The sequence below is a fragment of the Poromitra crassiceps genome, assembly GCF_964638095.1.
Source record: "Poromitra crassiceps genome assembly, chromosome: 9".
Classification (NCBI taxonomy): Eukaryota; Metazoa; Chordata; class Actinopteri; order Beryciformes; family Melamphaidae; genus Poromitra; species Poromitra crassiceps.
In genome coordinates this window covers 10,276,511-10,420,689 of record NC_139630.1, presented here as the reverse complement: position 1 = coordinate 10,420,689, position 144,179 = coordinate 10,276,511, and the positions used below count along the sequence as shown (strand labels likewise).

At 44.4% G+C, this 144,179-nt stretch overlaps 1 protein-coding gene across 1 annotated transcript; it reads left to right on the top strand.

Annotated features, from left to right (window-relative positions):
• Positions 1 to 45,287: 45,287 nt before the first annotated feature.
• Positions 45,288 to 125,607, top strand: LOC310782161 (NLR family CARD domain-containing protein 3-like; the record flags this gene model as incomplete). Its single annotated transcript, XM_083642851.1, has 10 exons — positions 45,288 to 45,336; positions 48,258 to 48,395; positions 62,357 to 62,435; positions 62,607 to 62,838; positions 65,823 to 67,623; positions 67,730 to 67,903; positions 114,073 to 114,153; positions 115,749 to 115,779; positions 122,040 to 122,123; positions 125,089 to 125,607. The coding sequence occupies exons 2-10, from the start codon at positions 48,322 to 48,324 to the stop codon at positions 125,605 to 125,607; spliced, it is 3,075 nt and encodes a 1,024-aa protein (XP_083498977.1). The 5' UTR covers positions 45,288 to 45,336; positions 48,258 to 48,321.
• Positions 125,608 to 144,179: the final 18,572 nt, after the last annotated feature.

Below are 144,179 nucleotides of genomic sequence, written 5' to 3'. Positions count from 1 at the left end.
GGGGCGCTAGCAACAACTTTCCCCATAAGACAATTAAGCGCATGAGAGTACTCTTGTAATGTTTCCCCCTCCAGCTGTTTCCGTGAAAAGAAATCTTCCTGTAGGGAGACATAAGATTTCGAGCACCCATACAGGTCCCGTAAAATAGTAAAAATGCGCTCAGAGTCCTCCCGCTCAGCCCGTGGCCTATACCGGATCTCATCTTTAGCTTCTCCCTCTAGATGATCAAACACGAAGTGTGCCTGGTCATTGAGTCCCACATGTCTAGCTCTCATGCTAGCTCGTAACTCCTCGATCCACTCCCCTACTCCAATGCCATGGGTCCCTCTAAATAAAGGGCATTTTCTCTCCCTGGGAAAGTAGAACACACGCTCAGAGGGGACAGAGTCATTAGTGGCACTCGTTCCTGGCGGTGCCTGTTGCTGTATGAGAGCGTCTTTTTCTGCCTGGAGCTGTGCCACAAGCTCCCGCAATTCCTGCAGTTCCGACATGGCTGTAAGCAGTTGATGCTGGGACTCCTTGGCCAGGTGAAGATCCGGTCCCCCGTGGTGCCAACTGCTGTTTTGCCTTAGAAACAAACCACTTGAGCGTACTTAAAAAAATAAAAAATAAAAATCTCCCAGTTAAAACACACGTCTCTGACTGTGGATCCTGCCGACAGCGCCAATTTGTAACCGAGCCAGAGTGTAACTCGGCCAATTGTATTAAAATGTCGACAACGCCACCTTAGGACTTTCACCCAAAGAATACCTTGTATGAATCCAGACTGGTATTAAACCAGAGAAATCACCAATATGGTTTCACCCCGCACAGGAATCCACAAGTTAAATCAGAGACGGGAGAGAGATACCAAATACAAAATAGATTTATTTTATGCAATAAAACAAATCTGATAAAGAGATGGGAACAGCATAAGAAATGTTCAGTCGGTAGAATGGCCAATACTAACTAACCAAACACAAGTTATTAGGAATGGAGGATAGATTGATGATACGAGGGACTTAGCCCACCTACAGTATAAGAGGAGTCGCAGTCGTGGTTTAAACCACACCAAACACTACAATAAGATATGACAAAAGCACACTGTCAAACAAATGCACATTGAAAACCAAAAGAACCACTCTGCTGTCCTCCTGTATAAAAGGTGGCCGGGCACCTTGATAGGATGTATCTATCCTCAAACAAGGTTTGGTAATAAAGTTAGATTAAATGACCTTTCTAGTTATAAAACGCTGGGAGAATAAAACAAAGAAATAAAAAGACACGTCAAGTGGCCTGTTTTACAAAAGAGTTGCTATAGGCAAAACAGCAGCGGCAGTCTCTGCTGTACAAAGAAATACAAAAACAAGCATTAATACATGAATGATAATTACACCTCGAATGCACTACAGTAACTATTTCCAAACATTGTACCTTGGCTGTGAATGATACCACACGCTGGACACACACACGCCGTTTTGTGGCCACACTCACGCTGGGTTTCACACGCCGTCTTCTGATGCACAGCACAAGGATACACACATGCATTAGCTTGGATATCAATTGGTTACACGTGAGGTAAAAGATCAGTCAGTGTCAATACCTTGCTTGCTGTACCAACCCGTCGGACGGGACACAGGTCTCCAGACCAGCAGCAGCCGCACACGGATACGTCTAGAAGACAGTTACAGGCTTTAACGAGCCATTTGAGCAAGTGGGCAATGTGCGCGCACCAAACAATCCTTCAGCCTACCTCAACCACGCTCAGCTCAGTGTGCTCAGCTCAGCAGCCCAGACAGCAACGCTCCAACCGGGGGAATGAAAGGTGGAGGCACCTACGTTACCGGTATTTATTTCCGGGGGCTGATATGGGATCTAACTGGATTGGTTGTGTCGTGAGGGTAATAACCTATGGGCATGCCAGGGCGTGACCTAACCTACAGGTTACACACACATACAGGCATATCTCACGGTGCTCATGTTAACCACACATACAGGCATATCTCATGGTGCTCATGTTAACCACACATACAGGCATATCTCACAGTGCTCATGTTAACCACACATACAGGCATATCTCACAGTGCTCATGTTAACCACACATACAGGCATATCTCATGTTAACCACACATACAGGCATATCTCATGGTGCTCATGTTAACCACACATACAGGCATATCTCACAGTGCTCATGTTAACCACACATACAGGCATATCTCACAGTGCTCATGTTAACCACACATACAGGCATATCTCACAGTGCTCATGTTAACCACACATACAGGCATATCTCACAGTGCTCATGTTAACCACACATACAGGCATATCTCATGGTGCTCATGTTAACCACACATACAGGCATATCTCACGGTGCTCATGTTAACCACACATACAGGCATATCTCACGGTGCTCATGTTAACCACACATACAGGCATATCTCACAGTGCTCATGTTAACCACACATACAATCATATCTCATGGTGCTCATGTTAACCACACATACAGGCATATCTCACAGTGCTCATGTTAACCACACATACAGGCATATCTCATGGTGCTCATGTTAACCACACATACAGGCATATCTCATGGTGCTCATGTTAACCACACATACAGGCATATCTCATGGTGCTCATGTTAACCACACATACAGGCATATCTCACAGTGCTCATGTTAACCACACATACAGGCATATCTCACAGTGCTCATGTTAACCACACATACAGACATATCTCACAGTGCTCATGTTAACCACACATACAGGCATATCTCATGGTGCTCATGTTAACCACACATACAGGCATATCTCATGGTGCTCATGTTAACCACACATACAGGCATATCTCACAGTGCTCATGTTAACCACACATACAGGCATATCTCATGGTGCTCATGTTAACCACACATACAGGCATATCTCACAGTGCTCATGTTAACCACACATACAGGCATATCTCACAGTGCTCATGTTAACCACACATACAGGCATATCTCATGGTGCTCATGTTAACCACACATACAGGCATATCTCACAGTGCTCATGTTAATCACACATACAGGCATATCTCACAGTGCTCATGTTAACCACACATACAGGCATATCTCACGGTGCTCATGTTAACCACACATACAGGCATATCTCACAGTGCTCATGTTAACCACACATACAGGCATGTCTCACAGTGCTCATGTTAACCACACATACAGGCATATCTCACGGTGCTCATGTTAACCACACATACAGGCATATCTCATGGTGCTCATGTTAACCACACATACAGGCATATCTCACAGTGCTCATGTTAACCACACATACAGGCATATCTCACAGTGCTCATGTTAATCACACATACAGGCATATCTCATGGTGCTCATGTTAACCACACATACAGGCATATCTCACGGTGCTCTTGTTAACCACACATACAGGCATATCTCACAGTGCTCATGTTAACCACACATACAGGCATATCTGACAGTGCTCATGTTAACCACACATACAGGCATATCTCACAGTGCTCATGTTAACGGTTAGTTAACCACACATACAGACATATCTCACGGTGCTCATGTTAACCACACATACAGGCATATCTCACAGTGCTCATGTTAACCACACATACAGGCATATCTCACGGGGCTCATGTTAACCACACATACAGGCATATATCACGGTGCTCATGTTAATCACACATACAGGCATATCTCACAGTGCTCATGTTAACTCATTCAGGGCCAATGACGTCTTTGACGTGTTATCAGGAATAGCCCAGAGGGCCAATGACGTGTTTGACGTGTTTTTGTTTTTATTACTGCAGGGCGTAGTTAAAACACTTCCCCAGCCTGTCACATGGTATCAGGTCCCTATCATCTAAGACAACACGTGAACAAACACATACCGCAGCTGTTGTTTTGAAATTGAGCAGGAGGAAAAGCAAACGGATAAGGAGCTTGCCTTGTGCAGACAGGAGAAACGCCATTGAAACGCCCCTCGCGCGCTGCAGGAGCTGGTCGCTTTCCTGTGTGCCAGCTGGAGAAAACCGGAGAAAGTAATCCACAGATGCGTTTGATCATCGGAGGAATGAGGAAATGATCGATCAGCAGTGATCAGAGGGCGGTGAGGACGTGTTGAATAGCCGAGGGGAAAACGGGAACGATAGCAGGGAGGATATGACAGGGAGACATGGACGAGCAGCACACGAACAGCTAGGCAGGCAGAAGCCCGCTGTCCGTTCTCAAGAGCTTCATGAAATCGCTGGACTGCGTGCCCTCCAGTGTTGCTCCTGGCCAATCCCGGCGCCACAGGGCGTGGTTATTGCTTATCCTATGTGGGGTTAGAAATCACGCAACGAAGGGGGATCGTGTGTGTGTGTGTGTGTGTGTGTGTCTGTGTGTGTGTCTGTGTGTGTGTCTGTCTGTCTGTCTGTCTGTCTGTCTGTCTGTCGGTGTGTCTGTCTGTCTGTCTCTCTGTCTGTCTGTCTGTGTGTCTGTCTGCACACTCACTCACACTGCTGTATTGTTGAATGTAAAAAAAAGCACTTCATGTGTATATATATATATATATATATATTTTTTTTTTTTCATTTGTGTCATAACGAATAGTATTTACATGTCTGATGTCAATACAGTTCAAAATAAAAGAATTGAGAGCGAGTTCTGCTTGAGAATGTGTATTTTACAGAAATTGCATTTGCTCCTGTTTGTCATCTGAGAGAGACATTTTGGGTGAAAACAGGGTGTATATAAATGGATATAAGTAGAGTACAGAACATGCTAAAAGCTCACTTTTTTTTCCTGGTGAACCCAGAGACGTACATCTTCATTTTGAGGTATTGCAAATCACTCTGGTGCTAATAGATAATTTACTGTGGGTCTTGAAAGATGACCAACAATTATGAAAATCTTTGGCCTGTGCTAAATATTGGCAGTCCTAAACTGGCCCTGAATGAGTTAACCACCCATACAGACATATCTCACAGTGCTCATGTTAACCACACATACAGACATATCTCACAGTGCTCATGTTAACCACACATACAGGCATATCTCACAGTGCTCATGTTAACCACACATACAATCATATCTCATGGTGCTCATGTTAACCACACATACAGGCATATCTCACAGTGCTCATGTTAACCACCCATACAGGCATATCTCATGGTGCTCATGTTAACCACACATACAGGCATATCTCACAGTGCTCATGTTAACCACACATACAGGCATATATCATGGTCCTCATGTTAACCACACATACAGGCATATCTCATGATGCTCATGTTAACCACACATAACTCACGGTGCTCATGTTAACCACACATACAGGCATATCTCACGGTGCTCATGTTAACCATATCTCATGGTGCTCATGTTAACCACACATACAGGCATATCTCATGGTGCTCATGTTAACCACACATACAGGCATCTCATGGTGCTCATGTTAACCACACATACAGGCATATCTCACAGTGCTCATGTTAACCACACATACAGGCATATCTCACGGTAATCATGTTAACCACACATACAGGCATATCTCATGGTGCTCATGTTAACCACACATACAGGCATATCTCACAGTGCTCATGTTAACCACACATACAGGCATATATCACGGTAATCATGTTAACCACACATACAGGCATATCTCATGGTGCTCATGTTAACCACACATACAGGCATATCTCACAGTGCTCATGTTAACCACACATACAGGCATATCTCACGGTGCTCATGTTAACCACACATACAGGCATATCTCACAGTGCTCATGTTAACCACACATACAGACATATCTCACGGTGCTCATGTTAACCACACATACAGGCATATCTGACAGTGCTCATATTAACCACACATACAGGCATATCTCACGGTGCTCATGTTAACCACACATACAGGCATATATCACGGTGCTCATGTTAACCACACATACAGGCATATCTCACGGTGCTCATGTTAACCACACATACAGGCATATCTCACAGTGCTCATGTTAACCACACATACAGGCATATCTCACAGTGCTCATGTTAACCACACATACAGGCATCTCATGGTGCTCATGTTAACCACACATACAGGCATATCTCACGGTGCTCATGTTAACCACACATACAGGCATATCTCACAGTGCTCATGTTAACCACACATACAGGCATATCTCATGGTGCTCATGGTAACCACACATACAGGCATATCTCATGGTGCTCATGTTAACCACACATACAGGCATATCTCACAGTGCTCATGTTAACCACACATACAGGCATATCTCATGGTGCTCATGTTAACCACACATACAGGCATATCTCACAGTGCTCATGTTAACCACACATACAGGCATATCTCACAGTGCTCATGTTAACCACACATACAGGCATATCTCACGGTGTTCATGTTAACCACACATACAGGCATATCTCATGGTGCTCATGTTAACCACACATACAGGCATATCTCACGGTGCTCATGTTAACCACACATACAGGCATATCTCACAGTGCTCATGTTAACCACACATACAGGCATATCTCACAGTGCTCATGTTAACCACACATACAGGCATATCTCACGGTGCTCATGTTAACCACACATACAGGCATATCTCACAGTGCTCATGTTAACCACACATACAGGCATATCTCACAGTGCTCATGTTAACCACACATACAGGCATATCTCACAGTGCTCATGTTAACCACACATACAGGCATATCTCATGGTGCTCATGTTAACCACACATACAGGCATATCTCACAGTTCTCATGTTAAAGGCACTGTGTGTGATTTTTTTGTCCACTAGATGTCGCCATTTCAAACCATAACAAAACTTGTTTACCCAAACAATCTCGATCCCACCCACCAGCGCACAGCACTTCCTGGTTCCCCCACCTCCCTCCCTCCCTCCCTCCCTCCCAAGCAACGGAGATATAAACAACTATTTTGTGCATAGCCTACCTACTGCAGACGTAAGTACATAAAACAAGCAAGAATGCATCTCGGCTATGTATTTGGCTTGAGTAATGACAAATTTCACATGATAGTCATAAACCTTTAGGATATTGACAATAGTCCGCTTGGTAAGACTTATTTGTATAATCTGCTAACCGATCAAAATCCATGTAATGGTTACATGGATTTTGAAAAGGTTACATTGTAACCTAACCTTTTGCATAGCCTGCCCTATTGCTAAGTACAGTTAGGCAAAACGTTGTCTAAAACCAGGTTGACATAGCTAAATTAGGATGATTTCAATTCAATGTTGGGGACATCGCTAGCTAACCACAGCTGTCTGTCAACAGTGAGTAGCTTAGCCTGTGTTTTTGTTCGTCTGCTAATACCAAGACATGGCCAAAATGTATTCATAGTGCAACGCTAGTATTTTCTCATTGTTAGAGTTGTTCAAACTAATTTCAAACGCTTGAATCACTGCTGTATTTTATAGGCAGGCAAACCAAGCTGTATGCCTGAAGCCAGGCTAGCACCAGTGGGACAAAGAGGAGACAGGGTCGCAGAGAGGAAGGTCGGCTGTAGGACGATAGCAGATCTTGTCGACATCCTGAAGAACCGCATAGCTGATGGAACTGGTCACGTCATCCTGGTGTAGCCCATATTTTAGTTTTGCAAATAAAGTATTTTTTCTGATAAACGAAGTTGTGAAATCAATGTACTGAGAAACATCACATACACTGTCTATTATATAAAGTAGGCTATATATACACATAAACACAAATACTGGTAGGCACTAGGCTACTGTAGCTAGACACACTCAGCTTTAGGCAAATCTAATGTTACAATGGAGAATAGTGGCCAAGAGACATGGATGAAGTCATATCAACTTTATTGGTGTACAGAAGATTGCAGACAGCAAACATCTAAACATCAAAGATGATAGAACATGTATTATACAGGTTTGCTATAAAAGCACAATTTCTCCATCTCAAATATCATAATGGTGGGTCCACTTGTTTTCTATCTTGTCATCTTCTGGATGACTGGCACCTTGAAAATCAGACAAATGGAAACGTGTTTAGTATTAATTTGAATCATCTATTTTGTAGCTGGTAGATATCAAGGCAGGGTTCCTCCACATTGTCATGAATTAGATACTTTTACCAAACCTTGATTTGTTTGGACGGTGTTACAGCTATTTTCTAATGTAACGTTGCTTAGTTAGATAGAATAGAACAACAAACTGCTAACATTAGCGAAGCTAGCTTTTCTCCATGCCCTTTCTAAGTGTTTACACATTACTATACCGTTCTGCGTCATAGTGACAGCAACTGGACGTAATTATAAACAGAAAATGCATGCGGAATTTGTAATGGGAAGTAACGTTATGTCATGCATGTCAACAGAATGTCTGTGTATAAGTTATACACGAACGACAAGCTAATCAAATCCTGCAGCAGGCTACTAGCAGTGTAAAGTCATTTGAATAGCCGTGAAAAGCAACAGTTAGCCAAGTGATTACAACATTCACAGAACAAATTCACAATATCGATAACAACTTGTACATTTCGCTATCATGCGTAACGTTACTGAAATGGGACATGCAAACGCGATAACGTTACTTACCACTGTGTACAGGAGAACAGGCCAGCTCCGAGTCACTTTGCAGGCCAGATATAGCTGCTCGTAGGGCTCTCCATCTAGTGAAAGCCAGACCGGCAAGGTTGACTCTGGTCTGAGATATTTCTTTTCGGCGGCGATTTGGCTAAAGTATGAAACCGCATAAGGTGGATCAGGGAATGTAAAAGTCAGGAATGCCCGCATCAGGGTTCCGCCATCTTGGTCTACAAAATTCTGTTTTCTGCTGTGGGCTGGGAGGGGCTCACTAGGTCGGCTTCTCGGGGGAGGGGTTTCTATCTAAACAGATTCGGGATGTTAGAGGGGAAGGACAGAGGGCCATCACAACACAGGGAGGGGGCGTGGCTTAGTTGTAAACACAGAAATAAATCACTATACCTCCTCTATATATACAAGGTATTGGTTTGGGGATATTTAATAGTGCAGAATCTTACACACAGTGCCTTTAACCACACATACAGGCATATCTCATGGTGCTCATGTTAACCACACATACAGGCATATCTCATGGTGCTCATGTTAACCACACATACAGGCATATCTCACAGTGCTCATGTTAACCACACATACAGGCATATCTCATGGTGCTCATGTTAACCACACATACAGGCATATCTCACAGTGCTCATGTTAACCACACATACAGGCATATCTCATGGTGCTCATGTTAACCACACATACAGGCATATCTCACAGTGCTCATGTTAACCACACATACAGGCATATCTCATGGTGCTCATGTTAACCACACATACAGGCATATTTCATGGTGCTCATGATAACCACACATACAGGCATATCTCACAGTGCTCATGTTAACCACACATACAGGCATATCTCACGGTGCTCATGTTAACCACACATACAGGCATATCTCACAGTGCTCATGTTAACCACACATACAGGCATATCTCACAGTGGTCATGTTAACCACACATACAGGCATATCTGACAGTGCTCATGTTAACCACACATACAGGCATATCTCACAGTGCTCATGTTAACCACACATACAGGCATATCTGACAGTGCTCATGTTAACCACACATACAAGCATATCTCACAGTGCTCATGTTAACCACACATACAGGCATATCTCACGGTGCTCATGTTAACCACACATACAGGCATATCTCACAGTGCTCATGTTAACCACACATACAGGCATATCTCACAGTGCTCATGTTAACCACACATACAGGCATATCTCACAGTGCTCATGTTAACCACACATACAGGCATATCTCATGGTGCTCATGTTAACCACACATACAGGCATATCTCACGGTGCTCAAGTTAACCACACATACAGGCATATCTCACAGTGCTCATGTTAACCACACATACAGACATATCTCACGGTGCTCATGTTAACCACACATACAGGCATATCTGACAGTGCTCATGTTAACCACACATACAGGCATATCTCACGGTGCTCATGTTAACCACACATACAGGCATATCTCACAGTGCTCATGTTAACCACACATACAGGCATATCTCACGGTGCTCATGTTAACCACACATACAGGCATATCTCACACAGTGCTCATGTTAACCACACATACAGGCATATCTCACGGTGCTCATGTTAACCACACATACAGGCATATCTCATGGTGCTCATGTTAACCACACATACAGGCATATCTCACAGTGCTTATGTTAACCCCACATACAGGCATATCTCATGGTGCTCATGTTAACCACACATACAGGCATATCTCATGGTGCTCATGTTAACCACACATACAGGCATATCTCACAGTGCTTATGTTAACCACACATACAGGCATATCTCACGGTGCTCATGTTAACCACACATACAGGCATATCTGACAGTGCTCATGTTAACCACACATACAGGCATATATCACGGTGCTCATGTTAACCACACATACAGGCATATCTCACGGTGCTCATGTTAACCACACATACAGGCATATATCACGGTGCTCATGTTAACCACACATACAGGCATATCTCACGGTGCTCATGTTAACCACACATACAGGCATATCTCACAGTGCTCATGTTAACCACACATACAGGCATATATCACGGTGCTCATGTTAACCACACATACAGGCATCTCTCACGGTGCTCATGTTAACCACACATACAGGCATATCTCACAGTGCTCATGTTAACCACACATACAGGCATATCTCACAGTGCTCATGTTAACCACACATACAGGCATCTCATGGTGCTCATGTTAACCACACATACAGGCATATCTCACGGTGCTCATGTTAAAGAGCATGGGGCAGGTTAGAGACCCCAATCAGTCAATGTGTAGGTGAATTATGGAGGAACTTGATTTTCACATTAAGACACTTACATATACACTACAGTGACTTCTGGGGTCGTTTTATTTTTTGAACTTTTATTTTGACATCTTGGACCCCAAAACTCTGACGTCAGTGTAGGGAGTCGCCAGGCATGCCCGTCTGTCCCTCTGTCTGTAGTCACTTAGGTCAGGGCTGTCAGTCACACACTATGGATGCTAACGCCGGTTTTCAGGAGGAAGAGGAGGTAGCAAATGTTTATGCACATGCATGTGATGGTCCTCAGGCTAATTTTGACAGTGAAAGAGAGCAGGAACAGCCCACAACGGACCGCGGAGAGAGAGTTATGAAGGAGCTTGAAAGCAGCGGAGGCGGGCCGAGGTGTGGACTGTAATTTGACACACACACAAGCGAGCAGAGGCGGGCCGAGGTGCGGACTGTAATTCGATACACACACACGCACGCACGCACACACACACACACACACACACACACACACACACACACACACACACACACACACACACACACACACACACACACACACACACACACACACACACACCGAGAGAGAGAGAGAGAGAGAGAGAGAGAGATAGAAAGAGAGTGTCACGCAGACAGGCAGCAGCAGCAGAGTGGAGCTGACAGCTTGTTATCTGCATGCAGTAACCTGGCGACACCCGACCCAAAACTCACTGACAACGACTTACTACAGGCAGCTACTGACTAAATGACTAACTATATACTAAAAACTAACTAGTGATTAACCTACCAACTAACCGACCGACTAACTGGCTGACTGATTGACTTTGACTAGCGTACGTACCTGACCTGCTATCTGTCCTGAAATACGACTGATTTGACCATGGATTTGACGAGAGTGGGAGGGGAGAGGGAGACACGCACGCGGAAGCCACTCCCCACTGTGACGTAGCAGGCTTTTTCTAACAGAATAAAAGTCTGTTATTTCCTTCTGAAAAAGGAAGGTGTTTTTCTCCATATTTTTTTTCAAACTTTTTTTTTTTTTTTTTTAATGATGCATTAACTTTTCAAATGGACATAGGGACAAGGTTAAGTATACATTTAGCAAAGGAATTACCCTGCTCCATGCTCTTTAACCACACATACAGGCATATCTCACGGTGCTCATGTTAACCACACATACAGGCATATCTCACGGTGCTCATGTTAACCACACATACAGGCATATCTCACAGTGCTCATGTTAACCACACATACAATCATATCTCATGGTGCTCATGTTAACCACACATACAGGCATATCTCATGGTGCTCATGTTAACCACACATACAGGCATATCTCATGGTGCTCATGTTAACCACACATACAGGCATATCTCATGGTGCTCATGTTAACCACACATACAGGCATATCTCATGGTGCTCATGTTAACCACACATACAGGCATATCTCACAGTGCTCATGTTAACCACACATACAGGCATATCTCATGGTGCTCATGTTAACCACACATACAGGCATATCTCACAGTGCTCATGTTAACCACACATACAGGCATATCTCACAGTGCTCATGTTAACCACACATACAGGCATATCTCACAGTGCTCATGTTAACCACACATACAGGCATATCTCACAGTGCTCATGTTAACCACACATACAGGCATATCTCACAGTGCTTATGTTAACCACACATACAGGCATATCTCACGGTGCTCATGTTAACCACACATACAGGCATATCTCACGGTGCTCATGTTAACCACACATACAGGCATATCTCACAGTGGTCATGTTAACCACACATACAGGCATATCTCACGGTGCTCATGTTAACCACACATACAGGCATATCTCACAGTGGTCATGTTAACCACACATACAGGCATATCTCATGGTGCTCATGTTAACCACACATACAGGCATATCTCACAGTGCTCATGTTAACCACACATACAGGCATATCTCACAGTGCTCATGTTAACCACACATACAGGCATATCTCACAGTGCTCATGTTAACCACACATACAGGCATATCTCACGGTGCTCATGTTAACCACACATACAGGCATATCTCACAGTGCTCATGTTAACCACACATACAGGCATATCTCACAGTGCTCATGTTAACCACACATACAGGCATATCTCATGGTGCTCATGTTAACCACACATACAGGCATATCTCACAGTGCTCATGTTAACCACACATACAGGCATATCTCACAGTGCTCATGTTAACCACACATACAGGCATATCTCACAGTGCTCATGTTAACCACACATACAGGCATATCTCACAGTGCTCATGTTAACCACACATACAGGCATATCTCATGGTGCTCATGTTAACCACACATACAGGCATATCTCACAGTGGTCATGTTAACCACACATACAGACATATCTCACAGTGCTCATGTTAACCACACATACAGGCATATCTCACAGTGCTCATGTTAACCACACATACAGGCATATCTCACAGTGCTCATGTTAATCACACATACAGGCATATCTCACAGTGCTCATGTTAATCACACATACAGGCATATCTCACGGTGCTCATGTTAACCACACATACAGGCATATCTCACAGTGCTCATGTTAACCACACATACAGGCATATCTCACAGTGGTCATGTTAACCACACATACAGGCATATCTCACAGTGCTCATGTTAACCACACATACAGGCATATCTCATGGTGCTCATGTTAACCACACATACACATACAGGCATATCTCACAGTGCTCATGTTAACCACACATACAGGCATATCTCACAGTGCTCATGTTAACCACATATACAGGCATATCTGACAGTGCTCATGTTAACCACACATACAGGCATATCTCACACTGCTCATGTTAACCACACATACAGGCATATATCACAGTGCTCATGTTAACCACATATACAGGCATATCTGACAGTGCTCATGTTAACCACACATGCAGGCATATATCACAGTGCTCATGTTAACCACACATACAGACATATCTCACAGTGCTCATGTTAACCACACATACAGGGATATCTCACAGTGCTCATGTTAATCACATATACAGGCATATCTCACAGTGCTCATGTTAACCACACATACAGGCATATATCACGGTGCTCATGTTAACCACATATACAGGCATATCTGACAGTGCTCATGTTAACCACACATACAGGCATATCTCACAGTGCTCATGTTAACCACACATACAGGCATATCTCATGGTGCTCATGTTAACCACACATACAGGCATATCTGACAGTGCTCATGTTAACCACACATACAGGCATATCTCACGGTGCTCATGTTAACCACACATACAGGCATATCTCACAGTGCTCATGTTAACCACACATACAGGCATATATCACGGTGCTCATGTTAACCACACATACAGGCATATCTCACGGTGCTCATGTTAACCACACATACAGGCATATATCACGGTGCTCATGTTAACCACACATACAGGCATATCTCACGGTGCTCATGTTAACCACACATACAGGCATATCTCACAGTGCTCATGTTAACCACACATACAGGCATATATCACGGTGCTCATGTTAACCACACATACAGGCATCTCTCACGGTGCTCATGTTAACCACACATACAGGCATATCTCACAGTGCTCATGTTAACCACACATACAGGCATATCTCACAGTGCTCATGTTAACCACACATACAGGCATCTCATGGTGCTCATGTTAACCACACATACAGGCATATCTCACGGTGCTCATGTTAACCACACATACAGGCATATCTCACGGTGCTCATGTTAACCACACATACAGGCATATCTCACGGTGCTCATGTTAACCACACATACAGGCATATCTCACAGTGCTCATGTTAACCACACATACAATCATATCTCATGGTGCTCATGTTAACCACACATACAGGCATATCTCATGGTGCTCATGTTAACCACACATACAGGCATATCTCATGGTGCTCATGTTAACCACACATACAGGCATATCTCATGGTGCTCATGTTAACCACACATACAGGCATATCTCATGGTGCTCATGTTAACCACACATACAGGCATATCTCATGGTGCTCATGTTAACCACACATACAGGCATATCTCACAGTGCTCATGTTAACCACACATACAGGCATATCTCACGGTGCTCATGTTAACCACACATACAGGCATATCTCACAGTGCTCATGTTAACCACACATACAGGCATATCTCACAGTGCTCATGTTAACCACACATACAGGCATATCTCATGGTGCTCATGTTAACCACACATACAGGCATATCTCACAGTGCTCATGTTAACCACACATACAGGCATATCTCACAGTGCTCATGATAACCACACATACAGGCATATCTCACAGTGCTCATGTTAACCACACATACAGGCATATCTCACAGTGGTCATGTTAACCACACATACAGGCATATCTCACAGTGCTCATGTTAACCACACATACAGGCATATCTCACAGTGCTCATGTTAACCACACATACAGGCATGGGGTCCTGGTGCTTCTTCAGCTCTTCTCTATCTGATGTTCTCTCTCAAAAGCTGTGGAGAGACAGGATGGACAGGTGTGTGTGTGGCATGTATGGACAGTAGCAGCAATCATAAAGGTACAATTACTATTGGATTAATCCCTCTCAATCTATTTGCCTTGTTGACAGACAGTAAGACAAGCTGAATCGTTTATATGTATTATTATATATGATATAATAATGAATATAAATGACAGATAGGTAAGACAAGCTGACTCGTTTATATGTATTATTATATATGATATAATAATGAAAATAAATGACAGATAGGTAAGACAAGCTGACTCGTTTATGAACGAGAAACCTGCATAGTTAGAGGAGAACCAGTCAAGTTTCACCTTTTTTACATCAAAAGTCCCACTAATACACATAGTGTCATCAACTCTGTCCAAACTCCTCCCATATTGTGGCCACAGCGCACTGAGAGGTCATATAAAAACACTTTTTGGTGCAAACCACTGAGCTCAAAGAAAAACAGCTCATACACTTCCTGGTTCCAAGTCATTTTGCCATTTCACCAGAAGATGGCACTGCTGCCACATCTTTACATTTCCAGGTTTTAGGAGACAGTGGAGAATAACAGGTGCATAGCCTATAATAACACTGAACCTTTTCACATCAAGGACCCCAAAACTGTCACAAATTAGACCACAGACCCCTATTTGATAAGATTGTGTCTCAGGGTCCCCATCTCATAAGAATTTTGCTTTTAGATGTTTTATTAGAGAGTGTATGAACCCCATGATCAAAATAGTCCTACATTGTGTTAGTAATTGATGGAATTACAGTGAAAATAAATGATACACATGTTTGCTGGGGACCCCCTGGAATGCCCTCAAGGACCCCATTTTGAGAACCACTGGCATAGTCATAGAACACCCTTACACACCCACTGTCACGTTGCTTTCTTCTGACATCCACATGTCTATGAAGGTAATCACCCTGTAGGCTGTGCAGTGTGCACATTATAACCATAGGAAACTTAGTCCTGACCCTGTGTCATCTTGGAGAATGACAACGTAGACGATAGCCGTAACTTTCCTCAGTGCCAATGTACATTTTCAATTCTCAATCATTTGTCATTGCTGTGATAGCCTACCTATTTCCATGAATGCAATGCATTATGGGATATGGAGGCCGTCATCAAGACTGTCCTTCACTTCTGTTGGCTCTGTGGGGAAGAAGGGGATGAAAAAGGAAAGAGTGAAATAATTGATGAGTGTTTACACAGCACATTTTGCACCTATTGTATGAAAACAGTACAACAGCTAAACAATACGGTCATTTATTAAGGGTTAGTTCATGCACTTTCCTTCCTATACAAAGTTGCCACCAACTGAGAGCGTTAAAGAAAGAATGGCCAAGTGTTAAAAGAGCAGAACTTGGTTTCAGTAGCACTAAATTAATTCCAATGCCCAGTCATACTTCCCCAGTTCCCCAATTGCAGCGACCAATCACAGCCACAGGCAAGCAAGCAAGCAGGCTTTGACATTGCTGAACAGAGCAGAGACGCCATTACAGACTGTGAGATCTGAAACACACTTATCTGGAGGACAGTAAGCAGAGAGCTGAAGTGGATGTGATTTGGTGAGTCTTGCTCTTGAAATATGTTTTGGATACCAAAGCAAATGGCGGAAATGGATGTTGTAGAAAATGAGTTGAGTTGCCAGAGCAGGAAGTGATGAACAACAGGAAAAAGCTTCTGTCACTGTTCCATTTCATACGGATCCATTTCATGTCAACTGCATGAAATGGATTCCTCTGCCAAACATGGCTAAATGGTGGAAAATATGGAAACACTGTAAAAATGTGGTTTACCATTGACCATTTTGAGGCCTTACATCCAGGATGAATGCTTAAAGGGATACTCCACTGAAAAACAACTGATTTATTTTGCACAAACTCTCACAGATATCCAAAAACTGTAACCGTTTTGCAGACTCAGTTAATTTGACAGTTAGTTGATTTGAGTTTAATTGTGGACCAGTGATGTGCACAAATGACATCACTGGTCTACAACTTAACTCAAATCAACTCTCAATAATTGTCAAACTAAATGAATGCCTGCAAACTGTTCACAGTTTGCAGGCATTCATAAAAAAAAAACAGCATTGTTTTCCGATATAATTCTCCTTTAACATCAGGTAATTAATAATGATTTTTTGCAAAAATGGCTCGAAGTCCAAAATTAGCACTGTTTTTCCCTCCCTGGCTTTTATGGCCTTTTATAATGGGGATTTTTGTAAAATCTGACACGGCACAAAAATGACAAATGGAACAAAATCAATATTGCTGCCAATCTTTGACATATCCCAGGCTCTGATAATATTATTATATATACCAATGTTCCACAAAGTTTCAACGGCTTATTAGTGGGGGGATTCAACTGTTTCGCTGTCTGTGCCACGGTTCAGCTGTGTCGGTCTTCAATGGCACCACTGAACCTCATCCGCTGTTCCGCTTCACTGGTACCACCAATGGATCACTCTCTTGGCTGCTCCATACAGTTTACCTGAGTTTTCACTCTCTTGGCTGCTCCATACAGTTTACCTGAGTTTTCACTCTCTTGGCTGCTCCATACAGTTTACCTGAGTTTTCAATCTCTTGGCTGCTCCATATACAGTTTACCTGAGTTTTCACTCTCTTGGCTGCTCCATACAGTTTACCTGAGTTTTCACTCTCTTGTCTGCTCCATACAGTTTACCTGAGTTTTCACTCTCTTGTCTGCTCCATACAGTTTACCTGAGTTTTCACTCTCTTTGCTGCTCCATACAGTTTACCTGAGTTTTCACTCTCTTGGCTGCTCCATACAGTTAACCTGAGTTTTCACACTCTTTGCTGCTCCATACAGTTAACCTGAGTTTCCACTCTCTTGGCTGCTCCATACAGTTTACCTGAGTTTTCACTCTCTTGGCTGCTCCATACAGTTAACCTGAGTTTCCACTCTCTTGGCTGCTCCAGACAGTTTACCTGAGTTTTCACTCTCTTGGCTGCTCCATACAGTTTACCTGAGTTTTCACTCTCTTGGCTGCTCCATACAGTTAACCTGAGTTTCCACTCTCTTGGCTGGTCCATACAGTTTACCTGAGTTTTCACTCTCTTGGCTGCTCCATACAGTTTACCTGAGTTTTCACTCTCTTGGCTGCTCCATACAGTTTACCTGAGTTTTCACTCTCTTGGCTGCTCCATACTTCTCCTCTCTGCTGCACCACTTGTCCATCAGCCCGTCTGGCTGCTCAGCCTGGATCACAAACTCCCCGTGGCTTCCAGCTTCCATCCATCTTATCATTCCTTTTGACCACCATCGCTTTGCAAATAAACCTTTTCATCTCCACTCACCTCATGTCTGTGTCTTCCTTTGGGTCCAAGCTAGTGGTAAAAATCTGTAGATGTTTAACAGATTATCTATAGAGTAATAACAATCCATAAAAATATTCTCTGAATAAATTAGTTGAACTTGAACCACTCACTCAACAAACCATGGGTGGAGTACTGCCTTGTCCATGTAGTGCATTCATAAACCTGTTGTTTTTACCACAGAATTTCAACTACATCACTAAACAACTGTAGATTTTCATCTGGACTACCCAAGTAAAGTGAAAAGTAGTTGACAGTCTACAGGCTATTTATATCCATACTATTCATGAAAACATTAACATGTACAGATGAAGCAGAAGTACAGATTTGTACAAAATGTGTATTTCTCCCCACACATAACTTATAAGGCACATTAGGCAAAGAGAATTGTGACACTTGTCATCACTGCCAAAAGATGGACTGATGATTTTAATCAAAACAAAATGGTATGAGGCCAGCACCACCTGCCTTAGACTATTAACACTGTCTTAATTTCACACCGGCTTAAACAGTGAAGGGAGACATCCTAACAATTAGCCAAGTCCCAGGGCATCACATACGTTTTAGTTGTGTCGTGTTGTCCACAAGGCTGGATTAAAGTAGCCATGGGCCCCGAGGCTATGACTTTTTCAAGGGCCCTGTGGGTGAAGATTGATTGATTGATTGAGTGAGTGATGAAGTATTTCTCTGTCTTCTCCTTAATCCTCTCGGGTGAAACAATTTGCATGAGAGCAGGCGGCTGTAACATGTTTTCAAACAGGAAACCTTATCTAAACCACAACTGTCTTCAACACAGCAGCTGCAAACGTTGCCTTTTGCAGGCATAGTCGGCTAACACAGGATGCTTTGATTTCAAAGACAGCTGACTGTCAAACTGCATCCTTTAAACCACTACCTGAGATAAACGGGTCATGTGACCAGCTTGAGAGGAAGTCAGAAGGAGGGGGTGAGACTGTTCACTTCATAAACGACTGAGCACTTTCCCTCTGGGCTTTGCTTTCATTGTCACAGGGGATTTTGCAACTCGTCTGTCTGTGTTATGATGATGCTTGAGCTGATCACTACTGGAGTTACTGTGTTATGATGATGCTTGAGCTGATCACTACTGGAGTTACTGTGTTATGATGATGCTTGAGCTGATCACTACTGGAGTTACTGTGTTATGATGATGCTTGACCTGTAGCCTGTACTACGAAGCTAGTTTAATGCCTTATCCGAGTAAGTTTGAGTTTAAACCTGGTTTAGCCGTACTACAAAGCAAGTTAACTTTCAATCACCATGGCAACTGACGCTGCAAAGCTAACCTGGTCGCGACCAGGTTAGCTTCAGAGGATAAGATCAAAATCCATGACAGACCCATATAATCGGCTCTCTGGAGTCACTCACCGTTCATATAAGATCGCCATATGAAAAATAGATTGCAGTCAACTGAGAATATAACAAGAAAAACATTTGTGGCTCTGTAGGCTACATAATTAAATTAAGCCTACTTACCACTTTATGTCTTAACAGCTCAACGATGCTGGAGAAATATGATCACTATTAATCACCGCCGCGCATATCATGAATGGACCCTCAAATGGAGTGAGGGTGATATTCTCCTACATGCCAGAAAATCCGCATCGTCTCAATTCAGTTCAGCAGTTTTCTCTTTTATAGTAGGCTATTAGGCTTTATACTAGGCTATTTTATATATGAATTATTCGATCAGTGCAACCACACACATGAGTGATAGAGATCATTATTCATTGAGCATGCGTTTCTAAATCTATGGTCTAAATAGGCTTACAGATTGTGGAAATGTATAGACTGAGATTACATTTGTTGCTGCTGTATCAATGTATGCAGCTGTATCAGACAGAAATCGCTGATCGAAGTAAATCAAATGACTGATGTGAATACAAGCTGCTGCTTTAGACAGCCCTTCAGCAGACTATCCAACGCGGATTTTCATTCTGACATTAAATCGCGGATACATTAAATATCCGCTAAAACTCTGATCATGCACTGCGCTTTCATGGAACGAGGAAATGGGTGTGGAAATTGGTGTGGGCGTGGATCAACTCAGCTGTTCATAATGTGATTGGCTAGTGCACCTCTTTCGCGTGGACGCGCGCCTGTGCACGAGCGAAAAACGTGCGCGTGCACAGGCAGATCCCAGGTCCACTTACCTAGTAAAAAACCAGCGTCGTAGTATCAGTTAACTAGATAGCTTTGATCCTGTTCAGTCAAACCAGATCAAAGGGACTTATCGCGGATCTGTTAAACTAGTTTCGTAGTACAGGGCTCTGATCACTACTGGAGTTACTGTGTTATGATGATGCTTGAGCTGATCACTACTGGAGTTACTGTGTTATGATGATGCTTGAGCTGATCACTACTGGAGCTACTGTGTTATGATGATGCTTGAGCTGATCACTACTGGAGTTACTGTGTTATGATGATGCTTGAGCTGATCACTACTGGAGCTACTGTGTTATGATGATGCTTGAGCTGATCACTACTATACTGTGTTATGATGATGCTTGAGCTGATCACTACTGGAGTTACTGTGTTATGATGATGCTTGAGCTGATCACTACTGGAGTTACTGTGTTATGATGACACTTGAGCTGATCACTACTGGAGTTACTGTGTTATGATGATGCTTGAGCTGATCACTACTGGAGTTACTGTGTTATGATGATGCTTAAGCTGATCACTACTGGAGTTACTGTGTTCAAGATTCAAGATTCAAGATTTTTATTGTCACTCCATGGTACAAGTATCACGTGTGAAATTCTTGTGCTGTGGACTCCGTTTACGACATAGTACAAATAGGCAACAAGCAATGAGCAATAGGCAATAAGAAATAGGCATCAATAAGCAATACTAAGCAGCAATAGGCAGTAAGGCAGAATAGCGATAAGACAAGTCAGTGGCATATACGACAGTGGCATATTCATTGCACATAGGTGCACATGTCATGTGCATACGTTAGACGTGTTCATACATTTTAAATTCGACGTATTGCATACAGGTGCAAATAGCATGTACCTTATTAAACATACAATTAAACATTAGGCATACATAATGGTAGCAGCTGCAGTACGGTACGGTACGACTATTACACTATTTGTGTATGTTAACTCATTCACTGCCAATATCTGACTGGCATTTTTGGCACAGGCCAAGTATTTCCATAATGTTTGGTCATCTTTCAAGACCCACAGTAAATTCTGTACTAGGACTACAGTGATGTCCAATACCTCGAAATGAAGATCTAAGTCTCTACTTTCACCCCCAAAAAGAAAGTTAGCTTTTAGCATGTTCTGTACTCTACTTATAACCCTTTTTATACACCCCATGTTCACCAAAAAAGCCTGTCTGGGAAGAGAAAAGGGAGAAAAAAGCATTTTTGTAAAAGGGCACAATCTCAGGCATAACTCACTCTCAATTCTTTTATTTTGAACTGTATTGACATCAGACATGTAAATATTATTCGTTAGGACACAAATGACAAAAAAAAAATATATATATATATATATATATATACACACATGAAGTGCTTTTTTTTTACATTCAACAATACAGTTTACTCGGTGTGAGTGTGCAGACAGACAGACAGACAGACAGACAGACAGACAGACAGACACACCGACAGACAGACAGACAGACAGACAGACAGACAGACAGACAGACAGACAGACAGACAGACAGACAGACAGACACACACACACACACACACACACACACGATCCCCCTTTTAGATTTCTAACCCAACATAGGATAAGCAATAACCACGCCCTGTGGCGCTGGGATTGGCCAGGAGCAACACTGGAGGGCACGCAGCCCAGCGATTTCATGAACCAACTGAAGAGCTCTTGAGAAGGACAGCGGGCTGCTGTGAGTGCCTTCTGCCCGCTGCTGCCTAGCTGTTCCTGTGTTTATTTTTGATTTGTTCTGGTACACCCGTCCTCGTCCATGTCTCCCTGTCATATCAACTCTGCTATTTGATCGTTCCCGTTTTCCCCTCGGCTATTCAACACGTCCTCACCGCCCTCGCAAACTGATCGATCATTTCCTCATTCCTCCGATGATCAAACACATCTCTTGATTACTTTCTCCCGTTTTCTCCTGGCTGGCACAGAGGAAGGCGACTCCAGCTCGTGCAGCGCGCCGAGGGCGTTTCAATGGCGTTTCTCCTGTCTGCACAAGGAAGCGTTACCCGTTCTCTGCTTTTCCTCTTGCTCAATTTCAAAACAACAGCTGCGGTATGTGTTTGATCGCGTGCTGTCGGCTACCCTTTGAAGGCAGGGACCTGTGTCTGTGTCACAGGCTGGGCAAGTGTTTGCTGCAGGCGCTGCACCAATAAAAACAAAAACACGTCAAACACGTCATTGGCGGGGAGGGCTATTTCTGATAACACGTCAAAGACATCATTGGCGGTGAATGAGTTAAGGAGTCTCGTGGCCTGCGGGAAGAAACTGTTCCTCAATCGATTTGTGCGTGCTTTTGGAACCCTGTATCTCCTCCCTGAGGGTAGCAGGGAGAACAGGCTGTTGTGGGGATGGTTTGTGTCTTTGATGATCTTCAGGGACCTCCTGAGGCACCGCTGGTTATACAGTTCATGCAGTTCTGGCAACTCACCTCCTGTTACGTGCTGGGCCGCGCGCCTCACCCTCCGTAGCGCCCTGCGGTCCATGGTGGTACAGTTCCCGTACCAGGCGGTGAAGCAGCCAGTCAGCAGGCTTTCAATGGTGCCTCTGTAGAAGTCCCAGAGGATTTCTTTCCTTAGCCCAAATTTCTTCAGGCGCATGAGTCCGTGTATTCGCTGTTGGGCCTTTTTGACAACAGTGGCGGTGTGGCCGGCCCAGGTCAGGTCCTGGTGGATGTTGACTCCCAGGTACTTGAAGCTGTCCACCCTTTCCACCACTGTGCCGTTGATGGTGATTGGGGGGTGTGCGCCCCCCCCCCCCCCTCTCCTGTAGTCAACAATGATCTCCTTGGTCTTGGAGATGTTCAGAGAGAGGTGGTTGTCCTGGCACCATTGTTCCAGGACCCTCACCTCCTCTCTGTAGGCCGTCTCGTCGCCCCCCGAGATCAGCCCCATGACTGCTGTGTCGTCTGCAAACACAGTGTTATGATAATGCTTGAGCTGATCACTACCGGAGTTACTGTGTTATGATGATGCTTGAGCTGATCACTACTGGAGTTACTGTGTTATGATGATGCTTGAGGTGATCAATACTGGAGTTACTGTGTTATGATGATGCTTGAGGTGATCAATACTGGAGTTACTGTGTTATGATAATGTTTGAGGTGATCAATACTGGAGTTACTGTGTTATGATGATGCTTGAGGTGATCAATACTGGAGTTACTGTGTTATGATAATGCTTGAGCTGATCAATACTGGAGTTACTGTGTTATGATAATGCTTGAGGTGATCAATACTGGAGTTACTGTGTTATGATAATGCTTGAGGTGATCACTACTGGAGTTACTGTGTTATGATGATGCTTGAGGTGATCAATACTGGAGTTACTGTGTTATGATAATGCTTGAGGTGATCAATACTGGAGTTACTTATGATGATGCTTGAGCTGATCACTACTGGAGTTACTGTGTTATGATGATGCTTGAGCTGATCACTCCTGGAGTTACTGTGTTATGATGATGCTTGAGGTGATCAATACTGGAGTTACTGTGTTATGATAATGCTTGAGGTGATCAATACTGGAGTTACTGTGTTATGATAATGCTTGAGCTGATCAATACTGGAGTTACTGTGTTATGATAATGCTTGAGGTGATCAATACTGGAGTTACTGTGTTATGATGATGCTTGAGGTGATCAATACTGGAGTTACTGTGTTATGATAATGCTTGAGCTGATCAATACTGGAGTTACTGTGTTATGATAATGCTTGAGGTGATCAATACTGGAGTTACTGTGTTATGATAATGCTTGAGGTGATCAATACTGGAGTTACTGTGTTATGATAATGCTTGAGGTGATCAATACTGGAGTTACTGTGTTATAATAATGCTTGAGGTGATCAATACTGGAGTTACAGTGTTATGATAATGCTTGAGCTGATCACTACTGGAGTTACTGTGTTATGATGATGCTTGAGCTGATCACTACTGGAGTTACTGTGTTATGATGATGCTTGAGGTGATCAATACTGGAGTTACTGTGTTATGATAATGCTTGAGGTGATCAATACTGGAGTTACTGTGTTATGATCATGCTTGATGTGATCAATACTGGAGTTACTGTGTTATGATAATGCTTGAGCTGATCAATACTGGAGTTACTGTGTTATGATAATGCTTGACGTGATCAATACTGGCGTTACTGTGTTATGGTGATGCTTGAGGTGATCAATACTGGAGTTACTGTGTTATGATGATGCTTGAGCTGATCGCTACTGGAGTTACTGTGTTATGATGAAGCTTGAGCTGATCAATACTGGAGTTACTGTGTTATGATGATGCTTGAGCTGATCACTACTGGAGTTACTGTGTTATGATGATGCTTGAGCTGATCACTACTGGAGTTACTGTGTTATGATGATGCTTGAGGTGATCAATACTGGAGTTACTGTGTTATGATAATGCTTGAGGTGATCAATACTGGAGTTACTTATGATGATGCTTGAGCTGATCACTACTAGAGTTACTGTGTTATGATGATGCTTGAGCTGATCACTACTGGAGTTACTGTGTTATGATGATGCTTGAGGTGATCAATACTGGAGTTACTGTGTTATGATGATGCTTGAGGTGATCAATATTGGAGTTACTGTGTTATGATGATGCTTGAGCTGATCACTACTGGAGTTACTGTGTTATGATGATGCTTGAGGTGATCACTACTGGAGTTACTGTGTTATGATGATGCTTGAGGTGATCAATACTGGAGTTACTTATGATGATGCTTGAGCTGATCACTACTGGAGTTACTGTGTTATGATGATGCTTGAGCTGATCACTACTGGAGTTACTGTGTTATGATGATGCTTGAGCTGATCACTACTGGAGTTACTGTGTTATGATGATGCTTGAGCTGATCAATACTGGAGTTACTGTGTTATGATGACGCTTGAGCTGATCACTACTGGAGTTACTGTGTTATGATGATGCTTGAGCTGATCACTACTGGAGTTACTGTGTTATGATGATGCTTGAGCTGATCAATACTGGAGTTACTGTGTTATGATGATGCTTGAGCTGATCACTACTGGAGTTAATACTGTGTTATGATGATGCTTGAGCTGATCACTACTGGAGTTACTGTGTTATGATGATGCTTGAGCTGATCACTACTGGAGTTACTGTGTTATAGGGGTGTCACGATACACTCAGTTCACGATACGATACGTATCACGATACTGGGTTCACGATAACGATACGATACGATACGATTTTAACAATATTTTTTTAAACTTGAATAATGACAATATATGACTGGAAAAGTAGTATTTTATTTGAAATGCACAAATACAAAACATGCTGTTGTGGGAAATTGTTATTACAATAACAACTAGAAAAAACATGAGATTGGAGATAAGGCTTATCTTGAAATAGAATGAGTTACACCGTCACTTAGATTTACTTTGAACTAAAAGGTTTCTCAGCAGTATAAATTCTCATTATGCATCTTCAGTTTTTCTTCAAACTCAAACAACAAGACTTTTCTTAGTCTATTTTTTATGCATCTTCAGTTTTTCCTGTCAAGTAAACCGTTTTGCCAGAAACTCAATTGAATGGTTTCTCTCCTGTATAACTTCTCATGTGTCTCTTCAGAGACTTGTTCAACTGAACTACTTTCCACACATTGAACTTCAACAAACAAAGACGTTTCTTAGTCTATTTTTGAAAAAAAAAAAAAATTATATAAAAAAAAAAAAATCGCGATATGAGATTTCATCTCAACGATACATATCGTGACGTTTTACTATCGCGAAATTTCGTGGGACGATATATTGTGACACCCCTACTGTGTTATGATGATGCTTGAGCTGATCACTACTGGAGTTACTGTGTTATGATGATGCTTGAGCTGATCAATACTGGAGTTACTGTGTTATGATGATGCTTGAGCTGATCACTACTGGAGTTACTGTGTTATGATGATGCTTGTTATTGTCAATGTCTTTTGTACTGTTTGTCCCAATGCCTGCTGCAAACCAAATTTCTTACGAGATATCAATAAAGTTGAAGTTGAAGTTTTTAAATGGCACATTTTTTGTGCATTATTTTTTAAATCAAATTTACAGTGACAGTCTTAGTCAGAGTACGACAAATTCAGCAGCATAATTATCTGTGGCATCTTGGTTACAATTGTGATATTGGTTTTTAAAATGTGATTATTCACTAGGTGAGGATGAACACATTTTTTCCTATTGCATCTCCATTTACTGTGGAATGGTAATAGATGTAGGTTTACTTACACTGGAGTCATATTCCAGAGCTTCTGACCTTTCACAGAAGACCAGACATCTGCATGAAGGTCTCATGGTTGAGGAGCTATCCTGATTTATTTTGGGTATGTCTGTCTAGGTGAGAGAACACTCTCACAGCACCCAGGGCAACATGCTTTGACACTTTCAAAAAATATATTTGAAAAAATATGAAGTGTAGAAGAACAGATGGACTTTTAGAAAGAAGGAATGAAACATTGCTCAGTCCTACCATCACGTTTTAATTATCTACAGTGAATATTGAACTGTAGCTTGACTTTAAAATATTATATTGTAAATCAAATTGCAATATCTGTCAGAAAAATCACAATTAGATAGTTTCCCCAAATTGTTCAGCCCTATACTCATGAGCTGGGACTTGCGTGTGTGTGTGTGTGTGTGTGTGTGTGTGTGTGTGTTTCTCCTCACAGAAGATGAGTGTTCATGTGGAGGAAGAGGGTGGAGCAGAGCCTCCTGACAGCTGTCTGTCGGTGGAGGAGTTTCCAACACTCTTCTGTCATCAACATGGACTCTCAGACACAAAGTAAGACAACTGTTACCCTCTAAACCTCATAATAGCCTGAGGAGGCCGTGGACTGGATACAGTCATACCTCTCTGACAGAGTCCAAATGGTAGAAATAGGAGGTGTATACTCTGAGCCCAGAAACCTCACCTGTGGGGTCTCTAAAGGAAGTATTATTGGTCCTCTATTATTTTTGTTGTATATTAATGACATGGAGTCAGCCTGTTCATGTCCTTTATTTCGGTACGCAGACGACTCCAGCTTGTTGGTAACCAGAGAGTGCTTAGATTCAGTCAGATTATCACTTAGTGAAGAACTTCTAAATGTAAGCACATGGTTATGCAACAAGATATCCCTGCACTTAGGAAAATCTGAATGTATTGTCTTTGGAACAAAGCATAAACTAAGGAACCAACCTAGTTTTTCGGTAGAATGTAATGGTGTTAAGTTACAAGAAAAGTGACATATCTGGGAAGTCAATTGGATCAGTATATGACGAGTGAAGCTATGGCCCTCTCTGTCATTGGGAAAATTCACTCAAGGACAAAGTATTTGGCAATAAGTTCCTGGACACGAAGACCATGAGGACTTTAGCTATGTTGTTAATCCCATGTTACTATGACTACAACTGTATATCCTGCTACATTGCTATAACAAAAAATCTAAAGATAAGCTCCAAAAAGCCCAAAACAAACTAATGAGGCTCATCCCCTCGGTCCAAGAACGCACATTAGCCCAACTAATTTTAAAGATTTAAGGGACCGTTCGTTATTTAGGGAAGGGGCCACTGGAGGAAAATAGGGGAGGGTAATCTTGTTTTGAATTTAGTTTGAGGGAGGGTACATTCTCTTTAATTTGAGTCCAGGGGAGGGGTATACAATTTTGATTAGATAAAAATATATAAACTTTTTGTTTGTGTGTAATGTAATGTTTGCTTTTCGGACTTCAACAACTACTGACTTGCTTCATTTACACCCCTCCTGTCCAAACTGTTTGGTATGTCCCGGTGCATTGTTTCTCTTTGGCGGTCTGATCTGTCGATCTTTGTGCTTGGCCTATCCAGACAGTGGGCGTGTACAGTATCTGGCCAATCAGTGGGCTCTGTTTGCCTCGACGGAGGGCTGGGGTCTTGTACGCACTGCTGGGGTAACCTATACGTTCATATCAGCGAGGCTGCGACAGGCTGGTGTGCTGTTGCTGCTTTCTTTCGGGAGCGCAAGTGGCTGACTCATTGTGATACTAATAGTTTGATTTGATTGTAAGACCACCATCCTGCGGGAGCCCTTACACGTAATTATTGTTGCTGCGTGCTATCATGACGTGGTGATATGTAACAAGTGTCAACCAACCTGTGCTGTGATGCTATGAGCTGTTTTAATTAAAACATATATATATATTTTTGTCGATAATAAAGATTCCTATTTTAATATTAAGCTGCTTCTTGGTGTGTGTGCCTTAACGGCGTTGGAGCCTGTGGCTGTGGTCTCTAGGTGCCACAATATGGAAGTAGGCTACATTTCCAGCACGAAAAGTCGAGCAAACAAACAGACATGGCATCACAAAATATATATGGGCTCTATCGTTGCGCCAGATAAGTCTAGGAAGTCACAGTAGAACCGAGTTACGGCTCACTCATCTCCTAAATTACGGAAAGTCTACAAGGGATATTTATACCACCAGGATGACATATATGTTTCACATAGGGTTGTGTTTTGATTTCGAGATTTTATTTTGTCCAATATTGAAATGTTCGACAATTGCATGTTGTGTTAACATTATTTCTATCTACCTTTCTATCTATTTAGGCTAATTTGGATGCTATTTGTTATCGAAATGTACCTCAATGGATGCTGGGAGATTTTACATGTGTGGCTTTGTGCCTGTCTGCTGAGGGAGTGAGAGAGAGAAAGAGAGGGGGGACAGAGAGTGGAGAGTCCGCCACATAGAACCGGCTAACTTTTTTCCATCAGTCATTGACTGCTATTTAAACACAAATATTGATATACACAGACTGAAGATTGTTTCACAAGCGAAAATAGCATTATGTAGCGACCAGAGGAGGCGGTCGCTCTGATTGGTGACAGTTCTGCTCTTAAGAAGCGCAAAGGATTATGGGAGTTCATGTTCTTGTGGGAAGCTTCTTACTGTACAGTTAAAAACGTGGTTTAGTGATGTTGTGCATATGTTTTGATTGCATTATGTGGTATTATGGCAATGTTTGTGTGGCCAGGATATGTTTAGTTTTACTATCAATGTAGCCACCACGACTGAGACTGTTAGTGTGTTTGATCACCTCTGGCCAGAGTTTCTGGAAATGTTAGGTTAAAAGTAAGATATCTGTGTCAGTCTGCATTCTTCCTGTTTGGGGAGGGTTAATTATATTTTTCAAATCGCTTCGGGAGGGTCAAGGAAAAATATATTTTAATCAGGGAAGGGGCACAGCTTTTTATTTCAGAGCACACCAAAATCCTCCAGTGACCCCCTTTCTAAATAACGAACGGTCCCTAAATTGACTCTCTGTTGAAAGTAGAGGACAACAGTTGAAACGTATCATAGTCTATAAAATAATACATGACCTTTGTCCTAATTACTTCACCAAGTACTTCCAGTTTGTTCAGGACACTCATATAGCCTGAACACGAGGGCTAGTGTAACAGATTTGAAGCTACCCAATCTGAAAGGCAAAGCTGGCAACACAAGACTGGTGTGTGTGTGTGTGTGTGTGTGGGTGTGTGTGTGTGTGTGTGTGTGTGTGTGTGTGTGTGTGTGTGTGTGTGTGTGTGTGTGTGTGTGTGTGTGTGTGAGAGAGAGAGATAGAGAGAGAGAGAGAGAGAGAGAGAGATCTGAGTATCCTTTTAAAACATGCCTTTCCTTTGATGGAACAATATTACTTGGCAGACAGTTCCAAGACTCTATAGGCCTGTTCTATGACAGCTTCGTTCAGTTGGATTTTGGTCAGAGTAAATAGTAAATGTAACGGGTTAATCTGGTTCACTTATGAATTTAACCAAAACACCACCAAGTCCTTGTTTCCTTGTTTTGTGTGTGTGAATGTTTTGATTTGAGTGCTCTGTTGTTGTTGTGTGTGAACGCACCCATGTTGGTGACGTCGCTTTGTGCACATGCGCACAGCTCCAGAAACACAGTCGGATGGGAAATGGCAATGAGACGAGCTGTGTCGTGAACATCTCTGCCTGAGAACGCTATTATTTATTGCTTTTTGTTTATTTAGTATCAGTGTATGGAATAGCTTATTGTTTTAATTATTTGATAACACAGTAAAGAGCTTGAGACCCAGTACTGCTGCCTCCTGACTCATGAATGTCGCCACACACGTCTTGAACCAGAACACAACGCAAGAGGAAAAACACACGGGTTACATAAAGTCATCTGTCCTCCACTCGCCCCTCTGTGTGTATGAAGACTTGAACTATAAATGATGTTGTTAAAGAAATGTATGAGTCTGAGTTTGAATAACTCTATGAAAATATTCAATAAACTGAAGTGTAAAGAGCATCCCCTGCAGGTGACCTAACGGAGCCAGATTTTTTAATTAGTTAATTAGGGCAGATTAATGGACACATTTGCATGCTGCACAGCTTCCACTGGTCACACAGCACCACACATCACTACACAGGTATTCCACTAGTATGTCTAATCTGCCTTGGGGGGTTTCAATAATGAGAGTAGAAAGTTTAACTTTAGCTTTAATGATACAACAAATTAATTTTGGCGTATGGCGCTCTCCTGAGATGATGAGAGGGCGTCGTTAGTGAAAAATAGGATAGGAAATCCCCCATAGGGAATTCTTCAGGAATCATGACGATGGTGGTGGTCAGTGGAGGAGGTGGGGCGAAAACAACTGCTTCAGCGATGATGATCAGCAACTGAGAATGACACATGGCACATACACAGCACATAGCAAACGGAGTAAAACATGGACCCTGATATACTGCTGATTAGGTGATTGACTCCGCAGGAAAGGAATAGCTTGAGCTGATTGGTTATTGCCACATGAGGGGAAGCAGCGTGGGAAACTGTGAATGGATGAGGAGACAGCATGAATGAAAGGGGGCGTAACCAACAATGAATGGGTTATACAACCTCAAAGAAATGGGGCATGCACTGTGATACGACCTGAACTGGACGTTGGCTGCTAAGTAGCCTTCATTCGTGAAATTTGTTAAAACATCACTTATTGCACTAGTCTGTCTAATCTGCCTTGGGGGGGTTTATTGCACTAGTCTGTCTAATCTGACTTGGGGGGTTTATTGCACTAGTATGTCTGTTGTGAGGAAGCTTGTGTGCTTGCCTCGGGCGAAGTGTGCTGGATCGTGGTTGAGGGCTCACGGGCCGTGATCGGTTAGAATCACAGAGATGTCGGTCCTCGGACGCGGTTGAAGGAATACCACTCGTGACCTGTCTGGTTGTAAGGCAGCCAGTCACGAGGGCCTGACTGGTTGTAAGGCAGCCAGTGACCAAGAGTGATCGGTCAGAATCGCAGGGGTGTCGGTCCTCGGATGTGGTTGAAGGAAGGTAAGACATTTGAAGTGGAATTAGAGCGTCGTAGAACACCTTGTATATATACCCCCACATTTGGTGTATGACATCATTAGTGATTTCTGTCGGTGACATCGTCAGTGATTTATGACATCACTAGTAGTGACCTGGCTGAGCGGTCTAGAACTGTATGACATCATCGGTGACCCCGTAAAGTCCCGTCTGCCATCAGTCAGCCTAGACCGTCTGACATCGCCGATGACCTCACAGGTGAACTCGGACGTCATCCTTGATGATGTCACGACGGTGTCATCGTCATTACATCGTTGGCGCGTCGGTTCATGGGCGTCAGTTGCCCCAAGAGCAGGCCCGATGGTTGGCCATTATGGACCCTTTTCTACAATGTCTAATCTGCCTTGGGGGGTTTATTGCACTAGTCTGTCTAATCTGCCTTGGGGGGTTTATTGCACTAGTATGTCTAATCTGCCTTGGGGGGTTTATTGCACTAGTCTGTCTAATCTGCCTTGGGGGGGTTTATTGCACTAGTCTGTCTAATCTGCCTTGGGGGGTTTATTGCACTAGTATGTCTAATCTGCCTTGGGGGGTTTATTGTATGTCTAATCTGCCTTGGGGGGTTTATTGCACTAGTATGTCTAATCTACCTTGGGGGGGTTATTGCACTAGTATGTCTAATCTGCCTTGGGGGGTTTATTGCACTAGTATGTCTAATCTACCTTGGGGGGTTTATTGCACTAGAATGTCCAATCTGCCTTGGGGGGTGTATTGCACTAGTATGTCTAATCTACCTTGGGGGGTTTATTGCACTAGTATGTCTAATCTGCCTTGGGGGGTTTATAGCACTAGTATGTCTAATCTACTTTGGGCGGGTTATTGCACTAGTATGTCTAATCTGCTTTGGGGGGTTTATTGCACTAGTATGTCTAATCTACCTTGGGGGGGTTATTGCACTAGTATGTCTCATCTACCTTGGGGGGTTTGTTGCACTAGTATGTCTAATCTACCTTGGGGGGTTTGTTGCACTAGTATGTCTAATCTGCCTTGGGGGGTTTATTGCACTAGTATGTCTAATCTGATTTGGGGGGTTTATTGCACTAGCATGTCTAATCTGCCTTGGGGGGTTTATTGCACTAGTATGTCTAATCTACCTTGGGGGGTTTGTTGCACTAGTATGTCTAATCTGCCTTGGGGGGTTTATTGCACTGTATGTCTAATCTGCCTTGGGGGGTTTATTGCACTAGTATGTCTAATCTGCCTTGGGGGGTTTATAGCACTAGTATGTCTAATCTGCCTTGGGGGGTTTATTGCACTAGTATGTCTAATCTGCCTTGGGGTGTTTATTGCACTACTATGTCTAATCTGCCTTGGGGGGTTTATTGCACTACAATGTCTAATCTGCCTTGGGTTTTTTTTTTTTTTTTGCACTAGTATGTCTAATCTGCCTTTTTTTTTTTTTTTTGCACTAGTCTGTCTAATCTGCCTTGGGGGGTTATTGCTAGCCTGACTCCGCCAGATGCGGTCGGCATTGTTCCACAAATTCACAATCCCACCTCCGTCTGAACTCGGCTCAAGATTGGAGTTTAAACCGGCCCGCGCCCAGGCGACCCAATCAGCGGAGCTACGGGCGGGCTTAAGGCGAGACCGGGTGTGACGCCACCGAGAAGCGCCTGTGCGTTTGTAGTTCTTTCACTATTCAACATGGCGGCAGCTACCGAGGCTAGCTCCAGTGGGCTAGTCAAACATTCTATTCAAAACAATAAGCTAACATAAACACTTGATCTTACAGTGAGTACGAAACCGTAACTGTATTGCTGTAACGTTATTATCAACTATGAACGTTAGTAAACAAGACATTGTTGTAGAATTTGGGGAGATAGCCTTCAGACCGTTGCTAGGCTGGGAGAATTTAGCAGCCATCAGCTAGCTGTAAGGCTAGTGAATGGCTAGCCGTTAGCCATTCACGCAAGTCACACAAACACAAAGCCCTTCTCACCACTGCCCAGTAAACATGTAATCTGTTAAACCAGAATTTTTGTTCCAAATAGAAATAAATCATAACGTTAATCAAAATGCCACTGAAATATTAGCTAATCAACACAGAACTGCAAAGAGTGATGTATTGTCCCTTTACTGTTAGCTGAACGCAGTGTATTCTGCTATGACTGGCATGATTGGAATGTTGGCTGCTGTTTAATAAACCACGTTAACTCACGTTGGTGTCCGAGTGACATATTGTTATACAGGCGAGATTAAAGATCTCAGGATATAACAATCAGTTTATCTGATATTTCCCCCGTATGACGCTTGCATAAATTATACTGTGAAGTGTGGATATAGCTCTCACAAGCATTATTGTAGTCCTTTATGTCTGATATTTTGGAGCTGTTACTCGAGAAATTGGTTTATCGATAGAACATAGCTTAAGATGTTGCACTTGCACTTTTGATAGGGGGTAAACAAACAGCATGGGAGCCAATACTAGGAATAAATAAACAAGGAACCATTCTTAAAGTTTGAGATTATAAATACATGCTACATGGTGTGCTTTTTCCTCTTCTCTGTGCATGCCTTGGTACCTTGACGTCCTCTGGGCTCCAGGCAGCTCCCTTTCGCAGATTCATCTGACATCAACATCTTTATGAATTTACATCATCTTATCATTTTATCCAATCGTGCCTCAAGACCAGCAGATTATGTAACAAGTAACAACACCACCGTCTTTTCTCCGTTTAGTTTATTATCACAAAAGTAAGCAAATAACATTCTCCAGTCATGCGTAAACATCTACCATTCCACTGACAGATATGCTCAAATTCACCAGTCCTTAATGCTAAATAGTAGCGTTAAATCATTATATTGGCTAGAGAGCGTTGCGTTTCTATGACTACAGTCCAGGGTGCATGCCACTCGGTGTCATATCGTGTCATCAGTTCCCTGAAGAAACGAACAACGATATGTGTTAGTAATTAATCGCTGTTAACGTTAACATTAATCATCAATCATCAGACGTAGCACCCCAACCTCCGGGCGGGCGCCGCCCGTGCCGGGAGCCCCCCTCCCGGCCGCGGGCACCCAGCACAGCCACCGCCCACGCCAAGAGCCCCTCGCGTAGGCGGTGGCTGCCCTGGCTCTCCGCGGCCGGGAGAGGGGCCCCCGGCACGGGCGGCGCCCGCCCGGAGGCCGGGGCGGCTCATAGCTAGTTGTGGATTGCTGCTGCCAAGCTAACTCGCAAATGTTGCTAACGTTAGCGTAACATCAGTTAATCCAATCAGTTACAGTTAACATGCAAAATGGCCTACCTTCACTTCATCCTCAGTCAGACATCTCCAGTTATTCTTCTTTCTTTTGGCAAATTGAATAGTCAATGTTTGCACCCAATATTCACCTTACAAAAACAACAAAAATCTGCGACCTCCATACTAACTATTTAGCAATTGTAGTCCTAGCTAGCTGTTTACCAGGCGCTGCCGCTGCTACGTCATGAAGGCAAGTCGATCTGATTGGTTGGCGTTGGCACGCCCAGACGGTGACAGACAGACGGTCCATCCAATCACCTGCAAAGTAGCTTGAAAAAAGTGACCGCCCTCTTCAGCAAGGTAGCTTGGCCAAACCCATATGGAGGTTGGTTGTGAAACAAATGTGAACAAACTTACATCCCATCTGGCAGCGTCAGGTTAGGTTATTGCACTAGTATGTCTAATCTGCCTTGGGGGGTTTATTGCACTCAGGATCCAGAAGAAGAGACCCGACTCTCCTCAACCCAGCTGTGTGTCTCTGAAGAGCGACCGCTCAAAGGATGGATGGCTTTATTTTAAAGATGGAAAATAAATAGAGTCCGCACACTGTATTGAAGTCAGCTCCCAGGTCAGTTTCTGATGAAGACTTTGTAGTCGAAACGTTAAATAAACTGACCTGGGAGCTGACTTCAATACAGTGTGCGGACTCTATTTATTTTCTATGTTATTTGCTTTTTGTCCTGCACCTGAGCCCTACAAGCGGATGTGCACGCCCTACCTCTCTCTTTATTTTAAAGATGGACACCATTCTTCTGAAGAGAAGTAAGTTGTTCCAGTGTTACAATGTTAGGGGCGGCTTTAGCTCAGGAGGTAGAGCGGGTCGGCCAATGACGCAAGGGTTGGCGGTTCGATCCCCGCTCCCTCCCAGCTGCTGTCGTTGTGTCCTTGGGCAAGACACTTAACCCTCCTTGCTCCCGATGGTGTGTAGGCACCCTGCGTGGCAGCCTGCTGCCATCGGTGTATGAATGGGTGAATGTAGACTACCTACTGATTGTAAAGCGCTTTGGATAAATGCGCTATATAAATGCAGGCCATTTACCATTTACTGTCTCATGTTTTAACTATGACTCATGCAGAGAAGGTCTGCTGAGCATGAATGTTCTTTTTCAGCATGACTCTTCTTCACACACTGAGAGCTGTCCAGTATAACCATTCTGTTACTGTGTCACACTGAGAGCTGTCCAGTATAACCAGTATGTTACTGTGACACACTGACATGAGATGAGATAAACTTTATTGTCCCAGAAGGGAAATTTGTCTTGGGCAAAAAGTGCGCATAGCCACATCCGGCATTACAAAAACACAAGTAAACACAAACAGGACAGACACAGCATTGCACTAGGACACAGTGGGGAGATGCCAACTGAGACATAAAATTGCACAGCCCTATTGCACAATTTGTTTAAATCAAACATACCCGTAGGTAAAATAATATAAAATCAACAATAAACAAAACCAGCAGCGGGATAATGGATAAAAGAGTAAAAGAATAAAAGAATAAAACATTAAAATAAGATAAAATGAAAAATAAAAGAAATAAAATAGGAAGGTAAAACATGGGGCTAAGATTACCGTTCCTACTTAAAGTGCCTCCACCTACAAACTATGGGTTACTACAGCCTGGGGGAAGAGCAGGCTGTTTGTTAAGAAGTGTAATCGAGGTGGGGAGGAAGGAGAGCTTGTAGCGGTTGCTCCTGTATCTGCTGGCTCTGAATCTTCTGCCAGAAGGTAACAACTCATATTCAGAAAATAAAATGTGAGAAGGGTCGGTCAGAGCTCTATGAGCCAGGCTGATGACCTTTTTCTCAAAGATGGACTGGAGCGTCAGTGATTCTTTCTTGCCGATCAGTTTCATGGCTGTCTTCACCATTTTTAGAATTCTAGATTTGAGCTTGACTGGGAGAGACCCAAACCATGCTGCCATGCCATATCTGATCAGGCTTTCCAGCACAGCATTGTAGAATGTTGACATGATTTTGATGCACACTCCAAAAAGTCTGAGCCTACGTATAGGAAGTGCAAACGTTGTGCCAGTTTTGCACACAAATAATCAACATGGACGTCCCATTTTAACATGTTATCCATTTGTATCCCCAGATACTTGTACGAGCTTACCTGCTCAATTTCCCTGTCACCTATGACCACAGGGTCATGTGCTCTCACTGTTCTCGCGTCAAAGATCATTTCTTTGGTTTTGCAGGTATTTAAAATGAGGTGGTTCCTCTCGCACAAGGGCGTCGTTTTGGTGTCAAAGTTGGTAGGGTCGAGGACGGCATGAGGGGAGGGTGTTTCGGTGGCGCCCGCAAAAAATTTGAGGTTTTTGTTTGACCTTTTTTAGGGGGTCATCCCTATGTTCCCCGGGTCCTATGTTCCCCGCTTTTCCCAAATAGGGTCCTATGTTCCCCGCTATGTTCCCTGGGAGAGGTTAGGTTTTGGGTTAGGGTCTGGGGGAGGTTAGGTTTAGGCGTGGGGGGTGGGAGAGGTTAGGTTTTGGGTTAGGGTCTGGGGGAGGTTAGGTTTAGGGTTAGTGAAAAACGAGGAATATAGAACCCGGGGAACATAGAACCCGGGGAACATAGACATGATCCCTTTTTTAGCCATATTTAGACGAATATCTCATTTTAAATCAACATTAGGATTATACTGTTGTGATGTCATTATTCAGTATCTTCTCCTTTTCTCAATAACTTTCATGTCACCACCTGCTCAGCTCTCCTGTCAGCATAATTGTAACTAACAAACACAAACTGGAGGTTTAGCCATCTAATCATGTTCTTTCACAAACAGCCGGTTTGGAAAGAAAAAATTGCCACTGAATCCCACACATCATACATCCTACATTTCTTCCTCCTAAGAGTTGCACGATCTTCAGTCAGATGTCAATTGCCACCATTTGACATGCCAATACACTGTTGTCATCGCGCAAGCACATGGCTACTTAATATGGACGTTAACGTCCTATAGCCATGTGCTTCAGCTGCGCGCTGTACTTTGCTAAATTAGCATTGATGCTAGCAGGACTTACCTGCTTGCTGCTGCTTGCACTACTGCACTGCTGCGTCACTGCTGCTTGCTGGTAATGTTAATCCCATGTCAGAAAAAGTCTCCAGATTTGTCGCCAACAGGAGGGTCTGTCTGCTGCACGTGATTTCTATAACCCGGAAAACTGTGTGTGGGTGGGCGTTTGTTGGTCATCAGCCAAATGAGCCAATCAAACGGGAGTTGGGCCAGTCCATTCATTCAGTTGTGAAAAACAGGGGTAAATGTAACTTTGAACATATTGCAAACTAATTTCACTCAATAATGGTCGGGTCAATTCTATCCTTGCAAAATATGGGAAGACAATCTAAATGACCTATATAACTGCACTCCAAAGATAATGCAAATAAGGTTGCTTAAAAGTTGGTAGGGACAATTGGACACCCTGAAATGTTGGTAGGGTCCGGACCCCACCAACCCCACCCAAATCGACGCGCTTGCTCTCGCACCACTCTTTAAAAGTAACTATCTCCCTGTAGTAAATGGAGGGGCATTCATCACCCTGCAGCAAGCTTAAAATAATGGTGTCATCTGAAAATTTGATGACAAAGTTGCTTGGCTGACTATTCCTGCAATCGTTGGTGTATGCAGTGAAAAGAAAGGGTGAGCTCACCCCCCCCCCCCCCCCTGGGGGGCAACTGTACTGCAATGTTTAGCAGTGGAGAGGGAAGAATTGACCTTGACCTGTTGAGTCCTATCTGTTAAAAGAGAGTAGAACCATTTAATTATGAATGGATTAATGTTCATATTAATTAGCTTCTGGACAAGCACCTGAGGTCGGAGAGTGTCAAATGCCGAACTAAAATCGGCAAATAAGACACGTGCATAGGCTTTGGGGTCTGAGTCTAAGTGTTTACTGATCAAGTGAGTCACACAGACAGCAGCATCCTCTGTGCTGCGCCCCTCCCTGTAAGCAAATTGTAAGGGGTCCATACAAGAAGTCATCTCTGTCTTAAGATGGTTCACAATAACTCTCTCAAAACATTTCATTAGCCCGCATGTTAAAGCCATGGCACACCAAACGAACATTGTCAAACAAACACGAACAAACACGAACAAAGACAAATGTTCGTTTGGTGTGCCATAGCTGTCTGTCCTTGTCTGTTCGTGTTTGGCGATGTTCTGTCATGTTTGCCAGGATTCGACTTGTTCAATCCGGCGTTGTTCGCTGTTCGCTGTTGTCTGGTAACTTCCCATGTTTTCAGTCGCGTATCCATGGAAACGGAGCTCACGCATGCGCGCCTAATGCCGCACACAGCAGCCTCTTTGGAGTTTAGCTGCCAGTTCGCTGGCCAGGGGCCGTGAGATGGCTTCGTTTTGGACGCTGGAACGAGAGGAACTCCTGGTAGAGCTATGGGAATCAAAAAGAGAACTGTACGACGTATCATCTAAAAAATTCTCCAACAGAAACAGCCGGGTGAAAGCAATAGAAGAGATTGCGGAAAGACTCGGCACTACTGGTGAGTTTATAGTGGGCTAACGTTAGCTAGCCAAGTAGCTAATGCTAGCGTAAGGGGGTTTAACATTAGCATGCCATTAGCTTGAACTGTGAGCTGCACAAGCTTGTTGCAACCAAATAAACTACAGAAACATACAAATAATAGTTAATGTTACATACTGTGCGAGTGAGTGATTGGCTACAATATGTGTTATGTCGAAAAGGTGTCGGGTAAGTTGTCAGCATTGCCAGATGCACGCACATTTGTATGCATCATGTAACGTGTATTTGTTTATTTATTCTCAGCAAACGATGTGAAGAAGAAAATGGATTCTTTTAGGTCACAATTCCGCCGGTACATTCAAATTCCACCCTCTGGGAGTGAAGCCACCAAGCAGACGTCCAGACACATCTGGTTCACCGAACGCCTGGCTTTCCTCAGGTGCCATGTGAAGAAGAGGCCTTCAACTTCCAATTTAAATGAGCAGGTAAATCTACCTATTGAATCACAACAATTGTTATTGAGCAACAATAACACAATATGGAGACAATGACCACAATTCTTTAATTTGCTAAACTGCCATTTATTCATCCCCATCCCCATCCCCTGAACCAAAGGATTCAGCTATATGTATAAACAGGAGAGACCATAGAACAGTTCACTCGGACCAAAACCTTAAAAAGAAATGCAGAAATATTTTTTAAATTTTTGGTTTTGGTCCGAGTGAGATGTTCTGTGTTCTCTCTTTTTTCTAAATATAGCTGAATCATTTAGTTTGACCAAGTAAAACTATTTTATAAGCATTTTATGAAATGTCTATGGGAAAATAAATGGTGGATGAAAATCCCTTGGTACGCATGCTGAAGCAGGAAATGACATTCACTTTGGGTCTCTTATTTTTTTCCTCCTTGTTAGCCTTTGAGAGATAAGCTTTTAGATTTTGTCCCATTGCCAGGGGACGGCACCAGCTTCAGAAGAGAAGTAGAGGGTCAGCTTCTCCCTGCACTGCTTTGCATAGTCAGTGGGGTTTGTGGATGCTGGCAGTGGTGCTGAGGGTAGCGGATGGTCTCGTCTCCAGGTGCCTGTCCCTGGAGTCGCCTCATCTGGTCCTTCTCTGTCACTGATTTCAGCAGAGTACAGCCCCCCACATTCATCTCTCAAGTAATTATGCAAAACACATGCAGCCAAAACCACCTTCTCCACTTTCTCTGGGCAGAGACTGATTGTAGTGAGCAAGACACGCCAGCGGTTAGCCAGGATTCCAAAGGCGTTTTCTACCACTCTGCGTGCCCGCGAAAGCCTGTAGTTAAAGATTTGCTGCTCGACAGTCAGTCCTCTTCTAGAATAGGGTTTGAGCAGGTATGGTTTTAGAGGGAATGCCTCATCAGCCACTATACAGAAAGGCAGTGGCTCGTCCTGTCCATTGATAGGAGCTGGTTGGGGCACATTCGCTGTCTTCTTTTCCAGGGACTGCTGTAAAGAACACCCCCTAAAAACACCCCCATCTGAAACTCTCCCGTTGCAACCAACATCCACATAAAGAAATTTGTAGTTGCTGTCTACAAGAGCCATCAGCACGATTGAGTTAAAGTGCTTGTAGTTCCAAAACAGTGATCCACTGTTTGGTGGGGGACGAATAGCAATATGCTTTCCATCTAAAGCGCCTATGCAATTAGGAAATTGCCATCTGTTTTGGAAGAGAGTTGCAACTTCGTTCCATTCCTCCGTGGTGGTAGGACACTGAAAAAGAAACAGACATAAATTAATCTTATGTTGTTGATTTTTTACCTCTGCCTTTGTTGTGTGTTTAGGATATCACCGACACCGACACATCACTGAACACTGGAGCAGAGGTGGACGCCGGGGAACAAGACACAGAGGAAAATCTGTCCACACAGATAACTGAGACTTATTCACCCCCTCCTCTCACCTCCTCTCCTCCACCCCCTCCTCTCCCCTCCCCTCCCCTCCCCTCCCCTCCTCCTCTCAACTCCATTCACCAGTCAGGAAAAGAAAGGCCAAGAGAAAGAATACTGACGATGATAAAGAAAATACAGAAATCATTCAGTGCATCAACAATACACTGCAGATTTTAGAAAGGAGACAGCAGAATGCACCTCCAGCTGACCACATCACAGCCTACTGTCAGTATCTGGAGAAAGAATTAAGGGCTATAACTGATCCACAGCGGTTGAGTTATGTTCAGTATCAGTTCGGCCAAATTCTATATACTACAATGTTCCAACCACCACGCCAAGATGAATTCACTAACTTCTAAACATGTCCTCCACCATTCTACTTCCCACAAAACTAGAGGAAGAATTGTGTTCATTTAAGCATGTTTGTTGTGTTGAGACATCTGTTGATGTGTTTGAAGAATAGGTGTTTGAAGAATAGATGTCATTCTCATCTTCAGGTCTAGGAACCATTTGAATCATCAGTTAAATGATGGATGTGCAATTATTTATTGTTCTACATTGTATGTAATTTATTTATTTTTATTTATTATTATTATTTATTATCTCACAAGCTGTTGTTTATGACCTGGTAAAATACTTTCATACTGTTACAAAATTGTGCTTTGAAAATGAAGGCACGGTAGCCTACATTTCTACATTGTAATACAATATGACAAAAGCACAATAAAAACATGAAAATGTTTTTGGTGGTCTGAGTGTTTGAAAACGTTGTTAGCAGCAACCATTTGGTTAGTCCCATTACATCTACCAAGGCAATTAGTGAGGGGAAACCTAAGTAGTCCCAATTCCATTCAGACTGCATTATGTAGGTGACTTACCTTCATGTATTCGTCACTCAAGACTTTGAAGATGGCTTCACATGTTTCAGGAACAATGCCTCTTATTGTAGAAACACCCATCCGAAATAGATAGGACAGGCTCTGGAAGGTCTCCCCTGGGATTTACATGAAGAATAATGTTAATCCAGAGTTATTTGTATTGCCTGTATGCCACTGTGTTTCACAATTTGACTAGGACATGGTTAAGCTTATCAGGACTGCTACCCTAGCTAAGCGTTAGCTAGAGTAGCAGTCCTGATAGGGGCTAAGTTAACTAACGTTAGCCTACTCACCTGTTGCCAAAAACCTCAAAGTGACCATCAGTCGCTCCCCTGGAGAGATGCAGTCCCTGTAATTTGTATTTTCACGGCTTATTAGTGGTGTAACCTTTTCCAACAGCCTTGTGTACTGCTCTGGTGCAAATCGAGAGAAGTTGACAAAACCAGATCTGTCTTCATTTTCCAGCTCACGGCAAAGATGATACGCTCCCTTGTGTTGTCTTCTCAATAACCAAAGCCGACTCCATAGTTTCCTCTGTTTTCTGTGTGTTTGAAGACGTTTTGCCAATTTGAAACACAGTATTCCAACGAGTGTCTCTAAATGACCGTATATTATGTCCTCTTCACTCTCCATTCTTGGTCAAATGTTTTAGCGTCGTTAAATGTGTCTTGTTGTCCGCATCAGCAGTGTAGGTCTTCTTCTGCTTTGTAAAAGCAGTTTCGGTCGAAGTAAACACGGAAGTTATTTGGTCAGCTTCTTCTTCTTTGGTGTTTTACGGCAGTTGGCATAGTTATTGTTGCATTACCGCCACCATTTGGCTGAAATTAGAACAACTGTTGTGCTGAATATGTTCGTTCGGTGTGCCATGCTTTCAAACAAACACGAACATCTGCCAACATTCACAGAACTGTCTGTTGGTGTTTGTTCGTGTTTGTTTGTGTTTGTTTGAGAATGTTTGATTGGTGTGCCATGGCCTTTAGAGCAACAGGTCTAAAATCCTCATTCCCATCAGGACAAGATACTTTAGGTACTGGAATGATCAGTGATTTTTTCCACAGGGCAGGAACAGTGTGACTGTCTACAGACTGTTGGAAGATCGGACACCAGGCAGCTGTAAGCTCTGCTGAGCATGTTTTTAGCACGAAAGCTGACAAGCCGTCAGGCCCTGTGGATTTCTTGTTACAAACCTTACTGAAAATGCTCTGTACCTGTTGTGGGTCAATGAACAGACGATCAGAAGTGTTACACAAGGGAAATAAAACTGAATTAAAATCAATATTTTAATCCACTGCCGTCTGCTTAGACGAGTCCGAGTCGAATCTAAGAAATAAGTCATTCAACTCGTTCGCTCTGTCCAAATCATTCAAAGTGACAATGTGCTTTCGGTTAGGATTCCTATTTGTTATACTTTTCATACAATTCCACAACCTTTTTGTATTCATGGTGCTGACACTCTCTTCCAGAGCAGCCCGGTGTCTCCCTCTGGCCTTCCTCGGCATCACATTCAGTTCCTTTTGAGCTGTGGCCACACCCACCCTATCACTATTTTTAAAAGCATTTTTCTTTTTGTTGATGCATGCTTTTACATCCTTTGTGATGTAAGACTTGTTATTGGCGAAGTGGAGAATTTTCTTTTTTGGAACAACGTTATCAACACAAAAGTTGATGTAGTCAGTGATTGTCTGCCTGTCTGTCTGTCTGTCTGTCTGCCTGCCTGCCTGCCTGCCTGCCTGCCTGCCTGTCTGTCTGTCTGTCTGTCTGTCTGTCTGTCTGTCTAACCTTGCTCCTACATCAGCTCTGCTTTGTCCATCCTGTGTTTCTATCAGGATCCAGCAGGACAGAGCAGACTCCTCTGTCCAAAGCTGTGTGTCCATGGGGAGTGACCGCTCTATGGATCATCCTTTTGTCTTCAAACATGGACACCACTCTACTGATAAAAGGTACAAACTTAAAACTGGTGAAAACAGATGTTTGTTGTCATCTGACTCAAAGTAGCTTTGTACCACATGGTTTCTTCAGAGTCCATTTTGTTATGTACAGTATGTCTAAAAAGTATTTGTCTAATCTACCTGGGGGGGGGGGGGGGTTATTGCACTAGTATGTCTAATCTGCCTTGGGGGGTTTGTTGCACTAGTATGTCTAATCTGCCTTGGGGGGTTTATTGCATTAGTATGTCTAATCTACCTTGGGGGGTGTATTGCACTAGTATGTCTAATCTGCCTTGGGGGGTGTATTGCACTAGTATGTCTAATCTGCCTTGGGGGGTTTATTGCACTAGTATGTCTAATCTGCCTTGGGGGGTTTGTTGCACTAGTATGTCTAATCTGCCTTGGGGGGTTTATTGCACTAGTCTGTCTAATCTACCTTGGGGGGTTTATTGCACTCAGGATCCAGAAGAAGAGACCCGACTCTCCTCAACCCAGCTGTGTGTCTCTGAAGAGCGACCGCTCAAAGGATGGATCGCTTAATTTTAAAGATGGACACCATTCTTCTGAAGAGAAGTAAGTTGTTCCAGTGTTACAATGTTACTGTCTCATGTTTTAACTATGACTCATGCAGAGAAGGTCTGCTGAGCATGAATGTTCTTTTTCAGCATGACTCTTCTTCACACACTGAGAGCTGTCCAGTATAACCAGTCTGTTACTGTGTCACACTGAGAGCTGTCCAGTATAACCAGTCTGTTACTGTGACACACTGAGAGCTGTCCAGTATAACCAGTCTGTTACTGTGACACACTGAGAGCTGTCCAGTATAACCAGTCTGTTACTGTGACACACTGAGAGCTGTCCAGTATTACCAGTCTGTTACTGTGACACACTGAGAGCTGTCCAGTATAACCAGTCTGTTACTGTGTCACACTGAGAGCTGTCCAGTATAACCAGTCTGTTACTGTGACACACTGAGAGCTGTCCAGTATAACCAGTCTGTTACTGTGACACACTGAGAGCTGTCCAGTATAACCAGTCTGTTACTGTGTCACACTGAGAGCTGTCCAGTATAACCAGTCTGTTACTGTGACACACTGAGAGCTGTCCAGTATAACCAGTCTGTTACTGTGTCACACTGAGAGCTGTCCAGTATAACCAGTCTGTTACTGTGACACACTGAGATCTGTCCAGTATAACCAGTCTGTTACTGTGGCACACTGAGAGCTGTCCAGTATAACCAGTCTGTTACTGTGTCACACTGAGAGCTGTCCAGTATAACCAGTCTGTTACTGTAACACACTGAGAGCTGTCCAGTATAACCAGTCTGTAACCGGGTCAGTGTTATTTACTGGTCTGTTACTGTGACATACTGTCTGTCTGTCTGTCTGTCTGTCTGTCTGTCTGTCTAACCTTCTTCCTACATCAGCTCTGCTTTGTCCATCCTGTGTTTCTATCAGGATCCAGCAGGACAGAGCAGACTCCTCTGTCCAAAGCTGTGTGTCCATGGGGAGTGACCGCTCTATGGAGCATCCTTTTGTCTTCAAACATGGACACCACTCTACTGATAAAAGGTACAAACTTAAAACTGGTGAAAACAGATGTGTTTGTTGTCATCTGACTCAAAGTAGCTTGGTACCACATGGTTTCTTCAGAGTCATTTTGTTATGTACAGTATGTCTAAAAAGTATTTGAATACATGACGTACTTACCTGTCAAACGATGGGAGGAGCACCTGAAGGCAGCAGGAATCTCTGTAAAGTGACCACAGCTTCATGAGTTGGTAAATCTAGGAGATAATGAGGTGAATATTGGACTTTTAGACCCACAAGGCATCTCGCGCGCTCGATTCCTAGGCTTGCCCTCTGCATGGCCTCGCCCATCCTGCAGCTCGCCGAGCTGGCCCTGCAGCTCGCATACGCAGCTCGGCTGCTGCACGGCTGATGCACGGCCTTACCTGCCCTATTGGCGCGCGTGCAATTGTAACAGCCTCGGAGCCACTGGCTAGTAAAAAGCTAACTAGCTTAGCAAACTTAAACGAAACAGTCTGAAAATGAAATGAAAACTCTCCACACTAAGGAGGCTGACTCAACAGGTTCGCTAGCAGCTTACAGCACTCTGTATTGTACGATAGTGTCATTATAAGATAGAGAAAAATTTAATATAAAAACAAAAATGAGAGAGCAGGTGAGAAGCGTGACCTACCGGGAACCAGCATAGGTGCAATGTCTCCCTCGCTCTCTCCCTCTCTCCCTCAGTCTCTCCCCCCCTCTCTCCCTCTCCTCTCTCTCCCTCAGTCCCTGTCCCTCTCCTCCTCTTCCTCAGTCTATCTCCCTCTCCTCTCTCTCCCTCAGTCTCTCTCCCCCTCTCCTCTCTCTCCCTCAGACTCTCTTGTGAGCCTCAGAATGATGACATCATCACTGATGACATAATCACTGATGATATGACATCATCACTGAACTATAGCCTCAGCCTTATATATGGCAATCAGCCTTAGGGAAACTAGGGCAATTAATCTGGCCTAATTAAAAAATCCAGCTCCAACAGGTCACCCGCACGGGTGCTCTTTACACCCCCTGAATGAGGTCTTCAATCCCTGAGATCTCAATCCCTGAATCTTAATCTCGCACATTACTTGTGCTCGATTCCTAGGCTCGCGGTGCCGCGTCTATGTGCCGACAGGCCGCAATGCCGATAGCCCACAAGCAGAACCAGCTGAGCGAGGCGGCATACAGCGTGTCGGTGGACCGGCTGGAGCTAAGCTCTCCCAGCCCCCACGTCTAATCCTAACCTCCCCCCACGCCTAAACCTATAACCTCCCCCAGACCCTAACCCTAAGCTCTCCCACCCCCCACGCATAAACCTAAGGTCAGCATTGCGGGTGGTCAGCATAGCGGGTGGACACCAGGCTCGCAAAAGGAGGAAGTTTCTTCCAACTGTTTTTAGAACTATGAAGAAGTTCCTCCAGTCCGTCAAGTCAAGTCAAGTCAAATTTATTTATATAGCACCTTTCATACACAAAGGCAATTCAAGGTGCTTTACAAAAAAATATAATTGAAAAAACAAGCAGCAAAGCAATGCATATATAAAAAACACAGCCGACAGTTTTAGTTAGAATATATACTCAAATTAACAAACATGAAACATTATTTCTGTTTTAAATAAGTTACAAGTGTGTGTAGGTGAGCTCTGAGTATACTTTTAAAACATGCCTTTCCTTTGATGGAACAAATATTACTTGGCAGACAGTTCCAAGACACTATAGTCCTGTTCTATTATGACAGCTTTTTTCATCTAGTTGGATTTTGGTCAGAGTAAAGTCATCTGTCCTGCACTCGCCCCTCTGAGTGTATGAATATTTGAACTGTAAATTATGTTGTTGAAAAGAAATGGAGTCTGAGTTTGAATAACTCTGAAAATATTGAATGAACTGAAGTGTAAAGAGCACCCCTGAGGCCTACATCAGCTCTGCTTTGTCCATCCTGTGTTTCTATCAGGATCCAGCAGGACAGAGCAGACTCCTCTGTCCAAAGCTGTGTGTCCATCGGGAGTGACCGGTCTATGGATCGTCCTTCAAACATCTTCAAACGTCTTCAAACATTCTTCAAACCTGGACACCACTCTACTGATAAAAGGTAAAAACTTAAAACTGGTGAAAACAGATGTGTTTGTTGTCATCTGACTCAAAGTATCTTTGTACCACATGGTTTCTTCAGAGTCATTTTGTTATGTACAGTATGTCTAAAAAGTATTTGAATACATAACGTACTTACCTGTCAAACGATGGGAGGAGCACCTGAATGCAGCAGGAATCTCTGTAAAGTGACCACAGCTTCATGAGTTGGTCAATTTAGGAGACAATGAGGTGAATATTGGACTTTTAAACCCACAAGGCATCTCGTGCGCTCGATTCCTAGGCTTGCCCTCTGCGTGGCCTCGCCCATCCTGCAGCTCGCCGAGCTGGCCCTGCAGCTCGCATACGCAGCTCGGCTGCTGCACGGCCTTGCCTGCCCTATTGGCGCGTGCGCAATTGTAACAGCCTCTATTCTGCGTTGTGTATTTGGTTGGCTGAATGACACACACCGTGTGCTGGATGATCAGTACGGTTTTACTTCACAGGAGAAACAAAAACAAGGTGTCACACAACGCTCCAAACATCTCTCTCCACATTCTGGAACCAGCATAAGTGCAACTGCCTTATACAGTATACAAATGTATAATGTACAATATAAAATGGTATATAAAAATAAATAATAAACAAAATAAAGTGTTATACAATATACAAAATACATTCACTGCAATTGACTAATTACATACAATTTCCACCCACAACAACCCAATTCTCTTTTTTGTGTGCAAAATATAAACAATTTAAAATAAACACATGGAACAAACATACCTTCACAGGAGAAACAAAAACAAGATTTCACACATCGCTCCACACATCTCTCTCCACATATCTCTACAAAAAGGAATAACAGAAACACACATAAACGTACTATACACATTACACCACATGACCCATATAAATATAACGTGACTCCGACCGGCACACGCCGCGTACTGACTGCGGCCGGGGCTAACGTTAGCAGAAGCACAGAGCCACTGGCTAGCAAAAAGCTAACTAGCTTAGCAAACTTAAACGAAACAGTCTGAAAATGAAAGGAAAACTCTCCACACTAAGGAGGCTGACTCAACAGGTTCGCTAGCAGCTTACAGCACTCTGTATAGTACGATAGTGTCATTATATTATATTCAACAGGGCTGAATCATTGACAGTGGTGGTGTAGTTAGGGATTGTTTGTTGTTGGTCATGATTGACGGTCAGCATCAACAGGGCTGAATCATTGACAGTGGTGGTGTAGTCAGGAATGTCATACCGAACCGACCTGGATAGCTAGGCTTAGATAGTGAGGTAATATGCAGTTGTGCGGTGGTAGCATGGAGGGGGGTGTTTCCAGGACGCTGGATTACACCGTTAAGCCTTCTTGAGGTGTCGTGGGCCTAACTTAACGAAACGTCGGTGAAGGAAGGTGCCCACTTGAAAACCCCAATGACATGCTTCATACTGCTGTTGGCTAGGGTAGGTAACTGGTGATTTGTGTCTACTTAATTAGTTTGTTAGCCTGTTAGCTTGTTTTATTCTGGATTGGACTTCTAAATGTGTTTTTCCTCAGATTTTGGCACAAGGGATAGTAACATCTTGTCCTGTGTATTAATTAATACTAAAGCTAGCTTAGGCTAGTGACTGTTGTGAATAGTGCAGCTGACAACTAGGGAAAGACCTAGTGACAGCATGGAAAGACAGCTGACAGGAGGGATTAGACCCCATCGGGGCTGCAATGGGTTAGCTGCTCATTGTGGCAGTAGCCAAGGCCAATAGGCCATTGGTTACACCCAAACTTAGTTGCTACGAAACAGAATTATGAAAAAACACCCCTAGAGTCTGCGAGAGCGGGGGCGGAAGATGACTCACCTATGGTTGACACGGTTATTGACTCTGGAACGGACTTGACTATGAGTAGGGAAAACATGTCAGTGGAAGCCACTAGTTCAGATGTAGATGGAAAGAAGCGTCAGGTTTGCTTGTGTGGCTGGCAGAAGGTAACAACTTTGAGGGGCCTTAGAATCCATCAAGGCAGGAAGAGGTGCTTGGTAGAGGGAACACAGGGACCCCGCATTGATAATTATTTCTTAAGAAGTTTATCAAGTCAGTCGGGTGAAGTCCAGCGACAGGAAGTAACCCACAGCTCGCAGGACATCAGCACCCCTGATGTTGAGGCAGGTCCTAGCACCGAGGAAAGCAGAGAGGCCAGCCAGCCAAAAAGGGAGAAGATTAGCGGTCAGAAGCCTAGAGTTAAGTGGCCAGGTGCAGCGGAAAGTAGGAAGTGGGAAGATATCAATAGTGATTTGGTTAGGATGTTAGAGAAGCTTAAAGGAACTGCTGAGAGTAAGTTGGAGAAAATGGGAGATTGTATTTATGATTATGGTAAGGAAAGGTTTGGCGTATTTGAGAAAAGGAAGAAACTAGAGGGTGAGGTAGTTAAATCTAGGCGCCAACAAGAGATAGATAGACTTATCCAGGAGAAGACAGCTTAAGAGGCAGTGGAGGAAAGCTACAGAGGTTGAGAAGGAAGGCATTGATTGCTTGCAGTCAGATGTGAGGGAGCGGTTGGCAGTTTTAAGAAGAGCAGAGAGCATTAGGAAAAATAGGAAAAAGAAAGAGAGAGCTAGAATAGCATTCTATAAGGATCCATTTAGATTTGTGAAGTCATTGTTTAGTAAGGAAAAGAATGGTAGCCTTATGGTACCTAAGCAGAAGCTTGAGGAATATTTGGAGGAGGTTCACAAAGATAGGGAAAGGTTTAGAGAGATGACAGTCCCAGCTGATATTCCACCTATCGGTGAAATAGAGAGCCAGTGTGATGATAGCCCACCAAGCTGGAAAGAAGTTCAAGAAGTAGTGAGACGTGCAAGGGCCTCTTCAGCCCCGGGTCCTAATGGAGTCCCCTACCGGCTGTATAAGAGTGCGCCAGATGTGTTGCAGTTTCTATGGAAGCTGATGAAGGTAGTCTGGAAGAAGCAGGTTATTCCTAAGGCGTGGCGTAGAGCAGGGAGAATCTTCATTCCTAAAGAAAGGGACTCGTTAGAGATAAGTCAGTTTAGACCTATCAGTCTACTTAATGTTGAAGGGAAGGTTTTCTTTAGTGTTGTGGCACAGAGGCTGTCTAGTTATCTAGAAAAGAATTAATTAATACACAGGACAAGATGTTACTATCCCTTGTGCCAAAATCCGAGGAAAAACACATTTAGAAGCCCAATCCAGAATAAAACAAGCTAACAGGCTAACAAACTAATAAACAAGACACAAATCACCAGTTACCTACCCTAGCCAACAGCAGTATGAAGCATGTCATTGGGGTTTTCAAGTGGGCACCTTCCTTCACCGACGTTTCGTTAAGTTAGGCCCACGACACCTCAAGAAGGCTTAACGGTGTAATCCAGCGTCCTGGAAACACCCCCCTCCATGCTACCACCGCACAACTGCATATTACCTCACTATCTAAGCCTAGCTATCCAGGTCGATTCGGTATGACATTCCTGACTACACCACCACTGTCAATGATTCAGCCCTGTTGATGCGGACCGTTAATCATGACCACCAACAAACAATCCCTAACTACACCACCACTGTCAATGATTCAGCCCTGTTGATGCGGACCGTTAATCATGACCAACAAACAATCCCTAACTACACCACCACCGTCAATGATTCAGCCCTGTTGATGCGGACCGTTAATCATGACCAACAACAAACAATCCCTAACTACACCACCACTGTCAATGATTCAGCCCTGTTGATGCGGACCGTTAATCATGACCAACAACAAACAATCAATCTGACCTTAGCGAGCTCCCCAGCTAGCATGTTTCCTCCTTATCCACAGCCATTCACTTGCTCGTTCTGCTGCCTGAGACATGTTGCTAACCGCAAGCTTCAGGCTCCGTCCCCGAATGCCCAACTCAGTTAGTAAGGCAATAACGGACTTTGCCACAAAACCACGGCAGCCCACCTCTACAGGCCGCACTCGAGCCCTCCAACCTCGCTGCTCTGCCTCTGCTGCCATTTCAGCATACCTAGCTTTCTTGCGCTCATAAGCCTCCTCAACTCGATCTTCCCACGGGACTGTGAGTTCGATAAAATAAACTCTCTTCTCTACCTCAGACCACAGTAACAAGTCCGGACGTAGCCGGGTGCTAACTATATATGCTGGGATGACTAGCTGTTCATTCAAGTCAACCCTCATTTCCCAGGCTCCACCTACACTTAGCTGCCCTAACTTGTGCCTGACCTTAATTGGTCTAATCTTTTCTCCCTCACGTACAAATTTGATCTGTCTATTCTCTTTGCTAGCAACTAGAGAATTTACTTCTAGCCGCTTTTCCTCAACTGCAGCTGCCAAACATTTCAACACCTGGTTGTGACGCCAGGTGTATCGCCCCTGGGAGAGACTGACCTTACACCCTGACAGTATATGCCTCAATGTACATACACTAGAACACAACGGGCAGGCACCATCCTCGCCCAACCACTGATTTAAGTTCTGGGGAGATGGCAGCACATCATAAGTAGCCCCTAGAATAAATCTAATTCTGCTGGCCTCCATGCTCCACAACTCTCTCCACTTCAACTTTCTCTTCTCTACACTCTCCCAGTTCACCCACTGTCCTTGCTTTGCCTGCGACACTGCCTTAGTACATCTTACTGCCTCCTCTTGCCTATGTACTTCTTCAACTACCATCTTCCTCTTTTCTATTACTGATGCCTTGTTCCACACAGGTTTCCCTATGCACAACCCTAAGCCTCCACGCCCATGCTGCACCTGACCTATGATATCCCTGTGTCTAAGAGCTGACTGTGCTTGCTGTACTGCCTCCTTTGGGTTCCACTTCCTCCCTGTTTTAACTGTGGGCGCTACACTCCTAACCACTGGATCCTTTGACTGAGTCAGAGTCATTTCCAGTCTAACCTTAGCACACTTGAACTCCTCTGTCAGGCTAGATAATGGCAATTCCAATATGCCTTTCCCATATAAGGCTACACTGCTTAGGCAGCGTGGGACTCCGAGCCATTTTCTAATGAATGAGTTAATCATCCTTTCTAGCTTTTCTACCTTTGAAAGGGGAACCTCATACACTGTCAGTGGCCACATCAACCGAGGCAACAATCCAAACTGCAAACACCACAACTTTAACTTTCCTGGGAGCCCTGACTTGTCTATACTTGAAATACCTTGAATCATTTCCTGCCTCACCTCCTCAAACTGTCCCTTATCACTGAGACTTGCATCATACCATCTTCCCAAACTCTTGACTGGTTTCTCTAACACTGTAGGCACCACCTCATCATTTATAACAAACTTCTTACCTACTACCCTCCCTTTAATGATTGAAATACTCCTGGACCTACTTGGCTTCACTTTCATTCTAGCCCACTGCAGATTACTATTTAACTTATCCAACAATCTGCTAGTACATGGAGCGGTTGACGTCATAGTCGTCATGTCATCCATGTATGCCCTAATTGGAGGGAGCCGCAGCCCTCCCTGCAGCCTTTCTCCACCCACTACCCATTTTGAAGCCCTAATAATGATCTCCATTGCCATGGTAAAAGCTAATGGGGAAATTGTACACCCTGCCATAATGCCTATCTCCAGCTGCTGCCAAGCTGTAGTGTACTCTGCTGTGGTAAAGCAGAGTTGAATATCTAAGAAGTAGGCTTTAACTAAGCTCTTTATACTACCTGGCACTCTAAAGAAATCAAAGGCCTCCCATAACAGACTATGCGGCACTGACCCGAAAGCATTAGCCAGGTCCAAGAATACTACATGCAGGTCTCTCTTTTCACGCCTAGCTGACTGGATTTGGTGCCAGATCATGCTGGTGTGCTCTAAGCACCCGGAGAAGCCGGGAATTCCAGCCTTTTGCACCGAAGTATCTATTAGCCTATTCTTTTCTAGATAACTAGACAGCCTCTGTGCCACAACACTAAAGAAAACCTTCCCTTCAACATTAAGTAGACTGATAGGTCTAAACTGACTTATCTCTAACGAGTCCCTTTCTTTAGGAATGAAGATTCCCCCTGCTCTACGCCATGCCTTAGAAATAACCTGCTTCTTCCAGACTACCTTCATCAGCTTCCATAGAAACTGCAACACATCTGGAGCACTCTTATACAGCCGGTAGGGGACTCCATTAGGACCCGGGGCTGAAGAGGCCCTTGCACGTCTCACTACTTCTTGAACTTCTTTCCACCTTGGTGGGCTATCATCACACTGGCTCTCTATTTCACCAATAGGTGGAATATCAGCTGGGACTGTCATCTCTCTAAACCTTTCCCTATCTTTGTGAACCTCCTCCAAATATTCCTCAAGCTTCTGCTTAGGTACCATAAGGCTACCATTCTTTTCCTTACTAAACAATGACTTCACAAATCTAAATGGATCCTTATAGAATGCTATTCTAGCTCGCTCTTTCTTTTTCCTATTTTTCCTAATGCTCTCTGCTCTTCTTAAAACTGCCAACCGATCCCTCACATCTGACTGCAAGCAATCAATGCCTTCCTTCTCAACCTCTGTAGCTTTCCTCCACTGCCTCTTAAGCTGTCTTCTCTCCTGGATAAGTCTATCTATCTCTTGTTGGCGCCTAGATTTAACTACCTCACCCTCTAGTTTCTTCCTTTTCTCAAAGACGCCAAACCTTTCCTTACCATAATCATAAATACAATCTCCCATTTTCTCCAACTTACTCTCAGCAGTTCCTTTAAGCTTCTCTAACATCCTAACCAAATCACTATTGATATCTTCCCACTTCCTACTTTCCGCTGCACCTGGCCACTTAACTCTAGGCTTCTGACCGCTAATCTTCTCCCTTTTTGGCTGGCTGGCCTCTCTGCTTTCCTCGGTGCTAGGACCTGCCTCAACATCAGGGGTGCTGATGTCCTGCGAGCTGTGGGTTACTTCCTGTCGCTGGACTTCACCCGACTGACTTGATAAACTTCTTAAGAAATAATTATCAATGCGGGGTCCCTGTGTTCCCTCTACCAAGCACCTCTTCCTGCCTTGATGGATTCTAAGGCCCCTCAAAGTTGTTACCTTCTGCCAGCCACACAAGCAAACCTGACGCTTCTTTCCATCTACATCTGAACTAGTGGCTTCCACTGACATGTTTTCCCTACTCATAGTCAAGTCCGTTCCAGAGTCAATAACCGTGTCAACCATAGGTGAGTCATCTTCCGCCCCCGCTCTCGCAGACTCTAGGGGTGTTTTTTCATAATTCTGTTTCGTAGCAAGTTTGGGTGTAACCAATGGCCTATTGGCCTTGGCTACTGCCACAATGAGCAGCTAACCCATTGCAGCCCCGGTGGGGTCTAATCCCTCCTGTCAGCTGTCTTTCCATGCTGTCACTAGGTCTTTCCCTAGTTGTCAGCTGCACTATTCACAACAGTCATAGATACTTCGGTGAAAAAGGCTGGAATTCCTGGCTTCTCCGGGTGCTTAGAGCACACCAGCATGATCTGGCACCAAATCCAGTCAGCTAGGCGTGAGAAGAGAGACCTGCATGTAGTATTCTTGGACCTGGCTAATGCTTTCGGGTCAGTGCCGCATAGTCTGTTATGGGAGGCCTTTGATTTCTTTAGAGTGCCAGGTAGTATAAAGAGCTTAGTTAAAGCCTACTTCTTAGATATTCAACTCTGCTTTACCACAGCAGATTACACTACAGCTTGGCAGCAGCTGGAGATAGGCATTATGGCAGGGTGTACAATTTCCCCATTAGCTTTTACCATGGCAATGGAGATCATTATTAGGGCTTCAAAATGGGTAGTGGGTGGAGAAAGGCTGCAGGGAGGGCTGCGGCTCCCTCCAATTAGGGCATACATGGATGACATGACGACTATGACGTCAACCGCTCCATGTACTAGCAGATTGTTGGATAAGTTAAATAGTAATCTGCAGTGGGCTAGAATGAAAGTGAAGCCAAGTAAGTCCAGGAGTATTTCAATCATTAAAGGGAGGGTAGTAGGTAAGAAGTTTGTCATAAATGATGAGGTGGTGCCTACAGTGTTAGAGAAACCAGTCAAGAGTTTGGGAAGATGGTATGATGCAAGTCTCAGTGATAAGGGACAGTTTGAGGAGGTGAGGCAGGAAATGATTCAAGGTATTTCAAGTATAGACAAGTCAGGGCTCCCAGGAAAGTTAAAGTTGTGGTGTTTGCAGTTTGGATTGTTGCCTCGGTTGATGTGGCCACTGACAGTGTATGAGGTTCCCCTTTCAAAGGTAGAAAAGCTAGAAAGGATGATTAACTCATTCATTAGAAAATGGCTCGGAGTCCCACGCTGCCTAAGCAGTGTAGCCTTATATGGGAAAGGCATATTGGAATTGCCATTATCTAGCCTGACAGAGGAGTTCAAGTGTGCTAAGGTTAGACTGGAAATTACTCTGACTCAGTCAAAGGATCCAGTGGTTAGGAGTGTAGCGCCCACAGTTAAAACAGGGAGGAAGTGGAACCCAAAGGAGGCAGTACAGCAAGCACAGTCAGCTCTTAGACACAGGGATATCATAGGTCAGGTGCAGCATGGGCGTGGAGGCTTAGGGTTGTGCATAGGGAAACCTGTGTGGAACAAGGCATCAGTAATAGAAAAGAGGAAGATGGTAGTTGAAGAAGTACATAGGCAAGAGGACGCAGTAAGATGTACTAAGGCAGTGTCGCAGGCAAAGCAAGGACAGTGGGTGAACTGGGAGAGTGTAGAGAAGAGAAAGTTGAAGTGGAGAGAGTTGTGGAGCATGGAGGCCAGCAGAATTAGATTTATTCTAGGGGCTACTTATGATGTGCTGCCATCTCCCCAGAACTTGAATCAGTGGTTGGGCGAGGATGGTGCCTGCCCGTTGTGTTCTAGTGTATGTACACTGAGGCATATACTGTCAGGGTGTAAGGTCAGTCTCTCCCAGGGGCGATACACCTGGCGTCACAACCAGGTGTTGAAATGTTTGGCAGCTGCAGTTGAGGAAAAGCGCCTAGAAGTAAATTCTCTAGTTGCTAGCAAAGAGACTAGACAGATCAAATTTGTACGTGAGGGAGAAAAGATTAGACCAATTAAGGTCAGGCACAAGTTAGGGCAGCTAAGTGTAGGTGGAGCCTGGGAAATGAGGGTTGACTTGAATGAACAGCTAGTCATCCCAGCATATATAGTTAGCACCCGGCTACGTCCGGACTTGTTACTGTGGTCTGAGGTAGAGAAGAGAGTTTATTTTATCGAACTCACAGTCCCGTGGGAAGATCGAGTTGAGGAGGCTTATGAGCGCAAGAAAGCTAGGTATGCTGAAATGGCAGCAGAGGCAGAGCAGCGAGGTTGGAGGGCTTGAGTGCGGCCTGTAGAGGTGGGCTGCCGTGGTTTTGTGTCAAGGTCCGTTATTGCCTTACTAACTGAGTTGGGCATTCGGGGACGGAGCCTGAAACTTGCGGTTAGCAACATGTCTCAGGCAGCAGAACGAGCAAGTGAATGGCTGTGGATAAGGAGGAAACATGCTAGCTGGGGAGCTCGCTAAGGTCAGATTGATTGTTTGTTGTTGGTCATGATTAACGGTCCGCATCAACAGGGCTGAATCATTGACAGTGGTGGTGTAGTTAGGGATTGTTTGTTGTTGGTCATGATTGACGGTCCGCATCAACAGGGCTGAATCATTGACAGTGGTGGTGTAGTCAGGAATGTCATACCGAACCGACCTGGATAGCTAGGCTTAGATAGTGAGGTAATATGCAGTTGTGCGGAGATAGTATGGAGGGGGGTGTTTCCAGGACGCTGGATTACACTGTTAAGCCTTCTTGAGGTGTCGTGGGCCTAACTTAACGAAACGTCGGTGAAGGAAGGTGCCCACTTGAAAACCCCAATGACATGCTTCATACTGCTGTTGGCTAGGGTAGGTAACTGGTGATTTGTGTCTTGTTAATTAGTTTGTTAGCCTGTTAGCTTGTTTTATTCTGGATTGGGCTTCTAAATGTGTTTTTCCTCGGATTTTGGCACAAGGGATAGTAACATCTTGTCCTGTGTATTAATTAATAAAAATTAGAGAAAAAGTAAATATAAAAACAAAAATGAGAGAGCAGGTGAGAAGCATGACCTACGCGGAACCAGCATAGGTGCAACTGCATCATTAAACCAGTAGGGTGGAACCTAATTAGACGGAACTGATTGTGGGGAAGTTCACTAACAAAACAGAGATGTCAGGACAAATAAAGAAACAAAATAAAATAAGAAAAATTGGCTCGGTTACACAATGTCTCCCTCGCTCTCTCCCTCTCTCTCCCTCAGACTCTCCCCCTCTCTCTCTCTCCCTCAGTCTCTCCCCCTCTCTCTCCCTCAGTCTCTGTCCCTCTCCTCCTCTTCCTCAGTCTATCTCCCTCTCCCTCTCCCTCAGTCTCTCTCCCTCAGTCTCTCTTGTGAGCCTCAGAATGATGACATCATCACTGATGACAAAATCACTGATGATACTGATCAGGTCACCCGCACGGGTGCTCTTTACACCCCCTGAAAGTTTCAGCCCGATCACACGTAAGACGGCATAGCTGTGGCCGGACAAAGTTCTACAGAGTCCACATTGGCAAATTGATAGGTAACACTTTACAATAACGTACACAAATCCTATAGTAGTTACTGATAAACTAACCATTAACTAATCGCCAGTTAATCATTCGCTAATGAAAAATTTGGCATTAGTTTATCACTAGTTAATCATAGTTAATGAGTAGGTAGTCATTAGTTAATGATTAGTATCTAATTTCCTGAGTAGAGTAGTTAATCAGTACCTAATGATTACTAAATTTCAGCTCGTGAATAGAGTAGTTAATCATTACTTAATGATTCCAAAATGTCAGTGCGTGAATGTATTAGTTAATCATTAGTTAATCTTTTTGTGTACCCTATTGTAAAGTGGTGCATCATACTCAGTAGTTTATGAATACTGAATCATTACCTGTCCATTAGTTACTCTTTTCGCACCCTAATATAAAGTGAAAGATATCCTTATCAAATAATCACTCCCTCCAGGTGAGATTCGAACCCTGAACCCCAAGATTGTTAAATTGTAAGTCTGGTTCTCTACCATCTGAGCTAACCAGCCTGTTGCTTGTTCGAGCCATACTATTGAATGTAGAGCCTGAGACCAAGTATTATAGTTTAAAGGTATATTCCACCCAAATACTACTTTCTGTCCAAGTACTTACAAGCAGTGTTGGGAGTAACTAGTTACTAAGTAACTAGTTACTGTAACTTAACTACCTTTTTCAGTAACTAGTAATCTAACTAATTACTTTTTCAAATTCAGTAACTCAGTTACAGTTACTAAAATAGTAACTGGACTAGTTACTAGTTACTTTAGGACATGAAAATAACGGACAACTTCAGAGGATTACCCAGTTTCTGATCCTCAGACCTAGTCCGGGGAAAGAGCTGCAGCCAGAGCCCCAGAGGCTAAGGACCTTGATAGGCTATAAGCCTCCCCAATAAGCGAATGTTCAATGCCACACTGTGGCACAGCAACACTAACATAATGTGTGCATTAATAACAATCGAAGCGGACTTTTAAAAGTAACGCAAAAGTTACTTTCCCTAGTAACTAATTACTTTGAAGTAACTGGTAACTTTAAAGTAATTAAATTACCTTTTGAGAGAAGTAACTAGTAACTGTAACTAATTACCAATTTTCAGTAACTTTCCCAACACTGCTTACAAGTACTTAGACATAAGTAGTATTTGGCTGAAACATACCTAAGTACTTGGACATGAAGTAGTATTTGGATGGAATATACCTTTAAAACTATAAGTATTTGGAGAGAAGGTAGTATTTGGGTGGAATATATCTTAAAAACTATAAGTACTTGAACAGAAAGTAGTATGTGGATAGGACATAATACTTAGTCTCTGACTCTACAGACCTATAGTATGGCTCTACCAAGTAACAGGCTGGTTAGCTCAGATGGTAGAGAACCAGACTTACAATTTAACAATCTTGGGGTTCAGAGTTCGAATCTCACCTGGAGGGAGTGTTTATTTGATAAGGATATCTTTCACTTTATATTAGGGTGCGAAAAGAGTAACTAATGGACAGGTAATGATTCAGTATTCATAAACTACTGAGTATGATGCACCACTTTACAATAGGGTACACAAAAAGATTAACTAATGATTAACTAATGATTAACTAATACATTCACGCACTGACATTTTGGAATCATTAAGTAATGATTAACTACTCTATTCACGAGCTGAAATTTAGTAATCATTAGGTACTGATTAACTACTCTACTCAGGAAATTAGATACTAATCATTAACTAATGACTACCTACTCATTAACTATGATTAACTAGTGATAAACTAATGCCAAATTTTTCATTAGCGAATGATTAACTGGCGATTAGTTAATGGTTCGTTTATCAGTAACTACTATAGGATTTGTGTACGTTATTGTAAAGTGTTACCAATTGATATACTAGTAATCTCGCACACTACTTGTGCTCGATTCCTGGGCTTGCGGTGCCGCGTCTATGTGCCGACAGGCTGCAATGCCGATAGCCCACAAGCAGAACCAGCTGAGCGAGGCGGCGTGCAGCGTGTCGGTGGACCGGCTAGAGCTAAGCTCTCCCAGCCCCCACGTCTAAATCTAACCTCCCCCCACGCTTAAACCTAACCTCCCCCAGACCCTAACCCTGACCTCTCCCGTCCCCCACGCCTAAACCTAAGGTCAGCATTGCGGGTGGTCGGCATAGCGGATGGATACCAGGCTCACCCGCTGCGCGGCCTCACCCACCCTGCAGCTTGCGCACTGCGCATGAGTCTATTGCAGGCCAAGCTATTGCTTCTAGCTTCTAGCTAACCCATGTGTGTTATATTGACATACAAACTTCAGTGTTTCAACTGACATGAAGGGAGGAGATAAAGAGATGTTTTCACACCAAACAGTGGACTCCCTGTGAGAAACTGCCCTGAGAACTACATACCTCCAAGGCTGTTTTCTGTTTGCATTCACACTGTCAATAGGAACTCTGAAGTGACGTAAGCATGCTAACCTCTACTAGTAGCCTCCCAGCAAAGTTCACAGGGCATTGTCTACTTTAACAGTTAGCTAGCTAAGGTTAGCTTGCAAAAAAAAGAAGTTTTGATGTTAGTATTGCCTCAGGACATTTACAGAAGTTACTGTAGACCAATCAATGCATTATGTCTGGAAAACTGGACCACTAAATACAATACCTACCTACCTACTGTATCTATCTACCTACCTACAGTACACCTACCTACCTACCTACCTACCTACCTAATGGTTCCTTTTGTGGCTGGTAAAGTAGCCTCCCTACCCTAAAGTTGGAGCAAAAAAAAGTCAGTTAAAATGGCTTTCTAAGAACTAAGATTGTTTTCAGTTCTTGCTGTTTGGATCAAAAGGAGGGAGTTCCTCCAACTGTTTTTAGAACTATGAAGAAGTTCCTCCAGTCCGAAAGTGCCTATGACATAATTGTCGCATGTGTGTGTGTGTGTGTGTGTGTGTGTGTGTGTGTGTGTTAGAGAGAGAGATATGATGATTTATGACCTACTATCCAGCCCTGGTTTAATGCACCAGCTTACAGGGGCTAAGCCCTGGTGCCCAGGAGTGAAGGGGCCCAAGGCTCAGAGAGGGGAAAAAATCAGGGGAAAAGATATGCCTCGTTGCGTGTGCGTGTGCATGTGCACGTGCACGTGCGCTCACACTCACATATGTGTCCATTATGTGTGAGAGAGATGGATATTGGCCTATAGGGAGCCTCTACTGAATGTCCAATCAATGTGGAGCGCAGCAAAACACATGTATTTTCCCAGATCTGATGGTTGTAGTTTTTTGCCATTCTAAGTGGTCTTCTTTAGCAAGATTTGTCTTTAAGCTTTTTGGGTGTTGTTTATGTATTTTCTGCTTTAGCTTTTCCAACTATTTGTACACAGATATGGTCATAATAATGATCCATGGCTACCTTAATACGGCCTTGCTACTATCTAATGTTTTGTCCCCCCAGAGTTTACCAGGAGAGGTCAGAGGTTCCCAGTGGTCAGTCTGCCCAGGAGCCTCAACCAGACCTGGACTCCATATTTATGGTGTGGAAATGAACAAAAACACGTTTGACTTCACCAACGAGTCGAATACAAAACAAAGATTCTGTCTCCATGCTGCACTCTTTAGCCCAGCGGGCTTTCAGTCTATGATGGATATGATGTTGTGTTCCATGATTTTAGTAAGAATGTTTAATTCATATGATTCTGTTCCAGCTGCTTGAGGAGAACATCATCACCTTTGTGAAGAAGGAGCTGAGAAGGTTCCAGAGGGTTCTGAGTCCAGATGAGCCAGAATGCTCAGAGAGTCAGAGGGAGGATGAGGAGGAGGTGGATGGTGAGGAGGAAGAGCAGAGGAGGAGGAGCAGCAGAGAGGATTTTCTAAACATCACACTGCTCTTCCTGAGGAGCATGAAGCAGGAGGAGCTGGCTGACTCTCTGCACAGCAGTAAGATGCTTTCAACAGCTTTAACATGATGGAGATGGGACATGGTGGAAAATGAGAGAAGGATTTAAATAAACAGGTTCTCATTACCAGTGCGTCAAAATACGTTGATTTGTCACGCGCCCCTCGATGTCATTATTGCCAAGGTGAGGTACGTTCTTCCAGCACAGACACCGGCTCTCCTTGTTTCTTTATCGCCCTGCTAAGCAAAATAACCAGGAAGAGAGCCGAGCTCTGACTCTCTTCCTGCTTTTGGTCGAGGAGGTCGGCCGCGACCAGCTGCAACTGGACACGGCTACCGTCTACTGTGGCTACCGGCTACTGTGGCTACCGGTGGCCCGGCAACATTTCAGGGGAGCCACGGCTCGAATCCAGGGTAAATTTAGGCAAACACAACAACTTGGTTGGGTTTAGAGAAGTACAATAACATTAGTTTTAGGCAACAAAGCACATTTTAGTTGGGTTTAGGCAAGTAAAACAACCTTAGCAACCAACAAAAGCAACTTGGTTGGAGTTATGGTTAACGTCAGGATTTGAAACCGGTCTCTTACGACGAGAGAGTTACAAGCTGGGAACACTACAGGTCTGCCTCTCCCAGCACTTCTCCCTATTCACCTTATTCTTCGCCCATGCAAGGACGCTTCTGCATGACGTCATTTCGTAATCGTCTTTCCGGTTTTAGACACGGAAGTAGATTACGACTACCGTAGTCACTTTTAGACTTGCCAAAAAGCTGTTTTCAAGCTAAAAAAAAACTGTTTTAAAGTTTTAATATTTTTCGGGTGAGAACGTTACATACCGTAATTCTGCCAATAAGAGCCCGGGCGCTTATTATGCTAAAGCAATTTGGACCCGGCGGTAAAAGGAAGACCCGGCGGCAATTAGAGTCAGGCGGTTATTTCCATTTGGGCATAATTGAGCCGGGCGATTATTATTTTTTGAACAGAAATGCCTCCTCAGCAAAAATGGAAAGTATCAAATTGCTTATTTAAACCAGTGAGATAGTACTTAGTACACACAAGAGGCTAGGTACAGGCAGTTTAAACCAGTAAGATAGTACTTAGTACACACAAGAGGGTAGGTACAGGCAGTTTTGAACATGCCTACTGTAGTATTGTACAACGGACTGGAATGAACGAAAACAATTGATAGCCTTCGTCTTCATCGCCATCATCATCCAACTACTGTATCAGTTCATTGCTCTCCTCTTCTTCCTCTGCCAAGCAGCCATACCATATTTTAAACAAGTAACATTAGCCTACCGCTCACACATTCAGTTGATTGTGTTTCATTGGAAAGAAGTCATAGCAACGTTATTAGTCTCGCTTGCCAGACACTCCCAGCAAAGCAGAAGGCACGCTAACGTAGCTAGCTACCAAGCTAACGCCAACCAAACAAACAGCACTGCAGCACTAGCGTTAGACAAAACAAGGAGACTTACCAAATAGTAGGTAGATGCCAAGTTTCCAATACATGTCCAGTATAATGGGTATAATCCATACTGCATTTATGATCGCTGTTCCGCTGAGAGAAATGCACTTTTACAAGGCACAACTGAGCTACGTTAGCGTAAGTTGCCCACTGCTCCTGGTTAGACAGCGTCTCAGCACGTTGCCTACAGGAATCCGTAGCATTAAACAATGCGGTATGCATACTTGAAACATGTCGGTTACAGCATGTATAAATAAAATATAAAACTGTCTGACAGGATGAAACTTCCGCCTGACTTCCTCCAAAACAACGTCATTACCGTTTCTTGCTCTCTCGTGCTTCGGGGGTGTTCGGTAGCTCGCGGCTTGGTTCGTGACGACAAAAACAACAATAACAACGGTAACCAAAAAAATATTCCATTTCCGGCCCCGGCGGCAAAAAGAGGCAGGCGCTTATTATGCTAAATCAATTTAGGCCCGGCGGGAAATGGAAGACCCGGCAGCAATTAGAGTATGGCGCTTATTAGAAGAATTACGGTATATATGTGACCAGTTTATCAGAATAACGCCTATTTGGAAATCTTTAACGAGCAGCGAGGACCGGGCTGACACCGGTCGGACTAGCTATCTGTCAAACCCTACTGTAGTAGGCTACTGGCAGTGAGAAAACACTGTCGATGTGCTTTTGTAACTAACGTTAAATGCCGACCGGGTACAGTCATCAGCTCCTCGCAGCAGTAACGGTATGAACATGTAACTGAATTTGCCCGCAGTGTAGCTTAATTCTGAATGTTGCCAAACTTCATTCATTATTATAGTGACGTTTTGTTTTGAAATTAACCGGAAGAACAAATACAATTGCGTGTAACACGGAAGAGAGAAAAAGTGGGCGTGGTGAATAAGGTGAATAGCGTGACTTTGACCTACTTAGGCCTCAGACTGTTATTACATTCAAGACCACTGGGGGTGGCCACGAGGTGACCTCCAGACGGTCCGGTGGTTCTTCTTCTGCATATTACGATGTGAAGGTACTCTTTCTCGTTCGCAATAACGACGCCAAGGGGCTGTGACAAATCAGCACATTTTGATGTACTGGGAGTGAGAGCGGGTTGATTTAAATATATACATCTAAATATTTGTCAAAGGAGACCAAATCAGTTCAAGATTAAAAGGTAACTGAGCGCAATCTCTGTGAATAATCTGATGAAATAATGTTATTATCTCTGTCAAGGAGGAAATGTTTTCACCTGTGACTCAGTTAGTTTGTCCGTCTGTCTAAAAGTTGGGCATAGATTTGCACCAAACCTGCTGTGAAGGCTGGTTATGGGTCAAGGAAGAACTGATAAGCTTCAAGGTCTTCATCAATCTGATGAAGACCTTGATGCTCGAAACGTCACTTTAATCTTTTGCTGCTAATAAATAACTGTAAATGGAACCCTGCAGTGTGCAAGCTGTTTTTATTCATTTTTTGAAGATATACATTTACCAGGAAATGTTCACGTCTCATGTTTAGTGAAACATCCACTCATTGATGCTATTTGTTGTTTGTTCTTTCAGAAACTCTTTCTGCCATCTGCCAACGTGAACTCAAATGTAATCTGAAGGAGAGGTTTCAGCGTGTGTTTGAAGGGATTGCTAAAGCAGGAAACCTAACTCCTCTGAATCAGATGTACACAGAGCATTACCTCACAGAGGGAGGGAGTGGAGAGGTCAATGATGAACATGAGGTCAGACAGATTGAAGCAGCATCCAGGAAACCAGCGAGACCAGAAACACCAATTAAATGTGAAGACATCTTTAAACCCTTACCTGGAAGAGACAAACCAACCAGAACATTGATGACAAAGGGAGTGGCTGGCATTGGGAAAACAGTCTTAACACAAAAGTTCACTCTGGACTGGGCTGAAGACAAAGCCAACCAGGATATACAGTTCACATTTCCATTCACTTTCCGAGAGCTGAATCTGCTGAAAGGAAAAAAGTACAGCTTGGTGGAACTTCTTCATCGCTTCTTCCCTGAGACCAAAGAAGCAGGAATTTGCAGGTTTGACCAGTTCCAGGTTTTGTTCATCTTTGACGGTCTGGATGAGTGTCGACTTCCTCTAGACTTCAAGAACTATGAGATCCTGACTGATGTTACAGAGTCAGCCTCAGTGGACGTGCTGCTGACAAACCTCATCAGGGGGAAACTTCTCCCCAAAGCTCGCCTATGGATGACGACACGACCTGCAGCAGCCAATCAGATCCCTGCTGAGTGTGTTGACATGGTGACAGAGGTGAGAGGGTTCACTGACCCACAGAAGGAAGAGTACTTCAAGAAAAGATTCAGAGATGAGAAGCAGGCCAGCAGAATCATCTCCCACATCAAGACTTCACGAAGCCTCCACATCATGTGTCATATCCCAGTCTTCTGCTGGATCACTACTAATGTTCTGGAGTCTTTGTTGAAAACCAAGAAGAATGAGAGAGAGAAGGGAGAAGACCTGCCCAAGACCCTGACTGAGATGTACATCCACTTCCTGGTTGTTCAGTCCAAACTACAGAACGTCAAGTATCATGGGAGAACTGAGACAGATCCACACTGGACGACAGAGAGCAGGGAGATGATTCTCTCCCTGGGAAAACTGGCTTTTGAGCAGCTGGAGAAAGGCAACCTGATCTTCTATGAAGCCGACCTGACAAAGTGTGGCATTGATATCACAACAGCTTTGGTGTACTCAGGAGTGTTCACACAGATCTTTAAAGAGGAGTGTGGGCTGTACCAGGACCAGGTCTTCTGCTTTGTACATCTGAGCATTCAGGAGTTTCTGGCTGCTGTTTATGTCATGGTCTCATTCATCGACTCTGGCATCAATCAGCTGTCAGAACCACAATCAACCTCCAGAGACAAATCTCAGGTAATTCACCTCTGCCAGAGTGCTGTGGACAAGGCCTTACAGAGCCCAAATGGACACCTGGACTTGTTCCTCCGCTTCCTCCTGGGTCTTTCACTGCAGACGAATCAGAGACTCCTGCAAGGCCTGCTGACACAGACAGCAAGTAGCTCACAGACCAATCAGGAAACAGTCCAGTACATCAAGGAGAAGTTCAGGGATGTTCCTTCTGCAGAGAGAAGCATCAATCTGTTCCACTGCCTGAATGAACTGAATGACCGTTCTCTAGTGGAGGAGATCCAACAGTACCTGAGATCAGGACGTCTCTCCACAAATAAACTTTCCCCTGCTCAGTGGTCGGCTCTGGTCTTCATCTTACTGTCATCAGAAAAAGACCTGGAGGTGTTTGACCTGAAGAAATACTCTGCTTCAGAGGAGGCTCTTCTGAAGCTGCTGCCAGTGGTCAAGGCCTCCAATAAATCTGTGTAAGTGCATAGCAAACTGGATAGATGCAATATATGATGTGATCTTTAAAACAGGATAGAAAATACATAGTAAAGTTATTGTTTGTCTACATCACTAATTCTTCAGGCTGAGTGGCTGTCAGCTGTCAGAGAGAAGCTGTGAAGCTCTGGCCTCAGTTCTCAGCTCCCAGTCCTCTAGTCTGAAAGAGCTGGACCTGAGTAACAACGACTTGCATGATTCTGGTGTGAAGATGCTTTCTGCTGGACTGGAGAGTCCACACTGCAGACTGGAAACTCTCAGGTCAGGATAACTGTTCAACAGACACATTAAATTTATTAGCCTATATGCACATTAATGTCAGTGAAAATACCTGAGTGAATGTTATTGACTTTAAAAATCCATACAGTAAGTTAGGCCTCCAGCTCAGTGGTGTAGTGGAGGGTAGAAGCAGGTAGACGCCGTCTACCTACTTATTTTTCAGACAGCTTTGCGTCTACTCACTTCTAAAGCTCATTTGATGCGCCTCCATTCAAGTTGTTTCTCTTTTCTGCCTAAAGTCTCTGCCGGGCAGCCGGGCAGATTGAGATTCCACCAGGAAATATTGCATTACGACCGCGAGGCGAGGTGGACACTGCAGCTGGTCGCAGCCTGTGTAGTGAACGTCTGTGTCCACCAGAGGCGTCCCAGAAGCGGCTCTCCGCTCTGCTCTGCTCCACTAAACAATTCGACCTGTGTATTTTCGCTCCTCTCTTTGAGTTCCATCAAGCAGCACAGAGCAGATCAAGCTGGGCAGGAATTCACGAGAATTATCTAATAAAATGTCCTGTCGATCTTCTAAATAGAACTCGTTACTGTATGTGACGGTGAAACAGTCACATACAGTAACAAGTTATATTTCAGACAAACAAACAGTCATAAACAGTCACACATTGGGTGCGCAATTTAGCCTGCTATTCATAATAATGTATCCCTCAATTACTTGAATGCTTCCATTATTTTGGCAGCTACTTTGGTTCAAATTAACTTAGGCCATGTCCACACGGAGACGAGTTTAGGTGTATCCGCTAAAGTTTTTTCTCGTATAGACGTTTCGTCCAGACGGAACCAGCGTTCTGGGAGTATACGTTCTGGGAGTATACGCTAATTTTTGAAACCGGGTCCCAAAGTGAATAAATCTGAAGACGCCACGCTTGCATTTCCGTGTTTACAACCCATACGCATCTTTCCTGAACCGATGACGCCATAGCCCCACCTCTCTCCGCCAGCAACAATTTAGGCTTACAGTGCACTAGCGTTCGTGCTACAGCAGCTACTGAGCCTCTTAGGGTTCTTGCAGCAAAATATAATGCTCCTCTATTACCACCGTCAGCAACAAGTGGACATGGAGAACAGCGTGTACAACATCCTCAGGGCTCCACAGCTGACTCTTCCCATCCACCCCTCCCCTCCCTTCATGGATATTTCCCAGAAGGCTTAGCGGCGGCTAAGTTTTTACAATAACACAAACAAAATGAGGCTAAACTTGTTAGATATAAATAATATTTATTTTGAATACAACATGCAATTCTGGAATATTTTAATATTGGACAAAATTAAATGAAATTAAATGTAAACCCTGAGTGTAACGGACATACTCGGGATGCTCTATATATATCCCTCGCAAATACAACGTGAATAGGGAAGTGAGAGGTTTGACCAGACGTGGCGCCACTTACCGGCCTGGCATATATACTACAGCGTTTTCAGTGGTAGTGGTTTCATGTGGATACACACATTTCTTGAAACGATTGCGTGTTTATGGAAAACTTTTCTTAAACAAAAAAAAAAGATTGCTTCCGTCTCCGTGTGGACATGGCCTTATGAGTTGGTTTGAAATGTGTGTATCAATGAACTAAATTCATTAGCCTAATGTTCAGGTTATAGTAGCCTAATTGTTCTCATTGTTACATTGTAGCCTATAATTCAATCAAAATGTTGTTTTTGTAGACACCAATAATGACTGCCCAGCAAAAGTAGTTGAGAGTAGTAAGTATAGTTAAGTAGGCTATATATATTGATTGATTGATTGATTGATTGATTGATTGATTGATTGATTGATTGATTGATTGATTTTTTTATTTGAGTGTCATGCGCCTTAAGGTGCCCAGCCCATATGGTCTTACAAGACACTTTCTAATATTTACAATAGCCAAGATGGCCACACAACAAATCATAATATACGTACAGAATCAAGAAAAGAAAGGGCATTTCACTGAGACATTCACTTTCCAGATACAATTATACTGAGTACAATGTTCCCTGTCTTAGTCGCCAAGCATTTTCTATAAATCTGGCTAAAACAAAAAAGTCCTTATCAAAAAGCCAACTCAACATATAACCTTCTGACAGCCAAAACACATAGGATTCTTCAACTGGATCTTCTCAAATAAAGGATAACTCAAATCAAATCATTGGGACAATGAAACACATAATGAAATTCATCCTCCACAACACCAAGATCACAAAAAACACCCAAACGCAACTCTTCAGAAATACATTTATATCTACCTACCTCAATTGCCAGTGGTAGGGTACCAGTTCTTAACTCATTGAGTGCCAGCCACTTTTGGAGAACGGACAGTGCCAGAGTTTCAGAGCGTTTTCCGTGATTTCTCGAGGCCCACAGAATATTGTGTGATATTACTATGTAAACACTGAACATGCACAATGAACGATGAGACTCTATTGTATCAGCAGCAAAAAAAAGTTTATTGATACCATTTTCCGTTCTTTAGTTATGAGCCGGAGAAGATAGGTTGTTTTGAGCAAAAAGACACGTTTCAACTTAGAAGCTGAGATAATTAGCCTTTTGTGAAATGAAGCATTTCAAGCACATGACTGACTCTGAAGCTAATATTTTCTGATGTAGTCACACCTCAAAAATAATTTCCTGCAATAAAACAGTGAAAACAAAGGAATTTTGTTTGGCAAAATAATATTTTTTAGCTGCAACCAGCAGCGCTGGCCCCTGTGTGCGCTGTTGGTTGCAGCTTCTTGCTGGTCTTGATTTACTGCTGGTGGGCATCAGATATTGTAGCTTGCGTTTGCCAATCCTGTCCTGCTGTCTGGGTCTGTCTGGGTTAGTGTATGCTGCCCTGCGTGCCCCACCCCGCTCAACTGCAAACCCCACCTCCGTGGGTGTGTCTCTGGTGGCTCTGTGTTGCGTTTGCTCTGCACTGAAAAGTCCGCTACATCCAGCTTTTTTACAGCGTTCCGCGTGTATTTGTCACCGGCTCCCATGCTTCCAGTTGAGAATAATAACAACTCCACAACTAATCATGCGGATGGGCTATCGCAGCGGACACGGAGGGGCTAAATTGTGGCAGCAGATTGGCTGCTGGCTGCAGGCACAGCTAACGTTATGCTTCATGCATATCGATGCAAACGGATGCCATTTCCGTTTCCCCATGACTTCTCTATTTTTTCCTCGCCTTTCTGTAATCTGGAGAGCACTGTCGCCACCTAATGGGGTCTGTAAAATAGCTTTTACATATTCAACATCCACGATACTTTCACAGGTATGGCTTTGATCCACGTCCCACCGTCAAAAAACGCAATTGACGACAGCTATCGTCATTGGCACTCTACGTTAGTATTTAAATTGACGACGCCTGTCGTCATTGGCACTCAATGAGTTAACTGAGCACATAGGGACCTCTGTCCTCTTTTTAGATTTGACATTATATATGGTTCAGTAAAATAATCTTCTTTAATTTGGACATAATTTCTGAGCTTTGGTTTCTTCCAAATCTCCTCCATCCATTGTTCCTTTTAGATCTGAAACAGTTGTTGTTTGACTGTAGTTACATTACACTGTAGATTATTCATAAAAATCATATGTAAATCACAAAATGAAAATATTGCAGATACCTCTCTTGACCAAGGATAACTGTGTGCTCTGTCCCAATTAAATATCTTTTTGGTCACCCTATCCTCTGGCAACTGGACAAGGCGGTTCCACAAACGAGCCGTTACACCTCTCTGCTTAACAAGACATGACTCCCATCCCATATCCCCTTCAACAGCCACCTTCGCAGTATATTTATGCACTCCAAGAAAGCATCTCATGGCTGGACTCTGATAGTATTACAGTCAGGAGCATCCTCAAACCCCCACACTCCTGCAACATCAAATCAAATGGAGCCAACCATTGAATCATAAAGTATAGAAAACGTTGAGAAGCCTAGGTCAGGACATGGTTTCATTTGACTCATCACAGAGCCTAATGCTCTTCCTGCAGACTCTGCCAGTACTTTTCTTCCTTCTGAAAAGCTCATGTTTTCATTGAAAACAAAACCAAGATATTTATAAGAGGAAGTGTACATTAAAGGCATTGAACCAAACTGAAATACATAATCACTCTGCTTTACACATTTTTGTCCTAAAATGTATAATCTGAGTTTTTTCACTGTTGATGGCAAGTCTCCATTTACTGCACCATGTGCTCATAATATTCAACATTCTTTGTAAATTAACCTCTTTCTCAGCAATCAAAACAATATCGTCCGCGTACAACAAAATACTAAAGTTATTGTCAATTGGTATACCTAAGTTGGCCTGCTTGATTTCTTGAGCTAAATCATTAACACATTGAGTGCCACAGCGCTTCAGTAAAATTGTCTGGAGCCTGTGCCAGGTTCACTTCCATTCAGTTGAAAACAGCTATAGAATTTTTTCTATTAGGGCTATATTGACAGGGCTGGACTCTAATGAAACATTGGACACTCCTGCTTCTCTCAAAGAAGAAATTTTGTTTCTAGACAGTTCCCTTATGAAATGACAGCCTCTGAAGGAAGAGCACTTTCAAGGGTTTTCTGCTGTTTTTTTTTTACTTTTCGAGATAAACACACTTTTATGTAAACAAAGGTCACAGAATGAATTCTGCTTCAAGTGTGATAAAATGCTATACCTAAATGAAAGGGTGGAATGTCTACTTTACCTTGGGGGAGAAAGTATGTAAAAAGAATGTTTCATTTATTTTTTACAAATATTTGAAAACAGCTTAGTCCAACTTCAAGACGCTGCTTTTTATGGCATCAAGGTGTATGTTGCAGGCCATCTCTCCATAAAGAAACATGATATCAACTTCTTTTTTTTGATGATGAAAGTACACTTCCTAAGCTTTCATTTGGTGTGTAACAATCAAATATTCCACCACAACATTTCATGCAGTGTATTCTTTTCTTCAAAAAAACCTTCAAAGTAGTTTCCAAATAAAACACATTTTTATGCATAGTATTTTCATAATAGCCCACAGAATGAATTCTGCTTAGAGTTGAACAAAATGCAATACCTCAAACGAAAGGTTGGAAACTCAACTCAAGTCAATAACAAAAAGTATGTGAAAAGAATCTTCCATTTATTTTCTACAAATATTTGAGAACAGCTTTTTTTTTCTTTCTTTTTTTCAAAAGAACCAACACATTTTATGAAAAAAAGGCATACACATGACTGATGCTATTACTGTGTTACAACTGCTACTATTCTTGTTACAGTAATGACACTGCTATTGGACTGGCTGAAGCGGGGGTGGGGGGGGGGGTTTGGTGGGGGATGGGTGGGGGGGTGGGGTGGGTCGGAGGAAAGTATCACTGTGAGTGATACTCGAAGTAGCACGGGTACAGGCAGAGAGGTACGTGGTCACAGCTTGGGCAAACATACTTGGTCTCTTTTCGGAGTCCCTTGGATGCGCAGTGGGCACATTTTCGATACATTGTTTTTGTTTTGGTGGCTGGGTCTGCCACTGGCAGTGGCACATGCCCCGCGAAGTCCACATCCAGCCTCGCTGAAGCGGACCGTTTGCGTGGGTGGACTGGTGTTCTTCCTGGAAGAGGAGGTTGGGGAGGGGCTGGAGGAGGAGGGGGATCTGTGGTCCAGGATTTGACCACAGACAGGATGAAGTCTTTCAGGGTTCTGCAGCTGGTCGTTGGGTTGCGTGCCCTGTACACAATGAACGCGTTGCTCATTGCGATCTGCATCAAGTACATTACAAACTTGGAGCTCCATTTTGCAGTCTTCCTGATGAATGGGTAATATGAGATCTTCTGGTCCAGGCGATCCACACCACTCATGTACTGGTTGTACTCGACCACGCATGCTGGCTTCCTCTGGGGGACTCTCTCACTGTTTCCTTTTTGTCTCACCGCCACAGTTGTCATCTCATCCTGGTGGAACGTAGAAATCATCCGGACGATGCGTTTGTCTCGCCATGCCAGGACCATCACTGTGTCATTGTGACGAGCGCGTTGTTCACCTACTGCCAGGTCAGACGTGGTTACCTCGCGGATGGACGGCGGTTCTCCCCTGTTCACACGGAGTGTGCCAGCTGAGTGGATCTGGAGGCCGAGGAGAAGACGACACATTGACTCGCTGTTGTAGAAGTTGTCCATCCACAAGCGATATCCAAAACCCTCAAGGCCGGCAATCAGGAAGCGCACGGTGTCCTGCAGGGTACTGTGAGTTCCACAGTATGGCTTCATGGCATAGCAGTAACCATTGGCTGAATCACACAGAATGTAGCTCTTGATTCCATACTTGGTGGGTTTGGCAGGATTGTATACACGAAAACGTAGTCGTCCTCGAAAGTGCAGCATCCCTTCATCCACCGAGATGTTTTGTGATGGCTGGTACAGCTCCTTGAATTTGGAGAGGAGCAGATCAAGGACAAGACGAACCTTGTGGAGCCGGTCAAGATTCAAGATTCAAGATTCAAGATTCAAGATTTTTATTGTCACTCCATGGTACAAGTACCACGTGTGAAATTCTTGTGCAGTGGACTCCGTTTACGACATAGTACAAATAGGCAACAAGCAATAAGTAATAGGCAATAAGAAATAGGCATCAATAAGCAATAAGACAGCAATAAGGCAATAAGAAATAGGCATCTTATAAGCAATAAGACAAGTCGGTGGCTTATACGACAGTGGCATATTCATTGCACATAGGTGCACATGTCATGTGCATACGTTAGACGTGTTCAGACATTCCAAATTCGACGTTTTATACATACATGTGCAAATAGCATGTACCTTATTAAACATACACTTAAATTTACAATTAAACGTTAGGCACCTTATTAAACATACACTTAAATTTACAATTAAACGTTAGGCATCCGTAAGTAGCAGCTGCAGTACGGTACTGCGGTACGACTACTGCACTATTTGTGCATATTTAGGAGTCTCGTGGCCTGCGGGAAGAAACTGTTCCTCAAGCGATTTGTGCGTGTTTTTGGAACCCTGTATCTCCTCCCTTAGGGTAGCAGGGAGAACAGGCTGTTGTGGGGATGGTTTGTGTCTTTGATGATCTTCAGGGACCTCCTGAGGCACCGCTGGTTATACAGTTCGTGCAGTTCTGGCAACTCGTCTCCTGTTACGTGCTGGGCCGCGCGCCTCACCCTCCGTAGCGCCCTGCGGTCCATGGTGGTACAGTTCCCGTACCAGGCGGTGAAGCAGCCAGTCAGCAGGCTTTCAATGGTGCCTCTGTAGAAGTCCCTGAGGATTTCTTTCCTTAGCCGTGTATTCGCTGTTGGGCCTTTTTGACAACAGTGGCGGTGTGGCCGGCCCAGGTCAGGTCCTGGTGGATGTTGACTCCCAGGTACTTGAAGCTGTCCACCCTTTCCACCACTGTGCCGTTGATGGTGATTGGGGGGTGTGTGCCCCCCCCTCTCCTGTAGTCCACAATGATCTCCTTGGTCTTGGAGACGTTCAGAGAGAGGTGGTTGTCCTGGCACCATTGTTCCAGGACCCTCACCTCCTCTCTGTAGGCCGTCTCGTCGCCCCCCGAGATCAGCCCCACGACTGCTGTGTCGTCTGCAAACTTCACGATGGTGTTTGAAGTTTGAGTCGCCACGCAGTCGTGGGTGTAGAGGTCGTACCAGAAGGGGCTGGAGACGCACCCCTGGGGTGCTCCTATGCTGATGGTCAGCGGGGAGGAGGTGAGGTTGCCCACCCTCACCACCTGGCGGCGGTCTGTCAGGAAGTCCAGGATCCAGTCGCACATCGCTGTGTTTAGTCCCAGGTCCCTGAGTTTGCTTACCAGCCTGGAGGGTACTATGGTGTTGAATGCTGAGCTGTAGTCCACGAACAGCATTCTCACATAGGTGTCCTTCCCCTCCAGGTGGGACAGGGCGGTGTGGAGCACGTGTGCCACTGCATCCGCTGTGCTCCTGTTGGGGCGGTATGCAAACTGCAGCGGGTCGTGGTCCGGGGGGAGTGTGGGACGGATCTTTGATATGACCAGCTTTTCAAGGCACTTGCTGGCTATTGGTGTGAGGGCTATAGGGCGCCAGTCATTGAGGCTGGTCACTTTTTGCTGTTTGGGAATGGGGATGATTGTTGCTGCCTTGAAGCAGGAGGGAACTCGTCGGAGGGAGAGGGACTGGTTGAAGATGTCTGTGTACACGGCTGCCAGCTGGTGGGCGCAGGCCTTGAGGACCCGCCCAGGGATGCCGTCCGGGCCGGCCGCCTTGCGTGGGTTGATACGCAGGAACGACCGGCACACTTCATCCTCAGTGATGGTGAGGGGGCGGTCTGTGGGGGGTGGAGGGTGGGTGGGGTTGGTGGTTAGGTGGGAATGGGGGGGGGTGCGGGTGCTGAGGGGTGGGGGGAGGAAGGGGGGAGGGGAGGTGATCGGGGGGTGGGGGGGGGAAGGGGGGTGGGGGAGGTGATTGGGAGGGGGAGAGGAGGAGGGGTGGTGGGGGGGCGGCGAGGGGGAGGGGTGATGGGGGGGGAGGAGGGGAGGAGAGGGGTGATGGGGGGGGAGAGGTGGGGGGGGAGGAGAGGAGGGGGGGTGGGGAGGAGAGGAGGGGGGGTGGTGGGGGGGAGGAGGGAGGGGGGGTGATGGGGGGGAGGAGAGGGGGAGAGGGGGGGGAGAGGGGGGGGGGGAGGAGGGGAGGCGCTCTGGCAGAGGGGTCGAACCTAGCGTAGAACGCGTTGAGTTCGTCCGGTAGGGTGGGTGACGTGCTGGGGTTCTGTCGTTTCACCTCTTTGAAGTCTGTGGCAGCATGGAGCCCTCTCCACAGGTGTCTGGGGTTGTTAGTGTCCAGTTTTGACTCCAGCTGCCTTCCATAATCTCTACGTGCTATTTTTATAGCGGTCCGGAGGGCATATTGTGCCTGCTTGTATTGGTCAGTTGTGCCAGAGCTGAAGGCGGTGGTCCTGGCGTGAAGGGCAGCCCTGACGTCGCTGTTGACCCAAGGCTTTTGGTTCGGCATTATTTTGACTTTTTTTGTGGGGACTATGTCGTCGGTGCACTTCTTTATGAAGCATGACACCGTATCTGCATACTCGCCCAGGTCTCCTGCAGCTTTGAACTCCTCCCACACCACTTGGTCAAAGCAGTCCCTCAGGATGTCGTCTGATTGGTCTGACCAGCAGTGGGCGGTTCGGAATGCTGGGGGTTGTCTTTTTAGTTTTTGTTGGTACCTGGGTACAAGTAGGATGGAGGCGTGGTCCGATTTGCCGAAAGGGGGGCGAGGGACGGCTTTGTAGCCATGTCGGATGTTTGAGTAACATTTGTCCAGTGTGTTACTGCCTCGCGTGGGGAAGTGAATGTGCTGATACAATGTGTGCATTCTGCCTCTCAGGTTTGCCCTGTTAAAATCCCCAGTCACCACCAGGGCCATTTCGGGTTGTTTTGTCTCCTGTGCACTGATGGCGCGTTGCAGCTCTTTCAGTGCGACAGTCACGTTCGCTTGTGGAGGAACGTATACACCCATGATGGTGACTGTTGTGAATTCCCTCGGACTCCAGAACGGCACGCATTGTACCATTACATATTCAAGATCTGCTGAGCAGTGTTTCCCAATGTCTGTGGTGTTTACACACCAGTTTTCGTTAATCATAAGACATACGCCCCCTCCCTTCTTCTTACCGGATTGTTCGTTTCTGTCTCCTCTGAATACACTGAATCCTGGTAGCGCGATAGAGTGGTCCGTTGTGTCAGGAGTAAGCCAGGTTTCCGTTAGGCACAGAACATTGCATCGCGCTATGTCTTTTTGGTATTGTGCACGCGCTCTTAGTTCACAAAGTTTATTCTCCAGCGATTGAACATTTGCCAGCAGTATGCTTGGGAGAGGTGGTTTATCCGCGCGCTTCCTCAAGCGGGCGAGAAGCCCCCCTCTCTTCCCCCTCCTCCAGCGTTGTTTTTTGAGTTCAGGAAAATCCGTAAGATCTGGGGCTTGCCAGTTGCTGTTGGGATATATCCGTTCTTTCCTGATTTTGATCAGCGTGTCCCTGTTGTATTTTATTCCGACGCTGATTTCCATGTTATATCCGCTGGTGTCCGTGCCTCCGTTCTCTGCCTCCATGGCGGGGGCGCGGGGCTGTTGTTTGTTGTTGTTTTTTGCATGCGAGCGGACAAAGCGGGCAGAGCGGGTCCCCGCCGTCGCGGTTTCTTGCAAAGAAAAGTGCGAAGACGCCACTATCTACACTATTCAGTTACACTGTTATATACAATAGATATTTACAAAGCAAGTCGAAGCAACGAAATCAAAACAAAACGCGTTTACACTGGAATACAAGCCTATTTGTCTATGAAGTCACTAGAGCTCCCTAGCGAGTCGCCTTCTCCCGGCGCCATCTTCTCCCGGTCGCTGCCATCGACCTCCCGATTGTCGCTGAAGTGGAGAAACCGCCAAATGAGCTGGAACCTGTTGCGTGGCATTGTGCTCCCGAAGTATGGTGTTTCAAGCGCCACATCAACAGACCAATACTCTGCCCAACTCGGCTTCTTGATGATGCCAGTAAGGAAAAGCAATCCCAGAAACCGCTTCAGCTCCACCAGGGTCAGCGGTTGCCAGGCGTTTACCCTGGAGTATGGCAGACACAGCTCATCTACGACAGCAATGCACTGTTCCGCGTACTTGTTGGTCTGATCGACAATGAGCAACAGCAGCTCGTCGCAGAGGAACAGTTCCACAAAGTCGACAGGCTTGTCGGACTGCAGTGATGCTGCCGCACTGGGACCTGGCACTGCGGTGAATGGCAGCGTTTTGGGGCTCCAGTCAGCCATATCCCGCCAGCTCGGAGGATCCAGGGAGGGACGAGACTTGCCCGCTAAAACAATGAAATAAAAGGTTTTTCTTCAGACAATTGTGATATGTAAACAAGCTGTCTTTTTGACAAAATCCAATAATCTTCTCACCTCTTTTGCTTGAAGATGCCGGCAGATGCTGCTCTTCCTCCTCCTCCTCCGACGACTCTTCTGTATAGTAAAAGTGAGTTTATAAAAAATATATTGACATTTCTTGAAGGAAAAAAGTTTGTTTTCAATATCAGATGAATAATTGTAATTCTAAAATGGCCTTCATCTCACCATCACTGGAGGTCAAGCGCGCACGACGTGTGACGCTGGGGGGACGTGTGACGTCGTCGTCATCTTCCTCCGAGCTGTGCTCCAACTCTGAAATTGAATATTTTACATGGTATTATTAGTATGCTAACTAATTGCAGGATCGTTATTCTTACCAAGCTTTGTGTTGACGAAAATAAATTAAAATAATAAAAAAAATAAAAGGTGTGTGGGTGTGTGTTTATTTTATTTTTTACATTTCTACCTCCTCTATTTTTCTCCTGCTTCTTTTTATTATTAGACATTACATTACATTACATTACGGCATTTGGCAGACGCTTTTATTCAAATCGACTTACAATATCAGAACTTACAATATCACATTTTTGTCAACAATCGAGAAGTCATCTATGCATACAATCGTCTGGCATTTACAGCTTTAGTAGTAATAGTTTCCTGTAAAGGATCAATAAAGTAGGCTATCTATAGCCTATATGTAGGTTCTAACCTCTGGAAGCCGCCTCGTCCAAGAATGTTCGCCTCTTAGGTCCAGGGCCAGGGGGCTGCCATTCCTCATCGCTGGCGTCGTCAGGAGATGATGAAGCTGTCTCCTCGGGCTCATCAGTGTCTGTTTCCGGGAGATCTCTCTCCCGAACAGCACGGCTGAGAGCCTGTTGCAGTGTGAGCTGCCCAGGCCCTGGGAGCGGCCCACCACGTTTACGCTTGGCCTTGGGCATGACAGCTAAACTAACTAACGCTAGTCTAACTGTACACTAACGCTAATCTAAGACTAACGCTAGTCTAACGCTAGTCTAACACTAACGCTAGTCTAACAAAACAGACACACAAGACAGACAGACAGACAGAGACACACAGACACTTTTTTTTTTTTTTTTTTTTTACACAGATCCTATCTACCCTGACCTAACGCTAAATGCTAAATGCTAAATCTAACACAGGCACACTCGCTAGCACACACTCACACACACCCGACACAACCCACCCACGCACTCACCTCACACCAAGCACTCGAATCCACTCACTACACAATCTCACAAACTAATCTACTAATCGCTATGTTACTAAATTCTACTAAATGCTACTAAATGCTATAAATCTATTCTCTGCTACTGCTACTGATACTGCTATTGCTACTGCTACTAACCACTCCTACTCTACAAGGAGGCTCTGAGCGCCCCAAGGTTTTAACGTGGCTGCGCTGCGCAGCTGCGATGTGATTTTTAAGGTGGCGCCGTGTGATCCCTTGAAGGGATTCATGCTCACTGGCTGGGTACGACCTTAAACAGCAGAATTATGGAATAATATGAATTATGATTTTAGGACGTGCACAGACGTCCTTGGCACTCCTCGTTACATTTTTTTAGGACGTGCACAGACGTCCTTGGCACTCAATGTGTTAATAAAAAAAGTGAATAAAGTAGGGGAGAGCACGTCTCCTTGCTTCACTCCAAATGGAGTAGGAACCCAGCCAGTTCTAAAATGATTTAACTGCAGACAAGCAACTGGATCATTGTACAATGCTTTGATAGCATTATAAAATGTACCATCAATACCGGCAGAAATTAATTTATATTGCAAAAGATCTCTATGTATTCAGTCAAAAGCTTTCTTGAAATCAACAAAACAAACAAATGTGTTTTTACCTTCTTGTAGTCTAGCTCTCACCACAGAGGAGATGGCATAAATATGATCGATACATGCCCTGTTTTTCCTAAAACCATTTTTCTCATCCACCAACATACCTTGAGACTCTAAATAGTTATTCAGTCTATTATTAAGGACTCCAGAAAACTATTTATAAACGCTACTAATCAAACTGATTCCTCTGTAATTCAATGGAACTCGTGGGTCGGCTTTTGCAGATTTAGGGATGGGTTTGATTATGGATTTATTCCACATGGATGGAATAATACCATTCTGAAAACATGTTTGACTTAGACAATGTAACATATTCAACATAGCAGGAGTCTTAAGAACCTCATTAGAGAGGTCCTCAACACCCACAGCCTTATTTAGCTTAGCTCTATCTACTACCCTCTGCACCTCTTCTAAAGTGATGTCACAATTCAGCATATGATTTGAGCAGTGTGCTGCATTACTCATCTGGCTTTCAAGATCACATTTTAGTTTACAGCTGTCATTTAGAAATTGACCATTAAATATAGGAGGACTACTAAATGCATACAAATGACTATAATCTATCTCCCACTTCTTTAATATCTGGTCAGTGTCAAATGACAATTTTCAATGTTGTTGTTACAATTGAAACAGTAACAATAGGAGGGACTGATAGAGAAAATTTACATCACATTAGCCTTTATTTGGACAATCACTAGTTATTAATATATTCATATAAATTTCCATTTTAGTTACATATAGTTATGACACAGACATATTTCATAGTTAGATGACCTGTGTACATACACAGATAGACATCATATTTGGATAACCTGTGTACATACACAGACAAACGTATTTAGATAACTTGTACCATACATTTGCAGCTCCTCTCGATCGCACACTGTGCCCTGTACTGTGTCCTGTCACCTTGCCACGGTGCTCTGTTTGCAGGGCCAGTCTCTTTGCAGGGCCAGAATAACAGATAGGTTGAGTCTACAGAATGGCCTTCCAGTGTGCGTCAAGACATGTAATCTGATGTGCGTCAAGACATGTTATCTGATGTGTGTCCTATAAGTGTCTTTGACTTTCTGTTCAATGTATGTAAGCCTGTGTATCCATTCGTGAATATGCAAGAGTGCATCTCTTGGCCAAGAGTGCATCTCTTGCTCTTGGCCAAGATCTATGTCAAATACATCATATCAGACGACTTCTTCTGACTCCTGGCTCCATCATTTCATTTCAACTCGTTTCCTTCAAGTGGTTCACTGTTTACCTTTTGGCTGTGGAATTTCATTCTCTATCAACTGGCGTCACTTGAACGGATATCTACAAACAGTTCGGTAAGTTGAATTAAATTTTATAATTCCTTACCTAACTGTTTGTCTGATATAAAAGAACCTAAGTTAGTTGTTGTGGGTTTTCTTGAGACTGAAGGGGAACACCCTGGGTAATTGGCAAGGCCAACACCATGCAAATAATAGATCTCCTCAGAATTACTAAAAACTCACTCGGCGGGGTGTAGATTGGCATAGCCGACACACTGTCTTTTATTGCGCACTGGCCAGGATCGGCCAGAGAAACAAGCACCGAGTGAGCCTGAGAAGTGTTCTTTACAGGTTGACATAATTGTAGTAGGCGGAAAAAGCCACACATTATAGGGGAAACCAAAATATTCTTTCATAGGTTGACATAATTATAGATGGCCAGAAGGCGACACACTATGTTTTACTCGACATAGTAGGTGGAAAAAGGCCACACATTATTGGGAAACCAGTTCAAGAATATATAAGGAACAAGTCTGAAAGAACCCCACAACCATACTAATGAAACCAAAAGCATTATAAACAGCAAAAGTGAACAAATTCATACATTTCCAAATCCATACATTTCTCAAGAGCCAAAATTAAAGGAGTACAATAATTGTAAAATATGGAAGTTCGCAATGAAGTATTCCCTAACTGTTTGTCATACTAACAAATAACATCTGGGAAAAGAGCAAATTAATCTGCCACAAGGTTTCTGATTCCAGGATGCTGAAGCCGTGAGAAAAGATTTGTAATCAGTGACATTGCCAAGTGGAAGTTCTTTGTTGATATATGCTGATGACCTGCTGATAGCATCGCCAACTAAGGAGGTGTGTGAAATGGACTCTGTTACACTGCTGACCTGCCGTGCTGAGAAAGAACATCATGCATCACTTGCCAAGTTACAGTTTTGCCTGCCCACTATAACACACCTTGGTCAGCTGTTGTCAAATGGCCAAAGACTGTTGTCCCCAGAAAGGGTGAAAGTATGTGCTCCCTTCCTCCTCCTGCCATAAAGACAAGCCTGACATCGTTTCGGGGGGATGGCAAAGTACATGAGACACTGGTTGCATGATTACAGCCGCAATGACTCGATCCTGCGGCCATCAACACTGAAACAAGGATTACTTGGTCACAAGAAATGAAGAACGCTTTCCAAACCCTAAAGCAGTCGCTTGTCACCGCACCAGCCCTCAGTCTCCCAGACTATCAACAAGCCTTCCACTTGCATGTCCATGAAAAGGATGGTTTTGACACAGGCATCCTTACACAAAAAAAAAAAACATGGTCCAGTATGCCCAGCCCCTATCCGACTCAGCCTCAGCCACGCCCTATGACCTGGCCTGGTCCCCATTCTTCATGGAAGACACCGACTCCGAGGAGGACCTTCAAAGCACCAACATCTGATTGCGTGGACAGCCACGTGCATTCTGGGGCTCCAGGATGTTTCCATTCAGCAAATATTAAAAGTTGATTTGTTCTCTTAATATAGTTCTCTTAATATAGACTATTACAGTTGGTTTGTTCTCTTAATATAGACTACTACAGTTGATTTGTTCTCTTAATATAGACTACTAGAGTTGATTTGTTCTCTTAATATAGACTACTACCGTTGATTTGTTCTCTTAATATAGACTACTACCGTTGATTTGTGTGATTTGTGTGATTTTGAAATAGTGCATTTGATTTTGATATGTTCCCCTCTCTGTCTCTCCCAAAACGCCCCCCATTTCTCTCTCCCAAACCCCCCCATTTTTAATGTGTTTTATCCACAGAATGTTTATATAGAAATCAGTCACATTGCTATGGAAGTACATGATTTTAGATAACTATAATTGTATTTAAATTTTCAATGTTGTTGTTACAATTGAAACAGTAACAATAGGAGGGACTGATAGAGAAAATTTACATCACATTAGCCTTTATTTGGACAATCACTAGTTATTAATATATTCATATACATTTCCATTTTAGTTACATATAGTTATGACACAGACATATTTCATAGTTAGATGACCTGTGTACATACACAGATAGACATCATATTTGGATAACCTGTGTACATACACAGACAAACGTATTTAGATAACTTGTACCATACATTTGCAGCTCCTCTCGATCGCACACTGTGCCCTGTACTGTGTCCTGTCACCTTGCCACGGTGCTCTGTTTGCAGGGCCAGTCTCTTTGCAGGGCCAGAATAACAGATAGGTTGAGTCTACAGAATGGCCTTCCAGTGTGCGTCAAGACATGTAATCTGATGTGCGTCAAGACATGTTATCTGATGTGTGTCCTATAAGTGTCTTTGACTTTCTGTTCAATGTATGTAAGCCTGTGTATCCATTCGTGAATATGCAAGAGTGCATCTCTTGGCCAAGAGTGCATCTCTTGCTCTTGGCCAAGATCTATGTCAAATACATCATATCAGACGACTTCTTCTGACTCCTGGCTCCATCATTTCATTTCAACTCGTTTCCTTCAAGTGGTTCACTGTTTACCTTTTGGCTGTGGAATTTCATTCTCTATCACACCATGATGATGATTTATCCAGCAGGATCTCCATTGGAATCAGTTTATTCTTTTTGGGCCCCAACTATATATATATATATATATATATATATATATATATATATATATATAGTTACATACATACATACTTTCAGCATGCGCTGGGACGCGTCATCAGTGATGTTGACTGGGCCGATCACGCCCAATCCGCTGCAATAGAGTTAGTGCTGCGCCGCAGCATTGCGAGACCCTTTGGTGCATGGAGGCTCTAAGGCATTATGGGTTGTCTCCCAGCCACTCACCTCCTTCGTCTCACCAGGCCCTCCCTGGGCACAGGCATCCAGTGGCAGAGTGGATGCCTCAAGAAGGCCTGTGCGTTGCACGTCATTCGGCTGCGCCGAGCACCTCGCTCTAGCCTGGAGGACCCCAGGCCGCGTCGATATTTACATAGATTTTCGGGAGGCTAATCCGTAGCGTTTGTGGATTTCTCCCTCACGAGAGAGCCAGGCTGGGGTGCTAAACCCATCCCGTACCGGATTGCCGTCTCTCCGACCGTCAACTGTCTCTCTCTCATATATATATATATATAGATATATAATATAACTCTCTCTATATATATATAATATAACTATATAAAAAAGCGGCCGGGGGGGCATAAATTGCACCCCCTTCTCCAGGGACCACTACACTACTGCTCCAGCTGTTTCAAGCAGTCTCACATAGACAGACAGAGATGCCGCCATTGCTCCATGGACAGACAGACAGACAGACAGACAGACAGACAGACAGACAGACAGACAGACAGAAAGAGAGACAGACAGACAGACAGACACTGCAATCTCTCCATATACAGACAAACATGCACCAGGTATCACTGCTGTATCTCGTTGGCTCATTTTTGGCAGTTTGTAAGCAAAAAATAAAATAAAATTAATTACCTTAGTTTTAAACATGTTTTCCATTGTTCTCAGGTGTGACAAGGCCCAAAATCATCACTTTATTATGTAGATACAGTAAGTTAGGCCTCAAGCGGTTTCACATAGACAGACAGACTGACACAGACAGACAGACAGACAGACAGACAGACAGACTGACAGACAGACACACACACACCACAATCTCTCCATATACAGACACACATGCACCAAGTATTGCTGCTATTGTTGGCAGTTTGTAAGCAAAAAATAAAATTACTGTTTTAATTTTTTTCCATTGTTCTCAGTTGTGACAAGGCCCAAAATGATCACTGTAAGCGGGGTATTGGTCATTATAAGTAAACTATTTAAACAGCATGTGTATAGGAATGATTCAGGACCAAGCTTTATGATCAATATAATCAGTTGATCACTATAACCGTGATCACTATAAGCGGATTCCACTGTATGTTTATGTTTATGTTTATTAAGGATCCCCATAGAGAGCCGCAGTAACGAGTCCGGAAATCATCGATGCTAACAGCCCTGGTTCAACACAGTTTTCGCCTATGGGAGTTTTGAATGGGTTTTTGGCGCGATGCTTCTAATAAGCTCTCTGGGCAACGCTGGCTTAATCAAACGCGAACCAGATGGTAGTAACATCATCTTCAGACATGAAGACCACTTTTATGAGTTTTGAAGCTTTTATGTGCCGTTAAAAGGGTGGCTAGCTAGCAAACGGCTAAATGAGACTACACTTTTGAGTCGATGGGGATATATACGTCACCACTTCAAAGGGCGAACACGGAAATTCTCTTTCCCTCACCTGTAGCCTGTACTACGAAGCTAGTTTAATGCCTTATCCGAGTAAGTTTGAGTTTAAACCTGGTTTAGCCGTACTACAAAGCAAGTTAACTTTCAATCACCATGGCAACTGACGCTGCAAAGCTAACCTGGTCGCGACCAGGTTAGCTTCAGAGGATAAGATCAAAATCCATGACAGACCCATATAATCTGCTCTCTGGAGTCACTCACCGTTCATATAAGATCGCCATATGAAAAATAGATTGCAGTCAACTGAGAATATAACAAGAAAAACATTTGTGGCTCTGTAGGCTACATAATTAAATTAAGCCTACTTACCACTTTATGTCTTAACAGCTCAACGATGCGTGGAGAAATATGATCACTATTAATCACGCAGCGCATATCATACACGGAGCCTCAAATGGAGTGAGGGTGATATTCTCCTACATGCCAGAAAAGCCTATAGCCTACATATAATATAGATATGGGATAAATATGGGATAGCCCCAATAGGCTACTAAATATGCAGGCAATTCTTGCATGTTTCAGCTGGAACTGTGTCCTGTAGGCTGTATGCCAATATATGAGCAAAAATAGGCTAGTTTTTATCAATGAAAACTATGCCCGCATCGTCTCAATTCAGTTCAGCAGTTTTCTCTTTTATATTAGGCATCAGCATTATCATTATTTTATATATTAATTATTCGATCAGTGCAACTACACACATAATGAGTGATAGAGATCATTATTCATTGAGCATGCGTTTCTAAATCTATGGTCTAAATAGGTTTACAGATTGTGGAAATTTATAGGCTGAGATTACACATTTAGGGGACAGAAATCGCTGATCAAAGTAAATCAAATGACTGATGTGAATACAAGCGGCACCTTTAGCAGTCCTTCAGCAGATTATATCCAACGTGGATTTTCATTCTGACATAGGTTACAATAAATATCCGCTAAAACTCTGATCACGCACTGCGCTTTCATTGAATGAGGAAATGGGTGTAGAAATGGGTGTGGGCGTGGATCAACTCAGCTGTTCATAATGTGATTGGCTAGCGCACCTCTTTCGCGTGGACGCGCGCCTGTGCACGAGCGAAAAACGTGCGCGTGCACAGGCAGATCCCAGATAAAGCCAGCTTCAGTTATCGAGTAGAAAACCAGCGTTGTATATCGGTTAACTAGATAGCTTTGATCCTGTTCAGTCAAACCAGATCAAAGGGACTTATCGCGGATCTGTTAAGATAGCTTCGTAGTACAGGCTACAGGTTCAGCCCCGTTCAGCCCGGGGTAATCAGTGCACACATCAACAACAGTCCAGGTTGAGTGCTGACGTGACGTGGAAGCCTATGCGACAGTGTGTAGTTCTGGATTAGCTTAGCTCGAGCATTTTACTTCTAGGGCTCGCATTTACGCTACAAAACTCATGAAAGTGGTCCTCATGTGTGAAGATTATCCGACGGAACTCTGGTTCGCGTTTGATTAATCTTGCGTTGCCCAGAGACCTTATTTGAAGCATCGCGGCAAAAACCCATTCAAAAATCCCATAGACAGAAACAGTGTTGAACCAGGAAGTTCGGGACTTCCGCATCCAGCCTACAAAAATATGTCATCCCTGCGGCTCTCTATTAGTCCACACCAAGGTGTAGGACTACTCTTCCTGGGGTCCTGGGGTGTAGTGAGTTTTCATTGAGAGTTGGGATCTCTCTTTCACAAAACCTGTGCAAAAGCTCACAACACTCAATAATAAACAATCAATAAATGATTATTGCTGGGTGATGTTGCTGAAAATGTTATACACTTTTCATATTATCATATATAATCTTATCACAATATAAGTGTATGTCAAATCACTATTCTGTCAAATGTTTTAAAGGGTTAATGTTTATCCTGAATATAAGTTTAAATATATCACTCAACTTTCATTTAAAACACATCTTTATTGCTAGAATAAAAGTAAAAACACTAGATGTTCCTCAGTAGAGCTCAGAATTCCACCAACTCTCTGCAGCTGTCAGTATATCCAGATGTCAGATTTTTATCAAAAGTTAATTTGGAGGTTGTACTGGTCAGCTTCCAGGTGTGTGTGTGTGTGTGTGTGTGTGTGTGTGTGTGTGTGTGTGTGTGTGTGTGTGTGTGTCTCAGAGAGGTGTTTGTTCTTGAGGTTGGCTGTACCTTTGACCACAGCCTAGAGGAGGCCTTTATAACCAAGATGCTAAAATATCAACAGCTGGAGCAGACCATTTCACAGCTGGGCTACAGGTGTAAACTTGTAGTTTTCATATTTGGTAGCCTGGGTCATGTCCATAAGCTGGTTGTGAGAGGCCTCCAGATGGCTGGTCTACCTAAGAGAAGGGCCAAACAGTTAACAAGGTATTGTTCAGTATCTGCTATTATTGGCAGTCGCTCAATATGGAGAAGGCGCTGCTTTTTGTACCCATGAAATTGGATACTGTCCCTTATCTTGTATCACAGTATAACTGTATGTCAATCTGCCTTTGTCATCACCCTGTGCGGTATTATATCTTCTTTGTATGCATTATTGTGGTCGCCAATTAGGCACTCTTGTATCTGACCAACTCCCAACATCTGATTGCATTACTAGTGTTTATGTCCTTTGTACTCTGTATCTATGTGGACATAAATAAATCATTTATGTGTGTGTGTGTGTGTGTGTGTGTGTGTGTGTGTGTGTGTGTGTGTGTGTGTGTGTGTGTGTGTGTGTGTGTGTGTGTGTGCGTCTCACAACTATTTGTTAGAGTGTGTGTGTGTGCGCGCGTGCATGTGTGTGTAGGTGTGTGTGTGCGCGCATGCTTGTGTGTGTGTGTGTGTATTGGAAAGCAGTGCTCCTGTTTTCAGCAACTGAATCAAAGTAAAACTACAGTGGAGTGTGACAGAGTGTCTGGTCCCAAAATATAATCAAGCTCGTGTCTAGTCAAAACAAACTCGTCACATCAACACAATACTTCTTTGCTCAGATGCATCAAGCCAGAAGTCTCAAAAGTGATGGGAGCGGCCTACCTTCACTGCATGCGCGATGACCTCTCAGCAGGCCGGCTTGTATATGGCCAACCCAATCGATAGGGTGGAGGAGATTCAGGCAGCCTCCGCTTATAAGACGCTTTGGAAAGGAAAACTCACACACACACTCACACCCACACGTGAGAACAGAGGGAAAACTATAGAAATTGGACCACAGGAGCAATACCTAGCTCCCTGATCAAACTAGCAGTCAAGTGGCAGAGAGGTGGCAGAGAGGTGGCAGAGGGCTCGCGCACCTGAAATCCATGGCTATAATCTCTAAGCCACTCCCACTTCCTGCTTTGACCCTCTGATGCAAAGATGTAATATTAACAAATTATCATTACACAAGGGGGTGTCTGACAATACATAACAGTCACATATCACTCTGTGACATTCCCCCACACCCGCAAAAGACCAAAAATAAAAATAAAAACTTTGTCACAAAAATTATTATCCATCACCTTTAATAATTACATTAAATTTCCGAGTTTACACCAAAAGATTTTTTTTTCTTTTTCTCTTTACCGCTCCTAAACTCGTACCCATTTCATTTTATACACATTATTTTACACATGTTGGCCCCTATTCTCCCACAGGCCTTCGGCGCTAAAACGGGCCTTAAACGCAAAAAAACGTGCCTTGCGCCTGTTTTGGGACGATATCAATATGGCTTTACGCTGCCAAATGCGCTTTAGGCCGAATGGGCGTGGCGCAGTCCCAGAATGGGCCAAAGTGGGCGTGTCGGCGCTAAATACCGGCCTACTGATATCTTCCGACCTGGCGTAAATTTAGCGCCTTGCGCTTTTGAAAAGCAGGCCTATTCAGTGCGCCGGGGACACGATAGTGAATGGAGAATAGAATATATAGAAAAAAATAGTTTAGAATACAATAGAATATAAGATTGGAAGATTACAGCATGCAGTGGCAACCCTTCTCAGGCTTTGGGTGAAGCTGCAATGCACAGTTTAATTTATTTAGTTTAGGCTATCATAATCATCACCTTTTTTCATATCATAATCATCCCCATTTATGTGCAGCATCCAGACAGCAGCAGAGTTATATTTGTCTGATCTTTTTCTAATGGGATAGCTGTCTAACTACACATATTTGATGTATAAAAAAATCGTTTAGGAACATTTTGATTAGCCATATTAACGTAGTATTAATATAGCTCAACGTTTTATTATCCCCCCCCCCCTCCCGAAATTAGCTAGGCTACTAATATTACTAATATTCCTAATTAATATGTATTATTATTTCATTCAGATAATTGACATTATAGGCATGTATATCGTTTAATGTGAGAGAAAGGGAGAGAGAAAGAAAGAGAGAAAGAAACTGGAGAAACTTTTGTGTAGCGCTTCTTCAAACCCCACTCTCATTACAGCTATTCATTACAGAATTGTCTGTTGTATTTATATTTTCTGTTTGCAAAGCAGAGTAGTTAGAATTATTTTCAAATGTTTCCCCCGTCTGTGGCAGCGGAGCTGTCCGAGGTGCCGTGTAGCCTACATTAAGTGCAAGAAAGAATGAGAAAGAGAGAGGGGGATATTTAATTAGGCTACAATTCTAAATAAAATATAAAAAACAATGACAAAGCAAAAGATTAATTTAATAGGGGCGTCCTCTACATTCTCCTCTCCCTGCACGGGGCCGTCCTCTCCTCCTCACAGGACGCCGGGCATCACGCAGGAGATGCGGGGAGCGGAGCCGCGCTGGTGCGCTATGAGGCGCTGGTGGTCGTGCAGGCGGGTCGTGCAGCAGTGGAGCTGACTGACAAACAGATTGAGTGCTCATACAATTATTTTATTTACAGCAGTGGAAACCACTGAGTCGGAGGGCGAGGGCTATCCTCCCATCCACTCCCCCTCCCCTCCACCGGGACCTGGGGTGTGCGGCGCCCACTCCCGCAACCGGCCTGGATCGCCGACAGGCCGCTCGAGGCCCGGCAGCTCCCCTCCCAGGCACCCCCTGGCTTTTAAAGCCAGTCTGATTGATTACTGAAGATTTTATTGAGAATGAACATATTTGTCAGAGCCTGTGGACAGGGGGTGGGGGGGGGGAAGCATAGGCCAAATAAAATACAAATACTCAATAATAAAATCCAGTAGGCTAAATAAAATAGAATAAAGTAATCAGATCCAGTAAAAGTGATAGGTGTCATTCAGAGGATGTTGCATCGTGCAGTGGGGGAGAAGAGAGAAAACAATATCATTCTGGCCAAATTTCATCTAATCTCATGACATCCAGCCGGCTATACTTTTTTCTATCCGATGCGTTTAGAACATTATTTTCACTTTGATCTTGCTATAGTGTAGCATATTTACATGCTTGCTGTAGCGAAGCTTGTGTGCTTGCTGGGGCCAAAGCTTCTGGGCTTGCCTCGTGAAGTGTGCTGGATCGTGTATGAGGGCTCACGGGCTGTGATCGATCAGAATCACGGAGATGGAGATAGGGACCGACTGGTCGGTCCTGGGACGCGGTTGAATTGATTGATTGATTGATTGATTGATTGACTTTATTTGGTGATAAAAACAGAACATAAGACAACATATCACCGAGGATAAAAACACAATAAAGCCCGAAGGCTTATTTCCATTGTGGTCCCCATGGAGACAAGACAGACAACGTAAATACGTGTAACAAAGAAGTGCAAGTGGGAGCATAATTTAAAACTAATACAACTCCATTAAAAGATAAATTACTAAATCAGTTTATAATTTACCAAAATAAAAAAATAAAAACTAGAACTAAACATATCAATCAATAAAATAAAAGACCAGCTATACCATAAATAAATAACCAATTCAAGAACTAAAAAAGACAGGATAAAACGGTTTAAAGTGCGGATGTTTGTAACCATTTTTTTAAGCCTTTTTTAAAAGTGCAGATAGACTCACTCAGTTTCAAGCACGAAGGTAACATGTTCCATTGAGTCGCTGCATTATATTTGAACGAGTTCCTCCCCATCAGGGTCCTAAATCTGATAGGGATGAAATCAGTAGAACTGCCTCTCGTAGAATACTGGTGACGCTCACTCACACAAGAAAAGTAGCTTTTAAGATACATAGGAACAAAATTCTTAACAATCTTAAAAGTGAACAGCAGCTTGATGTATAAAGTGCGCTTCTCAACTGTCAGCCAATTAAGACTGTCAAAATGAGCTTGGTCCAGGTGGGTACGTGGATGGACTTTAAGAATGACTCGAATCAACTTGTTTTGAGCCGTTTGTAATTTGTTTTTGAGTTTCTGAGAGAGACCAGTATACCAGCAGATGGCAGCATAGTCAAAATGACTCTGAACAATTACCACTGTTGACCGGTCTGGGTGTAAGGCAGTCGGTCACCAGGGCCTGGCTGGTTGTAAGACAGCAGGGGTTCAGTTCGGGTCCGGATTTGATTGTGCTAATGGTTGACATTATTAGGGAGTAAAAATACCTGAAGAAGTATGGAAGTCGAAGGAATCTCGAAGGAATCAAGCTGGAATCTCTCGGATGTGGTGTAGCGTCACGGAACACTTTGTTTATATGGTCGCACTCCGGTGTATGACATCACGTCATTGGTGATGTCACAACGTTCGAGGGAGCTATGACATCATCGGTGTTATGTCTGACATCGCCGATGACCTCACAGGTGAACTCTATGCTATGACATCATTGTCATCGTTGATGATGTCATCATCATTACGTCGTGGCGCGCCGGCTGGTGGGCATCGACTGCCCCAAGAACAGGCCTGACGGTGGGCCATTATGGACCGTTTCTACACTTGCAGTATTTAAACTGCAGTTAGATTGGTTTAGAACAGTTTAGGTAGGCGATAGATTAGCTACAGCCTAAGGCTGACCTGTTATAGTGTTCAGGCAAAGATCAGACTAGAGCAGAGTAGGATAGGCCAGATTAGGCTGTAGATTAGCTAGATCAGTGGTTCCCAACCTTTTCCAACTCAGGGCCCACTTTTATGTCTCAAAAATGTTCGCGGCCCACCTCCGACCCCATAAATACAAAGGCCATATAATGCGTTCTCAGAGCACTTTTTTATTGAAAATTGAACATAAAGGACTGAACTGAATACAGGAGAAACATGTTGGAAGCTCCACAGTCACTAACACAGCACCTGTAACATGTTGCAACACCTTCAGTATTACAGTTTTCAAGGAGCTGTCCACACACACACACACACATACACACACACACGCACACGCACACACACACACACACACACACACACACACACACACACACACACCAATCATTCAAGGAGCTGTCCATCAGCACCACACAGATGTCAGAAATGACAAGCAAGGGGCTGTCTGTAACAGGCTAATTAACACGTTAACTGCCAGCGACGTATGGATACGTCAAAAAAAATCCAGCGCTTCACTGCCAAGGACGTATGGATACGTCAAACTGTTTTTTCAGTGGTTTCCACTAGGTGAGGCCCTTGGGCAATAGGTGAAGGTGGATCCGACCTCTCCCGCTGCCCCGGAAGTACTCTAACAAAGATTTCTATATAGGGAAGGCGGGCTCTTTGATCAGCGGGTTGTGTAGGTAAGATTGAGCGAGTAAGACAGAGACAGAATTACATAGCGATTTATATATAGAGAATTTCAGCAATTTAGCAATTTAGAGTCAGATTTAGAGCGAGTTGGTTAGCGTAGTTGATTTAGTTGTTAGTACAGTAGTAGTGTTTAGTATAGTCTTTATAAAGACTTTGTTTAGATAGATAGTTAGCGGTAGTTACAGTTAGTGTTCATTGTAGTTAGCTTAGCACATTTAGCCTTTAGCGTCAGTTCATTTTAGTATTTAGCCTTTATTCTAGTTCAGTTTATTCTAGTTCAGTTTGATCGAGTTGGTAGCCGGTAGATTAGCCTTATTTCAGTTCAGTTTTAGCTAGTCGTAGCAGTAGTTTTATTTCAGTTCAGTTTGAGCTAGTGGTAGCAGTAGTTTTATTTCAGTTTAGTTGGGAGCGGGTGGCGTGTTTGTGCCATGCCGGCCAAACGCAAGCGGTCTTCGGCGGCTGCACGCAAGCGATCGGCCGATCAGAGATCACTGCTTGATTTCTTTTCCGTCCGAAACGAGCTTGTGCCGGAGACCGATTCCGAGGTCTCGGATGATGAACGGGGTGAGCCTCTGGATGTCGCGGTTGCGGCTGCTGGACTGACTGAGTCCGAGTCTAGTGACATCACGTCTTCCCCAGACGTGGAGGACTCTGAAGATGAGTGGGCCCCATCCAGGAGCGAAGGTCCACAGAGCAGTGGTAAGACGATGTTTGAGATGACTTGTGTAACTTGTGTAAATGTAATTACTATGACTGTACAAAAGCCAGCAGTCAGTCAATTCATTTTACTGAATTTCAGACTCTGAAGATGAGCCTGGAGCCAGCTGTAGCGCTACAGCACCTGGTGCCACAGCCTCTAGTGCCAGGAAAATGGGTAAGAGCACACTCCAGAATCAGGTTTATTTTCACATCACAGGTTCCAGCCAGAATTCCAGAAATTCTAGAACTCCAGAATTCAGTACCACACATATAAAAAACACTATTTTATGGTAATTATGTATTTCTATAATTTGCAGATGGAGCTGGAAGTGGGACACGTCCTCGGCCTGCAGGTCCTGCTGAGTGGAGTGGTGCTGACTGGGAGCCAACCCACATCCCATTCAGAGCAGAACCGGGGGCTCATAGTGGTGGTGCTGCCTCACCAGTGGAGTTCTTCCAGCTCTTCCTGGACAATGAGCTGCTCCAGGCCATCGTAGCACAAACTAACTTGTATGCTCATCAGTGCATCAGTCAGGTGAGCGAGGCTCTGCCACATTCGAGGCTTGGGAGGTGGAAGGACACTGATGTGGCAGAACTCAAGAGCTTCTTGGGACTGTACTTCCTCACTGGGATCGTGCAGAAGCCTGAACTGTCCATGTACTGGAGCACAGATGAAGTGACTGCTACCCCCCACTTCCCCAGAACCATGTCTCGCAACCGCTTTCAGCTCCTGACACGATTCCTCCATTTCTCTAACAATTTTGATGTTGATGGTGCAGACAGGTTGTACAAGGTCCGGCCAGTATTGAACGACCTGTTAGAAAAGTTCAGAGCCATGTTGACACCAAGTCAAAACATTAGTATTGATGAGGGGATGCTCCTGTGGCGTGGGCGGTTGGCCTTCAAGGTGTACAACCCCCAAAAACCCATAAAGTATGGGATAAAATCATATATCCTCTGTGACTCCCAGACAGGTTACTGCTATAGCATGAAGCCCTACTGTGGTGAGCGGTCCACCCTAGGCGAGACAGTGGAGTTCCTCCTCGGGGACTTGGCAGGGCACGGGTACCACTTATACATGGACAACTATTACAACTCTGTTGGAATGTGTGCACAGCTGCTGGAGTGTCAGACACATGTCTGTGGCACTCTGAGGAGGAACAGGGGCGAGCCACCTGCTACAAAGGTTACCAACCACACCGTGAAGCTGGGGGAAACTGTCATGCGCCACAATGGTGGCACCATGGTTCTGGCCTGGCGAGACAAGCGCATCGTCAAAATGGTTTCCACGCTGCACGATGACACGATGGAGACGGTGCAGGTCAGGCAGAAAGGCAGCAGAGAGAGGGTCCCACATGCAAAACCCAAGTGCGTTGTCGACTACAACAAGTACATGAATGGGGTAGACAGATTGGACCAGAACATTGCCTACTATCCCTTTGCCAGGAAGACATCCAGGTGGCCATTCAAGTTTGTCATGTACATGTTTCAAATGTCTTTTTATAACGCCTTTGTGCTGTACAAAGCTAAACACCCAGCTAAACGCCAGAGAAAGTGTAAAACATTGATGGCTTTCATCCTGAGTGTTGTCACTGCATGGACCAGACCTGTGGTGGAGGAGGAGGTGGGGGCTGGGGTGGAGGAGGAGGAGGTGGGGGCTGGGGTGGAGGTGGGGGCTGGGGTGTGGGGTGGCGGGGAGGAGGTGTGGGGTGGCGGGGAGGAGGTGGGGGGTGGGGGGGAGGGCAGTGACCAACCTGCAACCAGGCCGGGCCGGGCACCATACCTGGACCCTCCAAGCAGGCTGGATGTCGATCTAGCGGGCCATGTAATGGCCAAGTATCCACCCACATGCAAAAAACAGCTCCCAGCGAGGAGGTGTAGAGTTTGTAAAGAGAGAGGTGAGAGAAGCGAGACATGCTACCGTTGTGTCATGTGTAATGTCCCATTACACAGGGGAGAATGCTATGAGGTGTACCACTCAGAGAGGAACCGTGCTCGGTGGCACAAGTAGGCATGGGTCATAAAAAAAAAAAAAAAACTGCCTGTTTTTGATGTTGTGTCATGTGTAATGTCCCATTACACAGGGCTGGCTGCTATGAGGTGTACCACTCAGAGAGGAACCGTGCTCGGTGGCACAAGTAGGCATGGGTCATAAATAAAAAAAAAACTGCCTGTTTTTGATGCTCTTTGTTTGATTGTTTGCTAGCAGGAATACATAAAAAGCACCTGCCGATTTTCATGTAACTTTGTGGATGGGTGTAACATGGGCCAAGGAAGTACCCATTACATTTTGGAACAGTTCTGGATTCGGTGTACGAGCCCAAACCGGTTTGATCACGAACCGAAAAAACCTATAAAAAAAAAAAACATGTAAAAAAAAAAAAAAAAAGCTGAGTGACCTGTGGTCTGCTCTTGTTTTGTATTTATTTTGACATTTATTTATTTTATTATGGTATTATTCCTCCATTATTGAAAACAACTATTGTTCAGATGTCTGATGTCTCACTGATGCCAAAAATAAATGGTTAAAGTGACTTTTCTGCCTGTTTGATTGCATTTCACAAAACTGCGATTATCTCAGCTTCCTGCCTCAGACCCTGAAACCATGCTGTACTCAACGGCTAATATCTACATAACTACTAACTCTACAAACTAACCCTTTTAGACAGAGAAAGTACACATTCTATTAGTACTTTTGAGATATTGTATGTTCACCAAGTCCAAGCAGAAAAGAATCCTCGGCTGTTGTAAAATGAGCCATAATCCTCAAAAAACGCCTTGGCAGAAGCTACCTACAGCAAGAAAAAAAGGGCTGGCAGTCAATGTGTTAACAAATGATTAATAAATAACGGTATCCTTCAACAATGGAAAAATGCATTCTCATAACAATTTGACATCCAATATCAGATCCAAACAAAATCCAAATATCAGAAGAAAGCCCATTAAATCGATAGGGTTACAAATAAACACAAACCCAATATAAAGATGATGTAAAGATGAAACTTCAATTCAAGCAAAAGCAATAACATCAAAGAAACAAAAATCATACTTTTTCAAGTATGATTTTTCAAAATCTTTAAAAAAAAAAATTGAAAAAAAAAAAAAAAATTTTTTTTTTCAAAAATCATACTTTTTTGGAAATGATTTGGCGGCCCACTTGCAATACCTTCGCGGCCCACCAGGGGGCCGCGGACCACAGGTTGGGAATCACTGAGCTAGATACTATGTCCCAGTTAGCTCTGGTTAATGCTTAGAGTAGTCAGTTGTCTGATCTCCCCCCCCCCCTCTCTTTCTCTTTCCCCCGCTCCTTTCCCTTCTTCCCCCTCCTGTTCCCCCCTCTCCCACATTTCCCACTCCCCCCCCCCGCCTCCTCTCTTTCCATGCTCTTCCCTCCCCCGCCGCCTCTTCCCACGTTCCCCCTGCTCTCCCTCCCCTGCACCCTCCCACCTCTCCTTCTCTGTTCTCTCCTCCTCTCTGTCCTCTCCCCTCTCTCACATTCCCCCTGCACTCCTTCCCCTGCACCCTCCCACCTCTCCTTCTCTGCTCTCTCCTCCTCTCTGTCCTCTCTGGGGGGGGGGGGGGAGGGGGCGGAGAGGTCTGTTCCCTCCCCCGCCTCCTCCTCCCGCGTTCCCCCTGCTCTCCCTCCCCTGCACCCCCCCACCGGGAGAAGGCGACTCGCTAGGGAGCTCTAGTGACTTCATAGACAAATAGGCTTGTATTCCAGTGTAAACGCGTTTTGTTTTGATTTCGTTGCTTCGACTCGCTTTGTAAATATCTATTGTATATAACAGTGTAACTGAATAGTGTAGATAGTGGCGTCTTCGCACTTTTCTTTGCAAGAAACCGCGACGGCGGGGACCCGCTCTGCCCGCTTTGTCCGCTCGCACGCAAAAAACAACAACAAACAACAGCCCCGCACCCCCGCCATGGAGGCAGAGAACGGAGGCACGGACACCAGCGGATATAACACGGAAATCAGCGTCGGAATAAAATACAACAGGGACGCGCTGATCAAAATCAGGAAAGAACGGATATATCCCAACAGCAACTGGCAAGCTCCAGATCTTACGGATTTTCCTGAACTCAAAAAACAACGCTGGAGGAGGGGGAAGAGAGGGGGGCTTCTCGCCCGCTTGAGGAAGCGCACCTCTCCCAAGCATACTGCTGGCAAATGTTCAATCGTTGGAAAATAAACTTTGTGAACTAAGAGCGCGTGCACAATACCAAAAAGACATAGCGCGATGCAATGTTCTGTGCCTAACGGAAACCTGGCTTACTCCTGACACAACGGACCACTCTATCGCGCTACCAGGATTCAGTGTATTCAGAGGAGACAGAAACGAACAATCCGGTAAGAAGAAGGGAGGGGGCGTATGTCTTATGATTAACGAAAACTGGTGTGTAAACACCACAGACATTGGGAAACACTGCTCAGCAGATCTTGAATATGTAATGGTACAATGCGTGCCGTTCTGGAGTCCGAGGGAATTCACGACGGTCACCATCATGGGTGTATACGTTCCTCCACAAGCGAACGTGACTGGCGCACTGAAAGAGCTGCAACGCGCCATCAGTGCACAGGAGACAAAACAACCCGAAATGGCCCTGGTGGTGACTGGGGATTTTAACAGGGCAAACCTGAGAGGCAGAATGCACACATTGTACCAGCACATTCACTTCCCCACGCGAGGCAGTAACACACTGGACAAATGTTACTCAAACATCCGACATGGCTACAAAGCCGTCCCTCGCCCCCCTTTCGGCAAATCGGACCACGCCTCCATTCTACTTGTACCCAGGTACCAACAAAAACTAAAAAGACAACCCCCAGCATTCCGAACCGCCCACTGCTGGTCAGACCAATCAGACGACATCCTGAGGGACTGCTTTGACCAAGTGGTGTGGGAGGAGTTCAAAGCTGCAGGAGACCAGATACGGTGTCATGCTTCATAAAGAAGTGTACCGACGACATAGTCCCCACAAAAAAAGTCAAAATAATGCCGAACCAAAAGCCTTGGGTCAACAGCGACGTCAGGGCTGCCCTTCACGCCAGGACCACCGCCTTCAGCTCTGGCACAACTGACCAATACAAGCAGGCACAATATGCCCTCCGGACCGCTATAAAAATAGCACGTAGAGATTATGGAAGGCAGCTGGAGTCAAAACTGGACACTAACAACCCCAGACACCTGTGGAGAGGGCTCCATGCTGCCACAGACTTCAAAGAGGTGAAACGACAGAACCCCAGCACGTCACCCACCCTACCGGACGAACTCAACGCGTTCTACGCTAGGTTCGACCCCTCTGCCAGAGCGCCTCCCCTCCTCCCCCCCCCCTCTCCTCCCCCCCATCACCCCCCCCTCCCTCCTCCCCCCCACCACCCCTCCTCCTCCCCTCCCCACCCCCCCTCCTCTCCTCCCCCCCCACCTCTCCCCCCCCCATCACCCCTCTCCTCCTCTCCTCCCCCCCTGCCACCTCTCCCCCCCCATCACCCCTCCCCCTCTCCGCCCCCCCCACCACCCCTCCTCCTCTCCCCCCCCCGATCACCTCTCCTCCCCCCTTCCTCCCCCCCACCCCCTTCCTCCCCCCCACCCCCCGATCACCTCCCCTCCCCCCTGCCCCCCCCCCACCCCTCAGCACCCACACCCCCGCCCATTCCCACCTAACCACCAACCCCGCCCACCCTCCACCCCCCACAGACCGCCCCCTCACCATCACTGAGGATGAAGTGTGCCGGTCGTTCCTGCGTATCAACCCGGCATCCCCGGACGGCATCCCCGGGCGGGTCCTCAAGGCCTGCGCCCACCAGCTGGCAGCCGTGTACACAGACATCTTCAACCAGTCCCTCTCCCTCCGACGAGTTCCCTCCTGCTTCAAGGCAGCAACAATCATCCCCATTCCCAAACAGCAAAAAGTGACCAGCCTCAATGACTGGCGCCCTATAGCCCTCACACCAATAGCCAGCAAGTGCCTTGAAAAGCTGGTCATATCAAAGATCCGTCCCACACTCCCCCCGGACCACGACCCGCTACAGTTTGCATACCGCCCCAACAGGAGCACAGCGGATGCAGTGGCACACGTGCTCCACACCGCCCTGTCCCACCTGGAGGGGAAGGACACCTATGTGAGAATGCTGTTCGTGGACTACAGCTCAGCATTCAACACCATAGTACCCTCCAGGCTGGTAGGCAAACTCAGGGACCTGGGACTAAACACAGCGATGTGCGACTGGATCCTGGACTTCCTGACAGACCGCCGCCAGGTGGTGAGGGTGGGCAACCTCACCTCCTCCCCGCTGACCATCAGCATAGGAGCACCCCAGGGGTGCGTCTCCAGCCCCTTCTGGTACGACCTCTACACCCACGACTGCGTGGCGACTCAAACTTCAAACACCATCGTGAAGTTTGCAGACGACACAGCAGTCGTGGGGCTGATCTCGGGGGGCGACGAGACGGCCTACAGAGAGGAGGTGAGGGTCCTGGAACAATGGTGCCAGGACAACCACCTCTCTCTGAACGTCTCCAAGACCAAGGAGATCATTGTGGACTACAGGAGAGGGGGGGGCACACACCCCCCAATCACCATCAACGGCACAGTGGTGGAAAGGGTGGACAGCTTCAAGTACCTGGGAGTCAACATCCACCAGGACCTGACCTGGGCCGGCCACACCGCCACTGTTGTCAAAAAGGCCCAACAGCGAATACACGGACTCAGGCGCCTGAAGAAGTTTGGGCTAAGGAAAGAAATCCTCAGGGACTTCTACAGAGGCACCATTGAAAGCCTGCTGACTGGCTGCTTCACCGCCTGGTACGGGAACTGTACCACCATGGACCGCAGGGCGCTACGGAGGGTGAGGCGCGCGGCCCAGCACGTAACAGGAGACGAGTTGCCAGAACTGCACGAACTGTATAACCAGCGGTGCCTCAGGAGGTCCCTGAAGATCATCAAAGACACAAACCATCCCCACAACAGCCTGTTCTCCCTGCTACCCTCAGGGAGGAGATACAGGGTTCCAAAAGCACGCACAAATCGCTTGAGGAACAGTTTCTTCCCGCAGGCCACGAGACTCCTTAACATACACAAATAGTGTAGTAGTTGTACCGTACCGTACTGCAGCTGCTACCATTATGTATGCCTAATGTTTAATTGTATGTCTAACAAGGTACATGCTATTTGCACCTGTATGTCAATTACGTCGAATTTAAAATGTCTGAACACGTCTAACGTATGCACAATGCCTAATGTTTAATTGTATGTTTAATAAGGTACATGCTACTTGCACTGTATGTCAAATACGTCGAATTAAAATGTCCGAACACGTCTAACGTATGCACATGACGTGCACCTATGTGCAATGAATATGCCACTGACTTGTCTTATCGCTATTCTGCCGCATTGCCTATTGCTGCTTAGTATTGCTTATTGATGCCTATTTCTTATTGCCTATTGCTCATTGCTTGTTGCCTATTTGTACTATGTCGTAAACGGAGTCCACAGCACAAGAATTTCACACGTGATACTTGTACCATGGAGTGACAATAAAAATCTTGAATCTTGAATCTTGAATCTTGAACCTCTCCTTCTCTGTTCTTTCCTCCTCTCCCCCTGCACTCCTTCCCCTGCACCCTCCCACCTCTCCTTCTCTGTTCTCTCCTCCTCTCTGTCCTCTCTGGGGGGGGGGGGGGGGGGGAGGAGGGGGCGGAGAGGTCTGTTCCCTCCCCCGCCCCCTCCTCTCGCGTTCCCCCTGCTCTCCCTCCCCTGCACCCTCCCACCTCTCCTTCTCTGTTCTCTCCTCCTCTCTGTCCTCTCCCCTCTCTCACATTCCCCCTGCACTCCCTCCCCTGCACCCTCCCACCTCTCCTTCTCTGCTCTCTCCTCCTCCGCATTTCCCCCTGCGTCTCTCCTTCTCTGTTCCCTCCTCCTCCGCGTTTCCCGTTTTCTCCCCGCCTCCTCCCTCCCTCACACTCCCCCTGCTTCTCTACCCTGGCTCTCCCTCCCCTGCACCCTCATCTCTCCTTCTCTCCTCCTCCACATTTCCTATTTTCTCCCCACCTCCCCCCTCTCCTCCGTCTATATTGCTCATTCTCTCCCCACCTCCTCCCTCCCCCTGCTCTCTTCTCCCCCACACCTCCCCTCCCTTCCCCTCTCCTGCTCTCTCCTCTTGCTCCTTCCCCACCTCCTATACCCTCCAACATCTCCCATTCCCTCCCCACCCCATCACTCTCTCACATTCCCCCTGCTATTCTCCCTTCTCCTGCGCTCTCCTCTGCTCTCCCCTCATTCCTATATTTTCTATATGATCAATTGTTCAAATGTTATCTTTATTCTGTATATTCTTGTTATTGTTGTGTCAGCTAGAATTAGCTAGACATACTTTCTGTGAAGCCCTCTGAGACATGCTTGTGAATTAGGGCTATATAAATAAACTTGACTTGACTTGACTAGATTGGTTTGAGAAGCATCATAATATGGAATAATAGCCGATATATGGAGACAGACGGGATGAAGGGAGGTTGGGGGGGGGGGGATCAGAGGCTTGGGTTTTGTCTGGTTTTGCTGGACCACTGGAATGGAGCTTAAAAGGCAAGCATGCGATTCGTTTATTGCACTTATCCAATGAACTGACGGTGCATAATTTTACGCTTAAAAGGCGTGGTTGTAATGGTTGAGGCTGCGTCTAGCGCCAAGACCAAGATATCAAGTGCGCTGGTCCACGGCCACTGATTTGCGCTGCGCCAGGCGCTCGGCCTAGAAACAGCGCCGATGCAACGATAAGGGCCTATGGCCCCTATCATTGGATCATTGGATAAGTGCAATAAACGAATCGCATGCTTGCCTTTTAAGCTCCATTCCAGTGGTCCAGCAAAACCAGATGAAACCCAAGCCTCTGACCCCCCCCCCACCTCCCTTCATCCCGTCTGTCTCCATATATCGGCTATTATTCCATATTATGATGCTTCTCAAACCAATCTAACTGCAGTTTAAATACTGCAAGCATGTAAATACGCTACACCAGGGGTCAGCAACCTATGGCACGCGTGCCACCTCTGGCACGCGAAGGGTTAACCACTGGCATGGCAGCGCACAGCAGCAATAACTGCGCAATTGAGATTTTTTGTAGAAATGTTGAAGTGCGATGTCAAATTACCTACTTCACAGCCATTTGCAATTGCGCATGCATGTTACTTAGGATATTTACGGTATTGACCCACTATCTGCCTCTGATTGGCTGCAGCAGAGCAGTAAGATACCACTCTGCTGCCATAGAAGGCAACCCAATCAGAGGCAGAGAGTGGGTCACTATACCGTAAATATCCTATATACATGGCTCTGGGCAGCAGAAAGCAGATGAAAAATGCCAGCGAGCAAGACAGAGAAGGACCGTGCTGTGTATAGTGCTTTACTTCAATCTCCTGATTTTGGAAGGAATAACGTTACATTTGGATGTGCGAGTCATTCATCTTGGTGTGGCACACTGATTGACAAGCAAAATTGAAAATGGCACTTCATTTCAAAAAGGTTGCCGACCCCTGCTAGCAAGATCAAAGTGAAAATAATGTTCTAAACGCATCGGATAGAAAAAAATATAGCCGGCTGGATGTCATGAGATTAGATGAAATTTGGCCAGAATGATATCGTTTTCTCTCTTCTCCCCCACTGCACGATGCAACATCCTCTGAATGACACCTATCACTTTTACTGGATCTGATTACTTTATTCTATTTTATTTAGCCTACTGGATTTTATTATTGAGTATTTGTATTTTATTTGGCCTATGCTTTCCCCCCCCCACCCCCTGCCCACAGGCTCTGACAAATATGTTCATTCTCAATAAAATCTTCAGTAATCAATCAGACTGGCTTTAAAAGCCAGGGGGTGCCTGGGAGGGGAGCGGCCGGGCCTCGAGCGGCCTGTCGGCGATCCAGGCCTGTTGCGGGAGTGGGCGCCGCACACCCCAGGTCCCGGTGGAGGGGAGGGGGAGTGGATGGGAGGAGAGCCCTCGCCCTCCGACTCAGTGGTTTACACTGCTGTAAATAAAATAATTGTATGAGCACTCAATCTGTTTGTCAGTCAGCTCCACTGCTGCACGACCCGCCTGCACGACCACCAGCGCCTCATAGCGCACCAGCGCGGCTCCGCTCCCCGCATCTCCTGCGTGATGCCCGGCGTCCTGTGAGGAGGAGAGGACGGACCCGTGCAGGGAGAGGAGAACGTAGAGGACGCCCCTATTAAATTCATATTTTGCTTTGTCATTGTTTTTCATATTTTATTTAGAATTTTAGCCTAATTAAATATCCCCCTCTCTCTTTCTCATTCTTTCTTGCACTTAATGTAGGCTACACGGCACCTCGGACAGCTCCGCTGCCACAGACGGGGGAAACATTTGGAAATAATTCTAACTACTCTGCTTTGCAAACAGAAAATATAAATACAACAGACAATTCTGTAATGAATAGCTGTAATGAGAGTGGGGTTTGAAGAAGCGCTACACAAAAGTTTCTCCAGTTTCTTTCTCTCTTTCTTTCTCTCTCCCTTTCTCTCACATTAAACGATATACATGCCTATAATGTCAATTATCTGAATGAAATAATAATACATATGAATTAGGAATATTAGTAATATTAGAAGCCTAGCTAATTTCGGGGGGGGGGGGGTAATAAAACGTTGAGCTATATTAATACAAAGTTAATATTGCTAATCAAAATGTTCCAAAACGATTTTTTTATACATCAAATATGTGTAGTTAGACAGCTATCCCATTTGAAAAAGATCTGACAGATATAACTCTGCTGCTGTCTGGATGCTGCACATAAATGGGGATTATTATGATAGCCTAAACTAAATAAATGAAACTGTGCATTGCAGCTTCACCCAAAGCCTGAGAAGGGTTGCCACTGCATGCTGTAATCTTCCAATCTTATATTCTATGGTGTTCTAAACTATTTTTTTCTATATATTCTATTCTCCATTCACTATCCTGTCCCCGGCATCCTGTCCCCTGCTTTTCCAAAGCGCAAAGCGCTAAATTTACGCCAGGTCGGAAGATATCAGTAGGCCGGTATTTAGCGCCGACACGCCTAGTCTCGCCCATTCTGGGACTGCGCCACGCCCATTCGGCCTAAAGCGCATTTGGCAGCGTAAAGCCATGTTGATATGTCCCAAAACAGGCGCAAGGCACGTTTTTTTGCGGTTAAGGCCCGTTTTAGCGCCGAAGGCCTGTGGGAGAATAGGGCCCATAGGCTATACACAGGGTATTCTCTGTGATTTTAAGTTCGAAAACTATATTTCGTAATTTTTAAAACCAGGTCTCCTTCTCCCATCCTAAAGAAAGAAGAAGAGTCATACAATACTCATTAGAGCAAAATCAAAGTCATTTACTTTCTATGAATCATACATTTCCTAGCTTTCAAACAGGACATCGGCAAGTTTATTTTCCTTGCCAGAAATGTTTAACATGGAGATTATACGGCTGCAACACTAAACTCCACATTCTGTCAGCCGATTCCAACCCTCCTACTTCTCCCTGGATCAAACAATCTCCTTAAGGTGCGTTCACACCGACCTATTAAAGTTTTTCGCTGGCGTCGAGTTTACATACAAAGTCAATGCAAACGAGCGATTGAGCGTATATTCGCCTGGGAGAAAAATCGCTGGGCGTCCGAGCGACAGAGACAGAGCGATAGGGAGAAAATACGCTCGTCGCTCGAGATGAAATATCCCAAGCGAGCGAAAATACGCTGGCATCAGTCGCTCGCTGTTCAACGCTGATTGGCTGCCGTGTGAGAGCGAGTCAAGGATCACACTGGCTTGGAACAAACCGCTGGTTTATTGTGTGGCAACAAACCGCATTGACAGGCTGACAGCTGACATGAAGTGAAGTCTGTACTACCGGTATGGAGCTCGCATTAGGAGCACGCTGATAGGCTTTAGCTTGTAAACAATGACGGTGGCTCGTAGTGGACAAATATCATGACATTGCGTAACGTTATAGCCCCCACATGTCCGTCAATTCGTGTGCCTGTTGATGAGCGATTTAAACAGAGCGACAGAGCGATTCCAAAGGGTTGAATCAAGCGACAGAGCGAAAAATAAATATCTCGGTGTGAACACAGCTTTACACACTCATCATACCGAGCCTTCATTTTAACTTTAGCTTCAGCCAGGCTACGTCCTGCTACATCACACGTTGGGCCCTATCGTTGCAATCGGCGTAGAAACTGCGTTTAAGGCCTAGCGCTAGGCCGCCTAGTGCAGTTAGTGGGTGTGGACCAGCGCACTCGCTATCTTGGTATCGGCGCTACACGCAGCCTCAACCATTATAACCACGCCTTTTAAGCGTAAAATTATGCACAGTCCGCTCATTGGAGAAGTGCAGTACGCTTGCCTTTTAAGCTCCAATTCCAGGAGAAATCCGGTAAAACCAGACAAAGCCAAGCCTCTGCCCCCCCCCCCCCCCCTTCCTCCATCCCGTCTGTCTGTCTCCATATATAGGCTATTATTCCATATTATTATGCTTCTCAAACCAATCTAACTGCAGTTTAAATACTGCAAGCATGTAAATACGCTACACTATAGCAAGATCAAAGTGAAAATATTGTTCTAAATGCATCAGCTATAAAAATATAGCCTATCCCTATGTCATGATGAGATTAGATTGGTGAAAGTTTGTCCAGAATGATATCGTTTTCTCTCCCCTGCTGCAGGTAGAATGATGCACATAAATATACCCTACATTATGTAAAGTCATTGCATAAATGTGTTTTTATTGTAAAACTAAATGTGAAGTAGGGCCAAGTTATTGGAGCGGACATCACAGTATAGCACATGACATCACAGTATAGCACATGACAGTAGAAGCGCGTGCGTTCTGCTGTCACTTATCTAAGTCACGTTAAATCGACAAGGGATATATATAGGCCCAGGAGGACATATATGTTTCACATAGGGTGGTGTATTAATTTCAATGTTTTATTTGGTCCAATATTGAAATGTTCTACAATTGCAGGTTGTGTTACCATTACACATTAATTTAGATCTACCTTTTATATCTATTTAGGCTCATTTGGTTGCTATTTAGTAGCGAAATGGAGAAGCACAATGCATGCTGGGACATGCCAGGCAGTGAACTTGCAACTTCTGTTTCCTATGGGAAGTGTGTTGTGTCTGTCTAAGCGAGGGAGTCAGAGAGAGAGAGAGAGAAGGGTGATAGAGAAGAGGCAGAAGAGCGCTCCTCGCAACTGGCGCACTGAATAGGCCTGGTTTCAGAGAGAGACAGAGAAGGGTGAGAGGGGAGAGGCAGAAGAGCGCTCCTCGCAACTGGCGCACTGAATAGGCCTGGTTTTCAAAAGCGCAAAGCGCTAAATTTACGCCAGGTGGGAAGATATTGTAGCGTTCCTGGTATTGAAGAGTTAGAGGCTTCTTGCTGGTACAAGGATCTTTATTCACAGTTAGTTATACAACAACTCTAGGCGGCTGTCACACCGATAGATAGCTAGCAGCTATTCCCTTAGGCGGTAACCGGAGACTCACACGCATGCCCAGTTCCCCCCCGGAAGTGGTCCCACAAGCATAGTGTTCCTCTGAATAACACTCCCACATATACCTTCCTATCTGTAGTCGAGACACTACCATTGCTCACCGTTATATGTGTAACACTGATTCGCTACATACTCCCCGCCCAACAATAAGTCAACGCCCACGTTGACACCACACCCACACATCCCCTTGTACCAAACACATTCCAGCATTTTTTCTTTAACATTTCTTATTTTTTTTTCTGTTACCCACTCTTTTTTTTTTGTGACCAAGTTTTTATTGGTTTTTCTTTTTGTTCGCATGAGGATACATTACAGATCAAATAACACAAAGATTATGGGGTAATATAATATACATGAATCATTATACTACATTAGGTCATCAACTCAGTGCAAACATTTCAGAGATGTGGTGACAAACACATAATATAATAATCTCACATCAATCTCTGGACATCACCTAAAATGCATAAGACCTTAAATCAAAGAGAAACACAGTATAATCACATTGAAGTGTTACTATACCCCAACCAAACAAGTAATTTTTTAGTTTATTTGCTTTGAATTATCTGAAGAGCAATGGCCCTCCTATAAAACTAAATCATATCTTGACTTTTTCTCTTTTTGAACCCCCCCCCCCCCCCCCACCCTACCCTCCCAGTAGCCTGAATCGTCAGTTCTGATAAATGCAAAAATATTTACTAAAAAATTATATAGTAAACAATATCTCTTCTGCTTGGATTACTTTTTTTTTTTTTTTTTTTTTATTGGTTTATATTCATTATTATTATTTTTTATCTTTCCCTCTTTTTTTTCATTTTTTCTCATTTTTTCCCCCCTCCCCCCCATATATCAATCTTTACCCTCAAATGACAGACAAATAAATTGTACATACAATCCACATTCACCTGATAATTTATGCAACAAATGTGGCTATAATTGAGAATTTACTCTCTCCATTACTAGAGTAAGAGCTTCAATTATTTCCATCTTCATACCCCGCATTCTGCCTATTGACACTTCTAAGGACAGAATGTTATAAAACAGAAAAAGCCAATATCGTACATTTAAATCTTGCGGGTGTTTCCATCTCATTACTACTATTTTTTTAGCTGCTGTTACTGCACAGAACATTGTCTTTTTCTGATGACATGATAGAGTAAGAGAGGAATCATCATTCAAAATGAAAATATTTGGAAAACAAGGTATGGTTACATTCATTATAGCTGATATTGCTCTAGCCACTTGTGTCCAAAACATATGGACGCCTGGGCATTCCCAAAACATGTGTACATATGTTCCAATTTCATTTTGTGAACAAAATAAACACAATGGGCTTGGAGTCAGTTTGAGTTGACACCGTTTTCTTGGAGTTAAATAAAATCTGTGAATAAACTTATAATTCAGCAACTGATAGTTATAATTACTTGATGTGATAGAAATGTTGCTCCAAACTCTCTTCCAATCTATGTTCTGTTCATAGTTTTTGAGGTCTATATTCCACACAGTAACAATACCCAATGAACCACCTGATTTTTGTTGGATTTTTCTATATAAATTTGAGACAAAGCCCCTGTGAAGTTTAAAATTTGTTATAATTTCTACAAGTGGGTGAGTGGGCATTGATTGACTCCATGGAACCCCATATGTTCGCATAGCGGTGCGTAGCTGTAAATAAAAAAAGAAAGAGGAACCTGGTAAATTAAATATTTCTTTCAAATCCTGGAATGACCTTAGGCCGTCATCTTTAAATATATCTGAAATAGTATGAATACCGCATTTTTGCCACTTTGGGAATCTTACAGGCCGAAGCCAGGGTATCGTTGACTCTTCTTCCAACCATTTTTTCAAGGAACGGACAGCAAAGGCTAAATAATACCACTCAAAATTGGGGACATTTAAACCTCCAGATCTGTTATCTCTCTGAAGTGTAGCAGATTTAATTCTTGGGTTTTGTCCTCTCCATATAAATTTTTGGACAAGGGCCTGCAGTCTATTCCAGTAACCACTTGAGGGGGGCATTTGTAACATACTGGTATAAAAAATAACCCTCGGAAGTAAGTTCATTTTTACAATAGAAATTCGAGCAGCAAATGATAGGGAGAACTTTGACCATCTTTCTATATCGTCTGCAACGGCTTTTGAGAGTTTTTTATAATTTTTTGAGACTGTTTTTTCCAATGAGGAATAAATATTAAGTCCCAAGTATTTAAAATGTGAAACTACTGGTATACCTAAAAGGTTTGTATCCGTAGTCATTACATCATTTAAGGGGAGTAGGGATGACTTTTCTAAATTGATCTTGTACCCAGATATAAATCCATATTCTTTGACAATATTTAATACTGCTAATAGAGAGGTTGGTGTTTGGTTGAGGTATATTAATAAATCGTCAGCATAAAAAGAAATCTTTTGAATGGTGCCTTTCAAAGGTATCCCCTTCACTTCTTGGGAGTTTCTTATTTTTTGGGCTAGTGGTTCCAATGATAAAATAAAAAGCGATCCTGAAGCTGGGCAGCCTTGACGAGAACCTGTTGCGATAGCAAATTGAGGAGAGCATTGGTTCCCTGTAAGGACCATAGCCATAGGATTTGAATAAAGAGTTTTGAACATATTTATAAAATCCATCCCAAACCCCATATGCTGCATTGTATACCATAGATATGACCATTGGAGGTTGTCAAAGGCTTTTTCAGCGTCTACAGACAATACTGCACATGGTGATGTTAGAGTTTGTCCTAAATGTATGGTGTGGAGTAAACGTCTTATATTGTCCGAAGACAATCTATGCTTTACAAAGCCTGTCTGGTCTGGGTGGACCAATTTCGGCAGTATTGTCTCGAGACGGCGAGCCAAGACCTTTGCATATAATTTGATATCAGAATTAATAAGAGATAGAGGACGCCAATTTGAACATAATTTAGGATCTTTGCCTTTCTTATGCAAAACCGAAATTAATGCAGTATTTACATCTCTGTGAAATTCTCCTTTTTGTATGGCAGTTTGTATCATCTGCAATAAAAGAGGACCTAATTCATGCCAGAAGTCGGCTGAGGATCTCAATGTCTGTCGCTAGCGCCCGCAGGCACTCTCCCGGTCGTCTACGCATGTTACACAGCTCTGCGACCATGATGCCTTCTTCTTTGCATTGGCCGAAACGCCTGCTCAGTGCTGCCATCACCACGTCTAAGTCTTCTGTATTCGCCATTGCCGCCACACACGTTGTAGCTTCGCCTTCGAGGGACATCACTAAATGACTGGCTTTCTCCTCCTTCGACCAGCCATTTATTTTAGCTGCTGTCTCAAACATCGTGTAATACGCATGCTGGGACATGCCAGGCAGTGAACTTGCAACTTCTGTTTCCTATGGGAAGTGTGTTGTGTCTGTCTAAGCGAGGGAGTCAGAGAGAGAGAGAGAGAAGGGTGACAGAGAAGAGGCAGAAGAGCGCTCCTCGCAACTGGCGCACTGAATAGGCCTGGTTTCAGAGAGAGACAGAGAAGGGTGACAGGGGAGAGGCAGAAGAGCGCTCCTCGCAACTGGCGCACTGAATAGGCCTGGTTTTCAAAAGCGCAAAGCGCTAAATTTATGCCAGGTGGGAAGATATTGTAGCGTTCCTGGTATTGAAGAGTAGAGGCTTCTTGCTGGTACAAGGATCTTTATTCACAGTTAGTTATACAACAACTCTAGGCGGCTGTCACACCGATAGCTAGCAGCTATTCCCTTAGGCGGTAACCGGAGACTCACACGCATGCCCAGTTCCCCCCCGGAAGTGGTCCCACAAGCATAGTGTTCCTCTGAATAACACTCCCACATATACGTTCCTATCTGTAGTCGAGACACTACCATTGCTCACCGTTATATGTGTAACACTGATTCGCTACAATATCATTACGCCGATATTTAAGGCCGACACGCCCATTCTGGCCCATTCTGGGACTGCGCCACGCCCATTCGGCCTAAAGCGCATTTGGCAGCGTAAAGCCATATTGATATCTTCCCGAGGCAGGCGCAAGGCACGTTTTTTTTGCGTTTAAGGCCCGTTTTAGCGCCGAAGGCCTGTGGGAGAATAGGGGCCGTTAACTTCAGTCTCGTGCGGAAAATGGATACATATTGTTCAGTCCCACTAGGCTCTTTCCGTTTGACCACCATCTCCTTGAACATACTCAGTGGACCCCTCACTTGATCGGGAATTAACTCAAAAGGGCTAAGCCCCAATGACTCAGATATAGCCTCACGAACCATAAACAAAAGAAAGGGAATGGCCTCTTCCCACTCCCTTGGCTGTACCGCCACAAACATTTGAATCGTGCCCTGTAACGTACTATGAAATCTTTCTAAGGCTCCCTGTGACTGCGGATGGCAAGCTGAAGAATGTTTGGTGGTAATATTCCACCCAGCCATCTCCTGTCTAACTGCTTATATCAAAAGACAGCTACACTGCCCCTAAGCCCTGCACTCCCCTAAGTGCAAACTTTTTAGCAGGCCAAATATAACCCGGAAGCCTCCCCCTAATTAATCAGAAACCTCCAAACTAAACAACCTATTGTCACACCAATCAACTACCACTTGGTGCAACAATAACTATCCCTATGCTAAACTAATAGAAACATACAAATCACAAATCAGCAAATTCAAATTATTTATTTTGTATCAATTAATTAATTATTCCAAAATATCAAAACGTTTATTAATCCTATCCAATTATTAATCGCTCATGCGGAAACCCCCGAGCAGCAAACGTATAACTCTGGCCCAAGCCTACAACACTTGCAGCAGCACATGTTAGCCTGCCCTGCTCAGTGCAGTTTTCACAACACACACACAGCTGCGCAAAAGCTCTTTACGTTCTCATACGGAGATAGTGAGGCAGCATAGTAAATAAACACACGTAGCACTGCGCTCCGTTTTTATCAATGAACTATTATTAGCGCGAGGAAACGTCCACTTCATCAGTTAGCTTCGTGTAGCCACCACACTAGCTCTTTGTTAGCTGCTAATGTTAGCAAACATTTCACCAGGTGAGCCTGGTGAAATGTAATGAAAATGTATCCCGACGAGTGCCCGATATGTGACAGAGCGTCTGGTCCCAAAAAATAATCAAGCTTGTGTCTAGTCAAAACAAACTCGTCACATCAACACAATACGTCTTTGCTCAGATACATCAATCCAGAAGTCTCAAAAGGGATGGGAGCAGCCTACCTTCACTGCATGGGCGATGACATCTATGCAGCCCGGCTTGTATATGGCCAACCCCAGTGGTGGGCAAGTTACTTTCCAAATGTAATATACTACATATTACTAGTTACTTTCATTTGAAAGTAATACGTTACTTTACAATATTACTGTCTGTGTAGAGTAACTCATTACACTACTTTTGCATTACTTTTCACCAAAGTCAGTGTAAACCATCCAAAATTCTAAATGTTATCCTTTTCCTTTGTTATTGTCATCTATTATTTGCATAAAAAAACACAGTTTGATTAGGAAATTATTTAAATATGTGCTTTGATTAAAAAAAAGTACTCAATTTGTAACTTGAGTTACTTGACAAATTAACTGCTATAATATTACTGAAATCCTATAAGTAATAAGTTATATTACTGAGTTACTGCTAAAAGTAATATATTACATGTAATATGTTACTTTTGTCATGAGTTACCCCCAACACTGGCCAACCCAATCGATAGTGTGGAGGAGATTCAGGAAGCCTCCGCTTATAAGACGCTTTGGAAAGAAAAAGTCACACACACTCACACCCACACGTGAGAACAGAGGGAAAACTATAGAAATTGGACCACAGGAGCAATACCTAGCTCCCTGATCAGACTAGCAGCCAAGTGGCAGAGAGACTCGCGCACCTGAAATCCATGGCTATAATCTCTAAGCCACTCCCACTTCCTGCTTTGACCCTCTGATGCAAAGACGTAATATTAACGTATTATCATTACACAAGGGGGTGTCTGACAATACATAACAGTCACATATCACTCTGTGACAGGAGGAAGTGATGAAATGTTGATGTCAATCGTCATGACAGCAAAGACGAGGAAAACAGTATAAAGTATAACTGCAACAGTGTGTGTGTGTGTGTGTGCGTGTGTGTGTGTGTCCGTGCGCGTGTGTGTGCGCGCACGCGTGCGTGCAGGCTGTCAGGCTGTTTGTTCACAGAGGAAGGCTGTGCTTCTCTGGCCTCAGCTCTGAGGTCCAACCCCTACCATCTGAGAGAGCTGGAGCTCAGGTATGGAGAGGCAGCGTCTGCTAGAAGGCTGAGAGTCACACACATTTTCTCTGTCACACTGCAAAGTTCATGCAGGAATACAGTTCAATGGAGCATTTGAGAGGAAATCCTTCATATTGAAGGTTATTAATAAATGTCCATGTTGTTTCCATCATCAAAGAGAATCTGCTGATCTGACTTTGTTTATTCCTCCAGTGTGGACCATGGTGGAGTGCAGTGGCTGAAACCAGGTCTGAGGAAATGTAAGTGTGTATTTAGTTTGATTCATGAAAACAAAGCAACACATTCAACTAGTGAGATAGAAAGTCCATCTATGGCACAGTCTGTGACGTCCATTCATTCTGATCCTATGTGAATCAGGGTGATGGCTGACATCATGCCTTTTAATCAACATATTTGAAAAGGAGGTGAAATGACTGAGGCAAAGTGTGCTGTGGTCTGACCAGTCCATCTCAGATGAGCTCGGGCACGTTTCTGGATGTGGTTGATATATGGCTTCACTTTGCATGGTAGAGTCTTAACTTACATTAAGATGCAGCGAGGAACTGTGTTAACTGACTGCTTTTCCCAAGTGTTCCAGAGACCATGTGGGAATATCCATGACAGAACGATGTTGGTTTTTAATGCAGTGTCGCCTGAGGGATCAAAGGTCACGGCCATTCAATGTTGGTTTCAGCCTTGCCCCTTACGTGCAGAGATTTCTCCAGATTCTGACCTGACCTCCTACTTCCTGCTTCAGCACTGTACCAGAGATTTTCATCCGCCATTTATTTTCCCATAGACATTTCGTAAAATGCTTATAAAAATAGTTTGACTTCGTCAAACCAAACGGTTCAGATATATTTAGAAACAGGAGAGACCACATAACATTTAACTCGGACCAAAACGTAAAGAAAATTGCGGATTTAAAGAAAATATTTTTTTCTTTGTCGTTTTTTTAAGTTTTGCTCTGAGTGAAATGTTCTATGGTCTCTCCCGATTCTAAATATAGCTGAACCGTTTGGTTTGATGAGGTTAAACTATTTTTATAAGCATTTTACGAGATGTCTATGGGAAAATAAATGGCAGATAAAAATCTCTGGTACAGTGCTGAAGCAGGAAGTAGGCGGTCACTTTGCCTCTCTATTAACCTGTTTACCTGTGGAATGTTCCAAACAGGTGTTTTTGAGCATTCCTCGACTTTCCCAGTCTTTTGTTGCCTCTGTTCCAACTTTTGTGAAAGGTGTTGCTGGCATCAAATTCAGAATATGAACATTGTATGATGTGAAACAAAATATTGAGCCAGGCTGGACTGGAAGTTGATCAGGTAAAACATTCAATATATTTCTACTGTATTAAATTGAATATAGGTGGAAAAGGATTAGCAAATGATCACATTCTGTTTTTATTTAAGTTCTACACAGCGTCCCAACTTTTTCTGAATTGAGGTTGTAATTTCAAATACATTTGTCATTCTGAAATGTCCCATTGTTTGTGTTCAAGGATTTTTTTTGTCTAAATGTGAACACAAATAAAGGTAATTAAAATGTGTCTCAAGGGTGTGGAGTGTGACTTTAAGAATAAAATACATGTGTTTTCTACAGGGGAGTGGTGCTGGCCCAAACAACAGTCAAAGTTAAAAAAACAAAGGGATTTATTACTAAAATACAAGTTAAAAACGTGCCTATTTAAAAGAGTCCAGCGTCCATAAGAGTTTAATGTCCAGTGTCCACTGCAGCCAAGAGTAGTGACTGTTTTGTCTCCAACAGCAGGCTGTCCCACCGCCTCCTGGCGCCTCCAAGTGGCAAAGAAGTGCAGAACAGACTTTAATGTCTTGCTTTCTCAGTGTATGGAGTTCATATGGAGTAGGGTAGAATAACCAGCTAAATGTAACACTGATTTAGGGAGGAGCCAAATTAAATTAATTATATAAATGCATTGCAACCTAAATCAAACCAACAGGATGCAAACAAAGCAAAAAGCCAAATGAAAGAATCAACAGTCATTAAAGTCGAGCTGAACCTAATAATAACTTTTCTTTTCTTTTAGTTCAAATACCTGGGTATCAATCTAATTTCTTTAGTTTTTCACACTTTTTCACATCAAAAGTTCGTTTTTCAAGATTTCATTGATAACAGTAATTTACAGTTTGCTGACATCACCTAGTACTATCAAATTTCTACCCCATTTCAACCAATCATATCACAACATGCAGCTGTCAATCAAATCTTCATTTCTGGGTAATTTTCTCTTCCAAATGAAGTAGAAAATGGTGCCTAGTGCCTGTCATCTGGCAGAATTCCTATCCCATAAACTAACTACTAACTTGGCCAATTGTTAGAAACATGAACAACAAACAAAAACTATAATCTCTAAGAATGCAAAGCATTTAAAGCAACTGGCTCGTTAAAACGCGCATTACAGGGATATCGTATTTACAGAAATAGCGTAAAAGGCGCGCGCTTGAGACCGTTTGAGAGCGTGGTTGTCAGGGGTCTCCCCTCAGAGATTCCAGGCGGGCGGGCAGCACCCATTCATCGGATTGTCCGCTCCCTCCGCACGAAGCAGCTGGCTGCCTGGTACTCCGCGGATCCCACTCGCGTAGCACGACAACACGCTGAATCCCACTCGATTTGGGGGTGGAACATGCCATGATTGGCCAAAGCCCAATCCAGTCCCCAGAATTGTCAAATAAAATCATCGCGATCATGATGATACTATGACCCGCCTCTCAAACTGTCATCTTAGACAAACTATGTTTTCAGTCTGAAACGGACTCATTATGCACGTGACGAACAGGTTCAGTTCCACTTTAAGGGCTCTTCCCTTCAGCTCCAGTCTGTTGTCCTGATGCCAGGTTTTAGAGTTAGCCTCTTCTCTTCAGCTCCAGTCTGTTGTCCTGATGCCAGGTTTTAGAGTTAGCCTCTTCCCTTCTGCTCCAGTCTGTTGTCCTGATGCCAGGTTTTAGAGTTAGCCTCTTCCCTTCAGCTCCAGTCTGTTGTCCTGATGCCAGGTTTTGGAGTTAGCCTCTTCCCTTCAGCTCCAGTCTGTTGTCCTGATGCCAGGTTTTGGAGTTAGCCTCTTCCCTTCAGCTCCAGTCTGTTGTCCTGATGCCAGGTTTTAGAGTTAGCCTCTTCCCTTCAGCTCCAGTCTTTTGACCTGATGCCAGGTTTTAGAGTTAGCTGTACTGTGGCTCGTTATGTGGACCTGTATCACCTCCTCATGGAGACACACACACACACTGATGAATCAACATGAATCTAGACTTCACTGAAGGAGGCGTGAAGCCACTCCTCCACTCTCCCACGATGTCTCTCTTTCTCTCCCTCTCTGCCTTCCTCTTTTCTCTCCCTCCCTCTCTCTCTCTTTCTCTCTTTCTCTTTGTTTCCCTCTCTCTTACTCTCCCTGTCTCTCCCTCCCTCTCTCTCTCTTTCTCTCCCTCGTTCTTTCTCGCTCTCTTTCTCCCCTCACTCTCTTTGTTTCCCTCTCTCTCTTTCTCTCCCTCTCTGCCTTCCTCTCTTTTTCTCTCCCTCCCTCTCCCCCCCTCTCTCTCTGTTTCCCTCTCTCTTATTCTCTCTGTCTCTCTCTCTCTCCCTCTATTTCTTTCTCTCCCTCTCTTTCCCTCCCCCTCTCTCTCTTCCTCTTTCTCTCTCTCTCTCTTTCTCTCCCTCCTCTCTCTCTCTCTCTCTCTCAGTCAACTCGTGCGAGTATGCAGATGGCAGTAAGCTCCTCCTACGCTGGCGTCTTTCCTCTGTCGTGGCTCGTGCTCGTGTGGCTGCAGCTCCGTTGTCTCGTGTCGCGTGCGGCGTCTCTCTTGGCTCCCTGCGCATGTGCATCTCCTAATCAGCTGTGAGCCCCGCACGCGCTGTGTGTGTGTGTGTGTGTGTGTGTGTGCGTGTGTGTGTGCAGTGGTGTAGTCTACATTTTTTCAGAGGGTATACTCCCTCTGACTCTGCCCTAAACTCAAGTACTTTCAATGACCCATGTGTATTTTCACAAAATTTTAAGGCCTTGATTTTTTTTCAAATTAACAAACTTTCAAGGATTTCAAGGACCAATGGGAACCCTGTTAGTTGTTCAGACTTTTTCACATCAAAAGTAAATTTTTCAGGATCCCATTCATAACAATCATTATTGTATGCTGACTATAGCATAGCATAGACATTGTTAAACTCGCATTCCAGAAAGAACGGTTAAAGCAAATCCCACACGCCTGGGATTTTCTCAGGCTCCCGATGTGTGATTTTTCTCCTTGCTTGTGTGGCAGAGCGATGGCTTCTCAACCATGTTGTGACATACTTCCTTGGCTGAAAAACATCTATAGGCGGCCCATTTATGCTGATCATCATCAAATTGCTTACATTGGACAACAACAGTGTAGATCTCATGTCCGTGCATATAATGTTCATCAGACTAAAACCCCTTTCACACTCAGCAGTGCTACAAGGGATGGTCTGCATGCATCGTATGAGTGGTTTTAGGCTTTCAGGCTCACTGTCCGGGTCCTCAAGGTAATCTCTCATACCATTAACTGCTTGCTGTTCACAAAGATGGAACCGCCTGCACAGTCGTTTCACTTGTGCCTCACCATGCCGTATGCCAGGTGATGATGGCCAGTTGGTGGTGTCCAGAACGCTGAGATCAAGAAGCATGTCACCTTCAAATGAGAGGCGCGTCTCCATGTTGTTGATCAGACTCTGAAGGAACTGCCTACTATTGATTGGTGTGAGCTTTGCATTTGACTCCAGGTAAACTGATCCAAAACATCCCGAAGCCTGTGCTTGCAAAGCCTCCACTGATTTCTCTCCTGGAGTCTCTTTAAATGATGCCAGGACTCTGATGGTGCGCTTCAGCAACTGGTCTGCTTTCAAAAGTGTGATCGAATGGGCCTGGAGTTGCTCAGATAGGTTTGAGAGTTCAGACAGTGCATCGTACATCAGTCCGAGGTCACAAAGAAATTCCTTGCTTTGCATGCGACGTGCCAGGCCTCTGTAAGTTTGCCTCTCTTTGCTGTTTCTTGTTTGGTCTCCCGCAGCATTTTCAAAGTGTCTGTTGAGTGCTTCATATGACTTCCACACAGCCTGGACAGAACGGAAGCTGCTGGCCACCCATCGCGTACTCAAAACTCTGCCAATTTTCAGGACTTGTGAGCCCACTTCTCGTGCTGCCTCTTTAAGTTCTCGGGAGTTCTTAGTGGATTGACTGTAGAGATTGTGGATCTTCTCCATGAACGCCTTGAAGTGGTTGACTGCCTGAACCTCATCCACAGCATCAGATACAGCCAATTCCAAATGGTGGTTCATGCAGTGCCACGTGAACAGGTTAGGGTACCTTGCAGTCAGCCTGGTTGCCACACCAGAATGCTTGCCTAGCATGACACTGGCACCATCAGAAACAAATGAGACCCAGTTCTTTTGAAGATACTCTTCACTGAAGCCTGCAGTGTCCAAACAGTTCAACAGAGCTTCCTCTATACCAGCGATCCTCAAAGTCCGGACCCAGACGCCGTCCTATCCGGACCGAGCCCTATAACCTACAAATCATTGAATAGTTACATTTTCACGGAGCGTTTCTATTTTAACCGGCACATGCTTTTCTAGCCTTTACGGTACTACTGGTTTATCTGTCAGGAAGCTCACAGACCAATGCATGCGCTGTAAATCATCACATGTGATGCTACTCAGCCAATCAACAAGCGAATCGATTCTGCCTGCTGCTGCTGCTGCTGCCAGAGAGTTGACACACGGACGGACGAAGGAGAGGCGAGACTCGGAGAAATGCGAGAGATAGAAGTACGTTCACATCGCGTGCTCAAAAGAAACGAGTAGACCGCAAAAACAAAGCTTAAGTTTTAATCCAGAGCAGGCAGACTCATGTTCATTCATTGGTCTGACGAGCAGTTCAAAACCAGTCTGTCTCGTGAAGTGTGATGCGATCCTGACCAGCTGTCTAAGCGCCACACATGAGCAAACACACACACACTCAAATCCAGACTGAGGGCACACACACATTCACTGCCCAACGACATGCAAAGTTTGCATTGCGAGCGACCAATAGATAGAAAGACAGACAGACAGACAAACAGACAGACAGAGAGAGAGACAGACAGACAGACAGACAGACAGAGTGGGAGCTCACTTCTATCAAGAGAAAAGGAGGTTTGTTGGCTGAGAGCCTAACTGATAAAATGTAGGGGTGGGCGGATCGATCCCAAAATATCGATACTCCCGATACCTGAGTCTCGTTTTGAAGATCGATCCTGACATCAAAATATCGATTTTTCGATCTTTTTTGCGTGCATTCATGCAGGGCTTCTCCGCCTCGGATTTGCTGTTGTCGTGTCATCACATGTGCACTGAAACAGAGTATACGTGCCTGGGCCAATAATAGTGCTTGAGCGATATGCAGGGCGGGTCTTGTAAAGGAAGGCAAGCAGCAGAGCACAGAGTGGGATTGAAATCCGACGCGCACAATCGCATACAAAAACACACATGCCATTACGTGATGGCTCAAAGGAACAGGAGCAGATCGTTTGGTTATTTTACATCAGTATTGTTGTGAAGTGTGACGTAGCCGCATGCAGGCTGTCCACTACTGTGGGACCACTAGCCTACTACCAACTTGTTTAAGCATCTGAGAAACAAGAAAGAGAGCTCTGACCTGCAGAAAAGAAGGGGAGGAGGGAAATATCAGACCGCCCCCCCCCCCCCCCCCCTCAACACAGAGATAGACTCCACGGGCAGTCTTTTCACAGAGGAAAATAATATCCAGGTATATATAGTAGTTGAATTAATATTAAGGATCTTCAGCATTGGTTAATGTTACATTTTCAAACTGTAGCGGTCATAATTTATAGTGGTTGATACATTGATAAACCTATTGATGACACACTGCTCTCCCCTACATGAAAGTTCATAAGCCATATTTAATAGTAAAAAGTATCGGTATCGGTATCGATATCGGCAATTCTGGACCAGTATTACTTGGTATCGGATCGACACCAAATTTTGCAGTATCGCCCACCCCTAATAAAATGTGAAATGGAGTTAAGAAAAGGAAGAAAAGGGGGAACTTATTTTTCTAAAATTAAAGCACTTTATTTTAAGATGCACATTCCAAAGCACTCTGTTGTGTTATTTCTAAATGCAGCCATTATTTTACTTGAAATGAGAAAAGAACATGTATTTATTATTAGTGTAGGCTAGTTATTTATAATTAATCCAGTTAAATCTGAAAACTAAATACACATTCAGTCGTTGACTACATACAGACATTGTACCATTAGGCTACTGCAATCATTGAAGTAGCCTAAGTTCAATGCCACTGAATCATAACGCAAGCTCAATGTTCCGGACCTTCGCTTGAGGAAATTTTCTCTATCTGGACCTCTTTGAATTTTAATTGAGTGCCCCTGCTCTATACCCTCTGCCCTTTGGCTTTCCAGCTCAATTAGCTCCAGAAATAAAAATTCAGGAGTAGCTCCATTTAAAGAGGCTTTCACATTGACGATCATGGCAGATTTGTGGCTGAGAGATGTAGCCTCGTCAATGAGGACAGACAATTTGCATGATGAAGAGACAATGTTGTGAGCAATTTTTCCCTGCATCTCTTTTGCTATGTGTTCCACAATTTTTGTGGAACTGGACCTTGAGTGCAGACTAGTGCCCATGTTGAGACCATTTGTTGCCTTTATGAGATCGTCATGGTCAGTGAAAGGTCGGTTCATCTTAGCAAGATAGTATGCTGTTCTGAATACATAATCAGTCTCAGCTAACACAGTATCTGACACAGCTCTCACTATATGTCCAAGTGAATCCTGTGCACCCTTTTCAGTGAGCTCCTTAGCTAATTCGTGTGCCCTGGATGTCTCATGGCGGTGAATCTTGTTCCTCAAGGATGCCAGAGCTGCTGATCTGTTTGCACATGAGGACTGGATCTTAAAGGACATCCACTCCTCAGACATGGACACTCTTTCTTCTGTGAGGACACCAGTTGATTTTGTAGCACTGCAGATAGCACAACCTGGAAGTAAACAAAGACACAAATAAATTAACATTTGGACCTTTATTAGTAATAAGACCTGCTCAACAAGGCCAAAATCTATTAATGAACTGTTTACAATCTTCACACCATGGCTAACAAAATGCATGAAAAGCAGATGAAATGAGACAAATGTTCAAATACTGAACACTAAGACAAATTCCTCATATGTAATCTTGCATATTGTGGCAAATAAAGTCGATTCAAATCTTTCAATAGCTCTAATTCTTTTTTTTGTCTCTTTGTTTGTAAAGTACCCCCTGCCACCACTGCTACAAAACAACATGGAGGAAACTTGATGCATTTCAATAGAGCCAAAGTGAACGTCACTCCCTGCTTCAGCATGCGGAAAAGGGATTCCACCGGCCATTTTATTTTCCATAGACATTTCGTAAAATGCTTATAAAAATAGTCGTACCTGGTCAAAACGAGCGATTCAGCTATATTTAGAATCAGGAGAGACAATAGCCAATTTTACTCAGACCAAAACGTTGAAAAAATCGCGGATTTAAAGAAAACATTTTTTTACGTTGTTGCTGTTGTTTTTTTGGTCCCAGTGAAATGTTATATGGCCTCTCCTGATTGTAATATAGCTGAATTGCTCGGTTCGACCAAGTAAAACTATTTTTATAAACATTTTAGGAATGTCCATGGAAAATAAAATGGCGGATGGAATCCCTTGGTACGCATGCGGAAGCTACGTCCACTCTATTGTTTAAACCAGCTGAGCATGTTGGCAGATATTTACCTAGCTTTCCGCTTCTCCACTCCAACCAAGGATGCCTGTTTTTAAATTCCGTCGCTTGACTCTCATTCCACACGACTGGCCAGGTCGAGTTCTTATCTAAAAGAAACAAGGAGATATACAGTACACTGCATCAAAACATTGCATTCTGTTGTTTAAATTCACTCACTCACTCACTCACACACACACACACACACACACACACACACACACACACACACACACACACACACACAGCAGCAGTACACCCCCCCCCATGTATCAACCTAGCTAGTTATTGTGCTTGTTCTAGATATAATTCAATGTACCAAACAATCCCCTGCTGCTGTTACAGTAACGTTCATATTATAACGTACATGCGACTTACCAGGTATGACGATATCATCAAGTAACGTTGCGATAGCAGCTGCCTCATCACAGTCCTCAGGATTCCTTTCTGTAATGTTATTGCCATCTACAGCTACAGCTGCAGCTGCAGTAGCAGGGCAAGCAGGCCTACGAAAACACTGAAAGAGTGTTGTTTGAGTCGTTTGCTTTCGCTTCATTGTGCACCTATCGAATAGGCATCTCCTCACCAACTGTTTTGTTTGGTAGTAAGCAACGTCACGGCTACGTCACGCTCGTCACGCTCGAGTCGGCTCGACGGAAGCCCCTAGGGTCCAAAAGTCCGCGCTTTGTAACACAGAGCGCACAGGGTGAATTTTATGAATGGTAAGTGAAAACGATACGTATCATAGCGCATACGTATCATGCGCCAACGCAAATCTGAGTAATTTCGCAGTGTGTAGATTGCGTATACCTGCGTTGCACGTAGACCCCCTGTGTGTGTGTGTGTGTGTGTGTGTGTGCGTGCGTGCGCGCGCGCCACGGCTGGACTGTAATGTATTCTTACCGGTGCGATGGCCGGTGGGCCGCTCGGTATTGGGCCGGTCATGTTGGTGAAAAAGTATGTATTATGTATTTGATTGGGCCTGTGGCCATTAGTATCTGTTTCTGGGTGTACGAGGCGTACCTGAAGGCACCATGAGGGGCTCACCCACTCTTTACCGTGGATTTTACCTGCAGATAGCGCGACTACGCTTCCTCAAAGTGCGGATGGCGTGACCGCAGTCCATTCAGGCTGGTTTTGGTTTTCGGTTTTTGAGCACAGAAAAGTGGATTTTATGCAACAATTTGGATGCAACAACTAGGTGTCATTAAAAGAAGAGGATGTTTTACATCGGATAGCGTCTTATTAACTTCACGTGAAGACTCAGGTAGGAGCCAGCATTTAGACCTAGACGTGAAAATGGCACAGTGTAAAATGGGAAATGCGTTACATTCGCCGGGCGCTAATGCGCTCAGTATGAGCCAGAAGCGCCGGCGAGCGGGGTAAAGTTGTAACAGACTATGGGGAAAGATACATCAGACATATGGGAAATGTTTGTGTGGCAATACACTTGTATTTGCGTTAAAACAAATCAGTGTTGTTATGTTTAGTACTGTACTTATGTCTATTTAATAAGTAAACGTTGAGTTCTCACTGGGCACGTTTTTTATTCAATGCTGCAACATCATTACGCCTAAAACCCCTAGACCGGGTCATAACATGTGGCTTTATAAGTAAATCCCCAACCCATGCGAGCGTGAGCGAAGCGAGCGCGAGCTCAAAAAAATGGGCCGATTCGAAATTGTGGGCCTGTCTGACACATGGCAGGTAGCTTTTTTGGTCCCAGTCCAGCCCTGGCGCACGCGCGCGTGTGCGTGTGTGTTCGCGTGTGTGCGCGCGCGCGTGCGTGCGTGTGTGTGAATAAGTTGGTAACAGCTTAATAACAGTGACTTGTGTTCCAGTCTGGCTCAATATTGTGTTTCACATCATACAATGTTCATCTGTTGTGTTTCTGTGTCTCATTGCCTTTAGTTTTTAATTGGAACCTGTCAGAGTTTCCTGCAGCACAACACTTTATTTGGTCTGTTTTTAAGGTTTTGACAAAAGGTTTATTTATGTGAAAATGAATGTGGTAAAAACTTACAATCAACCACTTCTTAAAATCACTTGTAAAATATCTTCATAACCACTAATAATGATTGTTATTGTGAAAACACAGCCCAGGTGTTTTAGATGAGAAGCTGCTGCTGTATTGAGTCTTGTTGTCTCATCAGATGCCTGTGAACTCACACTGGATCCAAACACAGCAGAGAGAAGCCTCCTCCTGTCTGAAGACAACAGAAAGGTGACGGGGGTGAGAGAGAAGCAGCCATATCCTTATCACCCAGAGAGATTTGAATACTGGTCTCAGCTGCTGTGTAGAGATGGTCTGACTGGTCGCTGTTATTGGGAGGTGGAGAGGAAAGGAAGGGTTGATATAGGAGTGACTTACAGAGGAATCAGCAGAAGAGGAGGGGGTGTTGACAGCTGGCTTGGAGGGAATGAAAAGTCCTGGAGGCTGAGGTGCTCTGATGATAGTTACACTGCCTATCACAATGACAGAGACACAGGCATACCTCTCCCCTCCTCTCGCTCTAACAGAGTCGCAGTGTATCTTGACTGGCCTGCTGGCTCTCTGTCCTTCTACACAGTTTCCTCTGACACACTGACTCACATCCACACCTTCTACTCAACCTTCACTGAAAAACTCTACCCTGGGTTCTGTCTGTATGAGTATGGTGCCTCAGTTAAGTGTCTCTGTGTCAGATAGAGGAGTGAGAGAGAAACTGTCAGATAGAGGAGTGAGAGAGAAACTGTCAGATAGAGGAGGGAGAGAGAAACTGTCAGATAGAGGAGAGAGAGAGAAACTGTCAGATAGAGGAGGGAGAGAGAAACTGTCAGATAGAGGAGGGAGAGAGAAACTGTCAGATAGAGGAGGGAGAGAGAAACTGTCAGATAGAGGAGGGAGAGAGAAACTGTCAGATAGAGGAGGGAGAGATAAACTGTCAGATAGAGGAGGGAGAGAGAAACTGTCAGATAGAGGCGGGAGAGAGAAACTGTCAGAGGAGTGAGAGAAACTGACAGATAGAGGAGGGAGAGAGAAACTGTCAGATAGAGGAGGGAGAGAGAAACACACTGAGACCAAACACAGCTGCTGAGATGATGCTTCACTCTGTACAGGATCACACACACACACACACACACACACACACACACACACGACAGTTATGACAAGTCAAGACATAGAAAAGCTCGTCCATATGTTTAAATCACATGACAGGAAGCAGCTAGAAGTGAAAATCTGCCTCTAGAATTCTGACACAAACTAATCTGAACACAAAGCCTCAATTCTCAGCTCCCTGCATTGACTCCAGTGGTGAACGTGAACGCACACATGCATGTTTGTGTGTGTGTGTCTAAAAACTCCCTTCACATATCACTGCACCTTATGCTAACCTATAGATAGATAGATAGATAGATAGACACATAGAGACACACAGACAGAGCGATAGATAGCGATAGAGAGAGACACAGAGAGATAGATAGAGAGAACATGTGGTCAGTGTTTGACAGCTGAGGTCAAAGAGATGCACTTCCTCCTACAATGTAAAAGCTTTGAAGAAACAAGGAATATTGACTTCAATAAGTTCAACTCTGTAATTCCAGACTTCAAAGAACTTAACAAGCTCCAAATTAAAAGTAGTCCTAAGAGAAGGAGACAGGGCTCATCTGTCTGTCCAATATGTCTCAACATGCCACAACCTGAGGGACAGTGAGTGACCTACACACACTGATGTGTCTCAATCTCACAATTGTCATAATTAATGTCTATTATTTTTGCATTGTATGTATTTGTATTACTGTATTATTCATGAGTAGTGATGTTGAATGTTGAATGTGATTGTTTCTTGATGCTTTGGCAATATTGTTGTTGTGACATTCATGCCAATAAAGCTATAAGAATTTGAAAAATTTGAATTAGAGAGAGAGACACACACACACACACACACACACACACACACACACACACACACACACACACACACACACACACACACACAGAGAGAGAGATAGAGAGAAAGAGAGACACACAGAGAGAGAGACACAGAGAGAGAGCTAGAGAGAGACACAGAGAGAGAGAGAGACAGAGAGACACAGACACAGAGAGAGAGAGAGAGAGAGACAGAGATAGTGAGAGAAAGTGAGAGAGAGAGAGACACACACACACAGAGACAGAGACACAGAGACAGAGAGAGAGAGTCATGGAGAAGGCTTGTGAGGCTTGTTGTTGCTGCTGTGATGTTGAGCAGAATCTCTGGTCTGAGTCAGAGCACAGACAGGATGCTGAGGCACCATAAACCCATGTATTTCTTATGTACAAACTGTTGTTTTCTTCATTGGATGTAAATACATGGAAATTATTTTTACTGTATCCTACGTTCTTCATCATATATTTTTTTAAATTACAATTACTTTTTTCACTCAGTTTCAACTTATTTTACTGCTGTACATTGAGGAATTAAACGTGTTGAAAATGTCTACATGTGTTGTGTCTTTACAGTTTTTCTTCAAACCTTAAACACATTTCCAATAACTGTGGCTCAGTTTGTCAAAACTCTAAACTGAAAAGAGTTTGTCAAAACTCCACAAATCTCCTATAAAGTGACACAACACTCAAAACCATGTTCTCTCTTCTCAAAACGGATTATTTCCACCAAAACAAAACACACAGCTATGATATGTTGATGTCTTACACAGCATCAACTACACACTGGTGTGATCAATTAAAACACTACCATCAAAATAGTCTTCATGTATGTTCTGGCTTCATGTTACATATTCAAATGCATACAATTGTGTGGAAATAGTTTCCTTTCCTCATTTTGGTAAAGTGTAGTGTTTTGCCCTAAAATAGCATTTACTGTTGATACAACACAAATGTGACCATAGGCATCATATAGAACCACATATCAATACATCTTCCTTTTTTCCAATAAGACAGTAGACTGTATAACTCAAGGGCTATGTCCCTATAACTGGAAAGTAACATCAATTAACTGTGTAACTTGTAACTGAGCTATGACTGTATAGCTAGGAAGTATAATAGTTTTATTTAACCCAGCAACAAGCGGTCCAAATAGTATTGCCAAGCCTCCTGGATTGGCCAGGAGACACTCCGGTAGGCTAATAGCCTCTCGGGATGGAAGACATAATTCCCAGAGATGTTTCTATATGATTATAATGTAGCAGATGGTACCTGTGGCTTGCCGTACACACCTTGAATGCAGATAGGGAGCCGTATAGTCCATGGGCCAAAGCCCAAAATTTCACTTATTGGTATCACTCAAGGTGGCAAATTCTAGTCACATTTTTTGAAAAGGTACATGTCCATAGATTATATTTTGGTATGATAACTTTTGCTAAGTGGTAGCTTCATGTGTTATCAGCACATGAAGTTAACCACCGCCTACAATAAATTGCTATCTAGGCACTGGTGCATATCCTACTTTAGGCTCATTGTCAGGACCTTTACTCATGTTTTATGAAGGCATGTTTGGTCTATTTTTTAAGTGTAGACTCATAGCTTTCATTTAAGCCCAGTTGTGAGTCTGTCTAATAAATGTAGAGGTCTTCAAAGTATCAACAACATTCATTTTCCCACAATTTTCGACTAAACTATAGTCTTTATTTGAGCATTGTGACATGTAGGAACATCACTGACACAAATAACAAAACCTGACATACTCACAGGACTGTAACAATTGAGGAAATGTATAATCTTCCCATATTATCCCACCATGAAGGCTGATTGTGGGCCTTAAAGTAGAAGATGGGCCCGGGCCAGAATTTTCACTAATTGGTACCACCCACGGTGGCAAATCCTAATTTTGTATTTTGAAAAGGTCTGTACCTTTAGATGATATTTCAACTTGATAAACCTTCCCAAGTGGTATCTTAGTCACAGTTAACCCTCACTGACACCAACCGTTGATCCAATGAAAGAGACAACCTTGTCAATTTATTTGAACAGAACAAAAAATCAAGAATTCTAACTTTCAATCACTTATTTAACCAATGATCTTTATCATCACCACCATCACAAATTATATTATAAAACAGTTTTCATATTCTGTTTGATTCATCATCATCAGTATCATCATAGTCATCCAGGGTCACAACAACTTCTACATCCTCCTCCTCGCTGTGATGGCTGCAGGTTTGTAGCTTGCACATTTCTGTGCACTTTAGTTTGTTGGCAAGGCAGGAACAGTCTGGAAGCTTACAGGTCTGTCCACAATTGCAGGATGTTGGTATGTTCATGAATTGTCACATATACTCTATAGACAGTTTTCACAGAATTGTGTTGCTAGGGAACACTTTGAAACCTTGCTTATTTCCTGACAGCTATAGAGGCAAAGTGACCACATACTTCAGCACTGTACCAGCGATTTTCATCCGCCATTTATTTTCCCATAGACATTTCGTAAAATGCGTATAAAAATAGTTTTACTGGTTCAAGCCAAACGGTACATATATATATATATATATATATATATATATATATATATATATATATATATATATATATATATATATATATAACAGGAGATTGCATAACATTTCACTGGGACCAAAACGTAAGAAAAATGTGGGTTTAAAGAAAATATTTGTTCTATGTTTTTTAAAGTTTTGGTATGAGTGAAATGAGTAAAACTATTTTATACGCATTTTACGAAATGTCTATGGGAAAATAAATGGCGGATGAAAATCTGTGGTACAGTGCTGAAGCAGGAAGTGACATTCACTTTGCCTCTCTATTGTACCAGCAAACACTGCAACAACCTAGGGGCAATTTAGAATGTCTAGTTGTGAAGTTAAAAGTGTCTATAGATAATTTGTTGAACGTGTTAGAAGTTGTTGAAGAGTTGAATTGTTGAATGTCAACTAATAAGCTGTAGTAAGTACTCTGTAGACTCTATAGGCGGACTATCCAAATAAAGTCTTACCTACATTAAACCTCCATCTTGTCTTATGAAATCATACAGCGACCACCACAAGTTTTGTCATAAATAAAAAATATATTTTACTGTTAATTTAAATTACAGCATCAAAGACAACAGAGCAACATTTGAGTTGACATCAGAGGTCACAGTTATTGGCTCAGTGGGCTCGAACACTCATCCTACCTGAGTGAGGAGTGAGGAGTGATGTCATCAGAGTGGACAGTGATGTCATCAGAGGCTGAAATGGGGGGGGGGGGGCTATGGTGATGTCATCGTCCTCTCCTTGTTTTCCCTCCTACAATCACAAAGATCACAGCTCCTCCTCATCACTGGATCCCCCACTACACAAACCCACAACATAAACCAACCGAGATCAGACCAGGGAGTCGAGCCCAGATGATGTCAGGTATCATCAGAGAACACTTGTCCCAGGACCGTGAGTCGAGCACTGAAAGGCTGAACGGGGCAGGACAGCAGGGGGGCGGTCTTTCGCTCGCCAGGTTTCAGGGCGATGCTCTCCGATTGGCCGGGGGGAGGATTGTCCTCAGTCTGCTTGGAGGGCATCTGTGATTGGCTGCCGGTCTTTTCCGAGGGCTGCTGTGATAGGCTGAGCAGGATGTCCCTCAGCTCATGCCTCTCGTGGGCGTGGCGGCCGCAGCAGTAGAGCGCGGCCGGGTCGAGTGGGTGGGCCTCCATGTTGAAAATGAAGCCCCCCGCCCCTAAGACGCACTGCCCCCCCCCCCCCCCCCCTCCTCCCAGGACCCCCCGCCGTGCAGGAAGTGGGCGGGGTCAAAGAGCAGGTAGAGGTACTTGACGTTTCGGCCAGGAAGAAGGACTCCATCCTGTTGTCCAGCTGGTGGTCCCGCAGGTCTGTAATCTGAGGTGGACAGGAACATTGACAATAGCTGTGTTTACATGGACCTTTTCATCAGAATAGCTGCCCAATCAGAATAAAAATGTCAAGTCCAGTCAATTCACAAGCATGTCTCAGAGGACTTTACAGAAAATGTGAGAGAGCAGAGAGAAGAGGAGAGGGAGAACACAACAGGACAGGAGAGAGGAGAAGAGAGAGAACAGAAATCAAAACCTATCTTTGTAGGAAAAAGGGAAGGAACCTTGTGAGGCAGTCAGTCAAACAGACAGACAGTCAAACAGACAGTCAGTCATATATTCAGTCAGACAGACAGACAGACAGACAGACAGTCAGTCAGTCATATATTCAGTCAGACAGTCAGACAGACAGACAGACAGACAGACAGACAGACAGTCAGTCAGTCATATATTCAGTCAGACAGACAGACAGACTTACACTAGCATATCCGCAGGGCGTCTTGGCGATCTTCTCTGGAGTCCATCTCCAGAGCATCCAGGCCCAGCTGCAGGTAGGTGTGGTCACCTGTCGCCCTGAACAGGTACATCACACTCTCTATGAGCTCTGTAACAAACACACACACGCACACGCACGCACGCACGCACGCACGCACGCACGCACACACACACACACACACACACACACACACACACACACACACACACACACACACACACACACACACAGCTACAGGTTGTCTGCCAGGTAAGAAGGTTAACCAGTCTCAATAGGCAGTAACACTTGTCTTCATAGCAGCTGGTTTGTTTGTTATCCAGTCAGTCAGTCAGTCAGTCAGTCAGTCAGTGAGTTTGTGTAGTATTGTAATGTACATCATGTACAGTCAGTCTAGTGCACTGACCTGGTCTCAGTGGGTATCCCTCCCTCTTATCCACTGTGTATCCCTGAGGAATGCTGTAGAACTCAGGCAGGCCTCCAAACTGCCTCCACACAGAGTAATAGTTCTGGAAGGTTCTCGCTGCGCTGTCCAGGTTCCCCAACAGGGACTAAGACAGACAGGCAGAGACACACACACACACACACACACACACACACACACACACACACACACACACACACACACACACACACACACACACACACACACACACACACACACACACAGTGAAGCCCAAGGAAAGAAAGGAACAATGTCACTGCAATCTGCATGAATGTGTGTTCTTGTACAGCTCCCTTAGTGAGGTCCAATTTGACTTTTATACCAGAGGAAGTGAGGACATTTTGGCCGGTCCTCACTTTCCTTCTTTTTTTTTTATTATCATTTATTTTTTTCTGATTTTCCACCCATTTTCTCCCAATTGCCCTACCGCCTCTGTCCACCTGGGGAGAGCCGTAGACACACACATGCTTCCTCTGAGACATGTGCAGTTGCCAGCCACTTCTTTTCACCCGACAGCGGGGAGCTTCAGCCGCAGGACGTAGCATGTGTGAGGATCACACTATTCCCACCAGTCCTCACCTTCTCACACACCTTCAAAGGGCTGTTTGAAGATTAAGTTGAAGGTTAAGACTTTTTTTTAATAGATTTTTGGGGGGCATTTTTGCCTTTAATTAACAAGACAGGAAGAGAGGGAGAGGAGATGACATGCAGCAAAGGTCTAGGTCAGATTCAAACCCGGGTCGGCCGAGTGAAGGACTAAGCCAGTGATACTCAACTTGCGGCTGCCCCCTGTGTGGCCCGCGATGATTTTATTTTTTATTTTTTACAGTGCACTTGAACGCAACATGCAAGATACCCGCTGAATAAGTGTCCAAATGTTCATGTCATTCTGGCCAATACTCCACTTCTGTTATAGCATTTCAGTCTGGAATATGGAATATCTTTCAATAATCTATGATTTAGCTGCTAAATTGTCAAATACCGCCGTCTGCTCGCTACCCAGGCACTTATGTATGTACTTAACCTAACTAACTATCCAGTGTGCATAACATTGTCAGACTAAACTCCGGCTAACACCCCAAAAACCTACAATCCGCTACAGAAAAATGTATTTTGATTGTTTATTAACTGGCCCCTGGCCTTCTATCATTTCACGAAAGTGGCCCCCGGGCAAAGCAAGTTGAGTATTCCTGGACTAAGCCTTTATGGTACGCTCTACCAGGTGAGCCACCGCCATGCCCCAAGAGTTGGTTTGAAGAGTTAGGTTAGAATTGGGTTTAGGTTTGGGTGAGGCATTTAGTTTAGTTGTGATGGTTAAAGTTAAGGTTAGGAGCTACAGAATGCATTATGTCAGTGAATGTCCTTACTAAGTGTTACTAAGTTACTAAGTGTTACTAAGTGTAACTGTTTGTGTGTGTGTGTGTGTGTGTGTGTGTGTGTGTGTGTGTGTGAGTGAGTGTGCCTTGTCACAGCGCTGTTGCGTTACAGCTAGAAGGTCCTGGGTTCGATTCCCGCCTGTGGGTGCTGAGGGTGTCCCCCCCATATCCTCAGTGCCTACTGCCCAGTGCCCAGATGGGCTATCTCATCAAAAGGGTCTTTCTGTGTGGAGTTTGCATGTTCTCCCCGTGCTCCCGTGGGGGTTCCTCCATACAACATCGGTATCGAGCCCCACTAGAAATATGCAGAAGATCGTCACCTGACCAGCGATGACAAAGAACTGAAGATGGGCACGGGCGCTTTAAACTGAAAGCTGCCCACTGCTCCTGGCTGCCCCCCGGAGGAACATGCCTCTAGGGCTGGGTATTGGCAAGGACCTCACGATACGATACGTATCACGATACATGGGTTGCGATACAAGTCAAGTCAAGTCAAGTCAAGTTTATTTATATAGCCCTAATTCACAAGCATGTCTCAGAGGGCTTCACAGAAAATATGTCTAGCTAATTCTAGCTGACACAACAGTAGCAAGAATATACAGAATAAAGATAACATTTGAACAATTCATAGAGAAATATAGAAAATATAGAAATGAAGGATAGAGCAGAGGAGAGAGCAGGATAAGGGAGGAGAGCAGGGGGAATGTGAGAGAGTGATGGGGTGGGGAGGGAATGGGAAATGTTGGAGGGTATAGGAGGTGGGGAAGGAGCAAGAGGAGAGAGCAGGAGAGGGGAAAGGGGTGGGGGGGTGGGAGAGAAGAGAGCAGGGGGAGGGAGGAGGTGGGGAGAGAATGGGAAATGTGGGAGAGGAGAGAGCATATGGAAGAGTATGGGAGTATAGGGGAGTATGGGAGACTATATGGAGAGAACAGGGAAAGGAGGGCTAGCTGACACAACATTAACAAATTACAGTAGTAATAATAACACATCGAACAATTATATGATAGAGAAATATACTGCCCTGCAAAGCTAAAAGGGGGTAACTCAATTTTTGTCAAAAATGAGTTTTTGTCATTTTTGGAACATTGAAGATCTGCTTTATCATGTGGAAAAATATCTAGAGTCAATTGTTTTGTTTTTTGGAGAAAATAGGGGGTCATATTTACAGTAACTTCCAAAAGCCCTAGAAAAGCCAAGCAAGACTGAGGTAACATCAGTTACGGTTGTTTGGTTTGGTTTGACTGCACTCTGAATGCTCTGCCCTGCAACGCCAAAAGGGGGTAACTCACCAGAATGCTCAGATTGAGTTGAGGTATGAGTTACATTACTGGGCAGGCCTAATGTCATGATTGTGACATCGGACCAATACCACCCCCACCCACACAGACACCCACCCCACTATTAACTCCCAAGGTTGCCAGCTCATATGGCATTAACCCCCTAACCCTTATACATTAACCCGCGAGGCACCTCATATGACATTAACCCCCAAGGCACCAGCTCATACCACATTTACCCCCGAGGCTCCAGCTCATACCACATTAACCCCAGAGACGCCAAATCATATGACATTAACCCCCAAGGCGCCAGCTCATACCACATTAACCCCAGAGGCGCCAGCTCATACCACATTAACCCCGAGGCACCGCGCATATGAAATTAACCCCGGAGGTGCCAGCTTATACGACATTAACCCCCGAGGCGCCAGCTCATACCACATTAACCCCAGAGGCACCGCTCATATGAAATTAACCCCAGAGGTACCAGCTCATATGGCATTATCCCCCGAGCTGCCAGCTCATACAACATTAACCCTCGAGGTACCAGCTCATACAACATTAACCCCCGAGGCGCCGTGCATATGAAATTAACCCCAGAGGTGCCAGCTCATATGACATTAACCCCCGAGGCACCAGCTCATATGACATTAACCACTGAGGTACCAGCTCATAGAACATTAACCCCAGAGGCGCCAGCTGATATGACATTAACCCCTGAGGTACCAGCTCATACAACATTAACCCCTGAGGTGTTGCTCATATAAAATTAACCCCAGAGGTGCCAGCTCATACGGCATTATCCCTCGAGGTGCCAGCTCATACAACATTAACCCTCGAGGTACCAGCTCATACAACATTAACCCCAGAGGCGCCGTGCCTATGAAATTAACCCCAGAGGTGCCAGGTCATATGACATTAACCCCCGACGCACCAGCTCATATGACATCAACCACTGAGCTACCAGCTCATACAACATTAACCCCCGAGGCGCCAGCTCATATGACATTAACCCCTGAGGTACCAGCTCATACAACATTAACCTCCGAGGTGCCGCTCATATGAAATTAACCCCAGATGTGCCAGCTCATACGACATCAACCCCCGACGAGCCAGCTCATACGACATTAACCCCCGAGGCGCCAACACACAGACACACAACGGGCCAACAAGAGTCCTACCAAACTAGGCTTTAAGGATGTGTAGCAGCCTGATAATCTAGTTATATTATATTTATACGTATATTATATTAAGCGTAATTGTGCCATGAACATGAGACTTCATGTCTATGTTATCATTATTATCATATACACTGGTTTTATATAGTGATAAGCAACCAAATGAAGGATCAAATTGAAGTTACTGTCTTTTTGCTTGGCATCACCCCTTATTATTTTGCAGACAATGCAAAGCCAGAGTAAGGTAACTTCCAAATAAGGGTCAAAGGTCAAGTTTGAGCTAAAAAAAAAAATGTAGATAAATAACTACATTAAAACAACATATAATTAACACATTTCCAGTTTTCTTCCTACAATACATTTGGCTGGACAACAACAAAACTTTAAAGTCATTTTTCTCAGTTCTACACTCTGGCGAGTTACCCCCTTTTAGCTTTGCAGGGCAGTATAGACACACATCTTGCAAACGGACATATGTTGATTTCTTAGCAACCAAATTGTATCACGATACATTGCGATACAATACATATTGCCATATATTTCAATACTCTACATAATTTACTGAAAATTACAAAATAGAGCTAAAGATACAACACGCTGTTTGTGCACCACCCAGGTAGTGTAAAAATATGTAGGCCTACATCTCTTTATATTGACAACTTAGTGGACAAATTAAGTCAAAACTGTTGAGTGTCTTACTGAACGCATTGAAATAAAAAGTATTATTATTATGTCACTGAACACATGGCTGTGCAAAAAAATCAATATGGCGATATATCACGATATTTTTCTGAAATATCGATACAGTATTGCCGAAAAAAGTATTGCGATATATTGCCGTATCGGTTTTATTGCACAGCCCTACATGCCTCCAGGGGATAAATGCAGAGACTAAATTTATGTAGATTTTCAAAATCATGATATTTCCCACATATGTGACCTGCTCTGACCATCAGTCGCTTGTCGCGCTGGCTGTTTGTCTAGAAAACGTGATTTTATCAGATAATATTTATTTCTGCTGTTTTGGGGTTTCATCAGATTATAGTAAAATAAAGCCTTGGCTTTCATTCTGTGTAAAGATTATTGTGAAATTCGACCGGTAAATATACTTTTGAAGCTCTTGAAGTTAGAGTGACAAAAGTGAAACTGCGCTGACAGCCTGTTGCTCTGCGTTCTCACTCTGCTCCCTGCTGCACGTGCAGCCCTCCTCTGCTCCTCACGTTGCCAGTTAAACAGGTTTGGAAGTACTTGCAAATGGTAGGCTATATTATAGACTACTCTACAATTTAAAACGCTGTTTCTAAAGTTTGTCAGGGTTGTATTGTGGAGTTGTGGAGTTGTGTTATTGGTTTGTTACTTTAGACTAGTTTTAGGCTGTTTATGTAACGTTTTAACCTCTTAAAAATCTGCCTCTTCGGGGGTTAACAATAACGAACATGGCAACCCGTCTCTGCCGTCTCTCTCTCTCCCTCTCTCTCTCGTTGCAGCTGTGCAATTTCTGCATCCAGTGACAGTCTGTCTGTCTGTCTGTCTGTCTGTCTGTCTGTCTGTCAGATTGATAGACTAATAGCCTAGTCAGTAATCTGCGTGATAATGTTGCTTGATTTTTAAATTCAATTCACAGATGACAGACTGAGCTAATTTAGAATTATTTGAATCATAGCCTAGGTTACTTTCAGCTGTCTGTCTCTCTGTCTAGCAGAAACGGGTCTGCTATAGATTATTTGTTGCTGTTATTTGTAATAATTATTACAACAATTACAATTATTACTACATTAATGTACAATTATTAGCCTGCATTAATGTAACCCTAATTAAAAGAAATAATAATAATAATAATAATAATAATAATAATAATAATAATAATAATAATAATAATAATAATAATAATAAATATAGCCGCAAGCGGCGATGCGGGGTCCAAGCTTCTGGTGACTTGGGGGTTATATGTCAGATAATATAGACACTGAATTGCACATTTAGTCAGAGTTGATATGTGCACAAGTGTACCAAGTTTGTAGTAAGTAATATGTAGTAAGTAGCAGTGGTGGTGGTAAGCCAAATGGTGGCTGTCAAAGAGGCTTATTAAGCAATGGACTTTTTCTAGGCAAACTGTCATAATTTCACATCCTAGCTTCCTGATAAGCTTAGATGTGTTAGCCATGAGTGGACAGCTTACTGAGGTGTTGCATTTGTGGTGTTCCGAGTCCATTGGATGAAGATAGTGTGCTGCTTCTACTGTACACTTCTGATCATGGTTATAGATGTGCTCAGTGAGGAAAGGATTAAACAAACTGTTCCTGAATGGTGATCTAAGTAATTTGTAGTCACAATGAAAAGCCAATGCTTTTGTAGTAGTGGTGGTAGTCATAAATCTGGTCTGCATAAGCACAAGGCCAGAATCTGAACCATTTGTCATGAAATTAATGTAAAATCCTAACTGTTACTAGATACTCCACATGGTACATTCATAGTGTCTCTGTATAGGTATAACAAGATTAATATTCAGGTTGTGTAAATCACCCTTTAAGTCAAACTGTTAGTGGCTTAATAGGTTATCAGTTAACAAGTTACTTGTCTGTTATTCAGATGTTTTAAAAGGGTAAGCTTGGGCACAGTGGACATCTACAAGTTGGCAATAAAAGTGTAAGCTCAAGGATCTATTTTAGGGCCTTTACTGTTCTCCTTATATATAAATGACCTCCCAGATGTTTGTAAGGAATTAGGCGTCCTGATGTATGCTGACGATGCAGCCATCATTGCGCATGGTAAGGATGCCATGTTAACTGCATCCAAGCTAACTAGTGCATTGGCCCAGGTACAAGCATGGTTACGAGACTCATGTCTCATGCTTAACACAAAGAAAACTGTATGTATGATGTTCACCAAGCGACCAAATAAGTTGAGCAGATCCTATGTCTTCCTGGAGAGAGAAGAACTGGAACTGGTACCACAGTTCAAGTACCTTGGAGTTATTTTGGACTCTAACCTCACTTTCAAAAAACATGTAAAAAAGGTGTCCAATACAGTTAGATTTAACATACAGAATTTCAAACAAATCAGGCCCTTTATCACAACGGATGCAGCTAAAGCCTATCTCCACTGTATGATCCTCTCTCACATAGACTACTGCTCCACTGTTTGGTCCTTCGCTGGTGTCACTGTGCTCAAACCCCTTGAACAGCTCTATAAAAAAGCCATCAAGGTGTTTGACAAAAAACCACAATCACATCATCACTGTGAAATCTTAGAGAAATATCAGCTCCTTAGCTTTAACAATTTTAGAACATTTAAAAGCACGTGTCTAATCTATAAATGTTTACACGGCTTGGCTCCTCCTCCTCTAGGGGAGTTCATTAGAAGGAAGAATAGAAATTTGAGCACAAGGGCAGCAGCTAGGGGGGACTGCGAAGTCCATGCTAGAAAATCCACGTTCTCAAAAAACACCTGGTCGATCAATGGCAGCACTAGCTGGAACACACTGCCTATGGCTATTAGGGAAAGCCCCACTTTTGCGGCATTCAAAAGCCAGCTCAAAAAATGGCTTAAAACAAACCAATTTTGTGAACACTAGCTTAATAGCTGCCTTCCAAATCTTCTTCTCTTCCTGCACTAGGCACTTCACCACTTAAGTGTAGCACTTAAGAGAGAGTAGAGTAGCCTTCATATTGTATCTATGTATTGTTATCATGTAACCTGTTGAATGGAAGGTGTAGTATTCTTCTTTTAGCACTGACATGCTGCATGTACATCCTGTCTGTGTTTTGCTGTAATTTTGATGTCTGTAATGTGTGGTATCTCTTGCGATGACACCTTACAGGTATATCAGTTTGTTGCGTACATCCTGTCTGTGTTTTGCTGTAATTTTGATGTCTGTAATGCTGTGGTATCTTTTGCGATGACACGTTACATGTATATTTCAGTTTGTGCGTTGAATGAATGTAATGAGTGATTGTTTTGATATTTCTTGGGGACTACGGATGTAAATTAGCATTAGCTAACTCCGGCATATTTACATGTTTTCGTATATAGAGGCTTCTGTATTTCTGAACATGTCCATTAATGTGCATTGTCCCGTCACAATAAACCAATAAAGTAAAGTAAAGTAAGGTTGACTAAAGGAATTAGGATATAATGCATAAAAAACTGGGACAAAAGACAGCAAAGGAGGCAGATATATGATTCAAATAATAAGTTTTTATTGCAAATAATAGTTTTTATGAAATGAAAATCTTATAGTAAAAATAAATATATCAATCCATTTTGTCCTTGTGTGGGGCTGAGTCGGGGTTTCTGGACTGTGTGGAGCTTCTTCCATTTCGTCTGTAGTCATTTGAATTGGTGATTTTGTAAGCAGTGGTGTGATAAGTGCGAGTGGGATGGTGTATGATGTTTCCTGGTTATTGATGGACAGAGAGAATTGGATATGTGTTTTGCGGTTTCTGTTTTATGGCGTTGATTGCATTTGTGACATTTGTATGTGAGTGAGTCAAAGTTTACAGTAGTGATGGGTGCCAAAAACAGAAGTACTTGTTTGTGACGGTGGCAGAAGAGACTTCACCATAGATGCTTTGAGTGGTGGGTGGTGGTGGTTCTCTGTATGATTCAAGTGCAGTGGTGGGTGTTGATGTTGTGGTGGTTGTCAGATATGTATTGGTTTGTATGCATGTATGGATAGGTTGGTCAGGTGGTACCAGTCGTCGATGTCAGGTTTACAGTCCCCCCACACAGCTAGGTCAATGGTTCCAGTAGGTCCAGCTGGCCGTGTAGCGCAGGCAGGCCGGGCCCCGCCCACGTTTTTAGACGTGGTTTTGCGCACCCTGTATGGCCTGCGTCCACCGGGGGGCGCCAGAGGGAGGGGAATTCCGGCTGTTATGTAAGGCTGTGTGTGGGTGGGGTGGGGGTGTGGTGGGGGGGGGGGGGGGGGGGTGGATATGCATCCCATCCACCGGGGGGCGCCAGAGAGAGATACATTGTACTACAAGGATGTAATTATTCCTTACAGCCACCGGGGGGCGCCAGAGAGAGATACATTGTACTATAAGGACGTACTTATTCCTTACGGCCACCGGGGGCCGTTGCGTCCACCGGGGGGCGGCAGAGGGAGGGGAATTCCTCATGTTATGTAAGGCTGTGTGTTGGCGGGGTGGGGGTGTGGGGGGGGGGGGGGTGGATACGCATCCCGGCCACCGGGGGGCGCCAGAGGGCGAGGGATAGATAGCACTGTAAGGATATGTGTAGATGTGGATGTAGATGTAGATATGTATATATATATATATAGGCATTCCGGCCACCGGGGGGTGCCAGAGGGCCACAGATAGATAGCACCTAGAGGATCTAATGGTGTAGATTGTTATGTAGGCTGAGGCTATATATAGCCTTCCAAGAAAGGGGAATTCCAGAAAGGTGGCATGATGTGGGTGGGGTGGGGTGGGGGTGGGGGGGGAATGTAAATACGCATTTCGGCCACCGGGGGGCGCCAGAGGGCGACGGATAGATAGCAGTATGAGGACCTAATGGTGTAGATTGTTATATGATATATATAATCGTTATATATTATATATAATATCGCCACCGGGGGGCACCAGAGAGAGGAGGATGGATGGATAGATAGATAGTACTATAAGGATCTAATGGTGTACATGTACATAGATCTATATATATATATATAGGCATTCCGGCCAGCAGGAGCAGGGGGGGGGGGGGGGGGGGGCGCCAGAGAGAGACAGATTGTTATATCGGCTATATATAGCACTCCAAGAAAGGGGAATTCCGGAAAGGTGGCCAACAGGGGGCGCCAGAGAGAGATACATTGTACTATAAGGACATAAATATTCCTTACGGCCACCGGGGGGCACCAGAGAAATATAATCTTCTGGAATCTTCTAGAAGGACGTACTTATTCTTTACGGCCACCGGGGGGCACCAGAGAGAGATACATTGTACTATAAGGACATACTTATTCCTTACGCCACCGGGGGCCGCCAGAGAGAGAGATATACATATGCAGGAGCAGGAGCACGGGGGGGGGGGGGAGGCGTTCTAGAATCACTCCCCCCTGTGCCCCTTGTCCCCCGCCCCCTTCCTGGTCCAGCTGGCCGTGTAGCGCAGGCAGGCCGGGCCCCGCCCACGTTTTTAGTCGTGGTTTCGCGCACCCTGTATGGCCTGCGTCCACCGGGGGGCGCCAGAGGGAGGGGAATTCCGGCTGTTATGTAAGGCTGTGTGTTGGTGGGGTGGGGGTGTGGGGTTGTGGTGTGTGTGTGGGGGGGGGGGGGGTGGATACGCATCCCGGCCACCGGGGGGCACCAGAGGGCGAGGAATAGATAGCACTATAAGGGTATGTGTAGATGTGGATGTAGATGTAGATATGTATATATATTGTACCATTGTCAGGAACCAGGCGAGAGTCAGGATCTAGTCACCGCACTTTATTGGGTATCACACGGTCCGAGGGCCACTGTCAGCCGTAGCCCACGCCAAAACAAACCCCACAACACACACCCAAAACCCCGCTAACTCTCCTAGCTTCTCCGCTCTTCACACCCACACAGCCTTCCCTCTCAGGTTCCACACACCAACTCGCCGAGCTGTCCCCCGCTCTCACAGCTCCCCTCCCCCCAGCCAACCCCTCACATCAAAGCTTCTGGCCCACCAGAAGCACACTAGTCCCTCTCCCCCCCCAGTGGGGTCACTCCTCCGCCGGGTGACTCTCCTCAGCCCCCCCCTGTGTCCCACAGTCATCACACGCACTGCAGTAGTTCCGCACATCCCCCTCGTACTGGTTCCAATAGAACAGCGCCTGAACACCGCGGACCGCCTCCTCAGTCCCCTGATGACCGGGTCCCGGGCCCCTGTGTGCCCACCGTAATACCAACTCCTGCAGGTAGCTGGGTACCAGCTGGGTTCAGGACAGCAGGGAGAACACAAACGGCCACGACCACCACCTCGGCTTCCCGTACAGCAACCGTGGGGGGCGTAGCGCAGCTCGGCTGTGCCGGTCCCTCCGGCGTTAGTAGCGACACCTGCTCACCTGGAAATATGAGCGTCGCTCTCCCGATCCTAACGACGTTCTCTTCCCCCCGGCTTTCCACACTCTCCCCAACCCGTGTCTCTTCCCTGACCTCCACTGTCTCAGTGCAGTCTCTGGCCAAATGTCCAGGCCTCTTACACGACCAGCAGAGTCTCACCTGCCAGCCGCCTGCACGTCTCTCCTCTCCCGCCGTCCTCTGCTCCCCGACAGCCTCCGGACACCCCCTGGCGAGATGCCCGAAGGCTCCGCACGACCAGCAGACACCCGGCCGTCCCCAGTATCGTTGCTCCGCGTACCCCGTCTGTCCCCCGGAACCGCTGCGACACCACCTCGCCAGGTGCCCATTTCCCCCACAAGTCCAACACTCTCTTTGCGGCTCCTCCGTCCGCTTCTCTCCGCGCTGCGCGACCTCCCGTAGCAGCTCCATAAGCCCCTCTGCCCAGGCAGGCGTCGCCTCCAACAGCCGTCTGATCTCCTGCATCAAGCGGGCCTCCACGCCGGCAAGTACCGCGCTGAGCTCCTGCTTCAGGCGGCCCTCCATGCTAGCAAGCACCGAGCTAAACTCCGGGGTCGGTAGCTCCTTTCCCCCCCCCTCCACCGACAGGCGTTCTTCTCTGCGCACCATTCCACGTGGTCCTTGTAGCAGCTAGCACACAAACAGCTAACCGCTAACGCCAGGTCGCGCTCGAGTCTTCCAGTCTTAGTTTTTCTTCTGACGCCAGTGTAGCATTGTCAGGAACCAGGCGAGAGTCAGGATCTAGTCACCGCACTTTATTGGGTATCACACGGTCCGAGGGCCACTGTCAGCCATAGCCCACGCCAAAACAAACCCCACAACACACACCCAAAACCCCGCTAACTCTCCTAGCTTCTCCGCTCTTCACACCCACACAGCCTTCCCTCTCAGGTTCCACACACCAACTCGCCGAGCTGTCCCCCGCCCTCACAGCTTCCCTCCCCCCAGCCAATCACAGGTGAACCCCTCTCTCACCCCCCCCACTGGCTAAATGTCGCCTTCACAGACCCCCCGTAAATCCCCACAGACATGTCAATCCCAGTGTTAACCCCCATGCACAGAACAGTATAACACGCAACAGTAGCACACAAACCCAACCCGCTACAATATATATAGGCATTCCGGCCACCGGGGGGCGCCAGAGGGCGACGGATAGATAGCACTATGAGGATCTAATGGTGTAGATTGTTATGTAGGCTGAGGCTATATATAGCCTTCCAAGAAAGGGGAATTCCGGAAAGGTGGCATGATGTGGGTGGGGTGGACTATGGACAATTAAGCAATATAGCATGAGAGCAAGTGTGTTGTGGAGAATATATCCCGCTGATAAGCTGTTATCCCACGAGGCCGCATGATGTGGGTGGGGTGGACTATGGACAATTAAGCAATATAGCATGAGAGCAAGTGTGTTGTGGAGAATATATCCCGCTGATAAGCTGTTATCCCACGAGGCCGCAGGCCGAGTGGGATAACAGCTTATCAGCGGGATATATTCCACAACACCACGCAGCTCGAGTGCTATATTGCTTTTATAAAACGGTTTCCAAGTATAATAATATAATAATAATAATACTATTAGTCCGACTGGCATGGTATTCTGAGTCATTCTGAGTCAGTTGAAACACTACTGTAAGGCGGGACCTCTAGCAAGAAGATAGACGTGCGGGTGATTTGATGGGATCGTTCTGGAGA